This window comes from Peromyscus maniculatus, chromosome 9, assembly GCF_049852395.1.
Source record: "Peromyscus maniculatus bairdii isolate BWxNUB_F1_BW_parent chromosome 9, HU_Pman_BW_mat_3.1, whole genome shotgun sequence".
NCBI lineage: Eukaryota > Metazoa > Chordata > Mammalia > Rodentia > Cricetidae > Peromyscus > Peromyscus maniculatus.
The window spans coordinates 46,248,891-46,393,069 of NC_134860.1; the positions used below are offsets into that span (position 1 = coordinate 46,248,891).

The 144,179-nt window shown below is 43.8% G+C and overlaps 1 protein-coding gene across 3 annotated transcripts; it reads left to right on the forward strand.

Moving 5' to 3' along the window:
• Positions 1-22,949: 22,949 nt before the first annotated feature.
• Positions 22,950-92,618, forward strand: Tmem260 (transmembrane protein 260). 3 transcript variants are annotated; one of them, XR_013042360.1, is made up of 17 exons: positions 22,950-23,176; positions 27,693-27,724; positions 28,436-28,587; positions 50,085-50,262; positions 51,758-51,871; positions 54,898-55,077; positions 57,273-57,313; positions 60,883-60,966; positions 62,599-62,713; positions 64,348-64,517; positions 75,405-75,576; positions 79,354-79,502; positions 82,589-82,765; positions 84,649-84,702; positions 87,410-87,500; positions 88,009-89,646; positions 90,376-92,618. XR_013042360.1 is itself a non-coding variant. In XM_006996422.4 (16 exons), exons 1-16 carry the CDS (start codon positions 23,026-23,028, stop codon positions 90,628-90,630), a joined length of 2,115 nt encoding a protein of 704 aa, XP_006996484.3. In that variant the 5' UTR covers positions 22,950-23,025; the 3' UTR covers positions 90,631-92,618. The 3 variants fall into 3 exon arrangements, 1 of the variants encoding a protein (XP_006996484.3); XR_013042361.1 differs by lacking the exon at positions 88,009-89,646 and having other exon boundaries at positions 82,589-82,778; XM_006996422.4 differs by lacking the exon at positions 88,009-89,646.
• Positions 92,619-144,179: the final 51,561 nt, after the last annotated feature.

Genomic DNA, 144,179 nt, shown 5'->3' on the forward strand with positions numbered 1-144,179 from the left:
ATCCCCAAATGGTCAATGAAGAGAACAAAGGCCCCTGCCCTCTGGAGTCTGTGCTTGCTCCATCCACCCACGAAACCAGGGGCTGCCAGACTTTGTTTCAGACTGTGGGTTATATAAGGGACCACAAGAGGGAAGGCTGAAGGAGCCATTCTGGGGCTCTATAATTCTAGACTCATTCCCCCCAAAATATTGTGTGTGCCCACGGTCTTCTTTGTGACTTCCCATATTCATTCTAAATTGGAACAAGGATTCGACTTTCTCAGAAGCATGTTTTCCAGAAAGAATGCCCAGAAAGCACAAGACTCTCAGCCTTGTGATTGGAATATAAAGTGCTCCACCCCCTCACCAAAGGTCATGTCTTAAATGCTTGTCCTCCTGTCCGTGGTGGTATTATCTGAAAGGTGCTGAAAGCTTTGGGGAGACAGGCCTAGCTGGAAGAAGTAGGCCCCTGGGAGTTAAGTCCTTGGATGGATCTTGTTCCTGGCCTCTTCCTTGCCTGTCCCTGTGCTTCCTGTCTGTTATGAAGTGGAGAAGCCTCTGCCACAGGCTCCTGCCCCCGTTATACCCTGCCACACCATGAAGTGTGAAGCGACAGGCGCAAATCTTCATTGTCCTGACAGCGCAATGGGAGTTCAAGCACTTAGGACAAAAAGATGGCTGACCTGTCTGTGCGACTGGAAAGGGCGGAGCTCACACGGTTTGCCAGCAGTTGCTGACGCAGCGGTAGATCACGGTGCTAACAGGACAGTCTCGTGAGTTCTCGAGCTGTGCGAGGTGAGAATAAACAGTGCACCGCCTTTTGCCTGGTCACCTTCACTCTGCCAGTGCCCCAATGTGACCTTTGCTGTGTTTCTCTCGTGTAGGACACTTGTGCCTTTCTTGAAGAAATTTTCTTAGATCTATGTCACGTGGAATGTCTTCTTAGACTTGACTTTTTTTTTTTTCAAGACAGGGTTTCTCTGTGTAATCCTGGATATCCAGCTGTCCTAGAACTTGTTCTGTAGATCAGGCTAGCCTCCAGCTTAGAGATCCTCCTGCCTCTGCCTCCCAAATGCTGGGATTAAAGGTATGTGGCACCAAGCCTTGCTTCAAGCCATTTCTTTTCTTCTTTTGGTTTTTTGAGACAGGGTTTCTCTGTGTAACTTTGTGCCTTTCCTGAAACTCACTCTGTAGACCAGGCTGGCCTCGAACTCACAGAGATCCACCTGCCTCTGCCTCCCGAGTGCTGGGATTAAAGGCGTGTGCCACCACCGCCTGGCACCATTTCTTATATGGTCTTTTATTGCCATTATACCCCATTGTTCTGAATTAGTCCTCACTTAAATGTCAAGGTAAATCTATTTCTCATCTACCAAACAACAGTAATTATTCATCATTAGTCGTGAAAGATGGCACCTGTAACAGATCACTGGCCCTTAAAGGCCTTGCCGCCTCGTGGTTGGCAAGCACCTCAATGGTCCCTCTAAGACCCAGACTGAATTCCTTGAAGAGGCACCTGTATCTAGCAATGGCTGGTGATGCTGTGCACCTGGTCCCCCTGAATCCTCCCAGGGAGGAAATGGAGAGTGAGCCAGGAAGCATGGTCTGGAAGCCACATGTCAGGAATAAGGGACAGAATAGTTCTAGTATAAAGTTGGGACTTATTCTTAGGCCAGTGGACGAAAAGGGAAAGAGGGGACTTAGTGAGATGCTAGAGCTCCCAAGAGCGCTGCCTGGGGTCTCAATGCCTTTGTACAGATCTCTGTGCCGCTCCTACCACATGATCTGCAGACAATGACGTGAGCAGCAGCAGGCAGTCTGACATGGAATCCAACCTGTAAGGGAGGAGCCAGAGAGGCTAGCAAGGGCAGCACCTGGCCAGGGTGACCACACACTGCGGGGGCCACCTACTGATCTCAAAGCCCGGATACTAATCAAACATGCCTGGTAAGGTACACTGAGTTAATGGACTATTTTATTTACTAGCCACTGTCCCTCGGCAGACTTTGACTTAACAGATGCAATGTGATAGATAGAGCAAGGGGAGCCGCTAACCAGATTTGCTCAAGAAGGCACAAGAAAGCCAGCTGCGCTGGGTGGGAAGCAGGGTGTTGGGGTCTACAGAGGTTTCCTAGTGAGATCTGAGCTGGCTTTACCCAGCAGGACTGCATAAGGGGATGGACTGACCACGTGCATGGTTACCAGGTGATTGGAAGGGTCTGCACTGGGCTGTGCTAGGGGGAGGTCTTCTGCTCCAGCCTTTGGCATTCCTATAAGGAGCCCTTTAGCAGCGACAGAAGGGGCCGGTGGATTACGATCCAAGCTCACCCGAGGTTTCTATCTGTCTCTCTCCTCTATACTTCTATCTAAATATTTCCCACTTCTCCCTGCTCTAGAGTACCCTGGGGGGGGAGGGAGTTGGGGGTGGGAGCAGGTCCCCCACAGTAGGGGGATGAGCCCATGCCCGTAAACCCAGCATTCGAGAAGCATTCAAGGGAAGGATTGATTATAAGCTCCAGACCAGCCTATGTTACAGTGCATGGCGCTACACCTCCTAAAAACAGAGAGAAAATAGAAAACCCATATGAGATACATCTCAGTAAGACCAAATATACTTGGGGTGAGTTCTTGGGGGCTGAATATCTGTGAGGTTTTCTAGAGTTTTTTTTTTTTTCATTGTGACTGTTTTATTCATGAAAGTTCATTTAATTTCACAGATTGGTGAAACCCTGGGAAAAAAATGTGGATGAGAATAATAAAATAATCATACTGGGTTACGGAGAACGGATGTGAATAAACATGAATCACAACTAAAACAAGAGGCCCACTGGAATACCTGGAAGTACGTGACTGTAGTCTAGAGAGAAAGGCTGGCCAGCACCAGCTGCTGGAGATTGTTGTCCCCTACAGGGTGAGAAGAGAGAAGATAAGCCTTGGGGACACTGAAGACATGCTTCTTACCATCCTCCAGCATCCATACTGCCCCTGTCTAATTAGCCACCAAAGTAGATGCCCACTAATGGAAAGAAATTACTGTGATTGCTCACTTAGTTACAGTTAGACTGGGCCTTCTCAACCTGAGCTGCAGGCATGGGACTTTCTAAGTGATGATCTTCGCTTGCCTTGCTCAGACATTCATTAGTTAGTCAAGGGCATGCCCTGGAGAAGACAGGGCTTTTTGAAAGTGCCCCAGGTCATTCCCGTGCACCACTAACGGCTAAGGTGAAAAGTCCTGGCTAGAGCAAACACAGATGAGAGTGAGAAAGCCCCCATCACTCACTGAGTGCTTCCCAGGGGTGCATCCTCCCTCCCGTGATACCGGGGCTTGAACCTAGGACCTTGTGCATGCTAGAAAGTGCCCTGCCACTGGACTGTATCAGCCTTTTTATTTCAGAAGAGAGTCTGCTAATTTGCCTAACCTGCCTTAAACTCACTCCATAGCCCAGGCAGGACTGCACCTTACCATTCTCTTGTGTCAGCCCCTGATTGGCTAGAATTACAAGCTTACATCACCAGGCTTATCCTTTCTAATCCTTTAGATCCACTCCCAGGTAGGACTGTTCATTTTTTTAAGGCTGAATTAAGGTCACAGAGGGCCCTCCCACTGTGAATCCAGTCTTTCTGCCACACCTGCTGCTTCTCCTGGGAGATGGCAGGGACAGCACCCAGGAATACAGAGGCAGGAGGAGGCCAGGGATTGTATTCTCAAAATGAAACTGACCGGCAAGACATGAGCGAGGTTCTAGGACACGTTTTTCTGCCCAAACTGAATCAATACCCTGGAAGCTAACTCTCCCTCCTGGCACTTACACAGTCAACACCTCTGCAAAGAGTCTCCTGTTAGCACCGTGCTGTGCCAGGAGCTTAGGGACCCACCAAGGGAACACACTGTATGCCGCTTGTCTCCAAGAAAATCTCTTACTGAGCTGAGTAGCAGGTGTAACTATGACGGGCAAATTGTTGGAAGGGCAATGAATTGCTCCAGCCCCTGTTTCAGCTGCACCCACACCACATGGGAGCTTGTTAGAAATGCAGAATCCCAGGCCTCACCCCTGAGCTGGAATCTGCATCTTCAATGAACTCCCCTGGGATGAATTTGTACACTCGGTTGAGAAGCCAAAGTCTCGAGCAGTTGCAGCAAGCCTCACGTCCCCTTTTGTAGCTTTCGGAACATCTGTTTTCTCCTTTCTTTTCCATGAGAGTCCCTGCCATGCACACCCTTTTTGCTTTGCACAGAGCATGGTTGCAGCCTTCCCTGACTTCTTAAATCAGAGGAAACCCAGAGAAGCAGAGAGCTGAGATCCTGTTCATCACCGAGTCCCTTGAAAGGCTTCTTTCTATGGCCCCGGGTGCCCTGGCACAGCTGCTGGTATTTAGTTACGTTCTGCACCAGCAGCTCCAGCATTTGGGAAGTGAAATTCATTTTTTTTTCTCGTTGGATTATGAAAGCCCAGGGCAAAGGAGGTAAAGAAAGCAGCAGTCAGAGGAAATCGGTATTGGAAGCATCAGGTGGAGCAAGGAGGTCAGAACTGTTTTTGTTTTTAGTTATGGCATTTGATTTCAGCCTTGGCAATCTTTTCCGTGAATGGGAACGGCAGAGTTGCTTTCATAAAGATGGGAACAAAGGTTTACAGTTCTAGAGAGCTCAACATCGGACTCACAAGTCCTTATATTGGGTTGCACCCTGAACAGAGGCTTTCTCTCTATTCAGAATAATTACTTTTGGAAACAGTCAATGAAGTCCTCTTGACCACGATCTTAAGACACAAGTGATATGAACTTAATTGAACCATTTAATAAGGGAACCACAGTCCCATTTAACTTTACACCAGGGCATGCTCTTTATTTTATTAATAAAGCCAAATGCTTTCTCGGGATCTAGATCTCCTTTGCAATAAACCTGTTCGGTTCCTTGTTTTAGCATTAATAATAAAGACCCACCTTTGCCAATGAACATTGTCCAAAGGAAAAGCTACTCAAAAGGAGGAAGGAATTTGTACATAGAGGTGAATGAACTCTTCGGAGTTTAAAGTGTGTGGGTGACCTTGAAGCAAATTGTGCTTATTCTTGCAAAATTGCAAAATTATGCTACATAATGTTTGCATTTGGAGAAATTAATTATGATCCCAAGTCATAGGTTAGAAATATAATTAAACTGATTAGTGTCATAGGACAAAAATTGAAAAGGCCCGTGACAGCTTCCCGACTCTCCCACCCCCAGAAAGGCTCTTAAGAGAACATTTAAAACCCAAGCTTTTGTTCCCTCAAGCTTTGGAGCTTGGGTCAGGTGGACCCTGCAGTGTGGCTGAAATGTCTCAAAGAGTCACTCACAAATGTGTCTTTGACCTGCTGTTCTTCCAAAGAGGTGTGAAAAATGTGTTTCTTGCTGAGATAACTTGAAATCAAATAAACATAATCTCTTTAATTTGTTCTAAATAGTTCTATATTTTAAGTCTAAACACAATAGTACACAAAGCAGCTGGCTTAAGAGAGTCTCTTTTCTTTCTTAGGTGTGTAGTGGAGGTGTGTAGTGAATTTTCTTCTTCCAGTTTATATGAGTTTGATTTTAAGAATAGAATTTACATTTAAAATGAAGGGCACATATCCCTTCAGTTTGGAGAGACACACACAAGATGACAATGTTGTTGCCTGGTTAAATGTTTGGATGTGATTTTCTAAAGGCGCTATTGCTAAGCAAAAACAAACATTCTTATTTATAATTAACTATCACTCCACAGACCAGAGGAGACTTCAGCAAAGCTGGCAACAAATTGAACAGGATCTCCTTATGTAAAATTGGTTCTGGTCCATTGTTTTTATTTATCTAAAATAATGGTACTCACTCAAGTCTGTAATAACAGTCATGGCTGAAGGGAGTTTGCTTTCTGTATTACACCTCCTATTTGCTCCCTCTCCCTTCAAAGCATTTCCAAGGAGGAAATCTGAATGGAGCTTGGATTTAAGACGAAAAGCAGAAGAGGAGCTTTTCTGAAACCTCACTATGTAGGATGCTATTTTAGATTGTCAAAAGATATTTAATAATTCTATTTGTTTGCTCTTGGCATTGAACAAAGGGTAGGAACGGATTTGCCTCATTCCTTAAGGACTGTGAGGCTTGGGGGTCCTTATTCTAAGGTGGGGAGTTGTATCGAGATGGTCTATTAGTGTCTTTTTTTTAAAAACAAGCCTTCCTGACCTCTGCCCACCAGGAGTTCATCCTTGCTAGGACTCCCCAGCAGTGAAGGAGGGGTGTGGTTTGGGGGGTACTGCTTTTCCTGGCCACCACTAGAGTATGCTGCAGTGCTGCAAGATCACAGGGTCTCTCTCACAGTGGGCAAGGTGAGTGGGTGAAATGCCTAGAAAAGAGTCCCTCCCTCTAATTACAGGCGCGTCTTAATGATCTTGGTTAGACTGGATTATGCACATTGATTGATTATAGCAGAACTGAAAGACTTTTGCCTCAGCAGTCACACGTGACAATATTATCAGCAACTTCATGTTTTGGTCATTGAATTAGCTTCACTTAGCTCTAGCAAGGTGGAAGGGGGTATTATTTCTCTCCATCTACAAACCATAATTTCATGCACCAAGTCTTTTACTTTTATAATGGTTTTAAACTCACAGTAGTCCCAGCATGTGGATGTAGATTACGTGGACAGAACTGGCTGCTTTGGAGACAGAGTGGGAACTCTGCAAGGAAGACCACAGCTACCATTTTTGTTGACATCATCTTTTGTCTTTTTTAATCTCAACCAGGAATTCCTTCTCAGTCTTTTGGTCCTTCTCAGCCACCATCTGAGGAGCTGAGATTTCCCAATGCCAATACATTGCCCAGAAGGAAAAGGTTTGGCTTGAGTGTCTTCTGTCCTTGTCCCCAGATCCTGGGAGGAGACCTTCGCTCTATCTTCCGTGGTAACAGTATAGTCCTAGCATGCCCAGTGGACATGCTGGGGGAGCACTATGCTGGGGGAGCACTATGCTGGGGGAGGACTATGCTGGGGGAGGACTATGCTGGGGGAGGACTATGCTGGGGGAGGACTATGCTGGGGGAGCACTATGCTGGGGGAGCATTATGCTGGGTGAGCACTATGCTTGGGGAGCACTATGCTTGGGGAGCACTATGCTTGGGGAGCACTATGCTGGGCGAGCACTATGCTTAGCTACATGGTTCCAGAAGCATCTTCCCCTGCACTCTTCTTGGAGAACACAACATCAGCTTTCACCTTTCTCCTTCCAGGATTATACAGGTCAAGAAGGTCCCTCAAGCCCTATGGCCCTCAGTTCCCCTTATATCTCCAGGGCTGTGTAGTCCCTTTAATCCCAGACCTTTGAAAGCTTCACACCCCTAAACACCGTTCTCCTCCAGCGTGCCAGTCACACCTGCTTCTACAGTATGTTCCCAAACATGGTTCTTGCATCTGGGATCATTTGTCTCTGTGGATGTCCAAGTCTTTCCACTCGGGGCTGAGTGATCACCACCTCTGAGGCTCACATTCTCCTTCTCAACAGAAGGCTGCTCAGGTTCCACTTTCACGAAAGTGTGTCACGGGCTCTGCCTGGACAGTGGAGGGCTAGTTCAGAAGCCAGCTCTATGAGTTATTCTGACACAGATTAGCCCTGGAGACCTCACAGAAGACACTCAGCTGGAGTGGCCAAGTGTGCTGGGCTTACTTTGCCATTGATGGGTCTGATCCCCAAAGGTGTCTATCATGTGCATTTGACTTGATTCCCTGCTATTCCCAGCAACCTTGAGTTCGATTTAGAAGATGCTGAGGCAGTTGTGGGGCATACCCATAATCCCAGCAACTGGGAGGCAGAGGAACTCTGACATTGAAGCCAGACTGGGCTACACAGTGATCACAGACAGTATACTCTGGTCATCTGTGGGTGATAGTAGCCAATGCTCTTCAGTTGACGGTTTCTCTTTCATAACAGAGCCTTAGAGAACTAGCCTAGGACATCCGAACCCCCTTGAACAATCTCTACCAGCGCTTTCAAAGGAACACCAAGTAAAAACAGAATGGAAATCAAAGTACGCTTGTTAAGTAGGTAGGACTTTAAGTCAAATCATGAACTACCCTTGTGAGTCAAGACACAAGGGTGGTTCAGCATATTCTAATTGGTGAGTACAGCATGACAAATAAAAAGACAAGGACAGAGATCACATGACCATTTATTTCAATCAATGTAGGAAGGGCCTTCAACAAAGTTCAACATATTTTCGTGGTAAAAGCCCTGGGGGCGGGGGGGAACTAAGACTAAAAGTGACATTCCTCAACACAATAAGACTGAACGCCAAGAGCCTTGAGTCAACAACCCTCAATACAATAAGGCCATACGTGACGAGCCTAGAGTCAACATTACACTAATTAGAGAAAACAGAATATTTCCCCTAAAGTCTGGAAGGAGAGAAGCATCTTACCCTTACCACTATTGTTTAACATAGTGTTTGAAGTCGTAGCTATAGCAATAAAACAAGAGAAAGATTTAAAAGAGACTTAAATAGGAAGAAATCAAATTATCCTTATTTTCAGACAACATGATCCTAAAGTGCTTCTCTTGTTTGGTTGGTTGGTTGGTTTTTTGGTTTTGTTTTTGTTTTTTTGAGACAGGGTTTCTCTGTGTAGTTTTGGTGCCTGTCCTGGATCTCACTCTGTAGACCAGGCTGGCCTCGAAATCACAGAGATCCACCTGGCTCTGTCTCCCAAGTGCTGGGATTAAAGGTGTGTGCCACCACCGCCCGGCCTCCTAAAGTGCTTCTTATCAAAGCACTTTCAGCAGTGTTGAAAGATGCAAAATCAATAACTTTCCTATGTACCAATTATTAACTCACTTTGGGAGAATTCAAAAAAGAAAAATCCTATTCACAATAGCTTCTACCCCCAAAATACTTAGGTATAAATCTCACCAAGGAGGTAAAGTCTATATAATGAAAACTTTGAAATACTGAAGGAAAAAACTCCAGAAAACACTAGAAGATGGGAAGACCTCTCAGGCACAACCAACACTGACTGTGAAAATGGCAAAATTACAGCCAAGTATCTGTAAGCTCCATGCGGTGACATCCCATGGATTTCATAAAGCACACTAAAATTCATGTGGGGGCACAAAAGACCCTGAATAACCAGAGAAACTTCAACAGAAAGAACAGTGTTGAAGCCAGCATGATGCCTGATCTCAAATTATATCACTGAGCCATGGTGACAGAACCTCGTGGTGACAGCATATGACAGACATGTAGATCAACGGAATAGAACAGAGGACTGAGAAATAAACCCGGCAGCCTTAGCCCGCTAAGTCTGACATGGCAGTTAAACACACTGGAGGAAAGGCAGCCTATTTAACAATCAGTGCTGAGAAAACTGGGTCTCCACATGCAGAAGAATGGAATGTAGTTCACAGCTCTCATCCTTCACAAAAACCCACTCAAGGTAGACCAAAGACCTGAGGCAAGCCCTGAAGAGTGGAAGCTTCTAGAGGAAAAAAAAAAAAGCTTCAGTATATGGCATAAACAAAGACTTTCTGAAAAGACTCCAAAAGCACGAGGAATAACTCTGAGAATTAACAAATGAGATTACAAGACATTAAGATTTCCTACACGGCAAAGGAAACCATCGCCAGAAGGAAGAGGCAGCCTGAAGAATAACGAAGAAAACTTTGCCAATTACACATCAAACAGAGATTCCTATATAAGATATATAAAGAACTGTGAAATTTAAACACCAAAAAACCAAATCATCCAATCAATAAACAGGTTAAGGAACTGAATAGATGCTTCTCACAGAAGTTCAGGTAGCTGATAGACATGAAGAGGCTGGGCGGTGTCGCAGGTCTTTAATCCCAGCACTCGGGAGGCAGAGGCAGGCGGATCTCTGTGAGTTCGAGGCCAGCCTGGTCTACGAGTGAGTTCCAGGAAAGGCACAAAGCTACACAGAGAAACCCTGTCTCAAAAAACAACAAACAAACAAACAAACAAAAAGACACAAAGAGGAGTTTACTATCCACAGGCAGCAGGGTAACATGAATTCACACTGCTGTGAGGTCTATCACACCCCAGTGACAGGGCTGTCATTGAGAAAACAAAGGACAACAGATACTGGCAAGGCTGTGGAGGAAGAGGGGCCCTTATTCGGGGCTGGTGAGAAGGTAAACTTGTGCAGCCACTGTGGAAATCAGTGTGGAGCTTCCTCAGAAATGAGGAGAACTACCATATAGTCAGCCATACTGCACTCCTGGGTATGCATACAAAAGACTGGAGTCAATGTGCCGCAGATATACTGACTTAAAGATGTGTGGGTGCCTGCTTGAATATGTGTGTGCTATGGATATACTGTCACATCCATGTGTATTGCTGCACTATTCATGTATACATGGATATTCGTATTCTCTCTCTCTCTCTCTCTCTCTCTCTCTCTCTCTCTCTCTCTCTCTCTGTGTGTGTGTGTGTGTGTGTGTGTGTGTGTATGTGTTGGCTATGAATCTATTTTGGAGAAGCAAGAAACTATCCAGGGGCGGCAGGGGGCATGAGAGAGGATAATGAGAAAGGGGATGTGTTGGAACAAAATATCATGACAGATGCATATCAAAACCGTCAGAAAGACCCATTAGTTAGAGTAGTATGAAAATTGATTTATAAAAAATAAATAACATGTGAAACAGGGTAAATCCTGGAATAATTATGCTAGATGAAAACGCATGTAAAAACAGTGATAAAGTAATAAATAGTCCAGCCATGGAAGGCAGACAGTTGCACCTCCCTGCAGTTTGAGGACACGGTGCATCTGGGGATGGGAAGAAAGGATCACCCAGGCACACAACCAAAATCAATAGTTAAGATGGTAAACTTTGCATGTATCTTGTCACCATTAGGAATAAAAAACAGAGACTGGAGATACGCTTGAGCACCGGCTGCTCTTGCAGAGGACCCCGGTTAGGTTCCCAGAAGCACATGGCGGTTCACAACTGCCTGTAACTCCAGTTCCGGGATCTCTGATGCCCTCTTCCCACCTCTGTGGACACCACAGCACACATGCATACATGTAGGCACTCCACATCTTTAAATCAATCTTTAAAATGATATAACAACGAAAGCAATCATTTAAAAGGTGAAAAAATGCAGCTGGTTGTGTATACTATCCCCAGATTTATCAGACGCTCTAGCCAGGAGCCTGTCTATAACTGGAAACTCAGACTATATCTCAAAACATAATTCAGAGAGATAAGACATGTAAAATAGTGAAGAGAATGGAAGCAGGGAGAAGCCCTGAATTCCAGGAGAAAATGGAGGATAACAGAGAAGTAGTCTGGGAAGGTGACGGATCGGCACCTTCTAAAACTGGAAGACGGGAGTTTTCAAACAAGAAACAAGTGACATGGAGGAAGAAACCTATGCATTGCAGAAAACTTTAAACAAAGACAAACAATCCTAAAAGGTTCAAGAGGGAAAATGCAAATAATTTAAAGGAATTGTAGATTACAGATTTCTTATCAGCAAAGAGAAACAGAGGTTCCCCGGCAGAAAACGGTGAATCCAGAAAATAATTTTTAATGTATTTATTTACTGGTTGTTTGAAACAGGGTAGCTCAAGCTGTTTGAGGTAGCTCAAACGGGCCTCAAACTCATTGAGTTGCCAAGAGTAACCCTGAACTCCTCATCTCCTGCCTCTACCTCCCAAATGCTGGGATCATAAGGTGTGCCCTAGCACACCAGAACCGGATCTAAAAAGTTGTACCCAGACAAATCATCGTTCAGAATCAGGGTGAGGAAGACTCAAGTTCAGACATCCATAGATTCAGAAATGACTAACTGCTCTACATAAAAGGGTCTTTCAGGGGAAAAAATAAAGCTACACAGAAGGAAGTAACTCTTTAAATCGTCAAAAGGAGGGCGGGGCATTTGGTCATCTCAGATAGTCTGAAAAGAAGAGCATTTTCAAATATGAGTGTCATAACACGTTAATCCAGGTTCCTGACCTCTCTGCCACGCAAGTCAGCTCTGCCTACATTACCACGGTGGCTGCTCCCACTCACCTTCCCTACCTCCAGCTCTACTTCTCCACTCTACAAAGCAAACAGAATGTGGCTCACAGCCCTCGGAAACTGTCCCAGTGTCAAGACAAAGGCTATGGGATCCAGCGCAGCAAGGTGAGACATAGTTGAGTTGTAACTTTTCTGTTACATGTGTTTTCCCTCCCCCAACTCAAAAAGGTAACTAGGTTCTTGTTATTATTACACTTAACCTTTAAACAATTCTTTAAATCACATGTATGTGTATGGGGTGGGGACTACGGCCACGTGTGTGCAGGTACCAACAGAGGCCAGAAGAGGACGTCAAGTCCGCTGGAACTGGAGTTCCAGGTAGGTACTCATGAGGGTGCAGGGAACTTGGGGCCCCTGCAAAAGCAGTACATGATCATAATCGACGAGGCATCTCTCCAGGTACTTCACTATATCTTGAGTCCACATTTATGTGGGTGGCACTATTCTCTTGTCATGTTTCAGATAAGCAATAAGAAGACTGGAGAATTTAACCATCTTATCCAAGAGCTGGGGGTGCTTAGAGTGCTTGGCTAGCATGTGAGGCCTTGGCTTCCATCCCTGGTCCCTCCAACATGAAAAAAAAAAAAAAAAGGAAAAGACAAAGAAACGTGTTCAAGATCGCAATTTGAACATGGGTCACTCTTTGAACTACTATAAAATGCTGAGTATTTTACAAGCTCTACAGTTACCTTCCAAACGCATACACTCACATGACTGTGACATTTCTTTTGTCATTTGTCATTTCTCTAGGCTTTAGATGTGTGTTAGGTGCTGTCTTCCTTAGGGCAAGAGGCTCAGATACAATCTTCCCCGAAAACAGCAAGGTTGGATGTGCTTTCAGCCATCAGGTAACTGTTGAGAACTTACGTTCTGGATCCACAGTCCTGGTATTCAACATGCATTTTCCATATGATAGGTCATTTTGTCATCTTCTTACAGACTTTTTAAATGTCTCTCATTGTGACCTCAAATAAAAGGTTTCTGAAATACCATATTTTAACAATCTAATTAATTATTCAAGAATAAATTCGCTGATGTTTTGCAAAAGCAGTGCCTTACTATATATCACAAGACTCTTTCTTCTCTTATGGCCAGATGAACCATCCTAATGTAGGTGGTAACATCCAATAGACTGGGATCTAGATGGACAACAGGAGGAGGAAGCCAGCCAGCATGCACGGTTGATTCTTCCTAAGGGGGTGCAGCTATTGCTGCTGTCATCACCTGTGGACACTGGACCCCAGCTGCTTCAGCCCCTCAATCCAGACCCAGTTCTCTAGCTTTGGACTGGGGCTGCATCATTGTTCTTCTGTTATGGGGTTTACAGTTTCTTCAGCTGTAAGATAGCCACACAAGTAAGCCAATATAAGTTGGGCCAGGTGGGTAGATTGCTCTGTGGGTGAAGGTACTAGTTGCCCATGCCTGACAATCCAAGTTCGACCCCCTGGAACCCACGTAAAAAGCCAGAGGTGGCAGTGTACCTGCAATCCCAACACTCCTATGGCAAGACAGAGGCAGAGATAGGAGAATGACTAAGAAGCTTTCGGGCCAGCTAGCGTGGAGTGTGCTGAAGAGCAATGGGAATGAGAGAGATGCTGTCCAGCAAGAGAAGAAGGTGAGAACCAAGTCTCAAACGTTGTGCTTTGACCTCCACATAAGCACCGGGGCACACACAGCCACATACACACGTGAAATGAGCAAATAACTTTAAACTTTCTTATAAGCCCTTTTATAATCATCTTGTGTGATTATGCATGCAAACATGTAAGCATGTGTGCCCCTGTGCCTGCTCCCACTCATGCCTCATGCACACACCCCCCATGGGTTCTGTTCCTAAAAAGGACCTTGGCCAATACAGTAGGCAGGCATTCCAGAATCTTTATTCTTTTTTTTTTGTTTGTTTGTTTTTTCGAGACAGGGTTTCTCTGTATAGCTTTGCACCTTTCCTGGGACTCACTTGGTAGCCCAGGCTGGCCTCTAACTCACATAGATCCGCCTGGCTCTGCCTCCCAAGTGCTGGGATTAAAGGCATGCGCCACCACCGCCTGGCACCAGAATCTTTATTCTTGTCTCCTTTTCTCAGAATGTATCCGATCATCAGCAGATGGATTCATAAAAGCATCTATAAATGGTTTGAAGAAGAATCTCGGGGCTGATGAGACAGCTTTGCAGATGGAAGTGCTTGCTGCCAAGCCTGCTGATCCGAGTTTGGCCCCTAGAACCCACGGGTCGAAGGTGAGAGCCAACACTGCCCAGGTGTCCTCTGACTTCCACACGTATGCTGTGGTGCCTACATTACCCCCATAAACACACACACAAATAAAGACATGCACGTAAAATTTCCAAGGATGTGCCCTCTAGCTGTAGCCTAAGTCGAGAACACACACACTGGCAGTGTCCTAAGGCCCACGTGTACGCTCTCCATTACAGCTCCGCTGTCCCATCTGAAGCAACTATGGCTCTCTCACCATCTAGGATCGTTATTTTCTTGTGTTCTCTATAGTTTTAACCAACCAGGGAGAGGGCTGGAGAGATAGCTGGTTCAGCAGTTAATGCATTTGGACACGAGTTTAGTTCCCGGCACTCATTTTGGGGTTGCTCATAACTGCCTGTAACCGAAACTCCAGGGGGTCCACACCACTAGCTTCTGTGTGCACCTGCACTCGTGAACATAATCACACAACACACACACACACAATTAAAATGAACAAAAATACACTCTTTAAACAATACAGATGCATGTCTGGATTATTACCTTTTAGTGTTTTAAAAACTAGAATCACTCTATGTTTTTTTTAATAACTTTTTCCCTTTGCAGAATATTTTGTTTCTTGTAGTTGTCTGTAATTCTCCACTAGTTTGGCTTGTGGGTTTTTCGGTTGTAGACCTTTGCACTGTGTATTCTATATAAGAATGTATATGAGACTAGCGGTTTGGGGTTGTTCCTGTTCGGTATCTATGAGCAGCAATGCTATAGATATTTGTGTCTGTCTCCTGTCTTCTCTGGCTAGGAGCCTCACCTGTGGTGTCTAGACTGTAAGCTTTGTGCAGCTTCCTCTCTGTCAGAAAAGAAAGGTCTGTTTTCTCAAGTGCTTGCAACAATGCACATCTCTAGTATCTATTGTTCCCTACGCTTGCCAACATTATATCTTTTCAGACTTGGATTTTTGCAAACCTAGTAGGTACACAGTGTGCCACTATCGTTTTTAATTTGCATTTCTCTGATCACCATTCTTGTATGCTCACTGACAATTCTAGATAAAATTACATTATTGTCTTGACAGACTTTTGGTAAGCATAGTTAAGTTGATCTCTCAAATGTTATACCAGTTTCCTTTATTGCTTATACTTTACAGACATTAAATATCTCTGAGAATTAGAAAGGTGAAAACTGGGCTTATTTTTCCAATTCTTTGTTTTGAAAGACTCTAACCCTTCAGGCATACACCCCCAAGGCCCAGGAAATGAGAAACTAAAAATCTAGTTCCAAGGGCAAGCTGACTCAATCATTATTCAACCACCCCTGTAACAATGTAACAGTATAAAAAGATTTCTGTTAAGAGATGTGCTCAACTGTGACTGGGATAGTTGCAAGTGTTCCAGGAAGGACCACTGTGACCTTTGTGTAAACTCCACTCCCGCCCTGATACCCACCTTGAGGTTTCAGGAAGAATGTATATGTGGACATGACTGTACCCACTCTGTGATCAGACCATGATCTTGTGAAACGAAATTGTATAGGAATTGTAATCTTATGGCTTTTGTGGGTTTTTCCTTTAAAAGTACCTATGTGGCTACAGTAAAATGCGACTCTTGCTCTCTGGAGCTGAGTTTGCCTGACTGTACAGCCGCTTTAATAAACACCTCTTGTTGTTGCATCAACTGGACTGGAGTCTGGGTTCTTGGGGCGCCCATTTAAGACCCAACATTTCGGGGTCTAACAGTTTGAATTTTAAATATTTTTCTTAAGGCAATTGACAGGGATGCTTGTGTCTCTTGAGTTTTTCTATTGTGGAAGGTTTATGCAAGAATATTCCAGATCTCTAATTTCCAATCTAAAGCTTTTAATACAAAGTATCGCCATGTTAGGGAGATAAAGACATATCTTACTTTGTATCAGTTGGGTGTGGGAATGATCAGACTGGATTTTTTATTGAATTTTAGTACATTAACATCTGCAAAACTGCTCTTTAAAAAAAAAGAAGTGTGTGTGTGTGTGTGTGTGTGTGTGAGAGAGAGAGAGAGAGAGAGAGAGAGAGAGAGAGAGAGAGAGAGAGAGAGAGATGGTATGCGCATGCATTCCTTGCGTGGTACACATATGGAGGTCAGACAGCATTTGTAAGTCATTTTTTCCCTCTGGTTTTTGTTTGTTTGTCTGTTTTTTGTTTTGTTTTGTTTTCCAGAGAAGGCCTTGGTTGTTTCTTGCTGCTGTGCTGTGTACTCCAGGGAAGGCTGGTCCCCTGCCTCTGTCTCCATCTCTGTGTAGAAGCGCTCCGGCTCCCGATTCGGTTCACCACACCACTGCGCCTGCTTGTGCAGTGGGCTTGGGCGTGTGAACTCTTGCTGTCGGGCTTGTGTGACAAACATCTTTACCTGCTGACCCATCACCTCTCTAGGCCCTGCAAAGCGACTCCTTAATGCTTGCAGAGAATGAAACGAAGGGAAGCGACTTCTGCTTCCGGACAGGAGACAAGCATACCTTTTCCTTTGTTCCTCTTGCTGGGTCCAAGTAAATGCCTGACACTGTACGTGAGACGAACAAAATACAACTTGGACGGGTTCGCGAAAGACGCAGAGCGGACAGCTTTGCGCTCGGAAGAATGACACAGTAGTGACATCCTGAGGAGGATTTTGGTTTGTTTTTTGCCTTATTTCCCCCAGACTGGTGGCTAGAGGGGTTGGCAACCCACAGATGCCAATGGGCACAAATAAAAGCAAGCAAACAACAAGTATGAACCAATCAAAGGCTACTCTTTAATCAATGGACCAAGGAAGTGAAGGAAATAAAAAAGACACATTTAGAAGACTTCTCCACCATAACCTAAAATCACAGTGAAACTAGGACAAGAGCTGAGTGAGGAGTCAGTTTAGACCTTTGCCATCTCCAAGGACCCCAGTATAACCAACAGAATGGTACCAAAGAGGGATGAGGAAGGAGCCAGCTGTGTTCTCCTTAGGTAATAAATGAGGCCCTTATTTTCCATGGCATCATTGGAGACCACTTCCTAGACGTCTGTCCCCACACAGCAGTGATGGAGTGCCCCTCTCCCCCTCTGATGGATAGAGTCACAGGAGCCTAGAGAACCACCCCATAGAAAAAGAGGTCCCCTCCTCTTGTGCCTCACTCACATTGTGTTGCCAGTGGATGTCACAAGAAAACAGGAGAGGGCCATTTCTACCCCTCCCAGCTAGAGATGGAGCAGCAGAGCCTGAAGGGGCCATGGGAGGCCCAACAGGAATAAGTAGCAGAAACCCCCTTGGGTTTCATAGTTTATGTAAGTGCCAAGGGAAAAGTCTTTCCCTGGGCATCTGAGTCAGTTCATATGACCTGTTTGGCTTTCAAGACACTCGGGGTCACATTTGGGACACCAAAGAAGCTTAGTACTATGTACAAGTTAAACACCCAAAAGTCCAAATTCTGAAATGCTCTAAAACCAGAAAACATTGTATGCCAATAAGATGTTCAAAAATGTTTGGATTTTGGCTGCTGGGAATAGTGGAGAATGTTTTTAATTTAGAGTTCAGGATGCTGAGGCAAGAGGATCACAGGTTTGAGGTAAAGTTAGGCTACATAGATTCTGTTAAAAAAAAAAAAAGTCTTTGGATTTTAGAGCATTTTTAGATTTTTATATTAGGGATACTCAACTAATGGAGTCTATATAAATATTCCAAAAAGTGGGGGAAAAAACCTCTGAAATATTAAATACTTCTGATCTTAAGCATTTTTTTTGCAGGCTTTAAAATATTTTCTTTTTAAGTATGTGTATGTCTTTGCCTGTGTGTAGGTATGTGTAGGTGAATGCAGATGCCCATGCAGGCCAGGGAGGAGTTCCTGCGCACGCACACGCGCACACACCCGCCCCGGGAGCTGGAGTTACAGGCAGTTGTGAGCTGCCTGATGTGGGTGCTGGAAACCCATCACAGATCCTCTACAAGCGTGGCAAGTGTTTTAAATGCTGAGCCACCTCTCCAGAATCCCTGGCCTTAAGCTTTTTAAATAAAGAATAGTTACTTGGAAGTGGCTTTCCCTCAGCCTGATGCTGTTTCTAACTCACATGTCCCAGGACCTCAATGGTGTTATTGGGTATGACAGCTTGGCTTTAGCTATGATCTCCCCCATATTTAGGTTGAACAGCAGGCTTCCGCTCAACCCTGAGTCCAGCTGCATTCTCCGATGGCCTTTCCTATGGGTTCCACACCTGCTTAGTCAGCTCCTGCAGTCACATCAGACAATGATTTGGAAAAATAAATAAATAAAACACCTCACAATATACATGTCCTACTAATGCCGCTCCTTTGTTCCATCCTGTGATTTGCATGCTTTTCTCTTTTGTAGTTTTTACGTAGTGGTCTCCAACTACCGTGGGATGAAGTAGAGCATGAACAATAATGTCCTTCCATATCTTGTGGTCTACCCCAGAATCAAGCCCAGCTGTCATGTGGAAGCTAAAGTGCTATCTAAGAGCTCTGGCTGTCCTGGAACTTGTTTTGTAGACCAGGTTAGCCTCGAACTCACAGAGATCCGCCTGCCTCTGCCTCCCACGCTCAGGGATTAAAGGCGTGCGCCACCATAGCCCGGCTTGAAAGTGCTCTGTTGTCCCTTCCTCCCCTCCTAACTTCAACCCTCTTCTCTTTTCCTTGACTTCATCCCTGACATCCTCCCTTTTCCAGATACTCCTTTAAACTACAAGACAAAACAAAAAGAACCTCTCCTGGCACTTTAGTGAATTTCCATGCTTTTTCCTTTTTCTTTAAACTTCTTACAAATGTATTCTATTTTCAATCTTCTATTTTTTAACCCACTGGCACCTGGTTTCCATATCTACCACTCTACTGAAACTGAACCCTTGACCATCCAAGGGTCAGATATGCACAGGTCATCAAATTAAATTATAAGGGCTTGCTAGTTAGCTCCCAGGATGTACTCTCCCTTTACTCAGTGTAAGAGAATCCTGAGTGTAGCAGTTTGAATGAGAATGGTCTTCATAGGCTCAAATGTTTGCATACTTGTTCCCCAGTTCGGGAACTGATGAAGGATTAGGGGGTGTGTCCTTGCTGGAGGAGGTGTTTTTGTCCAAGGAGGTGTGTCACTGGGCGTGGGCTTTTGCCAGGTCCAGTGTCTCACTCTCTTTGCCTGTCTGCCTGTGGATGAGGATTTAATGCTCTCAGCTACTGGTCCAGCACCTGCTTGCCTGCAACCACACTTCCCCACCATGATGATAATGGACAAACCTGGAACTGCAAGCAAGCCCCTAATGAAATGTTTTCTTTTATAAACGTTGCTGTGGTCGTGACGTCTCTTCAGAGCAGTAGCACAGTGTGACTTAGACACTGGGGCCGGGAAGAGGAGCCAGCGGGCAAGCTGCTAGCTGTGCAAAATTGAGGTCCTGAGTTTGGGTCGCCAGCACCCATGTAAAATCCAGTCATGGTGTTGGTATTTGTAACTCCAGAACTGGTGTGTGCTTGGGGGTGGGGGTGGGGGGATGGAGTGGGGGGGGGGAGGGGAGGGAGACAGAGATAGTTGGGTTCTGTGGGCTCCTTCTGTGGGCTTACTGGGAAATACAGCTACTCAGTTTCTCAAAACAAGACCACCACCACCACCACCACCAACAACAAAAAACCCTAAACCAGCCAACCAACAACCAACAAACAAAAAAACCCAAGGTGGACAGCCATAGTGGAAGACATTGACCTCTGGTCTCCACATGCACAGACATGGACACACACACACAGAGGGGGGGAGGGGGGAGGGAGAGTGGAGAGAGAGAGAGAGAGAGAGAGAGAGAGAGAGAGAGAGAGAGAGGGAGGGAGGGAGGGAGGGAGGGAGGGAGGGAGGGAGGGAGGGAGGGAGGGAGGGAGGGAGGGAGAGAGAGAGAGAGAGAGAGAGAGAGAGAGAGAGAGAGAGAGATCTGGACAGGCTGCCTGTTGAAAGGTGTATTTCCCAGCATCTTTTGCTTCTAGGAAAGGCATGCTACTCACTCAATCAAGGTGAAAGAAATAGAGAAGAATCATGCAATGACATTCCCAGAACACTCTTTTGAAGGAGTGAAGGATGGGACTATAGAGCTCACTCAGTGGTTAGAAGCTTTTGTAGGGACCCGAGTTTCAGTTCCTGGCACTCATCTGTTGGCTCACAACTACCTATAATTCCAGATCCAGGGGACTCTGAGGCCTTCTTCTGAACTCCATGGGCACTAGTCATGCATGCGGTGCACACACATACACACAGGCAAAAACACTCCTACACATAAAACAGTAACCGCTGAAACAACAATCCACTCATGCTCTTTTCTTCTGGCCCCTTTTTCTTTATTTTCTTAAGCTTTTGGAGATCCTTCACTCTCTTCCACTGTTCTCAGTTTGTCATTCCCTAAATGAATATGTAGGTTAGCATTGATACATATGTAATATATAATTGTATTCTCTTCACACTATTCCTTTGTCAAATCATTCCTATCATTCTTATATGAGCAAATTTCACATTTATAGTTCTAGCATTGATCTCTGCCACCCAAACATAGGAGAATAATTATTCCCTTTTGAAACAAGATGTCATTTTATAAAAGCAAAAAGATGAAGTGGATAAAGGACAAAGAAGTGTGTCCTTGGATCTGAATGATTCATTGATATGCTCTTTCAGAAAAGAAACAGAAGTCTTTCTGAAGCTTAAAGCTCCGATATCCACTGCCTCACATCTTCCACTGGACAGTAATCAGGACAATTATTAGTTGGGTCCTCAGCTTCAAGGGCTTTCACAGGCTGCCGTGAAGGTCTCCGTGAGTTGTACTTACTGTGAGGCTAACATGGGGGAAAGATCTACTTTTTAGCTCCTTCCTATGGAATTAGCTGCATTTAGTTCTTTAAAGTTTACCAAGAGCCTCAGTTTCTCCCTGGCTGATGGCTGGAGGGGCCTCATTCTTTCACTGTGTAGATCTTTCCAAAGAGCAGTTCACAACGCAGTAGTTGGCTTTGTTGGAAAGAACAAGATGAGAAGTATTGGAATGAGAGCAGGCTAAACACAGTCTTTCATGATCTAATCTCAAAAGAGGATGGCCATCGCTTTCTGTTATTCTGTTGATAGGGATCTTAAGGTGCCGCCCTGTACAAACAGGGGCAAGGGCTATGCCAGCAGCCAGTACTAGGATACAGGGATGCTGAGAGCCATTGTCCAAGCAGCGTGTCCCAGATAGGGGTTTAAATGAGATGTCCCCGAAGCCTCAGCATTTGGAGACATGGTCTCCAGTTAGCGACGCTTTCAGAGGAGGTTTAGAAAAGGAGGCCTTGGAGGAGGGCTTGGAGAGTTCAAAGTCTCATGCCACTTTGAGTTTGCTCTGTTTCCTGCTTGGAGTTGAAATTTAAATTGCCATATGCTGTACTTAATATGCAGAGCCAGTGATCCAGAAATGAGCCCTCTGTTTCCTGCTCTGGCCTCCATGCTGCTTGCTTGTTGCCATGCCTACCTGCCATGACAAACTCATCCCTCTTGAGCTGTACTCCAGATAAACTGTTTCTTCTATAGGTTTCCTTGGCCACAGTGTTTTCTCAGAGCAATAGGAAAGTACACCATACAACTCCAGTGTCCCAGGAGCTCGGGTGGCAGAGCATTTTATAAACACCAGGGAAAGACTAAGACAGGTGGGCACAGTTACTGCCAATCAGTTCTACAGCTGGGACACTTTGTCCTTGTCAGACTGGACAAAGGAGACTTACCCGGGGGGGAGACTCGGGTAAAGTACTCGCAGGCCGCCCTCCTCTCAGCCCCCCTGTCCCCGGGTGCGCCCCCCCCCCCCGCACATATGCGAACGTTGTGCATTTTTCCTGTCTTTTGAAATACATTCTATGGAGGTTGCCCTTCCCTTCCCAGTCTGAATAATTGCTATAAGAAAGCAAACTGCACGCTTAAAATGTTTACTAAGGGCTGGGAAGACAGCTCCGTGGCAGAGTGTGAGGCTCTAGGTTCGATTCCCAGCAGTGTGCTGCGAGGTTGTCCAGTAGCTCCCATCTCTTTTTGCATTTCATTTGCATTATTTACGCGATGTCTCCATTTCATTTCCCACTTTTGGAGCAAGTCTCCACCAAAACATTCCTCTTTATTTAAGAAAGAGGCACTTTTATCATGAAGAAATTATTTTTCTTGGGGCCCAGAACTCAAGCATTCCAAAACTTACCTTCCATGTTCTCATGTTATAAGGAAACAAGACAAACTAGTGCATTTTAATATCTTAAGATTAGTGAACTAATCGTTATCACATGGATTTACGTTAATTTTAGTGAGGCAAATCGTTATACATAGCCGGAATCAATGTGTTCCAATGAAAAACATAATACCAACTAGGGTATTTCTTGGATTCCTAAGGGTTTTTTTGTGCAGTTCCACTCCAGGCCGTAGGGGGCAGAGCGGCGTTTTCTGGCTCGCCATTTTCGTCTCCGCTTCCTTCCCTGTTGGAACCGACCAAGTCAGAGAGGGAGGGGGGAAGAGGTCCTACATAGGGTCAGTAGGCCTGTCGCGGGCTTTCTCTAGTAAGTAATTATGCTCCCTTGTGATTCATTTCCTAAAAACACACCGAGGCGAGCATACTGCCACGCGCGATGTCTCCAAGAAAACTCCTAGGCCGTGCGGGGGCGCACCCACCATTTCCTCCTCCCCCGCCGGACGGGCAAAGGTGTGGTCCGCTCCGCCTGGCCGGGCCGGAAGCCGCCGCAGGCTGCGCGCGCCTCTCGGCCGGCCGGGAAGGTCCGTGCCGCGGCGAGGGTGCGCTGTCCGCGGGCTGGCGCGCGTCCGGGCCCATGGGTCTCCATGGCGACGGCGGCGGGGGCCCGGCAGCCCGAGCGGGGCCGTGGCATTCCGGGGGCCTCCGCGGCAGCGTGGCCGTGTTCGCCGCCGTGGCTGCCGTGTTCACCCTCACGCTGCCCCGCTCGCTGCCGGGGGGAGACTCGGGTAAAGTACTCGCAGGCCGCCCTCCTCCCAGCCCCCCTGTCCCCGGGTGCGGCCCGCCCGCGCCCGCGCCCCATCGCCGGAGCTCAGCGCAGGGTTCTGAGTTCCAGAACTGGTCCTCCTTCGGTTTCTGGGTCTCTGGCCTCTGTGTGCTCGAGCTGTCCAGCGTCGGTGGCTTTCGGCTGATGAAATTTAACCAGCTGTCCGCTGACCCCTCATCAGTTCCACTTTCCGTACCGTTTTGGTCCATAAATATCACCTCTCGAGCCCTTACAGTGTTACAGGCGAAAAGATTTGACAGTAGTGGACAAAATAACTAGAGCGTTCTAGCGTGCTTACACACGACCCAACAAGTTACTGAGTTCCATTTTAAGTGGTGGTAGAGATTACGGAGGCACTAAGAGAAATGTCGTTGGGAGCGGGAGTCGTTCAGAAGATCAGGAAGGGCTTCGCAGGCAGTGATAATAGTTAGAACCTGAGTATTAAGAGGGAAACTCTTAAAAGCGGGGGTAGGAGGTGGTGCTGCTTAAAGCACTCCTCTGTGGGAAACGAAAAGCATGTCTCACCTAGATGAAGACAGGGGCATAATTGTTACATATTTAAATCCAGAAACAAATTTCCTGGTGTGTTTTACAGCCAGATCAAGTGACCAGTAATACCTCAAAATAACCAGCAGTGTTTCAGAATGGTGCTGTAACAACATAATGAACCTATTTCCTGAAGAATCCATGAGCTGTTTGTCCTTCACTACCTGATAAGTCCACCCAGATTTGGTGGCAGGGAACGTTTGTCATCGCCCGGTCTGTGGAGCAGTAGCTTTCGGTGCAGTTTAGCTGGGTCACTAAGGTGTGGGTTGGAGTTGCAGACCTCTCGGCCCTATTTGGGGAGCATCTACTTCAAACTCAGTCTAGTTCTCTGCTGTGTGAGTCTTTCCAGAGAGAGAGCTGACTCCCGTCAAAAGAAAGAGATAGAGCATTCTGTGTGACATTGTCTGTCACTTTTGAAACCTAATCCTGGAAGTGATATGCCACTGCCCTGTTTTATTTGAGGGAGTCAGGAAATCTAGACCAGTTCAAAGGGGAGAGGAGTACACACCAAGACAGCCAGGAGATGGGGATTACCAGGACTGGCGTCAGGATTGCCTGACAGGTGAAGAATCCTTGATGCTCCATTTTCAGGTCGTCTCCTCTTTCCGGATCCCCTGAGCAGTTCCTGGGGGTGGTGTTGCCCACTTTCCAAGATTACTATTAAATAATGAAGTAGTTTTAGGGTGGCAAAAGGTCTGATGTTGGAGAGTGTTGTTTAGAGGTCAGGTAGCTCTGTACCCGTTAAAAGATGTCTACAACAACTTACGGTTGTTAGAGCCACAAATGTGGGGTCAGAAGCATAATAACACTGCATTTACTATATCCCACTCACTGTCCTAAGTGCCTCTTACGGATTTTTGCCCTTCCAGCTGCCCTAAGAGGTAGGTGCTGTTCTCTTCTTTTGCAGATGAGTAAAATAAGGCTAACTAGAGTCACAGCGAGTGAGGGGCACCCAAAAAGAACCTAAGCAGATTGACTTTAGAACACTTCTTAATGCCTACTCAAAAGAATTTGGGGACATTATTAAATTCTCCATCACCCATAGTGATAGTCTTTTTAAATTGTTGCCTTCCTCTTGTATAATACTGTATTTCATGTGTTACCAAAAGAATAAAATTGTGTATTCATCTGAATTACCAGACTTCTTACATGTTCTGATTGTTTGTTTGGTTGCTTCTGATATTTTATGATCATTTTTGGGAATCATCAAGAGCTATTTTCAACTATATGCCAATGTGGAAATTTTGTTTAAGCTTACCTTTGATTATGTTGTTTTTGTGTTGAATGTACTTGAATGTTTATGAAATATATATTCTGTCAATAAACAGACACATCTCAAAACCAAATAAAGCATTAGTCTTAAGTTTTACTCGAAAGATCTACCACATTGTGTGGCATTGCCTTTTTTCCTTTTCACTACTAGACATACCTATTCGTTCATGGACAGTTCTCATGGTCCTTGAGAGAAAGAATCCACTTATCCATGGATGAATATATGTTAAATATAGTGATTTTAATGGATGATATATGGGTATATGTCCATTTGAAGCAACTACAGACAGCTCAGGGCTTGCTCCTAGTTTGCATCTGGGACAACCAAGTTGTGTGTCTCAAACCTGAATATACTTCAGAATTGCCCAGCAAGTTTGAGTGGTAATGTCAGAAGACCTTCAGGAAGTTTTGTTCTGATACAAGTAGCCCTTCAGTGTAGCTGAGGAAACCCCCGCTGACGGGCTGGGAGAAAGCAAGAACTCGGGAGGCGTCGAGTCTAGTGTTTCCTTTTGTCTTCCTCTCTTACATCCCCTTTAGGAGCATTCCCTTTGCTCTTGACCATGGAGACATTAGAGATTTTGATCAGCGGCATATTTTTCTTTAGATTGAACATTGCCAAGAATTGATAGGATTTTGTCAAATTCCAGATTTGTCTTTATAGCAACAGAATTCCAGGGGTAAAAATACAGCTTATTTATTTTGGCAAAAAGCAGTTAGAGGGATGGTATTAAAGTGTGGTTTGAATACAGTCTGAATGGAAGCGATGGTGACCTTGAAGGCTGGAATTTATGGTATACTTTGTCCCACAAATAAAAGCAAAAATAGATCAAAACTGAGCTAAATCATGGAGTAAAGTTGTAAGATCCTGTCTTGGAGTAGTTACATAGGAAGTAGTTACATGCATTTTTTTAGGGTATAAACAAATTCTCTAAAAGAGGTGTTCAAGATATGAAAAATATTTCAGATTCTGAGATGTCAATATCAGTAATTGACCTAAGTAAGCACTATGTTATCTGGTTGTCCTTCAGGAGCTTCTGTGAATTAGTCACTCACTGGAGAAAAGTTTCTGAGTGGTAAGGATGACAATGTGATATGTCTTCACCACCCTCTGCAGAGGATTGGTGGTTGATTCTTTGTGGGTGGCCAGAGAGGGGACGGGTGGTGTTTTCTTGGCAGGATTCTGAAATGACTCCGATGACGTTCTCAGACTTAGTGAGAGAGAGAAATGAAAACAACCAGCTACAATAGAATCCTATATTGGAAAGTGCTAAATAGTTGGAGGCATGTTCTGTGGAGGAGAGGAAATGATTAACTGATAGAGGCTGCTGGGCCTGTGTAAGGAAAGGTGTTATTCCCAAGTGGCAATTGAGCTGGGCCTTGGCAGATTTGGGGAAGAAAGGTGGAGAAGTATTCCAGGGTGAGAAGATGAGTGATGGAGCTTTGAAAACAGGCCACCCCAGTGGAAGGCTGGTGTTCAGATTTGGGGCACATAGGTATTGTGGGGACAAGGCTGCCAAGGGACCTTGAAGCCATTAGACCTGACTGGAGAAGCCCTTATTCTTGTGAAGCTATCTAAATTTAGTTAGTAACAGCAGCCATTGAAAAATTATAGACCAGAGATAGGCTCCAGCTTCTTGGTTTTGTATAAATTGGGGAAGGGTGTTGCAGTCAAGAATAGTTTCAGAACATTAAAGTAGGTGAGTTAAGTCTTGCTATAGTCCAGGCCAGGGAAGGTGAAGGTCTACTTTTGTAACTAGGACAGTAGGGAGTTGATATTTGTTGAGGACCAGAGCATGGACACTAGTGACTTTCCTAATAAGCAGAAGTGACCACAAGTCACTGTTCCAGACTGTCTCACAGTGCTGCTGTGCCGAGCCATGAGTTAAACATGCTCTAGTTACAGGAACAGACTGGATTACTTCCTGTGCTCTAAGCTTAGAAAGAATCAATCACTAGCATCGAGGAGCTATGGTTAAAGAATAGAGTGATATAGTGAGTGCTGTAAAAAAGACATATTCTGGGAGAGCTTACCAAAACAATGCAGATTGTTTAAAGATGTAACTGAATGTAGACAAGGTATCCAAAGGCCAGCATTTGGGTAACATGGCACCTTTGACAATGTCCAAACCTCAAGCCTCTGCTCATTTTCATGTCAGACAGCTGCATCTTTTTTTGTTGCAGGAGGGCCAGTCTCACTAGGTTGCCTAGGCTGGCCTTGGACTTAGGGTAATCCTCCTGCCTCTGCCTCCCAGGTACTAAGATAACAGGCCCAAACTGTTGCCACCCCCCTTTGCAATTGCACCTTTATAAGCCATGCTATGTTCTTGAGAGAACGCAGCATATCACATTCATGCTCTGTTAGTGTGTTTGTATATTTGCAAGTAAATACAGCTTTCAGGAAGGAAAAATGATTTTTTTTAAATGAGAATTCACTTGTATTTCCACTGACCAGTTACTTAAAACTATGGGAGATAGTTTGTTAATAAGACCTAAGGGAGAAAGTACTCTTAGACTATTTCATGCTGTTAAATCTCCCCAGATTTACAGTTTTATCCAGTCAAATTAATGCAAAACCCCAATGCAAGCATCCGGATTTTGAAAACTTTGGAGGAGTGTCATTCTGTAATAGTAATTATTGGTTTTACATTATTTTTTCACAGGGGAACTGATCACAGCCGCACATGAGCTTGGGGTAAGTATTAGTTTTATTGTTTAATCAATGCTCTCATTAGCAGTTTTAGGAATTAAGAAAGTTTAATTAAGCATGGAATAAAGTAGATTAATTTATTTTCAAGCCCTAGTTTTTAGTAACTTATAAGTACAGTACATGACAATTTACTTTAAGTTTTAAATCCAATTAACTGAAATTATAAAGCAAAGCCTTTACTATATATACAGTAGCTGGCTTATTATCATCCCAAATTTTGTATAAGCTGTGGAGAATAAATCGGGTTAACAATTTTAATAAGTTTATTATTTAATAAACTTTATTATAGTGTGTGATCCCTTTAGTCAAGACCTTACGACTGTCAGCATGGTGGTAATCCGGTAGCAGTGTGGTCTTTCAACTCTTACCAAGACGATGTTTCAGGACCTGCCTGCTTTTGGTAACCTTTGAATGACCCAAATGTACTGTAAACCTAGAGCACAAACAGCTTAAGGACTGACGGTGAACTATGTCACCCTGTCTGTAGGTGACGTCCCATATGATAGGCACAGCAGATCCACTAGGGAAAATAGCCACGTTGACACAAGAAGATTACAGTAGGAAGCTGCTAGTCAGACAGTTAGTCATCAAGGCACAGTCCTCATGCTTGCCTGAGAAAAGGGCTTCTTGTCAGTGAAAGCCAGGGAGACGTCTTTCCAGATGAACGCGGCTGACCATTGCCTCTTTTTCCCGTAGGTTGCCCACCCTCCCGGCTACCCTTTGTTCACACTGGTGGCCAGCCTGGCGATCACACTCTTCCCATTTGGTCCCGTTGCCTACCGAGTCAATCTTCTCTGTGGCTTGTTTGGAGCGGCTGCTGCTTCCCTCCTTTTCTTCACCGTTTTCAGGTAAAGTAGTTGATTAGTTAATTTTCAGAATGAGAGATGTGGGTTCCTCATGGCCAGCTCCATACATTTGTAGAATCTTTTGTTGCTTAAGTGGCTTCCCCAAGTCACGTGATCTCACTTTCTTATGGGAATTTCATAGCCCCTCAGATGTTCACGCAGTTGGCGCTGCCTTGTACAGTGGGATGAAGGTGTCACCTGTCCGTTGTCACAGTTCTCTGGCCAGGCAGGACTAATGAGGACTGTCATTTTACAAAGATGAGGGTGGGCTGACTTAGCGACACAAAGCTTGTCTTTTGTCGATGGTAAATTCACTTAATTACTCACCATGCTGCAGATGGGCAGCTGCCTCTCAGGCTGGGCCTGAGAGCTGATTCTGTTATAAACAGGAGCATACTGCATGCTTGTGGAAAGGAGGCTGTCACATTTGGGGTGTGGTTTGAGAGATGATTATATTATAAATATGAACACAACCTGTCACATTTGGGGTGTGGTTTGAGAGATGATTATATTATAAATATGAACATAACTCTATGCTTGTGGAAACCAGGCTGTCACATTTGGAGTGTGGTTTTAGTGAGGTTTCACATTGTCCCACTGTAGCCCTAGGCAAGGGAGACATAATAGACTCCACTGACTTCAGGGATCGAGGTGTTCCTAGTTGAAAGCTACTGTGCTTTTAATAGATTGGCCACTAGTTTAGGACATTAGTGACTTATTTACCTCTGATGTTTCTGTCTCCATTCTTAACTTAGTCTAAACCTGTTTCCTAAGAGGATGACACCAAAAAATACAAGTTGGACTTTGTGGAAAAATGGGAATAAACAAAGTCCTGCATCCAAAAGCTCTTGTAAGCTTTTCTTAAGTTAAAAAAAATTAATGTAAATATAGTATAATTTAAGTAGATTCAATTTCCAATGTTAATATTGCCAACTAGCATTTTTAATGTAATAGTCATAGTATTGCCCTTTAAATTCCAAGTTTCTTTTGTGTTACTTATAGAAGTGAAAAAGCTAACATAATAACTCTAAAGTTTACTTTTAAACCTATTTGCAGAAAGGATTCAGAATCAACTATTATAGTTTTGACAGTTTACTAAATTTTATCCATATCACTTGATGTATTTCTATATAATCTTATATATTTTCATTGATACTCCTCTAATAGTCAGTGTTTAAAATAAGGTCCTTGCCTGGATTGCTTAGTGTTATGGATATTTTTTTCTAAAAGGTTGGAATAAATTTTGATTAAAATTATTTCTTCTAAATCTTCTAAGTTCCTGCCAGTTTCCATTAAGAGAAAAAATGATTTTTTATCTTTAAATATCTAGGTTGAAATTTGGAACTTAACCTGTTCAATATTAAAAACATGAGTTATTAATTTTCACAAAAAACTTTAAGATAGACACTTTAGTGCTATGAACTGTGTGTGTGTGTGTGTGTGTGTGTGTGTGTGTGTGTGTGTGTGCGCGCATGCGTGCATGCACACACACGTGTGCTCTGAAGCAAGTAAGGCAATTAGTGCTCTATAACTTTTCATATTTCTCACATATTGAAGGCATTCCACAGAGAGTTACTATTTTTAAAAATCATACAAAAACTTCTTCCACGTCCAAATAGTTTTAGACAATAATTTTCCTTTAGTTGTCCAGTTTAAAAATAGATTTTATTGCTTATTGTGTTTGATTATGAGTTTCAGATGAGCATGTGGCTCCTTGATTCAATATACACCACTGTGGATGAATCATTACACTTGCTGACATTTTGAATCAGAGCTCTAATACTACTAAAATGGCTATGTGAGTGGTTTGCTAATACAGTACTTCAGAAAAGTTGTTTTCTCCCTGAAAAAGAAGCTAACAACACTATTGCTCACATGCACTTTAATATGAAAATACTTCATTATTTTGAATACAAATAACTGACAAGGTACATGTCCTTTGGGAACAACCCAGTTCAAGTGGCAAATCTGTTTTGTCAAACAATAGACACCCTTCAGAAAGGAGAAGCCATCTCTATGGTAATAGGACTAACAGTAGCCTATTGATTGAGTGGAAGAAGACATTATACAATGTCAGCTGGCTTGTTACAATTTCATTTGTTGTATGACCTGAACTTGACCTCTGGAACCTTTCTTCTGTGAATGTAAACCCAACAGCAGGAGAGGTTTTGTGCAGCCTTACAGCGGTGGCTTTCTTCAGCCCTGGCATACAGTGAATATATTCTGTTCCAGGTTGCCTCCTTGCTCAGAATTTGTTTAGGAGACATTTCAGTGCTTTATTCACTTACAGAGCAAACCATCTTTCCGTTTTGTTGTTGACTGTTGAAGGGCATTGGTCCAGGAAGCAGTTTGGTTCTTTCTTTCTCCCATCACTTAAGAGTGCATTACTGTACATGCAGGGTTAGAGCTGACTGGGGTGCAGTAAATTAATTCTTTCTCAGGTAATTGTTCACATAGCATTCACTATATTTAGCTCTTGGGGTGGACATAAAGACCTTCTGTACCTTTTAAACAAAGATTGTGTTTCAAAAGCAAATTTCTGTTTAAATGTGTTGATGTAAAAAGCTTCATTTTTTTCCCAGTAAACATGACTTAGATTGAAAGAACAATTTGTTCGTTGTTTCCAATTACTATGTAATTTTTGCTTTTCTTGTATCCTTCTCTTGCTTTTAAAAGCCGTAAGATGTCATTAACACTGCATTTTTTTGTCAGTCTTTCTTAATGGTTGGCAGGAACTCAGTTTTATTTGATTTGCTCTAATGTGGAAAGCATAGGAGTAAAATAGCACAGGGAAAGCGGTGTGTGTCATTGTAGCTCATTGAACTAAAGTGGTAAGAGTGTGGTAAGAGTGTGGCTCTTCTGAAATAGGGTTCCCTTTGGGGCATTGGAAAGCTGGCATCTTGTTAGAGGAATTTAATCTTTCATTTCTATAATATACACAATTCAGCCCCGTATCTTTATATTAAGGCTATATAATTAAGTTAGTGTTTTAAAAGAACAATGATTCTTTTAGGTCACTGAAGTAAATCATTTTTAAATTTGATAATATGTAATTTAAAGTATTCTATTTATAATTCATAGATGCTATATATAAAATTTTAAAAAGTTATAGGTAATTTAAATCATAAATATGAATGCCGTCTAATTTTGCTTACTATTTAAATTTCAAAGTTATTTTTCCAGGAAATATCAAACTAGATCCTATGGTAGTGACTCAGGAAGAATGCTAAGTCACAATCAAACGTCTACGTCAAACACATTTCCTCTGTGCTGCAGTAACAGAGGAAACCGTCCTGACAGCGTCGTATTAAAATGCTGTCCCTCAGGAAGGTTTAACTGTTGACAGTCTCTGGTGAGGGCACATCTTAGAGCATTTGTTTGAGGAGGTACAAGGTAAGAAATACATTCTCAACAGCCTTGAAAGTCAGCAAATGAGGATGAGGATGAGGATTTCCAACTGTTAGTGGCCAAATGGAACGACAGAAAAATCTGTGCCGTAGTGTTTATTAAGCACCCAATGAGAAACGAAAGTAAAATGCTTCCAGTTTTTATTTTTTAAAAAAATCACTTTAAAGAAAGAGAATCCATCCACTAAATAAGTGGATTTTCAGGGATTCCTAAAGTCTCTGTTCTGGAAATTTATAAACACAGTAAGACCATTAGCGCTGTATGATAAGAAACCAGATCTCTCAGTGTCAAATATGTTATGTAGACTCTGTGTGTATCTATAATCAGTGGTATGTTGGAACTACAAAGAAATTGCCATCAATTGCAGCAACAATAGTTGAATATCTTCTGACAGGTTATTTTGTGTCCATGTTTTATGCATGGAATTTTGTCTTTTTTTATATTATGTGTTTCTAAACATTAATTCACTGCTAAAATTAATTTGATTATAGTTTTGGAAAGTACTTGATTCTGAGCAGTGTGTCTGCTATTCTTACAGCTTCCATTAAGATTTCACTCAATAAAGAATAGAAAATTAAAATGCCATACCTTGGAGAATGCGGAATCTCCTGCTTAAGGGACATTTGGATTTTCCAGCTCAAAAGAGTGTTTTAGATTATTGCCATAGAGAATAATGTGAAGCGCTTCCTAATTTCCGAAGTAACTATGCCTAAGTAACAAATCGTCACCAAGCTTTCATACTTGGAGAAGAATGGGAGGTACCAGAGCATTCAGTCCCATTCAGGGCAATATCTGTCTTGATCCCTGGTTAATTGATCATATATTTTTCTCATACTTGTATTAAAATTGCATTGACTCAGGCTGGTTAAGCGTATTAAGAGCCTAGTTCATTTGCATTTTCTTCTAAGTTGAGGGACATATTAGGCTCAAATAGCAGTGCTTCATTTTGAAGGGAGAAAAGCAGGGCAAAACTCTTTTAAGACTGTAGAGTCTTTTCTGACAGCTAGTCAGAGTTAGAATTAGTTCAAGGAGATGTTAATAATGCACTGCCTGGCCTAATCCCTTTGATATCACCAGGTACCCTCCTGTTCATGGGTTAATTGCTTTAAAAGCGAAGGCAATATTCTGAGCGGTGGGCCGCTTCACCTTTTCACAGCTGTTACCAGTGAGTGACAACTAAATCCCATGTGTAAGATGAGGAAGAGCTCAATCTCCAATTGGGAGAAAATTTATGTAAACCGCAATCCCTTCAGAATGTGCGGAAGTCATAGACTTTCTTGATTTACTCTGCTTTTCCCAGAAAGCTCTATTGTTCACTTTCCTAAGTCCCATCAACCCTTTGTAGCAGAATATCACAGCGGCAGCAGATAGCTTGAAATATATAAATGCTATCATAGCTCTGATTAATAGCAGTGCTTATGAGTCAAGCCTGATAACAGTGCGGCTCTCCACTCAATTTCAGATACTGCTAATGGAATCTGTCTTCTCCAATTGTAATATGAGAAGGCCTAATTTGCCATGGAGCTTGGAGCTGTCACCAGTAGGGGATTGTGGGGTCAGATGGGAGCTGCCAGGTTTTTGCCCTGCAGCTTGTATCTCCCACTTTGAATAGAGCAGCCCCCTGCCTGCCAGTTAGCTGATAGGCCGCCGTGGGGCTTATGCCACTATGTACAATAGGAAAGGGCTACATAGGCTGACTTTATAATTGTGAAGCTAGCTCATATTTCCACAGCTACTGTGCTGCATAATTTCTAATAAGTGGTTTTAACAAATGTCAGATTATGAAAAGTTTCCTCAATTACAAAAACTTATAAAACATTTAAATTGCTAAATCTGTTTCCTGCCGAGATTCTTGCCACTGGAACTAGTCATCAGTTATTACTGCTTGGCTAATAAATGTACATAGTTCTTAAAATTCTAAATAAAATGATAACTTCTAACTCACACAGACTTGCAGCTTTTCAAACTCATAAAGATGGATGGCGACCTTAACGAATTGAATATAAAACGCACTTCACAACTTTGGGTAATTCAGCTGCTTCATATTCAGCTGCTTGTTTTTCATGTGTGTTGGTGCTGATGAGAGTGGCTTAGTACCCTCGTTTTGTTGATTTTAGTTATTTGGATGTTTTGTGTTTACTTTCTACACTTGGAAAGTCTTAACGGTGTGGAAATGAGGCTACATCTTCTCCGTTTTCAGTTCAAAGGACCTTGGGTGTTAAGTTAGGTACCTGAGGTAGGTGCCTTGGCCTGTGCCTTTGACAGTGATGTGCTGGAATAGATGTGGGGCCGTTTCATTCCTGCTCCCGAGTGCCAAGTACACTGTCGGCACTGAGCAGCAAGCTGACTTCAAGGTCTTACACGTTTGTACAAATCGCAAACAAAACCAACTGTGATTTAATGGGGCCACTGTTTGGAACTAGGCAGCCCCTCAGCAGGTGCTGGCCTCTTCTCATTGTGCAAGTTAGTGGACATGGCAGAACAGTGGGAACGTGAAAGACTAGCAAAGCTCTTTCTTCTAGAGAATTCAGGTATGAGATAGTGAAGTTCCAAAAAATGATTGTTTTAGATTTTATTTTAGAGCTTTGTTGTATAGCTTTATTTTATTTAATTGTTTCTGGGAAAAAAAAACATTTTGTGGGGCTTGAGGAGGCATGCACATGCCTCAGTGCACCTACGGAGGTCCGAGAACAGCCTGAGGGAATTGGTTCTCTCCCTTCACCGTACAGGTCCTGGGGCTCAAACCCAGGTTTTCAGGCTTGGTCGCAAGTCTCTTTACCTGCTGAACTCTCTTTCTGGCCTGTAAATTCAATTCTCATGGAAATTGATTGGTTACATTTATTTATGGAAGCTGTTCATAATCTTATTCCTTCCATTTAGTTTAGTTTTTCCTTTTCGAAGGCTGTAGAACTCCCTCTACTTTTATATAGTCTTAAATCACCAGGAGATGTGGCAGTTTTCCTTTCAGAGTGTCTGTAGTTAGCGCAGGCCGAAACGTTAGTCTAGACCAACTCTCGTGAAGTGAAAGTAACCTTCGTATGGTGTTCTCAGGAGTGACAACACAATTACAGAATGTGGGAGAAGGACTTGCACATTTGTTAAAGGTGGGGGTTATAATCCTTGAGGCCCAGTGGTGCTGGCTAAAGAGCTACAACTTGATAGACCCTGTCATCGGTTACTGGTTTTTGTTCGTGAGGTCTGAACTTGGAAATGAAAAGGCTGAGCTCCCCTACTCCCATCAGACTCCTGACTAGAACTTGACACGTTAGGTGTCTCGAGCATATTTGCTGCAAGAACGTTGAGTGGCACCAGAAGAACGTAGTGTAATAGTACTGAGTGTGTGGTTGCCAGAACCCTAGTCTGACCGTCCTCGTAGCCAGAGAGATGATAAATGGAAGGATAAGAACGGTTCATGTGCAGTTGATTGTGTCTGGCTTTAGCATATTTCCTTCCTCTAATCCATTGTGCCTTCTTAGTTATCAGTAAGGAGTGACATCGATAGTAATTTAGTTACCACTAATGTCCATCTGCTGCTTCACGGCCTGTCTGCTCCCAGTTGGACTTACTTCAAGCAGGAGAGCTCAGTAGAGGTGAAAGGTAGTCTACTCCCCAGTGGGGTTCTTTGTATGCAAGTAACATTGAAGTCAAACACATTCATGAAGTTTATGAGGCACATCGAATGTGTGTTTGGAATGAATTTCCGGTTTCTGTTATTTGCCTTCTGATTGAGGGTTAGACAAATATGTGATGATACATGAAAATCCAGGTAGTAGAAAGAAAAATGCACATTATCATTGGTAGCAAACCTGTGTCAGTGGTATAAATTAGAACCTCCTGATTTATCCATCATGTCAACAGATGAATACTTGTCTATCAGTCTCATGGACCAAAGGAAGGCAGTTATGGTTTTTTAACCAAAGAATTATGATGCTTACACTTATTAGGAAGGACTTTCTTAGCACCATTACAGCTGCTGTACCTCAGTGGAGCATTTCTGCCATTTGCATTACTCAGTGAACCTGAAAAGGCTTGAGCATCCTTCTCATACTGTCTTTGTATGTCTGTCTGTGCTGTACAGTACCACTGTGTTCTCCTAAAATGTGAACCACGTGATTTTTAGTGATAACCCAAGGAATAAAACAATCAAGATTCATATATTACAAATATATCACATACTTATAAAAATAAAACAAACTGAGCCTGACAGTGCAGGCCTATCATCTGCTACTCAAGAGGATAGGGTAGGAATACAGCAGGTCCAAGACCTGTCTGGGATATAAAGTAAGTTCAAGGCCTGTCTGGGAACTTAAAGAGACCTCATTCCCAAAATAAAAACTTACAGAGGCCTGGGTATGTAGCTCAGTATATGTAAGACCTTGAGTTCAATCCCCAGTAAAGACAGACAGACAGACAGACAGACAGACAGACAGACAGACAGACAGACACACACACACACACACACACACACACACACACACACACACACACACACACACACTAAATAAAGCAATAGAATTTAAAAAGGGCTGGCTGCCTGTATAACTCAGTGGTGGTTTGTAGCAGAAATCTTAAAAGTTCTTATTAATAAAATCAAACCTAAGGCCAGTTATTGGAGTGAACACTGGAAGATCAGAGAGACAGAACAAGCCACAGCTAACCTCACCTGGCCAACTTCTCAGCTGATCCTGTTTCCTCAAACTGGAAGCCTCTGTGTCCTCATATCCGAATGGCTCTCAGCTGAACTGTGCTGCTCAAAACCTAAAAGCTTAACCAGCCAAATGCTTAACCAGGCCAAATGCTTAACCAGGCCAAATGCTTCTAGTTTCTGGTCCTCACGCCTTATATATCCTTCTGCTTTCTACCACCACTCCCTGGGATTAAAGGCTCGCTTTCTGGGATTAAAGGCATGAGTCACCATGCTTGGCTGTATCCTTGAACACATGGATTTCTGTCTCTGGAATGCTAGAATTAAAGGCACGTTCTGCCACTGCTTATCCTCTATGTTTAATATTGTGGCTGCTCTGTCTCTGACCCCAGATAAATTTATTAGGGTGCACAGTATTTTGGGGAACACAATACCACCTCAGTGGTTCACTTGTTTACTGTATCTATAACCCTGTGTTCAACCCCTAGTACTATAATAATAAAACAAAACACACTTCCATGATTTGAATCCAATATGTTAAGTCATCTGTATCTTTGTTTTTCTTTAATTGTTAGTATGAGACCTTAGAATTAAGTGTACCTCTTCAGCAGTATAAAAACGTGGTTTGGTTATTGATATTTGGCTATCCTTTACAACATAGTGGTTGTATTTAAATGATCACAGCAGTGGTGTTCAAAGTGTGTGACTTCAACATAGCTCATAAGGTTTACTTTTCTGTAAGTCAGAGTAAATTCTAAGAATGTGTAGTTCATTGGAAGCAATACCTTCTTTGACTTCACGTTATAAAAAACTGAATTAAGAATGGGAAACAGGCTGGGCAGTGGTAGTGCCCGCCTTTAATCCCAGCACTTGGGTGGCAGAGCCAGGCAGATCTCTGTGAGTTTGAGGCCATCTGGGGCTACAGAGTGAGTTCCAGGAAAGGCTCCAAAGCTACACAGAGAAACCCTGTCTTGGAAAAAAAAAAAAAAAAAGAATGGGAAACAGTTTTTTCATACTATAGTTAACTCATCAGAAAATGTTCTTAAGTTAAAATGGAAAATAGTGTCTATAGACTGTTTTAAATATCTTAGCTCATTTACAACCTCACATTAACGTCTGTCCCTCCTGTTTACAATTGGTGGGATCAAGTATCATAAATCATTCATACATTTTTGTATGTCTTTTAATTTTTATTAAATTTTAGGTTCAAGATTCTACCTTAGCAGATTATTAACTATTTGCTTTTTGGAAAGATTACTTTTACAGATTTGTTCAAGAAAATAAAAGAAATTTTGAGATAGGATTCATGGATTGCCAAGTGCAAACACAATGGAGCTTGTGAGTGTGTGTGTGTGATTTTAATGTGTGTGGTTGCTTTTCCTGCATGTATGTCTGTGTACCACATGCATGCAGTGCCTGTGGAGGCCAGAAGAGAGTGTTGGGTGACCTGGAACTGGAGTTCAAGTTGTGAGCTCCCACGTGGGTGCTGAGAATCAAACTTACGTCCTTTGGTAGAGCAGCCAGTGCTCTTTAGCTACTGAGCCATCTCTCCAGCCCCACAGTGGGGCTTTTGGTTAAGTAATTTTTATTATTTTTTTCAATCATCATACTTAGTCTATGGATTTGTCTTTATCTAGGAAAATAGTCCTAGTTTATGTGCTATATAGACTTTATGGATAGTACATGACAGCTTGTTTTATGGGCTTAGATCAATAATTTCATTTAAAAGTCATTCAAATATTAATATCAGATTAGACATCCTCTCTCCTTTCTTTTTTGCTTTGTTTTTTGAGAGAAGGTCTTGTTATGTAGCTCAGACAGACTTTGAACTCACTTTTCTCCTGCCTCCCAAGTGCTGGAATTGAAAAGTGCACCATTGTGCCCAGTTTCCTCCCATTTATATTTGAAAGGAAGACTTCTTAGCAAGAAATTAGGACTGTTAATTCATTAAGCAGTTATTATATGTAGAAATATTTATTAATGATATTTTATTCTACTTACATAATAACTCAACTGAAAAAAATGACATGTTAGAGCTTTGTAGGGCAGAGGGTATATATAGAGTGTGTTCTGATTCAAGTTTCTTTCTGAAAGAGATTTCAGCTAACTTGCCTAATTACTCACAAGATACTTCCTCATTGTGAGCAGTGACAATTACAGGGCTCAATAATCAAACAGGACAGTGAATTCACTGGAGACTTGAGGGATTCCATAGACTCCTGGAAAACCCTTTCACACTCAGAAGCAGATTCTCAGTCACTTTTCTTGTAAAGCACATTTAACAGCACGCCCACTTTCAGAAAGTTTCACTATTAAGAGTTTTGCACACTTAATATTCTTCTGTCTCTACTGTGCTGGGCCCTTTTGATGTGGAGTGTTCATTGATATTTGATTCAGTAAAACAGACAATGGGAAAATTGTTGACCTTTGTCCAAACATTGGGAAAATGTAAGGAACTTTTTCCCACATCTGTATGTGAAAGACAGTGTAACTATGACCTTCTGTATTTATTATTCCCTTGGAAGTAAATAATAAATTCAGTAATGTGAGAGCCAAAGTTCTCTTACATAAATTATTTCAGTAGTCTTTCCAAAAGAATAACGATTGAAGTACAGAATGATGAAATGAGTATTCCTTAGTTCCTAGAAGATGGATCTATATGTACATCATATTAATTTTTAAAAATCAATGTAACAAAGAATGAATCCTTTAATTTCCCACATGTTGCCAAGATATCATTTTTATAGTTGTAGAAGACAAATGCATTGTTCTTTTTAAGTTTTTGGAATTATTTTATTTTACATGTATGAGTGTTTTGCCTGAATGTATGTATGTGTACCACATGCATGCCTGATTCCTACCAAGTTCCCACAAATAGGGCATTGCATCCCCAGGAACTGGATTCAGAGTGGTTGTGAGCCTCCTTGTGGGTTCTGGGAACTGAACCCAGGTCCTCAGCAAGATCAACAAATGCTCTTAGCTACTGAGCTGTCTCTCCAGCCCCCAAGGGCATGATTCCTAAAAGAACAAAATTTACCCCAAACCTAAAATACCTCTTGTGTGCGTGCATGTGTGCATGCATAAGGATGTCATGGTGTACTTCACATGTGGAAGTCAGAGGACAACTTGAGGGAGTTAGTACTCTTTCTACCATGTAGGCTATAGGAATCAAACTTAGCTCATCAGTCTTGGCGCCAAGCTTAACCACTGAGCCATCTCACCGGACCAAGATTTCTTTCTAAATAATGGAATAATTACAGGCTTGATTTGAAAGCTATTTTGATGGGAGTATAGCTTAGTGGTAGAGAATTTGCCTAGCATATGCAGAGTCCTGGGTTCAATCCCCAATAGTAAGAGAAGGAAAAAAAGAATGAAAGAAAAATTGCTGGACTTAGGTTGAGGTAATTAGAACCATTGCTCTTTGGAGCCCATTGGAAGTTTAATATTGTGTATTAAATATAAAATACACAAACATTTATCTTCAAAAAGTTAAGTAGCTTTTCTCCAAACATATACATGCTAGAGAGGTATGTGATGCACTATTATGTTGACATGATTATCTAATTTTATCAGTAGTACAACATTTCTTTGGCTTTGTAATACATTGTATAGAGGAGTATAAGTTATCAAACTCTGGTTTTCTTATCTTTTGATTGTTCACAGTAAAAGTTTATATTCCTAAGAATCATTTATTTTTAGAAATATTAAAAACTCTGTACTTAATATATTTTAGTTATTGACCTCCTGGAGGAAGGGCAACTACCCTACACTAGTCTCAGTAAGAGTACTTTAGGGAAAACTTAGAAAATAAATAAAATATGCAGTGAGTTAGCCAAGTGAAGGCAAGCTGTGCTTCAGAGAAAGAGACACTGAAGAAACCCAGAGTTGGGGAAACAGCCTGTCTTATGATTTAACTCTAAAATGCTGCCTAGTGGTTCATGTGGTGAAGGCCAGCTGATGGACTTTAATTATTTTTAATTAATTTGCTGTTTGATAATTTCCTCCATTTATGTAATGTATTTTGATCCTATCCATGCTCCTGCATCACCTTCTCTTATGTCCTTCCCTCCCTGCTCTGAACCCTTTCTTTCCCACTAGTCCTGATGGAAGGATGACTCTGAGATCACCTGTGTCTTATTCCATTGATGGATTCATTGTTTGATGGCATTGTCTGTAGCTGATGGGAACCAGGTGAGACCTGCTAGGAGGAAGTAGGTCACTAGACACAGGCCTTTGGAGGGTCTGTCTCCTTCTGGCCTCTTCTGGTTCTGCTGCTGCCCGGCTGCCACAACAGCAGCAGCTTCCATTCCCATGTCCTTCTGCTAGGATGTCCTGTTTCAGGTTAGCCCAGAACCCGTGCAAAGTGGAGAGGGCAGGGGAAGGGAGCAGAGAGAAGGAAGAGAGAAGGAGAAGGAAGAGGGAAAGAAGGAAGAAGACGCGTATAGGTTGACACCAAATCATTAGAGCTCAACTATGGTCATGAACTTACATTGTGGTTGTGATGGAAGAGGAGCCATGTAAGGGTTAGGTGCCAGCAGATGCACAGTTGAATTGTTCTGAACCCTTCACTCAGGTGGTGATGGCGGGTTGGTTTAAGTTCAGGATGATTACTAACAGCTGGAATAGGGCTGTAACGGTATAGATGGAGGGAGATAAGTTTAATAGTGATGGTGGGGGTGTGGCTAAAGAGATTACTCAGCAGTTAAGAGTGCTTGCTGCTCTTACAGATAGCCCAGGTTCAGTTCACATACATGGCAGCTCACAGCTGTCGGTAACTCTAGTTCCAGGCATCTGATATCCTCTTCTGGCCTCCATGGGTACTATATGTGCTTGGTTACATATATGCATGGCAAACATCATACATGCAAAATAAAAAATAAATAGTGGTAAAGTGGTTAGGACATAAAATTGGCAAGTTGTGACATGTTGATGAGGGAGAGAGGAAGAGGAAATGTTGACCCTCATTTATCTTACACAACTAAAGTAAATAATGAAAATCTTGAAGATAGACAATGAAATAGCAGGAGTTGTGGTTGGCAGAGAGGATGAAAGATTCATTTTGTTTAGGTTGGCATTGACTGACTGACATCTGATTTGGGGCAACACAGCAATCAGTTGGTTGCACATAGTTTGGAACTAAGGGGATGAAATATACTAGGGTATTTTTTTTTTCAGTACATAGTTGTTAGTTGAAATCAAGGTAGCAAACAAAAACAGTCCAATTATATAAAGTGAGAAGAAGAATCACCTAAGTAGTCAGGCAGCAGCGGTGCACACTTTTAATCCCAGCACTCAGGAGGCAGAGCCAGGCGGATCTCTGTGAGTTCGAGGCCAGCCTGGTCTACAGAGCGAGATCCAGGACAGGCACCAAAACTACACAGAGAAACCCTGTCTTAAAACAACAACAACAACAACAACAAACAAACAAAAAATACCAGAAATCACCTAGGCATGAAGAGAATGGAATTATGGCAAATATCAGTGTTGAGTTCAGGGGAAAACTAGAAACACTGAGATAAACACCAAGGGAGGATCCACAACTATACAAGGGAGCAGAGCAGTGTGGGATCCCAGAAACCAGCCTGATAGAGTGTGTCTGGAAGAGTTACCGCAGCATCGACAGCACCAGAGAGGTCCGGAAGGCCTGATGCCCCTGGGTTGTGAGTGGGAGCCGTTTGCAGCCATGTGCTGAGTGTGAAAGAAGAACGAGGCGGATGTGAGGGTGGGCACTACTGCTGAGCCCAGTGGGCCCTGCAGTGACTTCCTGAATGCACCCTGAGGTCAGAGTGCTTCTGGGGGTTTATCTCTGTTGTCCTGGGGTGGGATGAAGCACTTCAGGAAGTGCTGAGGATCTGAGCCCTGTAATGAGCAGGTGGCTGCCTGCAGAAGCAGTGAAGGAGTCCATCTCCGTCGAAGCCTGGAGAGCACCCTGGTCCTTAACTTGACTGCCTTGCCAGTGGAGGACTCTGACTCCACTTGCCCCGTGCTGGAGAAAGCCCATCTCTTCCACGGCCACGTGAACCGTGGCTTTCAGGACAAATGTTAATGTTAATGCAATCTTAGAAATTTGAGAATTGCCTTGTTAGACTCTTTCTATCCTGGGTGCCTTCAGCAAGAACCCAGTTTTTTTTTTTGTTTTTTTTTTTTTTTCCACAAATCAACATATTTATTCCACCACATAAAATGAATAAAGGACAAAAACAACATGACCATCTTTGTATATGAAAAAAAAGGCCTTTGTTAAAATTCAACTTTCACCAATCATAAAAGTCCTGGAGAATCTAGGGATAAGGAGGATATAATTCAACACAATAAAGTCATCATCCAACAAACCCACAGCAACTTCTTGCTAAATAGAGAAAAACTCAGAGCAGTTCCAAAAAAGCAGAAAGAGGAAAGCATGAAGAAGCCAGTTTTTAGTAACTGGCCTGCTCCGCCCGGCCTCTGACAGTCACATAGCTTCTTTTGCGGCAGGACTTTTGCTTCCTGGCATACTTCAGCTTTCAGTTGGCCCGTCTCTCTCATGCCCCCCAGTGTCCTCAACCCTTTGCTCTCATGACTGCCTTTACCTCCTCCCCTCACCAAACAGGCTTCCATCTCCTCCCTTTTCTACTTGAACTCTGCCCTTGTTTGCTCTTCCTTTCCAGGCCGCTATGGTGCTGCTACTCCATAGGCATAGGCTCGGTAGTCGCCAAACTCAGCTGCTGTTCACCTTGTCACTGTGGACAAAGCCCGTGTTCAGCTGGGGATGGAGCTTCCTAACACTTAGAGTGTGTGTGTGTGTGTGTGTGTGTGTGTGTGTGTGTGTGTGTGTGTGAGAGAGAGAGAGAGAGAGAGAGAGAGCAGGGGGTGGGGGGGAGTCCTGTATGTATCACTCCTGAGGGCTGACATTTCTTACAGCAGGGATGTCAAATTACCCCCTTTTCTTAATCTACCATTTCATGCATGTTGCAAAATTATGCAGTCAATAATGCTGATTCTGAATCTTAGCATTAAAAACAGTGTTAAAATATGTGCATTTTACGGGAAATTCAGAATTTGATTCAAAATATGTTATTGAAATCAAAGAAATGCATATAATATGGTTCAGCCTACATAGATTATTTTATGAAAAATGAAATTAATAGTCAATGATAAGTCCTCCAAAATGGTTACTATTCTACGTTTTCCCCTTTGATTTTTTTTGAGATGTGGCCTTGCTGTGCAGCTCAGGCTGGCCTGGAACTAACTATAGAGCCCAGCTGGCCTCTTAAGTCATGACTCTCTTGCCTCTGCTTCCTGAGTGCTGGGATTACAGGCCTGTTCCATCATGCCTGACATATTCTGTGTTGGAATATGTATAGAAATAATTAAAGAGACTTTAAAAACTAGATGTGGTTGTTTACACAATCCCAGCACTTAGGAATCTGAGGCAGGAGAATCACAGATTCAAAGGCCAACGTGAGCTACATGACAGCCTGTTTCGAAAAGAAAAAAGAATCCAATAGTTTATGGCTATACATATGACTTCCAGCACTTCAACGTGCACTTCCTGTCTCTGCTCTCCACAGTTTTCTCACAGTTGCACTGAAAACAGTGGCAATTGTTAAAAAAAAAAAAAAAGGGGTGGGGTGGGGCGGGGGGTGGGGAAGCCATGTCTTGTTTGTTGAGATTCTTGGTTGTAAGCAATTGACTGACTGTATTTAGTAGAAAAGAAATGTATTTTTAAAAAGTCAGGGTCAGACAAGATGAAGCATGCCTTTAATCTTAGCACTTGGAAGGCAGAGGCAAGTCGATCTCTGTGAGTTCAAGCCCAGCCTGGTACACACACAGAAAATTTTGGGCCAGCCAGGGCTCTATAGTAAAACCCTGTCAAAAACAACGGAAAAAGCTGAGAAGAACTCTACAGTTTGGTTTAAAAAGGTAAATAACCCAATGTTAAGAACTGTGACAGGGCCATCGAAGACGGCCAGAGAGTAGAAGTATGCAAATGGTAGACAAACACAGAAAAGGATGCATGACATCGTTAGTCCTTGGAGACATACAGATCAAAACCTCACTACTTCACAGTATCCAGCTTGGCTAGAATTACAAAATTGGATGAGAAAGCTGAGCATCATAGCACACACCTTTAATCCCAGCATTAAGGAGGCAGAGGCAGGTGATCTCTGAGACCAGACCAGCCTGGTCTACAGAGCAAGTTCCAGGACAGGCAGAGCTGCACAGAGAAACCCTGTCTGAAAACAACAGAAGTTGGATGATAGGCGTTCACACTCTGCTGCTGAGAAACAGACTAACTCAAGGCCCGTAGCCCTTCCGATTTCAGCGACTTCAGAGCTACAGCCCCAATCCATTAGGTTGAGTTCTGAGCAAGGTCCTTAGATGCTAAAGATGAAGATTATAGATCTGATTTCTGTCACTGTTTTTATAGCAAGTACTTACTTGTTGGTATATAACTTTACCCAACAGTTTCATACATTATTTCTCTAACACCAAAGAAAATTCAGGATAAGAGTATACAGTTCATTGCAAAACCACTCTGGTGTGAGGTTGGGAGTACTCAGATTTTGCTGGTATGAGGTTAATCTTGAATAAAAGCTAATATCCCCAACCATGCCTAAGTCTAAGGTGACTAGATACATTTTCTTAATGAAGTCAATCATTTTACTTTGCTCAGTATTTTAGTCCTTGAAATATTTGAAAAAGCAGCTAGCACAGTGTATAATTCTAATATTAATGTCAGCAGTTTCAGTATGTTGGACATCTCCTTGAGCATAACAGCATAGGTTTAAAGTGATTGTACATCAGGGAATCTTTGGCTTTCTTCCTGAGGGTCTGCTGATATCAGTACTTTCTTTTTGATTCTATTTAATTATGCATGTGGTGGTTTTCAACTTTGACAAACTTTCCTTTAAGAAAAAGTAGACTGAAAGCTGTCAACAGAGATTTGGAATATGTTTAGTCTTTCTTAATAGTATGTTTTTTTGATGTAATGTGGAAACAAACACAATTCTATTAACTATCAAAATTTCATTCTAGTTCATTCCTCATTCCAGAAGGTACACATTTAATCAAAGTACAGTTTGTCATTAGTTCAGAATTAATTATTGAGTACTAAACCCAAACACTCGTCTTTGAGTCCACACCATAACAGCATTAGGCTGCTCTGCTATGGTGTTAACTCTGGTCCGGCCATCAGTTACCACAGACTTTAGAAAATAACCTAACCTATCTGGGCCCCAACTTCTGTGTGTGAAAAGGGAAATTATAGAACTTTAAGCACATTGTATTTATGGCACAAAATGATGGACTTCATAGTGACAGTTGCCGGCAGGTAGAGCGTCTGTTTTGATCTTATTGACCCTTCCTCGTTGCTCCCTTCTGCTCCCCACCCAGCCTTCATGTAGTCCCCCTCTAGTGTCAAGGTTTTTTTTTTTTTAATAAGTAATTTGTTTTTTTCGAGACAGGGTTTCTCTTTGTAGCCCTGGCTGTCCTGGAATTTGCTTTGTAGACCAGAGTGGTCTTGAACTCAGAGATCTGCTTGCTTTTGCCTCCTGAGTGCTGGGATTAAAATACTGGGCATGTGTACCATTGTGCCCAGCTGTCTTTTGTTTTTTAAGTCTAAAATTCTATGTAAGAAAAAAATATAGTATTTATATTTATGGGCTTGACTTATTTTTGTATAACATAGTGACCCTAGTTCCAACATTCTCTCTGCAAGAACATGATTTCATTCTTGTTTATGGTTGATAAATACTCATTGTGTACATAAGCCATATTTTCATCATTCATATAGTGATAGTTGTAGGCCAATTCCATAGCTTAGGTGTTGTGCAGGGGTCTCAGACTTTGACTTCTGTGCTAGTTCTAGTTTGAAGTTTTGAGGAATGGCTATACATTTTCCATAGTGACTACTAATTTACATTCATATTTACAGTATATAGAGACCCTCCTCATTCATCCTCCAGTGTCTTGTTGTTATTATAATATATAGAGACCCTCCTCCTTCATCCTCCAGTGTCTGTTGTTATTATAGTATATAGAGACCCTCTTCCTTCATCCTCTAATGTTTTGTTGTTATTATAGTATATAGAGACCCTCCTCCTTCATCCTCCAGTGTCTGTTGTTATTACAGTATATAGAGACCCTCCTCCTTCATCCTCCAGTGTCTGTTGTTATTATAGTATATGGAGGACCCTCCTCCTTCATCCTCCAGTGTCTGTTGTTATTATAGTATGTAGAGACCCTCCTCCTTCATCCTCCAGTGTCTGTTGTTATTATAGTATATAGAGACCCTCCTCCTTCATCCTCCAGTATCTGTTGTTATTATAGTATGTAGAGACCCTCCTCCTTCATCCTCCAGTGTCTGTTGTTATTACAGTATGTAGAGACCCTCCTCCTTCATCCTCCAGTATCTGTTGTTATTATAGTATATAGAGACCCTCCTCCTTCATCCTCCAGTGTCTGTTGTTATTATTGTATATAGAGACCCTCCTCCTTCATCCTCCAGTGTCTGTTGTTATTATAGTATATAGAGACCCTCCTCCTTCATCCTCCAGTGTCTGTTGTTATTATAGTATATAGAGACCCTCCTCCTTCATCTTCCAGTGTCTGTTGTTCTTTTTATTATAGGCACAATGACCAGGTGAGATGAAATCTCAATTTAATCTTGATTTATACTTTGCAACTGGCAAACAATGGTGAACTTTTTCATAATTTATTGACATTTGTACTTCTTTATTTAAGGATCTTTCATTCATTTGCCCACTTATTGATTGGAATCTAGAATATACAAAGAACTTTTAAGAAATGAATTTGTTTCACACTCATTCTATTCTTTGAATCTGTCATTTCTCTCAGGATGCTAATTTATATCTTAAGTCAAGGAAGGATGCTATGTCTTATGACAACTTTCCAAAATTGAATTGATAGATGATACTAAGTTCCATTAAAATGTTAGAAATAAAGCCAGCTGTAGTGATGCACATCTATAATCCCAGCAGTCAGGAGATGGAGGCAGGAGGATTATAGTGAGTTTGAGGTTAGCCTGGGCTACACTGTGAGACCCGGTTCAAAAAACAAAACCCAGAAATACTTTTAAGGCTAATTCACTCTCTCCTTGTTTCCTTTGTGTGCTTGGAGCAGGGTGCTTCTAATATAAATGCAGACAGTTAGAGATAGAGGTAGTCAGAGATGGACCAGAAACCTGAGAATTGAAGAGAAGTTTGAGGAAAGAGAGGATATGAATGTAGAGGAAGGAGATGGAGGATATTGTATTTACAGGTAGAACATGAGCCCTAATGTGTGCTGGGAATGGAATGTCATGTTAGGGAGTTTTGAGGCACACCTAAGTCAGAAGAGATCATAATGCTGGTGTTAGCCAAAGGATGGGGTCCAGTTTATTGGAAGAGTGGATACAGGCTGGTTCATTTCTGACAACATACAGACAACGAAGAGTTTGGAAGTTGGGTCCTGGTAGTCATGAAGGATAGTTTCTAAGGAAATTTAATATAATAAGTTGCAGAATAGATTGGAAAACAGAAGACAAGCTAGGGAAATATTAAATGATTGGATCTGAAACAGTAGAAATTCAGTCCAAAAGTAGAGAACAGATAGGAAACTCATTGAAAAGGAAGAAGTAACTTTGTGTGTTGAATCAGGAGCTCTGGGAGAGTGAGAAACTCTAAACAACATGGGAAGTTCTATCTCTCTTTTTTAATCTTTTTTCGAAACAGGGTTTCTCTGTGTAGCTCTGGCTGTCCTGGAACTCACTCTGTAGACCAGGCTGGCCTTGAACTCACAGAGATCCACTTGTCTCTTCCTCTTGAGTACTGGGATTAAAGGCATGTGCCACCAGTGCCTGGTGGAATTCTGCTTTTTATAAGAGAAAGAACAGAAATCAACCACAAATAGAAATTAGAAAACAAGTTTGATGAGAGTAGGTTTTATTTCTTATTTTTGGTTCTGTGTATCAAACTTGGGGCTTTGTGCAGACTAAGCATGTGTTCTATCACTGAACTAAATCCCAGGCCTATGTATTGACATTTTGAAAAAGATTGATTTATTATTTATGTTTTATGTGTATGAGTGTGTTGCCTGCATGTGTGTTGGTACACCATGTGCATGCAGTGCCTGAGGAGGCCAGAAGAGGGCATTGGGTACCCTGCATCTGATCCCTTGGAACTGCATGCAGTTGAGACGGTTGTGAGCAGCCATGTGAGTGCTGGGAACTGAACTCAGGTCCTCTGGAAGAACAGTAAGCACTCTTAACCACTGAGCCCTCTTTCCAGCTCCAATGGCGAAAATTTTATTTAGCTATTTTTCTAAAGTGGTTCATTAAAATTACTTCTTTTTTTATATATATTTTTTCAAGACAGGGTTTCTCTATGTAGCCTAGGCTGTCTTGGAATTTACTCTGTAGACCAGGCTGGCCTTGAACTCAGAGATCCACCTGTCTCTGCCTCCTTGGGTGCTGGGATTAAAAGCCTGTGCTACCACTACCTGGCTACTTCATAATTTTTGTGCAAAACAAGATATCTGAAAACTAATGGCTTAGAGGAATTGCTACCATAATTGTTAGGCCTAGTAATGGTTACTGGATTTCCTAGTACAGTTGAAATACTCAGTAATGATTAATGGATTGTCTAATATTGTTGAAAAACTTAATTCCTGGATTTCCAAAACTCCTGAAATATTCCGTAGTTGTTTTAATCTTTGTAGTTGTAGATTTCTAGCTAAATTTGTTCTGGCTTGATATGCTCTGGTGTGTTGGGTCATATTACTGATCACAAGTCATATCCCTGAGTTAGGATGCAGAGTCCCCATGGAGTCGCTGCGTGGCTCTTGTTGGCATTTAGCGAGCAGTGTCCAAGTGTATCATTTCATTCCTTATGTTTCTTGAAACTGACATTCCCATTTGCCTCGTGAGAAAAATAGAATTTATCTTCAACTTTGTCTAAAGCACAAAACAGTTCGAAATTAAGAACATAGCTGTATAAGATCTTAAGACCATCAAGTACTTTGACCAAGACACTGGGAGGTAAGGTAGCAGGCCCCAGGATCCAACATCCATGAGATATGCGAATTGAAGGTTCCCGAATAGGTGTCCTGCCACTTCGTAGCTTCACAGTTAAGTGCATCTCAGTTTCAGTTGTGCTGTCTTTCTTTGTAGATGTTCAGGAAAATGACAGGTTTATCTGTAGCTGCTATCTCCTCAGGTTTTCTGACCTGGCTCCAGTCCTAGAGTTTGATCTGAGAACTAAACCTCATTCTGTCTATAGGCTTGTTGATTTGGTAACATGTGGGCCTCCTAACTAAAATCTATTGGAATTATATGAAGACTGTGTTGGTTATAGTTTTGGGGAGAGGGCTGGGTGATTGTCACAATTTCTGCTGGTAGAGTTTCTGAAAGAAAAATCAAGTCAGCTCCTTTTGTTGGGAAGAGATTTCATGTTATCTGTGTTTGCAGGCTTTCTGGCTCACATGCTGGAGGAATCCTTGCTGCGGGGGTGTTCTCATTTTCTCGGCTAACATGGCAGTGGTCCATTGCAGCCGAGGTTTTTAGCTTAAACAATCTGTTTGTGGGGCTGCTCATGGCGCTTACTGTGCGTTTTGAGGAGGTGGCAGCCGCAAAGGAAAGATCAAAGGTAAGCTATTTTGATCAAAGTGAAATCAGTTTTGTTTCAATTTTTAGACAGAAATGTCTTTCTTTTTAACTTTGGTTTAGACGCATTTCTCTATTCTGATCCCTATAGGGTAGTTTGGGCGGGTGGGGAGACTGACCTCGGTCCTTTGTTAGGAGTGGAGGCATGGTGGTTCTCAAGCATGGCACGTCCCCCTCTGGAGTTCAGAAGGTTTGGGAGAATGGGAATTAGGACATTTTTAGTGCGTCCTGAAAGAGGGATGGGATTGGTTCATACATATAGTGTGTGTGTGTGTGTGTGTGTGTGTGTGTGTGTGTGTGTGTGTGTGTGTTAGGTCAAGCTGTGAGTGAACCTCCTTAAGATATATGCTATGGTAGTACATTGATTTTTCACTAATCACAGGGAAGATCACAGTTATAAATTATTTTTATCCAGAAGAAAAGCATTAAATGTAAAAACCCAAGTTGTTCAAGTTGTTCAGAGGAGGTCACTGCCACAGTCATCTCAAGTGTGAAGGAACCTTGTCTCCTAAGCCCTTAGCCTCTACGCCTCGGAGGGGTTACATCTTCCTAGTCCAGGCCGCCTTGTTGTAAGAGTTCAGAAACCAAAGAGACCATGGTTTATTTGTGATTCCCATAAATCTCCAATGCTATTAGAGTGTTAAAAACAACAACAACAACAACAACAACAAAAAACCTTTTCTGATTATGTCAAAGAAAAGAAAAAAAAAACCATGGTATATACGATATATACGTGCCATGTCCTTGTTAAGGGACGTAAGCAGACTTTCTTGGATTTAGTCATAAGGACTATGGTAGCAGACTTAACTTCAAATATAAAGAAAAGTAGAAATTTCTAACCAAGGAGCCAGCAGGGAAACAGTAAAAGATTACTTCCAGGACACCTAAGGATAAAGGGGGATTTGGGCCAAAGCAAATGCACGAGGTTCTTGGGAGGGAGCAGGCCCTTGATGAGATGTGGAACTGTGATGGGATGTGTAGGTGCGGGGCTCACTATCTGCAGGGTGCTTGGACAAGGGAGAAGAGATTGAAGGAGCCTGACTGCAGTGTGGTCAAGGAGAGAACCAATTATGAAACATCTACCTGTTCAGTAACAACTAAAAGCCCCCTCCGAGATAACCAGAGTTCTAAATAAAATTGTATTTAATTAGTAAGGGAAAAGTAAAGCAGAATTGCTGAACTTCAGTGACAGATTTCAGTTAGGAATTAAACAGTACCCCATCATAGTAAGGGGCTTCCCAGGAGTCAGTTTGAAGATAGTCTTAAGGTCCAACTGTAGGGTTTTATGAGAATGGGGAAAAATTACCCAGAACTACTGGTGATAAACAGTAGTGACTATTAATGTGGCTGTTTGCATCTCAAGGCTTGGTGTTAATCGGGCCTGGCATGCCAAACCTTCGTAGGTGCATTGGGGGCTTTTTACTGTTATGTTTAGTTTTAGGGGAAGTTTTGACTAGTGTTTCTTTTTGCTTTCTCAGATAGCAGTCATTGGTGCTTTCTGCTGTGGCCTTAGCTTGTGTAATCAGCACACAATAGTGCTCTATGTTTTATGCATAATACCCTGGATTCTCTTCCGGCTTCTGAAAGAAAAGGTAGGGTTTTTTTTTTAATTATAAAAATTAAAATTCATACTATTTCATATAGGTTCAATTCAGCATTTGTGTTATCTGAAGAAATTAGGGCTTTAATGTTTCTTGAGTTTTATGTAAAGCATAAATGACCTGAGGCTTTAATGATATTGACTTTAAAAAGAGGATTTACAGAATTATGCAATATTGATTGTGGTGGCATCTGGCCGACTTCATAATTTTCCTCGTGATTCTTGACAGCACCTCAGTGGGAAGAGGCAGAAGGGACTGAGAGCTGCAATATCCAGTTTCCTAAATGTTTTTCTTGCACGTCCTAAGACTCAAGGCAGTCAAGCACCACTGCTTTATTCCTTCATTCAAGTGCAGAGTGTTGTCTGTGCTCCCTCCAGGTGCTGGAGACTATCCCAACAGACAGCGTCACCATTGATGTGAACTCCGTGAAGTTAGAAGTGATAGTCCTGTTTCCTCAGAATTTGTAGAATTCCTCCTTCTAGTTGAAAACTGCTCATTTCCCTTTTATCTTTCTCTGGGAGAAAACAGTAATGTTAATTAAAATGACAGAGAGAAGCAATGCAGAATTTTCTTTGTTAGACACTGGGAGATTCAGGTAGGAAAAGGCAGGGAGTGAGTTAGTCCTGGACTGTGGGAGATAAATGTCCTTAATTCTGTCTGAGTTCTTCGAGAGCTGTAGCCTCTTTGTAAAGCAGTACTGGGTGGTCACTTTATTTATTGGTTCTTTGTTAACAAACTCAGTGATATTTATTTCTCATTATTTGTTAATTATGCTCAACTACAGTTGGAATTATACTAGAAAACAACACAAAGCATATAATAAAATTATTAGGAAATAAGAAAATAATTATACTAAAGCTTTAAATAATTGTATTTACTATGCTTTAGCACATCTTGGTAACAAAGCAAAAAAGGGTAATGTGGAGATTATAAGATTCTTATTATGTGATTATAAAAAAGAAACAGTAGTTGACAAAGAACAACTTTTTCTTAGAATTTAGTTCAGTGACGTCAATTATGTAAGTCCTTACATGGGGGACATTAAACAGCTTAACCAGCAGCTTGTTTTCAGATTGTTAGTTACTGATGTTTGGTTCTTTGACTAAGGTCTCTGTGCTTCGAAGCGGTTTAATCGAGTATGCAGACAGCTCTTTATGTAAGTCTGGATGATAGATAAGACATAACTAGACGTGATGATGGTACATGCTTGTAATCCCAACATTCAGGAGTCCCAGCAGAAGGCTGGAGAGTCTGAGGCCAAGCTAAGCTACACAGAGAGTTTGAAGCCAGCCAGGTTTATATCCCAAAATATATGAATTTAAGACAAAGAGTTAACATTAAAAAGTGTAATTCACTTTTTAATATGTATGGCTTGTGTATGGGATATAAAACTGAGGCGGCACACATGCTTTTCCTGAGTCAGTGGGTACCTGGATGGGGTAGACAGGCAGCCCAGCCTGCTCTGGTTTCAGACTGCTGACCTCAGCAGAGTCAGGGTTATTTTATGGAAAGCACCTGCTGGTTGATTTGAAGATAAGCCATATAATTTGTGTAAAATGTTCAGGACTCAAGAGTTAACATGATAAAGCCTGGGCTAAGGACTACTGCTCTGTCCTGGAGTGGGTTGCAGACGAGTGTTCAGATTTGGGCATCTGTGACTCTTCAATGTAGCTCTTTCGTTTCCATTAAATAGGGAACATGGACAGTAATTGTGTGTGTGTGTGTTTCTATATGTATACATAGGTATATGTATATATGTGTATTTATATGGAAACTCAATTCCACCACCGGACCATTCTATGTTTGTAGGGGGAAAATTCCTGTCAGGTGACCACAGCGTCCAGCTAGGACAGGAAAGCTCTGCCCCATCCATCTGGAACAGCCCTCATGGAATTGTCCCTGCTTACTTCTTACACAAAAGGAGAACAATATAGTAACTGTTTCTTTCCATCCAAATTCAACTTTATAATGTGCAGTGCCTCCAAGACTGTCAGCGCCGACTTCCCTAGACCCACTTTTAAGAGTGGCAGCTGCCTGTTGTCAGATTAGATAGTTCTGCACGCTTTCATGCCATCGCTTTTATGCATATTGTTTCTGCTGTAGAAATCACAAATGAGATCAGTGCTTAAGAAAACACTTCCTTTTCAATTAAGAATGTTTGTTTGAAAATGCAAAGAGAAGTCGGCTGCTTGTTCTACTTCTGCCGGATGAGTCCTGGCTCTCATATTCATCCCCACAGATACATTTCTCGTTTTCGTCAGGGAAAAAGTTGGCAGTTTCCAGTTAGGATATTTGTAAGAGATCCCTTTTCCCAGTTATTAGAGCAAACGAAGCTTGGCTGTTTCTAGAATGCCAGAATTCACATTGTTGGACTTAGTCTTTGTAATTATTGCTTTGTTTAGACACATACAGGTGAGGAACTCCTCCAGGGAGAACATATGAAACAGCATGGTTGCACATAACAGCAAATTCCTTTTGTATTCCATTAGACATAGAGGAGAGCAATGTGGATGCATCCGGAGGTCTATAAAAGATAGCTTTGTTTACACCAAACACTTCCATGCAATGTCCAAAGCTCTTGGAAAGAATTACATCACCACTGTGTAATTGTAAGGAAATAGACAGTTAAAGCCACTTATGATGGTGATGAAGTGAATTAGCATTAAAATAGTACTAGGGGCCAAATAACATGCAGTCACTTCCAAGTGGGTCATCTCGGCAGTGCAATGCTGCATGTCGGGACATGGTTTAACTGTAAAAGATGCAGCACGCTTGATGCTTATAAGTCTTTGCTAATATTTGCTCCACTCAGGTTTTGCCACGAAAAGGAATCCAGGCTGATGCAATTTTCTAGTAATCCTCAGTAATCAGAAGGTTTAGCATAGTATCTGTGGTGACTTAATATAAATTGAGAGATCAGCGTTAGGCAAACACATTTGATGTTTCCCTTGATGTGTTTTTGAAGTTCCGGGGATGGGCTAGAATAAACATGTCCGCCACTGTGTGCTTCTGTGCAGGAACTCCCCTTCAGCTCTCTGGTGAAGCTGACTCTGGCCTTCTCTGCCGGCCTGCTGCCCTACGCCTACCTGCCTGTGTCATCCTATCTCAATCACGCCCGCTGGACCTGGGGAGACCAGACGACACTTCGAGGTTTCCTGACACATTTTCTCCGGGAAGAATATGGAACATTCAGCCTGGTAAACTCATATTTAAAGTCCTGCCAAGGACACACGTGGCACAGCTTGGACCTTGACTGAAAGAGCAGCAGATAGGACTGTCATTTAGTTACTTGTGGAGCAGATTAGTCCCTGGGAGTGTGGCTCGTCACATGGAGTGTGGCTCGTCACATGGAGTGTGGCTCTTCACATGGAGTGTGGCTCGTCACATGGAGTGTGGCCCTTCACATGGGCTGTTTACTGTGACAGTAGTAGCCCTGACACACACACACACACACACACACACACACACACACACACACTTTTTGTTTGTTTAGTTTTTTAAATTTATGAGTCAATGTCTTACTCCATAGCATAGGCTTGCTTCCAACTTATGATCTCCATGCCTCCACTTCCTGGGTGCATAAGTTATAAATGTGTACCCACATTTGACTTAACATTTCCTTTTCATTTATTTATAATTCAATTTTTAAAACTTGGGGGATTTTATGTGCATGGGTGTTATACCTTAATGTATATCTGTCTGCCATGTGTGGTTACTGCGCTTGGAGACCAGAAGAGGATGTTGGATCTCCTGGGACCAGAGTTGCAGGCAGTTGTGAACTAACATGTGGGTGCTGGGAGTCAACCTGGGTCCTCTCTTAAGCACTGAGCCATTTTCTCCAGCCCCGAGATTTTTTTTACTTGATGAATAGTATTTATGTTACTGCTTAGTGTTAAATGGAAAAGCTGTCTATAAAGCTTCAGAAAAGGTAACTTTACTAAATTAGAGGTGTGTACTTAAAAAATTCAACAGGCTTGCTTTCCCTGAGGCATGGTAGGGAAAAATTAAATGTAATTGCAGTAAAGGATAAAAGAAAGGAAAAATAGAAGATAATATTATTTTAATATAGATAGTGGTATCAGGGTTTTCTCTGATGGCTTGTATTCTGTGTTTTGCTTACGAAAATAAATTTTAGAAGAATCCATAGTGATACCATTAACAAACTTCCAAACCCCTCAAAAACTGACATTATTGTGCAAGGCTACCTGCAAAAGGAGCGAATCTTTCTGAAAGGGGGAAGAGAGGCCAGGCAAGATGGCACACAAGGTCACAAGTTCCAGGCCAGCTGTCAGTAGTGAGACTTCTGAATGAATAAATAAACAAGCACATAATGCAGTGGGGAATAGTTAGGGAAGGAGGGGCCTTCAAGAGTCTGTGGGGTTCCCGACGGTATTGACGAGGTTCTGTTTCTTTGTCTCTTTTTCCTTGGTCTACTTTTAAAGACAGGGTCCCTGTGTAGCCCAGGCTGGCCTAGACCTCCCAGTTCTGGGTTAAAAGCCTGTGCTCTCATCACCAGCTGGGTTTTGTTTCCTGAAGGGTGAATTTGAAGATGTCTTTCTTTATCCTTCAAGTATGCATTATGTGTGTGTATACATATATATTATATCTAGGAAATATTTCATTATAAAAGAGATTCATAAAAGAATAATTGTTAATTACTATTTGATGTAGAGAGTTTAATTCTTAAAATGTATACTCTTGTTTACTTAATATTGGTTTAACCTATTAAATGTAGGTTGAAGCTAGCAAGACGAGGGTGCTGGCTGCCAAGCCTGTTGATCGAGTTCAATCATCGCTAGAACCAACCCATGTGGTGGAGAAAGATAATTGACCCCCGTAGGGTTGTCCCTGACCTCCATGTGCAGGCCATTGTGTCGTGTGTGCACACGTACATGATAGATAGATGCAAAAAAGATTTTTGTTTTTTGAGGCAGATGGACGCTTCATTTAAATTCAGGTCTTCTGGTTGCTCCAAGTTGGCTTTTTAAAAAGTGTGGGTTGAGGTACTTTCAGATATAAGATTAGTATCATCCACACAGTGTTGAGAAATGTGAGCTCTCAGATTATACTGAACTCTCACTGAAGCCCTGAGAATCTAGAAAGGCTGCAGCAGACACGCAAGAGAGTGTGCTTTCTCTGCGTGCCGGTCACTCCTTCCGGAACAGTTGAACTGATTTTTAACCAGTTATTCTAAAAGTTTCCTAGTCGGGACCCAAGTTTAATTTTCTCTGGTTCTGAAATGTAGCAAAGCTTCACAGCCTGAGTAAGGAAAAATGTTGGGTTGTTTATTTCAAATATGAAGCTCTTCCGTCAAGAACATTGAAAATGCAGTCGTCTAACAAAGACAGCCTCTCAGTTTACTGCTTGTGCAAGTGACCTTTCCTGTTTTTAGGCCAAGTCCGAAATAGGATCCAGTGTGTCTACAATACTGCTGTGAGTATGACTTTACAATTATATCAGATGAATTTTCTATTACCTATTTCAAATGAGTTGGGGAGGTTTTTATTAGTTCCTTTCTTTATTAAGACATATGGCTGAGAAGTAGTTTTCACCTCCACATTTGGACACTGTATTGGCAAGTGCTTTAGCTCTTCACTAGGAGAGCTCAAGGCAAGCAGTAAGTACAGCAGTGTGTGAGGCCCGCGGGGGACTGGCCGGGCCTGAAACCACATACTTCACCTGGGGGCGAAATTGCCCATATGGTGTCCTTCTGAAAGTGACTTGTTCTTCCCTCTTTTTCCTCTTGGCTTTCTCTTAGGGGCATTGTAGAATGTTGCAGTCATCACGATGTGAACAATTTTTTTTGTTATTTTGGGTTGAATTCTGCTCATTTAATCCTTCAGAGCTGGATATATATATGTATATATAGTCTCTTATGACTTCCTTTTGGTTGTCATAAGCTGTGTTTTTGACTTTCATATTTTAACATCCAACCTTATTAGAGCCAGCTTAAGCAAATATATGTCATACGTATTAACCAATAGTTTTCTTTGAAGAATGGATTAATGTTTGCTTTAAAACCTCCAGAGATTAAAGCACTTGAAAACTATCCATGTCAACTTTAAAAATTATCTGTACCAATTATAATTCTTCACATATAAACTTTTAGAATAAAAGTAAGTTTTTATAACATTAAAGTGCTCTTCTTTTCATTTCTAGTTTGGAACGCTCTAGACTGTGTAAAAGAAACATCCACCTATCTACATCTGTATCTGTCTGTCTGTCTGTCTGTCATTCATCCATCTCTTAACCATCCATCCCTCTATCTTCGACAAGGCCTAGCTTTGTCGCCCAAGCTAGCCTGCAACAAGCAATCCTCCTGCCTCAGCTAGAATTACATACCGGTGACCCCTCCATGGTCAGTCGTTCCCAACAGATCCCTCTCTACCTTTTAGAACTAGGGTGTTAGTATGTAACCCAAGCTGGCCCTTGAATTCACAATCCTCCTGTCTTAGCCTCCAAATTGCTTGTGTAGCACTATTGCTTGATATTCTTCCTTTGTTTTTAAACTTTTTCCCTCTTCCAAAATAGGATACATAATCATAGAAGTTTTTGGAATACAAATAAGCAAAAATAAGAAAGTTAAAATGGCCTTTAATTTCAACATGCAGGGATAACCACTGTTACTAATATGTTAATATTTTATACATATTTTTGTATTCTTTTATAATTTGGTGTTTAAATGGATTCATAAGATACACTTTTGTTAGTCAGTTTTCAGTTTACAGCAGATCTTGAAAATATTTCTCTGCCAATGTTATTTTTCTCACAACTGATTTATAATATTTCCTTGAATGTTTGACCCAGACTTTTACATCACTTCCTTCTTTTCTGTTATGGAGAAGGTAGAGAAGGTGGAGGAGGTAGAGAAGGTAGAGAAGAGAGAAGGTGGAGAACATAGACAAAGTGGAGAAGGTAGACAAGGTGGAGAACATAGAGAAGGTAGAGAAGAGAGAAGGTGGAGAACATAGAGAAGGTGGAGAACATAGAGAAGGTGGAGAAGGTAGACAAGGTGAAGAACATAGAGAAGGTGGAGAAGAGAGAAGGTGGAGAACATAGAGAAGGTGGAGAACATAGAGAAGGTGGAGAACATAGAGAAGGTGGAGAACATAGACAAAGTGGAGAAGGTAGACAAGGTGGAGAACATTGAGAAGGTGGAGAACATAGAGAAGGTGGAGAACATAAAGAAGGTGGAGAACATAGAGAAGGTAGAGAAGATAGCAAAGGTGGAGAAGAGAGAAGGTGGAGAACATAGAGAAGGTGGAGAAGGTGGAGAAGAGAGAAGATGGAGAAGGTGGAGAACATAGAGAAGGTGGAGAACAAAGAAGGTAGAGAAGATGGAGAAGGTAGAGAAAATAGAGAGGGTGGAGAAGATAGAGAAGGTGGAGAACATAGAGGGGGTGGAGAAAGTGGAGAAGGTGGAGAACATAGAGAGGGTGGAGAAGATAGAGAGTTTGGAGAAGAGAGAGAAAGTGAAGAGAGAGAAGGTGGAGAAGATGGAGAAGATAGAGAAAGTGAGAAGATGGAGAAAATGAAAAGGTGGGGAAAGTGGAGAAGATGAGATGGTGGAGAAAGCTGACTTCCTCTTTAGACAGACAACTAATCAGTGGCTCTGAGCTTTCCCTACCTTCTGCTTCTTCCCAAGTAGAAAGACTCGCTAGTTGCTCTTTTCTGCCTTCCCAGGATTACTGCTGTATTTTACCTCAAGTCCCACATGAACTCTGAAGAATTCTCAACCATATATCAGCTTGTATGAGTTGCATGTAAATGTCGTCTCTTGGTGACTTCCATTAAATAAGAGCATTAGGTGTTGTGTGCAGAATAAAGACTGCACAGGAAATGAGTCCACACCATGAACTGTCATCATGCAAGCTGGAGACACAACCCTCACACTCTCAGGGGAAGAATTCCTGGATTTAAGTTGTTTCAGGTAGATGGGTTGTTGAGAAAGGAGATGCATAATTTACTTACAAGAAAGGCCTTCAAAATGATGGAACATAATCAGCTACCCTTTTCCAGTCAAGCAAATTAAATTCTTTCCCCATGCATATCGCTAAATTGCAATCCTGTACAGGGAAATTACTAAATCTAACCTTAGGCAGTGGACATCTTTTAGAGTTTACATTTAAGCAACAGATCTCTAAGAATTAATTTTGAGACTGACTTCATTTCTTTTGAAGAAATGGACCTCATACCAGAATCAATTTTTCGAATGTATTTGTAAATGAGTGAGGGTAGCTTCTTATAGTAGATGTGTCTCCATTAGTAAAGTACTCATTGTATGGCTTCCGTAATCGTGGCATGACATTTTCTCCAGGAAAATTGCCAGTAGGGAGAATGAAGTTTTCTTAGTTTGTAGACATATTTCTTCTTATAGAAATTAAATAGTGTGGCAATTTTAGAACTCAGATAACACTTGAAGTGCTCATTAGTTAATGGAAGAATTTAGCACAATTGTATACAATACAAAGAACACATTTCTCTGAGACTGCCTAAATGTTTTCCAAAACAAATAGTGTGGAAAACAAGAAGCTGCTTAGGGAAGAAGATAACCCAGAAAGAATGGTAAAACCCTTCTCTTGGCCTTTTTTCTCCTTCATAACTGGATCTTCAGGAAACAGTTTAGATTAATTTTTATTTCAGTTGTTAAATCACCAGTGACTATGTCCAAACTAGCAACAAAAACTGTCTCAAGTTCCCGTCAAAATAACTTCTCATCTAAGCCATTAGGAAGCTCTTACGCTGTATACTAATGTCAACCTTAAATTATATGTACTGAAAACCATATACTGTAATCAGAAAATGTCTTAGAACTGACTGACTTTTTCAATGATATTTCTCACCCCCTTTGAAAATTTGAAAGAAGAAAAAATAATTTTAAAATATAACCACAGTCCTTAGAGCGGTTCAATGTATAATTGAATGTTTTATTGGTAAAATATTTTGTTTGGAATTTCTGAACTTTGATGCCAACAATAAAATACTTTGTTTTTGTTTTTCAGTTCTCAAATAATAAATATGAAGACCGAACTTTCATTCAACGTCCAAGCTCTTGCAGTTTGGGCAAATGTATGTTTAGCTAGAAAGTGAGTAATGCTCCCTTTGTTGCTATGTTTCCCATGTCCTTGTCTTGAATCTGTGCTTTCTATGTTGTAGAGTGCTGCCAGCATTGTCTTGTGTTTAGGATAACTCCTAATCATTTCTGTCTTAGTTAGGGTTTCTATTGCTGTGAAAGACACCATGACCATGACAACTCTTATGAAGGGAAACATTTAGTTAGGGTTGCTTACAGTTTCAGAGATTTCATCTATTATCATCATGGTGGGACATGGTGGCATGCAGGCAGACGGTGCTGAAGAAGGAGCTGAGAGTTCTACATCTTGCTCTGCAGGCAGCAGGAATCTGTGCCCACACTGGGCGTAGCTTGAGTATAGGAAACTTCACGGCCTGCCCCCACTGTGGCACACCCACTCCAACAAAGCCAACCTCCTAATAGTGCCACTCATTTGGGAGCCATTTTCTTTCAGCCACCACAATTTCTGTTAAGGCAAATAGCTACTGTTTCTTGATGTCTTATTTTATCTTATGATTACAAATAAGTGACTTGAAAGATGGGCTGTTTGATTATCTCAAGCCTTGGATTTGATCTTTTACTCTGCCCATAGCTAATTATTATTGTTGAGTTATAAAAGAAGCCTGCACCTATATAATTTTTCTAATAATTAAAAAAAAGAAGAAGGAAGAAGACTGTTTGTCAGGTACAGGACTGTAAGTAAGCCCAGCAGAACCTGGGGCAGAACCACCAGAAGTTTGAGGCCAGATTATATCATCATGTTTATTTTCATTTGTTTACTTTCTGTTCTGTTGGATGTATTTGTTTGTAAGTACACATATATCTGTAGTTCTATTTGCCTAACAATTAACATTATAAAATAATGTTAGTAACATTTTCTCATGCTAAAAAAACAAACAAACAAACAAACAAACAAAACTGATTGTTTAAATGTCTACATAATGTCTTCCACCATGTGGTCATGGAAAAAAGTAATTTATGTATGATGTGTGGTGCTGAGGATTGAACCCAGCATCTTGTACATGCACAGCAAGTGTTCCACCTCTGGGCTGAGCTGTAGCTGAAGATGTACTGGGAAATTAAATGTTCTCCTGTTTGAGGGCCATTAAATTGCTCCCACTTTTCCACTGTTATAAGTGGTACTAAAGTATTCAAGGGTTAATATTTATTTGCATTTCTGGTTATTGCTTGAAGATGTATGTATGTCTGCTTGCCAGTTTGCTGAGTCAGTGATTATATATTAAGGGGATCGGTAGAGATTACTAAATTACCCTTTCTCAAGGGTTGCACTAGTTTACTTTGTCATGTCACTGCTGAATTCTTACTTTGACAAATTTGCCATTTTAAACCTTAATTTTTAAGCATCAAACTGCGTTTTTATTTTGCCTATGCTTGATGACTTCTCTGAGTTGACAGGATTGCTAGCGTGTGTTTCTGTGAGTTCCTCTGCGCTGCTGCACCATTGCAAGTTAACTTGGCTGCAGTATATAACTGTGTTTGCTATCCTCCTGCCGTCAACCACTCCACGGAGATTCTTCAAAATAGAAACTGTTAAAGCTGCAGATACTGCCCGATACTCTAAAGCTATGTATGTTATTGATATTTACACACACAGGTAATTTTGGACACATCTCTGTTTTTGTAGGGACAGACGGCAGTCTTCATTAGTGTGGCTTTTCACTGGAATGCTTTGCATTTACTCCTTATTCTTTGCTTGGAGAGCAAATTTAGATATTTCAAAACCACTTTTCATGGGTGTGGTAAGTTTTACTTTGATAGATCTTTTAAACAGTAAGTTTGTGAAGATTGTGCAGATTTGCCCTTCATGAACTTTGTGAAAGGACAAATTAGTTAAAAAATAGTAAATATATATGTGTGTGTGTGTGTGTGTGTGTGTATACACACACACAAAACCCCAGCTCTAGGGAGGCTGAGTAAGGAGGATCAGGAGATCAAGGCCAGTGTTTGTTCCATAGTGAGTTCGAGTTCAGTAGGGAGGAAGGAGGTTCCTACCATGTCCTCTTAGGTCACCTTCCATAAGCCTGTGCAGATAACCTTGATCCTTGTGTTGCCATCTCTGGGACTGAGATAAGGATTGTTGTTTGTATTTTGTTTTGTTTGAGACAGTCTTTCTGTAGTGCATGGTTCTCAGCCTTCCTAATGCTGTGACCCTTTAATACAGTTCCTCATGGTGTAGTGACCCCTAACCATGAAATTATTTCATGGCCAGCCGGGTGGCGGTGGCACACGCCTTTCCTCCCAGCACTCGGGAGGCAGAACCAGGCGGATCTCTGTGAGTTCGAGGCCAGCCTGATCTACAGAGTGAGATCTAGAACAGGTAACAAAACTACATGGAGAAACCCTGTCTCTAAAAAAAATAAAACAAAACAAAACAAAATTATTTCATGGCTACTTCATAATTGTAATTTTGCTACTATTATGAATTGTAATGTAAATATCTGATATACAAAATAACTGATATGTGACCCCTGTGAAAGGGTCGTTTGAACCCCAGGGGTCACAATCCACAGGTTGAGAACTGCTGCTGTAGTGAATTCGGTATCTTCCTGCCTCAGTTTCCTGAGTTCTAGCGTGACAGTCAGGAGCCACCATCCCTCCTTTTAGTTCTCACACTAGAAACCAGAGATGAAAGTAACCCCTTTTTGAAAGCTGACCCCACCTGGTCTTTTGTGTGTATGTTCATGAAACCTAATAAACGATGCTCTGCTTGGCCCTCTAAGCTTTGAAGCAAGTGAGGGCGAAGATAAGCTACTCTAAGATGGTGGGTGAGCACCTTTATTACTGAGGATGCTGTGGTAGGGGAATGTAACTTCTTCCCGTGAGCAAGGGGCTCATCTGCTGTCTTCCAAAACAGGCAGGCCAGGTTTGCTCACCATTTGGCCCACCAGCTGGAGCTCCAGGAGAGTCCACTGTGGACCCGTACTTCTTGTGGGTGGCTCCCTTGCAATAGAACAGAGAGGAAAAGAGAAGGTTGTGTTGGCCCAGTGGAAGCTGCCAGTTCTGTTATCAGATTAGTCCCCTTCATCCTACAAAAAGACATCAGGGAGGTGGGGGGAGGGGGAAGGAAGTGTAGTAGAGTAAAGCCAAAACATTTCTTTATCCTTTTCACCTACATATTGCTGGAGCAGAGATGAAGCCTGGAGTTCTGAGGTGACTGTGTAGGCACATGCCAAATTAGGAAGGAGGAACAATGGAAAATTGGAAAATAAATTGACCTAGAACTGAGCTAGAGAAGTGAATTAACAAGGCCTAACTAACGATAATAGGTGTGAGCAGCTATGTGTAAGTGATAAATGTTTCTTAAAATATGTAAGTTCTGGTTGATGACATAAACCTGTCAGCTGGCCACACTGTCCGCATGTCTCCTTCCCAGGTGGAGCGGTTCTGGATGCAGAGCAACGCAGTGGTGGCGGTTCTCGCTGGCCTCGGTCTGGCCACACTGGTGTCTGAGACTAACCGCGTGCTGAGCTGTAAGGGGACTCGCTATCTGGAGTGGCTGTCAGCAGCGCTGTTTGTAGCTTATCAAATATTCTCCAATTACAGGTAACGACATAGGGTTATTTCCCTGAAATACTGCAGCACGTCACACTAGAGACATTTGGCCATGTGTGTTCTAGGACTGTTTCATTCTGTCTGCTGCTTTCCGAGATGAGTGGGACAGCTGAGAGTGGTGCCTGGGTTGTCAACTCTGACATGTGTTATGCTCCTGCTCGGGGTGTTGTTGGAGGCCATCACAATGAGTGGAAGCTGCACATGCAGACCGTGGATTTTCCTCTAAAGAACTCAAGAAATACATTGAAGAATCTAGATATATACAAAATTTCATAATTCAAATACCCTTAGATGGAAAATAAAAAGACTTGAGGTTCTTCTATATCGCTTTATGCCTCAACATTTTCATCTTTTGAGTAATTCTGCCCGTTTTCTGATTAACGTGTTGTAGAGAATATTCATTATTTTAAAGTTAAATTCTAAAAGTTAACTATAGATTTTTCTCAAAATTTTTAAATAGCCTTACAATGAAAACCTGGGAGTAAACAAAGGTTTCAAGTATTCAATGACAGTTGATGGATTTTTCTAGCAGGACCATGTTCCAGGAGCAGAAGAGCAAGCCCTTTCAATGATTTGTTAGAGCGATTTGACCAGTATAACTTTAAAACATTGAATTCTCTCTTGCAACTTAACTTTTTAAAATTAATTCTTGCCAGGCCAGGGAGATGGCTCAGCAGTTAAAAGCACTGGCTGCCCTTCCAGAGGACCTGGGTTCAATTCCCAGCACCCACATGGTAGCTCACAACTGTCTGTAACTCTGATTCCAGCTGATCCAACACCATCACACAGACAAGCATGCAGGCAAAACACCAATGCACGCAAAATAAAAATAAATTAATTAAAAAAGATTAATTCTTGCTGGGCCTGATGGCACATGCTTTTAATACTAACGCTTGGGAGGCAGAAGCAGGCAGATCTCTGTGAGTTCAAGAACAGCCTGTTCTGCATAGGGAGTTCCAGGACAGCCAGAGCGACATAGTTAAGACCCTGTCTCTAAATAAATAAATGAATGAATACATAAATTCTGTAGGTTAGCACATCAGGAGTGGGCTTCGTTCAGCATGGTCATACCAGGCCCCACCGCACTATCTCATGCTCCCTGCCCCATGCTTCTCCCCCTTCTGGGTGCTCCTCCCTTTTCTTACCCTCTCTGTTTTCACCTTCCTTAAGACCTACCCATTGACCCCATTTCTATGGTGTGACTTACAAACACATGCCCACATAGACATCCGTACATTCTTGCATACATACACATGTATACATATGCATGTACATATATACACATATGTGCATACATACACATATACATATGTACATACATGCACACACATAATTTTAAATCTCAGATTCACTTATGAGAGAAAACTACAGTTTTCTCTAGTATTTAGGTATCATAATAATTTACAGTTGCATCCATTCTCTTGAAAATGTCATGATTTGACTTTTATTGCCGTAGATAATCCCAGTGTGTATTTATACCATGTTTTGATTATCTACCTCCATGTTGATGAAGCATGCTGGGTCCATGTCCTGACTAGTGTGCATAGTGCAAACACAGCACATCTGTTGTGGTCATACAGAGTCCTTTAGATAAATGCTCAAGAGCAATACAGCTGAGCAGCATAGGAATTCTGTTTTCAGTTCTTAGGACCTGCCACGCTTCCTTCCTTTATGGCTTCACAAGCTGACTTTTGAAGCAGTGGCAAGGACCCTCTTTCCTTGCATCCTTGCCGTTTGTTGTCTGTTTTCTTCCTGACAGCAGTTCTGACTGGAGTGAGATGGGATGTCTAAGCAGTTTTCATCTGCATTTCCCTTGTGGTTAAGGATGTTAGACCCTTTTTTAAGGATTTGTATTTCTTCTTTTGAACACTGTGTATTCAATTTATTCATCCACTTATTGATTACAATTCTTGTATCTCTCATGTATTAATCCCCAGTCCAATGTGTAGTTGGTGAAGATTGGTTTTCAGCTCTGACGATTGTTTTCTTGACTGTACAGAGCTTCTTAATTTCATGTAATTCCACTCATCACCTCTTGGGATTGCTTCCTGTGCTAATGGATCCCATTCAGAAAATCCTTGCCTGAGCCTATATTGTGAAGTCTGAAGTCCTACATAAAGGGCTTTGACACATCTTGGATTTTGTGTGTGTGTAGAAGAAGAAATACGGATCTAGTTTCATTCTTCCCATATGGCGGTCTGGCTTTTCCAGCATCATTTGTTAAGCAAGCTATCTTTTTTCAAATTGGTTTCTGACAGTTTTGTCAAAATTTGGTGACTGTAGCAATGTGGATTTATTTCTGGATCTTCTTTCTGTCCTACTGGTCTATCTGTCTGTTTTTGTTCCAGTACCATGTTTTGATTGTGGCTCAGTAATATAGTATGAGACCAGTATTGTGATGGGATCAACACTGTTCTTTCTGCCTGGGATTGCTTTAGTTATTTTCAGGGTCCTTGTGCTTCTCTGTGAATTTTAGTGCTTTTATCTGTTTTGTGAAGAAAGACATTGGAGTTTTGATAGGGATTATGCAGAAACAAGTAGTTGTTTTAGATACTATAGCCATTTCCACTATATTAATTCTGCCTAATTGTGAACATAGGAGATCTTCCCATCTTCTAGTATCTCCTTAAAGTTCATTGGTGTCTTTAATTTTTTACTGTAGAGTCTCTTACTTTCTTGATTAGGTTTGTTCCTAGATAGTTTTTAAAAAGATTATGAATGAGAATTTTTTTCACTGATTTCTTTCTCAGCAAGTTCATTATTGGCGTATAGAAAACTGGTAGTGTTTATATTCTGATTTTGTATCCTGATACTTGACTGAAAGTGTTTATCAGGCTTAAGTTTTCTGGTAGAATTAAGGTTTTTTAAATAAAGGATCATGTTGTTTGCAATAGGAATAAATTGACTTCTTTCTTCCTATTTGTATGCCTTTTATTTGTTACTGTTATCTCATTGGTCTAGCTAAGACTTCAAGAATTACATTGAATAAGACTAGAGAGGAGAGAGTGGGCGCCCTTGTCTTGCAGGTTTTAGAGTATAATATTCCCTATGGGTTTGTCATATGTGGCCTTTATTATGTTGAGGTATGCTCCTTTTATTCTTAATGACTTCATGGCTTTCATTATGGAGGAATGTTGAACATTGATGAAGACTTTTTATGTATCAATTAAGATGCATAATACATCTTAAGATCATTATTAAGAGGATTATACAATTTCTGTCCCTGTCTTTATGTCCTAAATTATACTTACTGATTTGTGTATGTTGAAACAGTCTTACATCTCTACAGTTAAAAAAAAAAAAAAACCTCGGTCATGGTACATGATTTTCTTAATGTGTTCTTGAATTCGATTTCTAAGAATTTAAAAGATTTATAATTTTATTTTAAATTTTGTATATGTGGGGGGATATATGCATGTGAGTGCAAGTACCCACAGATACCAGAGACATTGGATCACCCTGGAGCTAGTGCTACAGGGGTTTGTGAGCCACCATTGTGGGTCCTCTGGAAGAGCAGTATGTGTTCTTTACTAAGCCAGTTTCAAAAACAATTATTGCGATTTTGGCATCCTTGATCACCAGAGGAATTTCTCTGCAGTTGTTTTTGCTGTGTCTTTATCTGGTTTGAGTTTGGTGGCATTTGCTGCCTTTCTGTCTTATAGAACGGTTTAAGGAACATTGGTTGTTAAAGATTTGGTAGAATTCCCCCAGTGAATTTGTGTGGACAGGACTTTTCTTAATAGTAGGATTTTTATTACCATTTTAATCATTATTTTTATGGATCTTTTTAAGTTTATATATTCTTGATTTAATTTTAGTAGGTCATATGTGCCTAAAAATCTGATCTATTTTTCCTAGATTTTCTAATTTTTTAAATAAGTTTTCCAAGTGCTCCATGACAATTCTCTGGATCTCACTGGGATCCGTGGTAATCTTCCTCTGATTACATTAATTCCAGCCGGTCAGTCCTCACCTCTTGGTAGGTTTGGCTGGGGCTTAGTCTTTATATAAAAGTTCTGATAATTGTGCTTTCATTTTTATTTGATTTTAAGAACTCTTTCATTTCTACCCTGATTTCTTAAATGACCCACTGTTCACTAAAGAATGTAATGTTCGCCGGGCGGTGGTGGCGCACGCCTTTAATCCCAGCACTCGGGAGGCAGAGCCAGGCGGATCTCTGTGAGTTCGAGGCCAGCCTGGGCTACCAAGTGAGCTCCAGGAAAGGCGCAAAGCTACACAGAGAAACCCTGTCTCGAAAAAACAAAAAAAAAAAAAAAACAAAAACAAAGAATGTAATGTTCAGTCTCCATGTATTTGTGGCTTCTGTAATTTTCCTTGTATTGATTTCTAGTTTTATTATACTGTGATCTGGTAGATATAAGAGGGGTTTTGTTACTTTGTATTTGGTAAGTCTTGATGTATGGTCTAGATTGTGACCTACTTTGGAGAAGATTCGATGAGTTGCTGAGATGAATATGTATTCTGTTTTGTTGCAATATATCTGTTAAGTCCTTTGGCCTATGATGTAGTTTACCTGTGACATTTCTTGTTAAGTTTCACTTTGGAGGACCTATCTATTAGAGGGATATTGAAGTCACCCACTGTCATTAGCTCCGGACTTATTTCCATTAATGCTTGTTTTTGAAATTGGGACTCCTCCAACATTTGATGCCTGTATTTACAGTTGTTTCAGTTCTCTTGATGAAATGCTATCTGTTAATCATCAGTAGCCATTTTTATCTCTTTGGAGTAATTTGGGTTTGAGGTCCACTTTACTGAACATTGGGATAGCTATGCTGGCTTTTTTTCTTTTTCTTTTTTTGCTTCCATTTACTTCCGTCCCTTGGCTCTGTCTGTGGGTGTCTTTCCCAGTGTCTCTATCTTCTGTCACAGTGTATAGTGTCCTTTAAGTGTCCTCTACTGCACCTGTGTGGGAGCCGTGAACTACATTACTTTGTGCTTGCCTTGACATGTCTTTATTTCTTCACCAATTTTTTTTATTTGTTTGTTTGTTTTGAGGCAGGGTTTCTCTGTATATCCCTGGCTGTCCTAGAACTCACTTTACAAGACCAGGCTGGTCTTGAACTCAGAGATCTGCCTGCCTCTGCCTCCCCAGTGTTAGGATTAAAGGTGTGTGCTGCCATCAATTTGAAAGGCATCTTTGCTGCACAGAGCAGTTTTGCTTGGGCAGTTACTTACTTTAGGAACTTGAAAGCTCTCTTTCCATGCTTTTCTGGCTTTGAGTTGCTGATGAAAGGGTTGATGTCATTCTGATGGCTCTTCCTTTATGGTCAGTTGCCGCTCCCTTGACAGCTGTTGTTCACTGCTTCTTTGCTAAGTTTTGACATCTTGACTTTAATGTTTTTGAGAGGTTCTTCTTTGGTCCTGTGTGTGCATTCTTGATGCTTCTTGTGTTTGGATGTCCATTTCTTTCTCTGGATTTAGGAAATGTTCTGCTATAATTTTATCAAATAGGTTTTCTGTGTCTTTAGTGTTTATTATTTTATCTCCTTCTTCTGGCCTGTGAGTTCTTAGATTTGGCCTCTTGATTGTGTCCCAGAGTTTGTGGATGTGCTGGTCATGTTTGTTTATATTTTTTCCTTATTGATATTTGAATGCCATATTTCACTAACTTGGACTTCTACCTCCGATAGTACTTCTTGGACTTGGGCCAATCTGCGGGTGATGTTTTCCAGCACGCTCTTCTTTGATTCACTGAGTTTTGCTCTTCTAACCTTTCTATTTGTCTTCTTTCCCTGCCTGCCAAGTCTCAGTTTTCTTGCTGGGTTTTCCTTCCATGTCGCTCATTTTCTTGTCCTTTTTGCTTACTTTTTTCCTGTGGGTTGCTCACTTTCCTCTCGAGGTTTGTATTAAATTCTTCTGCTTATTGGTGCCTCTTCTAGATCATCGATGTTACCAGAAAACCTTTGAAATCTTTGCCTGGCATTTCACCTGTCTCAGTATCTGGGAGTTCACTGCTGGAGGAATTAGGATCTTTTGGGGGGTCATGCTGTTTTGATGTTCATGGTTTTTGTATTTCTCCAATGAATTTCATTAGCTGTTGGTTTGGATATCTCTTCTGGACTCTGGTGAGGATCTTATTGAGAAGCCTACTCTTGAAGACTCAGTCCTCAGGACCACTTAGTGAGGAAGCAACAAACTGCCATAGCAGTAAAATCAAATCATACAGAACATATAAATACATGTAAAACTGCGTCACCAGAGACCACAGACCTGAACATGTAAATACATGTAAAACTGCTGACTCTGCTGCAGCATCGCAGTGACCACAGACCTAAACATATAAATACATGTAAAACCGAGTCACCAGAGACCACAGACCTGAACATATAAATACATGTAAAACCACTAAGTCCGCTGCAGTGTCACCAGTGACCACAGACCTGAACATGTAAATACATGTAAAACTGCTAAGTCCGCTGCAGCATCGCCAGAGACCACAGACCTGAACATGTAAATACATGTAAAACTGCTAAGTCCGCTGCAGCATCGCCAGAGACCACAGACCTGAAAAGGACAAAACTATGGAAAATGGACAGTAAAGTAAAACATTATTTAGAATAAGTGTGGAAATAGTAAAGGAAGGAAATCAGGAAGAGAGAAAGGGTGGGGGCAAGACTGAAGAAAGAGCGGAGGAGGGAGTGGGGAAGGCAGTGTGGGGGAAGAGAAGGAAGAGACAGCAGCAGAGACTCCTCAGTACTGAAGAGGCTCGGACAGGGGTGAGACAGGTGTGAGGACAGATAAAAATAGAGACACGAGAGAATGGCTTGGTTTGGTTTTGAGACACAGTTTCTTTGAGTAACCCTGCCTGTTCTGGATCTCACTCTGTAGACCAGGCTGGCCTCGAACTCACAGAGATCCGCCTGGCTCTGCCTCCCGAGTGCTGGGATTAAAGGCGTGCGCCACCACTGCCCGCTGAGAATGTTTTAAAAGCTAGTAATGTAAACAAAGCGAGAGAGAGAGAGAGAGAGAGAGAGAGAGAGAGAGAGAGAGAGAGAGAGAGAGGAAATAAAAAACCCAACTAAGAAAGAGAAAATATATTGCCCCCAGTGAAAAAACATGTAAACAAAATGATATGAATGTTTAAAGGGAGATAAGAAAGGCATTGTTCATTTCTTTAAAGAGACTTCAATTATATTTTGTTTATTTTGAATTGGGAGATGGTGTGCACATGCCACAGCGTAAGGGTGGAGGTTAGAGGACAGCTTGAAGGAGTTGGGTCTCTGCTTCCATCATCTCTTAGGGCACCAGGGGTCAGGCTCAGGTCATCAGGCTTGGTAGCAAGGCCTTTACCCTCTGAGCCATCTTGCCAGCCCATTAAAAATATTTGAAGATTCTTAAAATGCAGTCCGAATCCAGCTAAATGTGTAGGAGGAGAAAAGAGGCACGTGAGGGTGGGGCCTAAGGGGTGTCACGACAGCTTCTTTGGGGGCCCTTGAGTCGGAGTTGGAGACTTCTGCTTATGCTGGGGCAGGCCCTTTGAACTTGTCGGCTTCCGTGTTTGCTGGTCTGTGCTGTGGGGGAGTCCATTGAACTGTGTCCACTGTCCACCAGAGCTGTCCTCCCAGCAGCCATCTTCCTTCTTTGTGCATTAGGGCCCTCTGCTGGCCACACTTGACATTGCAGTCTGTGTGCTGGAAGCTTCCCTCCCCCTGAGACTCCCTGGATGATGCTCCCATGGCTCTCGACAGTGTGGGAAGCAGCCACAGGCCTGGCGTGAACACAGGCAGAGGGCCTGCCTTCCTCCTTTCACAGCCTTCTGAGTTTGAGGCTCCCCGCTGGAGGGGTACAGCTGTGGGTGTGGTGCATACCCCGGGAACCTGGGAGTTCTCGGGCTCTGCAGCAATGAGCAAAGATAGGGGACCCCAGATCTTCACCTCCCTGATCGCCCCAGACTCGGAACTATCAAACTCCAGGGTAATTCCGTTGATGGGTTCCACCCCCGACACAACATGCCCCCTCCTCCCTCCCTCCCTCCCTCCCTCTCCCTCTCGCCCTCCCTTCCCCACCATTTCCCAGCCTGAGCCCTAGCCTCCTGCTGCTTCCCCCTCCCTTTCCAGTGTCTGTCCATTCCTTCTTTTCTCCACGGCTGCCTCTCTCGCCTTCTCTCACCCACAAGCCGTGGCAGGTCACATTAAGTCTCCTGACCTGTGGATGTTTCGTGACCTGTAGTTTACAGGGTAGCTCAGATTTTTAAGAATGGATTCTCTGTCACGGCGCCCAGCCAGTGCCCTTTGAGTCATACAGTATAACAAAATGAGATTTTTCTTCTCAGCTGATCAGTTTGCTGGGAGAATTACTGTCTTACCAAAACCTCACACCTGGATTTGAGGCTCATGGGGGTTGTGGGCCTTCCTGAGGCAGGCTGCCCAGGTTGTGCTGGCTCACCTTTGGACACATCAGGGCGCTGAGTGGCCAGAAGCACTCTGCTAGCTTGTGCGCTGCACACCTTTGCTTCTGCCCTTTGCCAGGACTTTCTTTGAAGGCTTCCCAAGCTCTTTCTCTGTTTCTGTCTTTGGAATAAAGTCTGGTTTTTGTTTTATTTTGTTGTTTTATTCTGAATCTCCCCTTCCGTACCCTTCGCAGGGGAGGCAGCCTCCAGTGAGCCATCTTATGCAATATAACGTTACGACCTCACTTTAAATACTGTCTCTTTTTAATCCCAGGCTGAAGGCTGCATACGGAAGCCTTCATCACCATTCCTTGTGAGATGGGCTACACATCCCATCAGTGGTCCCAAGGAGAAATCTCTAAGTCTCATATGTTCCAACCTTGTGCAACCCAGTCTCAGTCTTGCATGTCCATCATCTTCTCCTGGTCTTTGGGGGATGTCCAGCTTCAGCAACAGTGATGTGCACAGACTGGGCAGTTGGTCTGTTTTTCTTTTATTTGCCCCCCCTCCCTGCTCCCGAGAATGGAATGAATAGCAACTTTGCTGATGACAGATGTGAGCTATGACTAGCAAAGTAGAGGGTCTTCCTGGTAGGAAACTGTAGCACAAATCCTAAAAGGGCTTATTGATAAAAGCAAACCAGGTACTGGGGTGAACGCTGGAAGAGCAGAAAAGCAGAACAAGCCACAGCTTCTTCACCTCGCCAGTTCCTCAGCTGGTCCTGTTTCCTCAGACTGGATGCCTCTCAGCTGAACTGTGCTGCTCATATACCTTTCTGCTTTCTGCCATCATGCCCTGGGATTAAAGGCTCACTTCTTGGGATTAGAGTCACCATGCCTGGCTGTTTCCAGTGTGGCTTTAAACTCACAGAGATTCAGAGGGACCTCTGCCTCTGGAATGCTAGGATTAAAGGTGTGTGTGCCACCATTTTCTGGCCTCTGTATCTAGTGGCTGTTCTGTTCTCTGACCCCAGATAAGTTTATTAGGGTGCACAATATTTTGGGGAACACAATACCACCACAGGAAACAGTCACTGCTGTATGGATTGCAAGGACAGGGGTGGCGCTCTGGTCTAGAAGAGGGTCTGCCTGTGATACGAACCCAGTGGTTCAACTTAGCACCTCCTCAGCCCAGAGTGTGGATGGGTAGACAGACAAGGAATTACAGGGCACGGCATCGCTTGTTTTTGGTTTTGTTATGCTTTGGTGCTTTTTCCTCTCACAGTCTTTTCTTCTTTCATAGACTGTTCTCTGAACTCATTCACTTTTTCTTAGACGTTAGAAAGGCCACTTCTTTCTTGAGAGGAGGTGTGCTGCAGTGGCTACCATTGGTAGATAACAGCTGAGGGGCTTCGGGCAGCTGAGCAAATGCAGTCCCTTCCTTCTCAGTGTTCCTGACCCCCGGGGAAAGAGCACCTCGGGAAGCCTTAAGGCGGGGGAAGGTGGAGGGAAGCCTCAGTCCTGCATGTGCCCTAGTCACACAGGTGCATGTCAGCTCCTGTCGGAAAGAGCAGGTTTCCGCTTGTATTTCTTTTTTTTTTTTTTTGGTTTTTTTTTTTTGGTTTTTTCGAGACAGGGTTTCTCTGTGTAGCTTTGCGCCTTTTCCTGGAGCTCACTTGGTAGCCCAGGCTGGCCTCGAACTCACGGAGATCCGCCTGGCTCTGCCTCCCGAGTGCTGGGATTAAAGGCGTGCGCCACCACCGCCCGGCCCGCTTGTATTTCTGACTATTCCTTTGGAGGAGATGGAATTAAGATGAAATTACCTTCATTCTGCATGGTGAGAAACTACTTTGATAACTGACATTGGAGTACTTGGGTGGAGAATTATGCATGAGACAAACTGTTTGCTTTTCCCGGACTTGATTATAAACTGGTAGAAGGAATGCAGTGAGCCTTTCTTTCTCCTTTGGTTTCACTTAGCACCTCTGACAAAGCCGAGATGATGCCAGGCAGAGAGGAGGCAGAGGCAGGCAGATCTCTGAGCTTGAGGTCAGCCTGGTCTACAAATCCAGTTACAGAACAGCCAGGGCTACCCAGAGGAACCCTGTCTCAAAAAATACAGTAAAATAAATGAACATGGGCTGGAGAGATGGCTCAGAGGTTAAGAGCACTGTCTGCTCTTCCAAAGGTCCTGAGTTCAATTCCCAGCAACCACATGGTGGCTCACAACCATCTGTAATGAGATCTGGTGCCCTCTTCTGGCCTGCAGGGATACATGCAGGCAGAACACTGTATATATGATAAATAAATAAATCTTTTAAAATAAATAAATGAACAAAAAGTCGAGTGGATGAACTGTTCTCCAGTGGTGTGCCTTCTCCAAGAGCAGCTGGTGGGATGCTCTGAAGCACTAAGTGTGGATGCCTGGGGAAGGGAGGGAAAGGTGAGCACAGAGAAGAAGCCAGGCCTGTTCAAGCTGTGGAAATGTGCTGCTGTTTTAATTTGCTGAAAAATCTTTTTATTTAGCATTTGTGACCAAAGAACCAATAATGTGATCGATCAGTTTGCCCGAAATCTTCTGGACTCCATGCCTCGTGATGCAATCATCTTACTCAGGGGAGATTTGCCAGGGAATTCTCTCCGCTACTTGCATTACTGTGAGGGGCTGAGGCCAGACGTTTCCCTAGTGGATCAAGAAGTAAGTATAAGGAAAATATCCTCAGCAATATAGCAACCCTTAAACACATTCATGCTGGTGTATGCCTGTGACTTGAGTCCAAGATTTTGAAACAAGTCTGGGCAAATAGTATGATCCATTCACATAAACAGATAGATAAGCATTATTCTTTTAAAATATGATTGGGTAAACTTTTCATAATCATTCTTTTTGTGTTTTTATAATGGGAAGAGGAAATCGTTTTTTTGCTTTCCACAGGGTCTCACAGTGTAGAGCAGGTGGCCTGGAATTCTCTGTACTCCTTCCTTGGTCTCACGAGTGCTGGGATTACCAGTGCGCGCCACCAGCTGTAATCATTCTTAGAATGTCCGATATACCACAGTCCTGTTTATTTGGAGCTAATTCATAACTTGTTTCTTCCTCATTGAAGCTATCTTATCAATATGCTTCATCTTAGAGCCAAGTAATAAACTACATTTTTTATGTTTAGCCATTTCACCAAGCAGATGACATTGCACACTGGCCTAACTATGAAAATTAAATTAATTGAATATAAAAAAATGTGGGCAAGTAAACATTTAAATTGGAAATTATTAATTATAACACTGCTATAGAATTTTCATAGAAACTATCGATCCTATGACAGAAATGTGTTAGGAGGAGCCTTGTAAGGACTGGGATGTCTGAGCAGAATAGGTGATGGTTCACTTTTTAGGACCACTACTGGCTGCTCTTCCAAGGGATCCAGACGGGATTCCCAGGACCTGTCTATACAACTCACAACCATCTATAACTCCAGGTCCATAGAATTCAATACCTGCTTCTGGTTTTTATGGGTACCAGACATGTACATGGTACAGGCATACATGCAGGTGAAATACACATGCACACACATAAAATTAAGTTTAAAAAAAGAAGGTGATTACTTTAAAAGAAAAGTGCTATTAAAACGGTTTTCCTGGACTGGGCGTGTAGCTGAGTTGGTAGAGAGCTTGCCTAGCTCACACAGATACCCTGAGCACCACATTACTGGAGGTGTACACCTGTAATCCCAGCACTTAGGAGGAAAAGCTGGAAGATCGGAAGTTAAAGGTCATCCTTAGCTACTCAGAGAGGTCAAGGTCAGCCTCATGTACACAAAACTATGTCTTAAAAGAAACAAGCAAATTACAAAACAAAGTAAATTTCTGAACTGAAAAACTATACTTAATTATAAGATTTATTATTTTAATAATAAATGCCAAAAAGAGAGCAAATCTAGTTTTTTGAGTAGTCCTTAGGGAAGAGAGAAACCCTGGATGGTGAAGGAGTAATGTGACTTGTCCAGCTGAGCAGGCCATCTTGCTCTTTTAGTAAATGATGGGAACCTCAAGAAAATAGGTTTGCAGTTGCCTTGTGTGGGGATTTCGCACATTGTGCATATGAGCAGTTTGCTCAGGTGTGAGCTGTACAGACAGGCAGACTGGAGTGTCAGTTCCAATTCTGAGAACTAGGTCTGTGTTGATAACTTGGCTCTGTGAGAAAACACTGACTAAAACCAACTTGGGAGAAAAAAGGATTTGTTTGGCTTACAGGTTATCGTCCATCAGAGCAAGGGAAGCCAAGCTCAAGCAGAGATCACGAGGAGCACAGCTTACTGGCTTGCTCTCCATGGCTTGCTCACTGCTTGCTTCTACCACTCAGGACCACCTGCCCAGGACTGGTACCACCCATAGTGGGTTGGTCCTTCCCATGTCAATCATTAGTCAAAGAAATGCAGCACAGATATGTTCACAGGCCAACCTGATGATGGAAGCAATTCTCCTTTGAGGGTCCCTCCTTCCAGGTGACTCTAGTTTGTGTCCAGGTGTCAAAAATTAACCAGCACAGATACCTAGTTTCAAACCTCACATCCTTAAACAAAGCAGGATGCTTCTTGCCCTGCTGGCATAGTTCTCAGTTGAGAGTAACATGTTTTTCAGAGCTTCCAAAGACTTCATAATGCCCACTCCTAAAGCACTCACTAGCAAAGGGGAGTCACTAGGCCTGAGCACATTGCTGCCTGAGAGAGTTGATCGTAATCAAGAGTGTGTTTGTAAAAAAAAAAAGACGTAGCTATTGCTGGGCCAACAATGGTACCTGATAGAATTATAGTAAGGTTATCATGAGAATTAACTAAGGAATATTAAGTTCATAGCATATTACTCAATTGATATGAATGTCCCAAGTATTGAAACTATTGGGTAATAAAATACTTGAGTTGTATAATATATGCATTTGAAATTAATTTGTCATTTGTTAATTGAATGGCTTATACAAGGTAAGTAAAATATGAGCACAATTGCCTAGACGATCATATTCAAGATGTAAATAGGAGTCTTTTCTATGAAAATACAGAATTAAGTATATAATTAAGAAAAGAGATTTTTTATTATTATTTTAATGAAAAGACATGTGAATCTAGTTGTGGTGACACATACCTGTAATCTCAGTCAGTTCTCAGGAGCCACCAGCAGGAGGATCAAGAGTGTAGTTGGAAGGTTTCTTTAGTCCTGCAGCCACTTATAAAATAATCACTCAGAGGCTTAATATTATTTACAAACTGTATGGCTTATGTCAGGCCTCTAGCTAGCTCTTACATCTTAAAGTAACCCATTTCTATTAATCTATCTTTTGCCACATGTTCCGGGGCTTACCAGTCTGCTGGCATGTTATTCCTTGGGCTGCAGGCTGGCGTCTCCCCAGACTCCACCTTTCTCTTTCCTGTCTCTCTCCTTGGATTTCCTGCCTGCCTCTAAACTGCCTTGCCATAGGCTAAAGCAGCTTATTTCTTAACCAATGGGAACAACATATTTTCACAGCATACAGAAAGACATCCCCCAGCAGAAGAGTTTGAAGCCATCTGGGCAGTGATGGCACATACCTTTAATCCCAGCATTTGGGAGGCAGAGACAGAAAAATCTCTGTGAGTTCAAGGCCAGCCTGATCTACAAAGTGAATTCTAGACCAGCCAGGGTGACATAGTAAGACCGTCTCAACAAAAAGAAACAAAACAAAAGTTTGAAGCTTGCCTATGTCACCAGTGAGATTATCTTTGTAATTAAAAACATTGCCTCAAAAATCAAAACAAAATAAAAAATGTATAAGGATATGTGATTAATTGGGGACTACTAATAAATTCAGATTATTTAGCCAAAAAGGTTATGAGCTTTGAGGCTTAGGTTATTATATAATTGAGCTTCTCAAGGTCAGAGATTATATCTTATTCGTCATAAGTGAGCAACAGTAAGAAGATAAGAATGTAGTAATGATACATTTGTGTATTTTGTCTAGGTTATTTGGTCTGTCCATCAAAGACATTTCAACTACAACTAAAATAATTGGAGCACTGTTGTGTGCTATGCAGTGTGCTAGGTGCACAGAGATGAAAAGATACAGTACCTTCCCTCTGGGAGCTCAGGCTAGTGAGGAGTAGGCCTAGAACTATACCAGAGGTAGGTACAGAGGCTGGGGAGGGGGAGGGCTCCCGAGGGCTGTGTCTTTGCTGGTTCTGAGGATTGAGTTCCATTCTCTAAAACTGGGGATCATCATCCGGGAGTTGGCAAGTGCATGGAGGTGAAGTAGAGCCAGGGTAGTGGTCATCTCTTCAGACATGAAACCTGAGAATTAAGTCATTCTTAAGGCACAGCAGTGCCGCATTCCTTAGTTTACCTGAAAGTATTTTCCCAGTTATTTAATTAGAACCTGTCCTTGGCTGTCGGTGGACCTGATACTTTGCAACATGTCCTGAGGTGTGGCTCCCTATGATCTTTCTGACAGATGATGACGTATGAGTGGTATTTACCCAAGATGGCAAAGCATCTCCCGGGAGTGCACTTTCCTGGGGACCGGTGGAACCCCGTGGAAGGAGTCTTACCTAGTGGAGTGGTCACATTCAATCTTCGCCACTTCCTTGAAATGAATAAACAGTAAGCATTCTTTTCATATTATAGCTTTTCTAAAATGGTTTCTGAAGCAGCTGTGCCTCATCCAAATGACCAATTTTCTACCTATTTCCCTGTCACTGGTGAGATTATCTTTGTAATTAAATTGAATATCTGTGCATAAATGAGGCCAGGCAGAAATAAATGTTATTGTTCTGGGTAAAAGAAAAATAAAGACAGATTAGCAAGAACAGCAAATAAGATCTTAGCACAATTCTGAGAAATTGGAGATGTGCCTGCCTACTTGAAATCATTGCAGGTGGATCGCAAGCAATTACGGTTCCCTCCTGATCAGCACTGTGGCCCCCTTTTAAGTGTAAAGCATTTTTTTCCAGGAATAATCACTGTATAAAAATAGCTTAGGCATTTTTATAAAGGATAAAACATTTTTATAAATAAGAAAAACACCTACAGTTTATGCTAGCTGAGGATAAAATAAGAGAATTGTGAGCTCTGTACTTGAGAACATGAAATGATTTGCAGTTAAGGTCAAGAACAAGTGAGTCCTCAGTGGTGAGTCCTGAGCATTGCTTCTGTCTGAGATGCTTGGGACTGTCCCCAGCTTGAAAAAGAGGCATTGATTTCATGGTTTGTTTTTTTGTTTGTTTGTCTGGTTGGTTTTTTGTTTTTGTTTTTTTTTTCTTGTAAAGAGGACTTAAAAAATTTTTTTATAAATTCCAATGTCAAGATATTCGTTGGTAGGGAAACAAAATGCAGTTTTTCAGTGTGCTGCTGAGCCTATCCTCAGTGGCTCATGAATGATAGAAAGGGAATGGGTACAAACGTGCTGTGAGAATAGCATTCAATTATGATATTTCGAAGTAAGACACAACAAGCCAATAGCATCCCCAAACTGGCATTTTTGTGAGTTTCATTTAATTCTGCTTCAAAAATTTCCAAATATTTGCTCTGTTATAGCTTGTGTTAGGTCCTGGCAATAAAACGAGAAATGAGGCTCAGTCCAAATCCCAGTGGACCATGGTCGAGTTGGCTGTGTACAGTGATGTGAATATAACTAGCCAGAGTGTGGGAAGTTCTTCACTAGCAAGTGTGAAACATGCCGCAAGTGCCTACTGCGTAGATTACTTGACGACCTAAGCTAGGCATCCTGGGAACATAGACAAGAAGCCATTCATTTTGCCCGTGGGTGTTCATTCAGCATTTGTTGGGAAATGAAAGTTGGGATTGGAGAGATGCTCAGCAGCTAAGAGGACTTACTTGCTGCTCTTCTAGAGGACCCAGAAGACCTAGCTCAGTTTCCCATTCCCAGTTTACAGTAGCTTACAATAACTCCAGGTCCAAGGGATCCAAGCCCTCTTCTGGCTCACAGGCCCCCTCACACACAGGAGCACACACGCACAGTATGCACATAGAAAGGAAAGAAATGACCGTCTGACGTGATCCGAGAACAATGTTGTAGAAATATCACAGCTCCCTGGGGAATGAGACGTTACAGAAAAGCTGTCAAGGGTACCATGGTACCGCTGTTGTCGCTTTGATAACTGGCTTTGAACTCTGGCTGTTTTTAGCATAAGTTACTTATTTACATACACTGTACATGTAACCACACATATGGTATATTTTGTAGAGAGGATAATCCAGCTTCTTTTACCTCATATATCGTAAACGTTTTCTGTGTAGTCAGTCTCATAAACTCACAAGATGAAATTCACAGATAATAGAGAGATTCGGTTTCAAAACAGAATTTTGTTGTAGATAAGTGCTTGAGAGAGAGAAGGCAAGCAGAGGTCCTGTGTAGCAAGAGCAGTCTCGGGCAAGGGCTGTCACTGGTGTCCTGCTCTAAGGGCTGCTAAAGCTTTGTCCTGTGGAGGCATTGAGGGGGTGGGGAGAGCTGGTCAGTCCAGTTGTCCTCCCCACAGGTGTTCATCCTGGGCTCTGAACTGGAGTGTGGGCACACCTAAGAGATCTGATTCCTCACGGCATCCCGGCAGGCAGCTCTGTAAAAGGGGAGAGATTAAAACAAACGGAAACACACACCAGTGCCCTTAAACGGTTTGGGTATTTTTGTCCTCTGGCCAGGATAGAAGTGCCAGGAAAACCAAGGACATTTCTAGCTTCTCCTTTGGAGTCCTCATCTCTGTCTGGCCAGTTTTTCACTTTTCACATCACTACCCAGAGGAACTGGTTGTGTCCTCCTCAGGGCCCTCAGAGGGCTGCTGCTGGGTTCCTCTCAGGAGCACCGCATCTTCCCAAGAGTGACTTGTTTCACTGGAGGCTGGGCTTCCTTCACCAGCCCTAGGACCAGGCAGATGAGAAGACACAGGGAGCTAATAACTTCCCGAATCATGGAGCAGTAGGTGTGAAGGGAAAATATGAAGTCTAAGCTGACAAATTGTCTTCTTTCAAAGTTATCCAAGTCACTTACTTTCTTCTTTACTTTCTAGTACTCTGCTCTGTTTCCCCTTTCTAGTAAGCAACCTCAAATAGGAAGAGAACCACTGTTAAAGCCATTTCTGTTTCTAACTTTTGTAGGCTCTAAAGTTCCTAACACTTATTCAAATCTGATTAATTTAATTCCAGCCAGTATTTATTATGTGTTAACCTCATGCTGTGCGGCATTCAAAGTTAATACAGGGACAGAGAGTCTATCCTCAGGATGCTTCTAGGCTTCTCAGGGAGACTTACAGATGCAAATAATAAGCATAGAAATGACAAAAGAGATAATAAAGCACAATGGACATGCAGGGAATGGGGAGACAGAATTCTACCTGTAAAATAAGAAGGGATCGCAAAGAAAGCATTTGTTTACATGTGACACAATGCCATGCCAGTGTTCCTGGTGATAAGGTCCCTGTCTTAGAATGAGAGGCAGGAAGATTTTTCTCACCGGTTTCTGTTTGTTGCTTCCTGCAGTTTTCTGTTTTGTCTTGTTTTACAGTAAATACATTTCTTACACTATACCTGGGAAAGATTTAAATAAACCAACATGCTCACAAATGGCACATTCGCAAATGGCGTATAAATAACTAAGGCTTATGGAGGCCAAAATGACCTTCCGTGAACTAAAGAAATGTGACATTTTGAATTGTATGCTTTTCTGTTTTGGGTAGAAAAGAAACATTTGTTTGCATAGGAATTCATGAAGGTGACCCAACTTGGAAAACGAACTATTCACTTTGGCCATGGGGATCTTGTGACAAGTTGGTTCCTTCAAGGACTGTGTTCAACCCCGAAGAGTGGATTAAACGCACACGAAGTCTTTATAACTGGACTGAAGAATATGGAAGGTATGAGCAGCAGGTGTGTTTTTAGGCAAATATCAGTTTTGTGTGTCTAAAAGCAAAAATGGCTACATTTTGAGAGACCTTGTCTGTTGTTTTGGGGTTTTGAGACAAGTTCTTACTATTCAGGCTGGCCTCAAACTCAGGGTCCTCCTGCATCAGCCTTCCCAGTGCTGGGGTCACAAGCCTGCCCCACCACACTTGGCTCTTGAGATGCCTTTTAATTTTTTGTTGAGTTTTTTTAATATCATTTTCTGCCCACAAAAGATCATCAAACATCAGCAGAAAGAGATGGTTTCTCTCTTCTCCTGTCTAGGAGATCAGAGGGAAGGAGGCTGTGGGGAGTGGGTTCCCTAAGGGTCTGGTGCATGGTACCCATGCTTTCAGGCCATGACACTGTAGTTTGCTCTGAGTGGAGGCACTGGTGAGCTGGGGGTAAGCTCTAGGAAGCACTCTGTCGCCCAGGATGGCTCCTTAGGTGTGAACTTGCTATGCTCCTTCTGCAAGAATGCAGGCGCAGTTTAGCATGCAGCTGAGTGATGCAGCACTCTCCTAGCGTGTGGCTGGAGTGGGGAATGCAATCCCCAGCCCCAAAACAAAAGACAGGTTCTGTAGGGCAGGCTGCCTGGAGAACCTTCTCCTGAGGTTGTCATCAACTTGTCAACATTGCTTAGGATGTCATTAACTCCTCTTGAGCATTTCTACATAAAGTTCGCCTTACCTTTGGGAAATAAGCCCATGGAACAGATTTCCCCGTTACCTGTTGTTCTGAGTTCTGAGTTATTGAGCTGGAGAAATGGCTCATGGGTGAAGAGCCTGTACCGCTCTTGCAGAAGACCCAACACAGTTCCCAGCACCCGCAATCGGTGGCTTCAGAACGACCTGTGACTCCAGCTCTAGGGGATCCAACGTTCTCTTCCGGCATCCACAGCCATCTGCGCTCATGTACAAAACACCACACACACAGTTAAATAAAAATAGTTTTAAATTAATGGATTGTTCCACATCAGATAGCCTAGTGTTTATAATTTAGGTACAAGAGGAAAAATCATATTAACAAGTGCTATGAAAGTTTTTTGAGACAGTATGAGCTAACAGCACATTGTTATATAATTCATAAGAAAAGTTAAAAAAAAAAAATGGTCTGCTGGATATGGTAGTGCATGCCTCAGATCCCTGTACTCGGGAGGCTTGAGTCAGAAGGATTGTGAGTTCAAGCCCATCCTGATATACATAGTGAAAATTACATTTTCTTCAGATAGCTGATGAAAAATACATGTACACATTGTTCCTTAGCTCCATTCTATTTAAACAGATACATAATAAGAAATTTTAATTATAAATTTCTTATCATAAAATTCTGGGCCGGGCGGTGGTGGTGCATGCCTTTAATCCCAGCACTTGGGAGGCAGAGGCAGGCGGATCTCTGTGAGTTCAAGGCCAGCCTGGGCTACAGAGTGAGTTCCAGGAAAGGAGCAAAGCTACACAGAGAAACCCTGTCTTGAAACAACAACAACAACAAAAAATTCTGGCTGGCAGTGTTTGGCCAGAATTCTTCAAGCAGCCCATAGCCCAGCAGGGTTTAGGGAAGCTTCTTTTCACATGTGCTCTTGGCTATGTCCTAGTGTGACCTGTGCCTCACTGTGTCCCCTCATAGGTTCGGGGACGGCTGCCCAATGCCTGTGCCTCTTCCCTCTGTCCTCTGCTCCCTTGAGGTCCGATTAAGAGTTAGTAGATGCACCTACTAAATGCAAAACTTTCTGGTGTGCTCACTATCAATATGTCAAGAGCCAGCCTGTTTCAATGGCCTTAGAAGATCATAAAACAGACATTGTGCATCATAATGTAGTATGGCTGATGGAAGGATACTGTTTCTCTTGTAATTACAGATTTGATCCATCTTCTTGGGAATCCGTGGCTAATGAGGAGATGTGGCAAGCAAGGTGACTGATCTACTACATTTTAGTATTTGTCGGCTGTTTTTAACATAGCAAAGAAATAGCCCATGGCACTTTTCATTCTGGGAATATAGACAAGTGGAAATAAAAGTGACTTAAGGGCAGCTGTCTTGTTCAGAACATTGTATTGTTATGTGTGCATAATCTCATCTCATCTTCATAACCCATGAGGCTCTGTTATCTCCATTTTATAAAAGAGTCGGGTAGATGGATTTCTGAGGGCACTTAATGGCAGTGATGGAATCTGAAGCTCACTATAGCCCTGAGGCGCTCCTCACTCCATACTTCTGCTCCGGCTAAGCCAGTGGAAGGAGGAGAGATGGGGCGGAATTGAGCTTTAAAGCCCTGTCTCTATGTGCCATGCCAGTCTGTTGTTAAAGCATCGGTTAGCACTTACCAGAGGCCAGGCCCTGTGCCTGGCCAGAAGCTACACATGAGTACAACCCAGTTCGTGTCCTCACGGGGCACAGCCTGTTGCGGGAGACTTTGTGAAAAGATGATATCCCTTACTGTGACGGATGCTATAGCTTCCTGTTGTTCAGAGAGGGGTCATACTGTTGTATATGGATCACTTCGTAGTGAAACGACTGCTTCTCTTGGTCCCTGTCGTTATTTTTAAATAATCAACCAAAGGGGGCCTGCAAGACGGCTGCCTCAGCAGGTAAAGGCACTTGTTGTCAAGCCCGGTGACCTGAGCTTGATCCTTGGAACCCACAGGTTAGAAAGAGAACTGACTTCTCTAAATTGTCCTCTGATCAGCACATTAGAGATATGACATGCAGGTTCACACAGACACAGATAAATCAATGTCAAAAATTCACATCAACTCACATTAGTAAACTTTGGCCAAAACATCAGTACAAAAGTCCTAAGCAATACAGAAAGGTGACCCTCATGCCTGGGGAGTTCATCCTTCTGTAAAAATACACTGATGCCCAGTCTATTCCAGAGATTGCGTTCTGACAATTGAGTTAAAGTATAGAGGACTTACATATGTTTAAAGATTTATTAAGAATTATATGGGGCTGGAGAGATGGCTCAGTGGTTTAGAGCACTTACTGCTCTTCCAGAGGTCCTGGGTTCAATTCCCAGCACCCACATGGCTGTTCACGTCTATCTGTAACTCCAGTTTCAAGGGCCCCAACATCATCACCCAGGCATACATGTAGGCAAAACACCAATACACATAAAATTTTAAACTAAATAAATTTTTAAAAAAAGAAGAATTACAAAGAAATACAGCTGTCAGGCAGTGGTGGTGCACACCTTTAATCCCAGCACTTGGGAGGCAGAGGCACTTGGATCTCTTTGAGTTCAAGGCCAGCCTGGTCTACAAAGAGTTAGTTCCAGGACAGCAAGAACTGTTACAAAGAGAAACACTGTCTCAGGAAAAAAAAGAAAAAGGGGGGGGAAAGGGGAAAGAAATACAGTTCCTTGGGCCAGCAAGAGGACGCAGCAGGTAAAAGTGTATCAGTGTGAGTTTGATCCTCACTACTTAGGTGGAAGAAAGAGAAAACTGATTGCTGCAAGTTGTCCTTTGACCTCTGTATTTACAATGTAGCACATAGAGCCCTGTGCCCTACCACCACATACACACAAATAAATAAAATGTAATAAGATGTTTTTAAATAAAGAACTATAACTCCACTATAATCACTGCAAAATAGCTGTTTGTGCCAGCATGTTTTTGAAGAAATGGCCTAAAGTTGCCAGTCTAGTTCCAGGGACAAACACTTGCTTTAAAAACCGGATCAAAGCTACACTGCACAATTGTTCGTTGTGAATGACTGTGGGAAAGCTGGGAGATAATCACATAAAAGAGGAAAGCAGGTCATTATTCAGGCAGGTATTGATTTAATTAGTGTGCTGTACACGATTTGGATGTTGGTGTGCTCCAAGAATCCAGCCCCTTGTGAGAACTGGGCACATGGCACAAGCTGCTGGGATGGGCGCCTTCAGGGATGCACACTGACAAACCCAGGTCTCCCTGAAGATGTGCACCAGGACCATAGGATGATAGGACCCTTCTCCCCAAAAGCGCCAGTGGTGAGTGTGAGCACTGTGCCTTGGGGGGCTTTGGTGTTGAGTGTGAGCGCTGTGCCCTGGGAGGCTTTGGTGTTGAGTGTGAGTGTTGTGCCTTGGGGGGCTTTGGTGGTGAGTGTGAGCACTGTGCCCTGGGGGGCTTTGGTGGTGAGTGTGAGCGCTGTGCCCTGGGAGACTTTAGTGTTGAGTGTGAGCACTGTGCCTTGGGGTTTTGGTGTTCAGTGTGAGCACTGTGCCCTGGGGGGCTTTAGTGTTGAGTGTGAGCGCTGTGCCCTGGGAGACTTTGGTGTTCAGTGTGAGCACTGTGCCTTGGGGTTTTGGTGTTCAGTGTGAGCACTGTACCTTGGGGGGCTTTGGTGTTGAGTGTGAGCGCTGTGCCCTGGGGGGCTTTGGTGGTGAGTGTGAGCGCTGTGCCCTGGGAGACTTTAGTGTTGAGTGTGAGCACTGTGTCTTGGGGGGCTTTGGTGTTCAGTGTGAGCACTGTACCTTGGGGGGCTTTGGTGTTGAGTGTGAGCACTGTACCTCAGAGGGCCTTGGATTGCTGTTGGTTCAGAGGAAATTTCCATGCACACAAGAGAATGAAGAATGCACAAAAGAGGAGTTTGTGCTGTGGTATGATTCTAACGTGCGTTCTTCCTCCCACCCCCAGGATGAAAACACCGTTCTTCATCTTTAACTTGGCAGAGACTGCCACGGTGCCTCCAGACGTGAAAGCACAGCTCTACACTCATGCATATAAAGTATGTTTCAGTTTTGCTGGAGGGCATCTACTGGGAGGTGGAAGTGACTGGAGTGGAGACAGGGTGTGCAACAGAAGTTGTATTCTCTGCTGTCCCACTTATCTTGAGCATTATAAAGTAGCACAGATGGGGAATATTCCATTTCAACTGTGTCAGAAGCAGTGTTTAAGGTAAAGGGTCATAGTAATGAAAGTAACATCCCCACCCCACAGCGCCTGTACCACTGCCTTCTGTGGCAAAAAGGCACTCTGTAATATGGTTGAGTTAAAGGACGTGAGATCAAGCTTATCCTGGATTAGCCAACTGGGTCCAGTATGATCATGGGGGCCTTATAAAAGACACACCAGAGAGAGAGAGAGAGATTTGGGAATGGTATCCACTGGCCATGGAGATGGAGAAAGGGCTGTGAGTTACAGGCACAGACGATTCTGGAAACTAGAAAGGGAGGGAACAAATTGTGCCAAGTGCAGGAGTGCAGTGCGGCTGATGTCTCGGCTTCTTCCCACAGGGCAGGACAATGAGCCCGTCTGGGACGTCTTCCCCCGGGGCAGGACAGTGAGCCCGTCTGGGACGTCTTCCCGTGGGGCAGGACAGTGAGCCCGTCTGGCTTCTCGCCAGTGTCTGTGGACCTTCGCGGCAGCACTGAGGGGAAACTAACATAATGGCTTTACTGAAACTGCCGTGTCACCCTCAGTGCAAAATCCCGCCTGCTCGTGAAATTATAGCCATGGCTGGTAGCGGAGTCCTGAGGACAGAGAAAAGCCACAGAAGGAGTCTGTCTCCTGACTAGCCTTAGGAAGCCCAACACCTTCCAAAGGCATAGCTACACTCTCCTCAGGAAAGGCACACTCACTGAGAGGCCTATGGTGTACTGTTTTGACAAGGCTCTGGTTTCCTGTGACTTTTAACACTGGCCTTTTCTAACACCACAGGACTTAGCCAGTTGGCCGTGCAGAAGCATATACCCCGGTAAGGGCCTGTGCACACAGAGCTCAGGCCCTTCCTATGTGAGCAGCCAAGTTCCCCTCTCTCTGGACTGCTGTGCTTCTCCTCAGCCAGCACACTTGCTTGCTGCTGACATAAAGCAGCATAGTGTCCAATTGGCATGACTTATTTGCTGCTAAATTTTGAACATTAGCTCACTTTTATTCATTCTTCACTCACAGCACTTATTGAACACCTGCTCGATACTGCATATTGTGTTAGACATGGTCTTGTCTCTGCTGTCACAAAGGTAGCAGGTTAAAGCAAGGATGTTGAGGATGAGCCACTCCACAGTCCCAGATCAGTCTTCTGTGTGCTGACAGTCGTGCTACCCATAGGACCCAGGGGTCTGAGCCTGAGTGCTGGGAAGAGATATCATGAGGTGCCACGCTGGAATGCCAGGATGAGCCAGCCAGATAGATGGTAGAAGTGACAGGAGCAAGGCTGGTCCAAAAGGAGGCAGCCCCAGGGGCAAAGGCAGAGTCCTCCAGGGCACCCCACTCAAGGACAGTGAGGGAGTCGATTTTGGAAGGCAGCATGTAGAGTTCTGTCTGGCAGCTAAGAGGTCAGAGTCTAAGCTCACTCGAACGTAAATGTCAGCTGTGAGTCACCAATGTGAAGGGAAACTGTTCTGAGAAGAAGCTGAAGACAGATGGGGTTTTTAAATCTCCAAAGGACAGTCACAGGCTGTAGAGTTCTTGACGGACACTGTTTTAGTGGGCATTCATTTGGCTGCTTTGGAGGAGACGGGAAAAGATCATTAACTGGTCTCTGTCCACTACATGATATTGTGAACACAGCCCTACTTCCAAAGCACTGTCCGGTCTGTCCTCAGTCGGCAGGGACACTACTAGTTACCCAGTGCTAACGGGACGGTGAAATTCCTAAAGAAGGAAGCATCACGTTCCGTTGTGCAGACTAGTCTCCACTTACCTGTTTATTTGTTAAATGTTGATGCATTCCTTCTGGAAAATTCATTATCAAAATTCTGGACTGCTGGCAAGATGGCTCAGCAGGTAAAGACATTTGCTAACAAGCCCGAGAACCTGATTTGATTGGTGAAAGGAGAGAACCTTGGTGGAAGGAGAGAACCAACTGCCAGAAGTTGTCCTGACCGGCACATGTGCGCTATGACACACGCGCGCGCGCACACACACACTAGGTAGATAAATAAATAAATAAATAAATAAATAAATAAATAAATAAATAAATAAATAAATAAATGTTTTAATTCTACTTGCATCCAATTAACACTGTCTCTGCAGTTAGGAAGGCAGTGTTTTGGCTCTGACGATGGTAAATTATAGGGTATTGTGAAGATTTTCAGCATTGCCCTTTTAGGGGCTCTCTTGATTCTGTTGTGCCAGTACACTTGATAACAATGGAATTGTTTGGATTGGATTGTTGCTAACACTACTGTTGTTCCATGTAGAGAAAAATCCATGTTAATAATGTGAAACAGAAGTTTAATTCTGCCAAGTTCTTTTTCTACACTGTCTATTAAAGATAGATTTTTTTTTTTCCAGCAGCTAAATTTAGAGGTTTAGCCGCTCGGCCTGTTGAGTAAATAGCTTTCCTCCAGTTAGAACTAAATCCTTTCCCAGAACATCTTTCTGGAGAAAGAGCACTTTGTCCTGACACAGTGTGTCTTGGGATCCTGCAGCATCCAAAGCCCCAGAAGCAGTTTTAGACGAAGCACATCTGCCTCCCGCTACTGTAGTAATTACGTAGCATCCCTGTATTTTCTGCATGGCCTGGCAATGATTAGATTTTTACTGTAGGCTGCTTGGATTTTTTTTCCTTGTGCCATTAATTTCTCTCTGTTTTCTGGTTTTGAAACAAGAAAACCTGTCAGGATAACAATGGACTCCCCACACTTGCTGTCTTCTAGCTTTACAAGGAGATAGTGTACTTGCGAGAGGAACACCCAGTGAATTGGCATAAGAACTACGCCATCGCCTGCGAGCGGATGCTGCGCCTTCCGGGGACAGACGCAGCCCCTGAAGCCCTGCTCTCTGAGACCATCAGACATTTTCGTCTCTACACTCAGAAAGCACAGACTGATCCACAGCGAGCAGACATCATAGCTGCTCTCAAGCACCTCCAAAGAGAACTGCAAAGTCTAAGAAAAACAAAAAAGGTCTGAGCCAGCAAGTGGCGGCAGCCCTGCTCATGTTCTGCTTCCAGAGTTGCTCACATCCACAGGTTTTTCCTTCAAGTAAAGAAGATGTATCAAAAAAGTCGAGATCTCAGTTATCTCCTGGATATAAGTAACATGTACAGCAGAAACATAGTAATAGCTAGAATGTATGCCTTATGCAAAGTTATGTTTATCTCATATTGCCAAATTAGCATTTCCATGAGAAGTGTTCAGAAACATCTGCGGTTTTCATATAGTGGCTGTAGGTTCTAGATGAGAAGGAACTGTCTCCACAGACCTATAATGTTTGACCCTGAGTCTTTTGAGGGCTGTGATTATTGGGATCCATTTAAGAAGATATTCTTAAAATACTCATTCCAGACCAAAGGCATTTTCCATTTCCTGAAAGTGAGATGGTCTCTAAAGACAAATCTTGTTATACCTCGTTAGAATTCCTTTTTTCTTTAGTTAACTATAGTTGTTGGAGTCTGAAACTTTATCCTTTATACCAAGTATGTGGGTTTTTTTTTTAAGTTTTGAGTTTTATCATCTTCATTCTGCAGTCACTGAAAAAGAAAGCTAATTTCATGTTTGCTTATTTCAGTTACAGAAACAGGCAAATTAAAAGGCATTTAACATGTCCTTAATTAATTTCATATTTATGCTTCACTTCTATTTGGATTCACAGTTCTAGACCCCATAATTAGTAGGGTAGCTAGCTGCCCGGATGCACAAAGGGGCGTGGGCAAGAGTGGGGGTGGGGAGGTTGTTGAGTAAATTCATTTCTGCTACAGGCATCTTTTATACATCTTACTAAAGGGAACATGGTAAGAAATGCAAATAATAATAGTTCTTTATTTATTATGACAGTTAATTAATAGCAACCTGTTTTAATGAATAAAGTCACTCAGAGTCCTTCAGCACTTCCTAAGTAAAGGCCAGAATCTGTAGGGATTCTTTTCCCCGATTGTATGGCTCCTAGACTCCAGGCACTATATAGGCCCCTGTATAGAAATGCTCACTAATGAAGAGGGAGGGCTAGAAGCTTGTCTGCATTCAAAGATCACTGGTGAGTCATTCAGCAAGAAAAGGCCCCTTACCAGGAATAGTCACAGTTCCGTGGCATTGTACTAGCAAAAGGGTCTGATCAAAGGTCTCCCGTGGAGCTTGCATGGTTCCCTTTCATACTACGACCATAATTAAAACCACTAATTCTCTTTTAAAATGCTGCAGGATGCCATGTAGGCATCTGTCTGGAGTGTCCTTTGTGATGTCATAAGCTGTTAAGGACCAGTGCCGAGGGCTTTTGAGTGAAATGCCAGTCATGAAGGTGCTTCAAGACAAGGGTGCCTCTAAAAGCTTGACAGGGCCTTGACTGCACAATTCGAGCTGAATTTGCCCCTTGTCAGCTGCCAGTAAATAAATCTCAAAGGGGAAAAGCTGGAGTTTCATTACCTGATCCATGGGGCTTTGTTGGTTTTGGCATCACACAGGGGAAGCTCTTGCTCCTCCATTCTCTGGATTTGAAGATGTCCATTGGAGCCTGCAGTGCCTGGACAGGGTTCAGAGCGGAACCTTTTGAAGAGTGTCAATAGTTGTAACAGTTCAGCTGTTAGGAAGACAAATACATGGAGGAGCTCATTAATCCGCTTTTGGCTCCCGGTGCCTTTTGCCCTTTTTATCACAGCCTTATTAGGCTCCTGCTCATCTTGAACCAGAAAAAACTGAATTGAAGTTGTTGAGTACTAATTGGCAAAGACTTTTAATCATGGGCCAAGAACTTTCACTGACTTGAAAGTAACTTCTCCACAGGGAAGAGCCAGAAACCTGGTTCACCTTAAAACAAAAACCTGTTGGAGCTCAGTGTGGTGTGAAAATTGAAGGAAGCGTCGATAAATTGTCTCAGTCTACCCGTTCCAAAGAAATTATGTAAGATTATGATTTTCACTTGTCTGGGGGAAGAGGAAAATAAAGTTCAAACATTTCTTAAGAAAGTCTTTATTGGTTCAGAAAACATGGCTTGAGTGTGTGTGGTGACCGAGTTTGCTGCTGAACATCCGGCTGCATGTGTGACTGTTCATCTGAGAGTCTCCATGTCCATGCAGTGTTTCCCGACCCTTATTAAAGGGAACAGTGTCTATTAGTTGCCCTCTGAATGGCAAGGATGGCCTCTGTAAGAACACCTGCCTTTTGAACGTGTGTCGTCAGCGTAGAGGCACGTCCGCTTCTGAGTGTGCTCTGCGGGCGGCCGCGGGTTTGGTATTTGTGCAGCAGTGACTTTAGACCACTGTTCTTTGACAAAGCAACAATATGTAGTCTGTGGCACATAAAGTCACAACTATTCACATTTCTTAAAACCACTGGGAAGTGGAAAAACTAGCAAGTGGACTACGATTTAAGGTCGATTAGCCAGGTTGGCCTTCGTTCCCACGACAGCTGCTTCCGAGGATCCTTTCTCCTGAGTGAAGTTGCTTTTCCTTGCTTCTCTTCCTTTTCCTTGGCTAGAGCCTAACACCATCAGATTAGATACAGGGCTCTGTCAGTCCAACCCCAGGACTGAGGAGGGCGTGAAGGAGATGACTTCTCATGCAGGACTTGGCCAGCGTCCCCCTCACAGTGTCCCTGAAGTGCTGTGGGTTGGCAGATGGACAGGAACCCCACAACGCCAGCTTCTGCCTGGAGTTTAGCCTGAGGAGCAAGTGGGAGCTGGCAGAGCTGTCTGTCTCCACACTCTGCAGTGCCCGGCTGCCTGGGCCCTGAGGTCAGCCCACACCAGAGGGCACACGACGAGGGCGTAGTGGCCTCCATGTTCACTAGCAAAGCACTAAGCGTGTCCCACTTCCCACCCTTCTCTGCTTCCTCTGGGGGAAGCGTGCACAGTTCCTGGAGTTTTACTTCCTCTTGTTTTTAATAGGACCTTTCAAATATACATATTGTTCTGCTACTCAATGTGTAGCCAAAACAAAATTCGTTACTAATGTATTGTTTTGAAAGCTTACAATCGAATTTGTAACTGTTACTTCGCTCATATGCTCGGTGTTTTCTAATGATGAAGCTATGATGTTTAGCCATTAAGAGATTTAATTAAAGCCAGTTTGGGGAGGTCAGGTTATTATACTCTGCTGATAACTCGATGTCATCAGATCAGGATATGAAGAATAGATTTTTTAATTTACATATTAAAAGTTAAACATTGTGACTCCTTAATCATACTTCCCATTAATATCCATCAGCAGTTAAAATGAGTACTTTTAATATTCAGAAAAAATTTCAATTTCAAAGGTTAAAAAAATGAATCCTATTACAGCAAATCCTTTTGTTTTATTTCTGATATAATTTTACAGATGCACTATCATAGGGTAATAAGATTCTGAACTACTCAAGTGCTATGGCTAGGTAAAGAAAATAATTCCAGATAGACCCCTAAGAGACTCACACTATTTTCATTTATCCTCACATTTTGTTGTGGATGCGAAACCATTCTTAAGCTTATACGCCAAACAAGTGATGTTTCCAAGGATGCTGGGAACATTAAAAGCCAAGATCTTGGCACAGCACCGCAGAGCAAACAAGAAGTGGAGGCTTAGCCGCGCTCATGCTCGATGAAGACGTCATTGTCAGGACTCCGAAGGCCTGTTTGATCTGGATCAGCATGGATGATGGCTTGCAAAGCTCAAGGAGTGGTACAGTGTGTTACCTGGGATATGGGAAAGCAGACGAGCCTGCATGTACCTTGAAAGGGCTGTGTTGTGTTGTTTAGTTTCAGCAAGCAAGAAAGAACTCTTCACCAACGCAACATGTGTTAGAAGGATTAACTCATGCTGTTAAAAAATAAATGCTGGTTGGTTGGTGGGAAGGGCAGATAGAGGTCCTCAATCCATGAATGTGAAGCCAACAAGCAATTTGCTAGCTTTTTTTTTTTTTTTTTGGCAAAATCAATGCTATGGGTGAAGATGAATTTTCAGTCATAAAGATATTTTGAAGATATTTAATTGTCAGGTGCTGAGATTGCCTCCTTTCATGATAAAAAGAACTGCATGTCAATCACTGCTGTACTCCTCCCCAGTGCTCATCTTACAGCATCCACACATACCTAACTCTTCCGTCCATGTGCTGGGACAGGAGTATATGGTAAGTCTTCAGTTCAGATGTAACAAAACCACATAGAACAAAGCCCAAAGCCCATCCTCTCATAACTGAGTTGTTTGGAATTGTTATGCCTGCCGTATGTCTTGTTAGATGAGAAAAATACAATCGATCAAAACATAATTCAGCCCAGCTCCCTCCACTCAGCCCCACCCCTAAAATCAAGTCTTTATGTTGGTATATGTTACATATGATAAACTAATTACACATTATAAATTTTGTCCTTTTTATCAAAGTCAACATCTATTTGGAAGTGTTGCCTGAAAAGGATTATTTTGTAAGGAAATCTGTTAAAATGGAAATTCAAAATTTCCTTCAACTAAATACTCCCTTACATGGCTGGACTACCAGAAGTCGTCTTAATGCCTGCAGATGTGCTCATCTGTGAAAGTCTATGCTAAAAACTAAAGAGGTCACGTTTGGAAAATCAGACCACTTCTCAACCCTGATGAATTGCCCACTACCGAGAACTTAGGATACTTCCTGGAAGTATCATGAAAGACAAGAATATCCCACAATCCTAGTATACTAAGTCTTGAACTCCAAATCTGCAAGAGTGGAAACAATGAAGATTTTGAGAACATAAATTATGTTATCATGTCTTCCCTTAAGATCAGCTTTGAAAGTAGAAAGGAAACAATGCAAGATTGTTGTATTAATAATAGCATTTTTAAACATAATTCTTTATTGATCTTTTGGGAATTTCACATTGTGTACCCCAATCTTGCTCATGTCCCAGTCTGTCTATATCCATCCCTTACCCAGCATCCTCCCAGAAAGAACCCCCCCCCCAAAATTAAAACAACCACCTAGTTCCTCCATCTTTGCTGCTTCTCCAACACCTCTTCATTGATCCTAGTGGAGTTGGGAGCTGTGGTGTGTCATGTAGTAAACGTTTTGTCCAATCAGTCCCACCAGTACACAAGACCAAGCACCCTTTGTAGATGCTCTAGCAGCAGGTACAAAAGTGCCTTTTAAGGAATTTCTCATCAAGTGGAAAAGGATTCACTCATCAAAAAAACTCAGGTTCTTTTGGTAGAAGAGTTAAATCAAGCAGGTAGAGGGAAGTTGAAAAAAAAATGGATGGATGGATGCATGGGTGGGTGGGTGGGAGTCTAGAGAGATGGCTCTGAAGTTAAGAGCACTTGCTGTTAAAGAACCTTGGTTCAGTTCCCAGCACCCACTTGGCAAGTTGAACAATCTATAATTCCAGTTCCTGGGATCTGATGCCTTCTAACATCCCACACCAGGCATGTACATGGTGCACTGACATGCGTGCAGACAAAACACTCATACACACAAAAATAAATCTTGGAAAAATAGTTACGTATAGAAGAACAGAAAAGCAAGGGTCAGTATAAAGTAGTGTGACTCCTTACGGAGAGGGCTGTACCTGGTGGTGTCTCTTATCCAGCTTGCTGTGTTTTAAGTCATAGCATATTCATTTCCTATGGCTGGTTTTAACACCACTGTTTATCTTTCAGCAGTCAGAACATGAACCACTAACCTGTGCACATAGCTGCCTTGGTGGGGGACAGTCTCTGGCTGGAACCTGTGGATCATAAAGCTTGCTTCAGTAAGAACTGACCAGCTGTTTCCTATGAAATAGAGGGAAAATAGAAGAAAGCATCTGAGCTAACATGAGGGGGGAGAATTTCATAAAATTCAGTTCACTTTGTGTACATGCAAATGGTATGTATAACATCATACTAAATGTAGGTACAATGTTCACATCCAAATGTGTAGATTGGGCAATAGAGAATTTGCCTCTTGCAGAGCATGATGGTACCCATCTGTAATCCCAGCACTCAGGAAACCAGAAGTAGAAGACTCATGAGTTTGAGGTTAGCCTGGGCTACATAGCAAAGACACTGCCTTAAAAAGAAGAATAGAGTCTATTTCTTACTAAGGGTCATGGTGAAAATAAATACATTTCAATGATACTGGCTTTGGAAAACTTCAGGCCAAGATGACTTGTGAGGGATCACTGAATACAGACTACCACAGTTTATCTATCACCTAAGCCAGGAGTGGTACTTCACACCTGCAATCCCAGCACTAGGGAGGAGGCAGGAGGATCATCAAGAGTTGGAGAATAGGCTGAGCTAAGTAGTTCCAGGCCAGGCTGCACTAGAGTGCGACAACAAAGTTCCATGTTGGTGAGAATGTTATTTCCAAATTTGGCTGAGTTTTACATATGATTTGTTAAAAAATAATAGTAAAGACTATTCTAACAGTAATCTTGGTGACATTAGCAACTTGAGTTGCCTCAGTGGGCACTTTAGTTTTTTATTGACTCATAATTGGAAGTAATTTGGCCTTTCATCTTTGGGAGGAGAGTCAATTTGGTGCCTCCTATGAAATTCAGACCTGTCCTCTGTAACCATGCCATCTGTACTGTGTCCTTCCTGCATATCTGAGAAAGACATAAAGCTAGCCTACTTCACAGGGCTAGCGTCAAGTATTTCCTCTCTCGCTTGTTCTCTCATGAGCAAACCCGCACTTGCTTTAAAGATGTTGAATGTTGTGAGCTAATCTGTACCGAGAAGAGGTATGGGCTTCTATAAGCACAAAACCAAACTGCAGCTTCATTTCATACCAGTCTCCATAGACTGCACAATAATAGTGCTGATATAGTTGAGATGAATACCGTGACTTGCCTGCAAATTTTGATGAAGACTGTATTCTTTTTAATAGTGCACTTGGTTTGAGAAAATACCTCCATAAACACCTTTGTCTCAGCCTTAAAGCTTCCATAGCCGGGTGCTCTTTCCTGCAGGCTGTCCCTGTGATGTCTTAGGCCAGGTGAAGCGTTGAGCTCATGCTGACTACTGCTTGAAGAAGCACACGAAATGGCGTGTACCTGATGTGTTCACAGTGCCTCCATTGGAGCCAAGAACAGAAAGCTAACCCTCCCCATCTCCCCTGCTCACAGTCCCAGGGGGTGAGCTGTTCTAGGCCTTTTCTGGGGCTGTTCTAGAAGCAGCTGGAGCTAGACTCCCAGGTCTCCACTTGAGAGCAGGTTATTCAAGCTCTGCGTGTTTTAATTCTCTTCTTTGTGGGGTGGGACTGTGAGGATCAATGGGTTGTGCAGTTCTGTGCATACAGGTTTTGATTGTTTTTTGTTTGTTTGTTTGTTTGTTTTTGGCTATTAGTGAAAATGGTTATTTGCTTTATGTCCCTTAATAACATAGGTCTTCAGAACCTCCTTGTGGCCAGGCATGATGGCGAGTTGGAACCTAGGCTATAGAGCAAAACCCCATCTTAATAAAAGAATAGAAAAGAAAATGGGGGGATAAAGGCCTCTTAGTACTTTACTTCTCATACGTTTAAAAATGTACCCACAAAATACACACTTGGAAATTTGTACATGGCGGGGGCTGCCTGCTCATGTGTATGCAGGTACACATGTATCTATGTGTGGAAATAGAGGTCAGCCTCAAGTGTTGATGCTCAAGATCTGTCCATTTGAAACAAGTTCTGTCCCTGGGACCTGGGTCTGTCGATAAAGCTAGGCTGGCTGGCCTGCTCCCCAGGGGTCTGCCTGTCTCTGTCCCTCCAGTGGTAGGGATTACATGTGGGTAGTGTACCCAGTGTTTGACATGAATGCTGGGGATCAAATCAGGTCACCCCAGCTCTATGTGGAAATTGTTAATAATTCAGTTTAAATTGCAATAAGCTCTATAAATAGCTGGGCAGTGGTGGCGCACGCCTTTAATCCCAGCACTCGAGAGGCAGAGCCAGGTGGATCTTTGTGAGTTCAAGGCCAGCTTGGTCTACAGAGTGAGATCTAGGACAGGCACAAAAACTACACAGAGAAACCCTGTCTCGAAAAACCAAAAACCTAAAACAAAAAACAAAAACCCAAAACTATAAATAATGTTGTTGAGATTATATAGATAATTGGCAATCTTGAAAGAGTAACCAAAAATCACTGAGCAAATAAAGAAACCAGTCTCAATGAGACATGTCTCAGTCTTGCATGTGTGTGAAGATAAAACACACACAGAACGGGGCGGGGGGGGGGGGGGGGGGGCGAGGGGGGGCGGGTTGGAATGCATGTGTGTGTAAAAACCACATTTCTGATTTATTCCACATGCTCCCATTCCCATGACCACCCTTCCCCTATATTTGTTTTCCAAAACTATGGGCTATCAGAAGGAAATGTCACATGATTACCCTCTATTCCTCTTCCAGAATTTGCCATCTATATATTTGATACTATTCGGCTCCCTCCAAATGATACAGATTCTGTGGGGCTAAGGGACTTCCCAAAGAACAATCCTTCCTGTCACAGCACCTCCACATTGTGCAGGGTTCACCCAGGGCAGGAAGCTCAAAGTCCTATTGTTGCTAGAGTTTTCCGCCTTGCCCACAGTCAGGACAAATCTTTGTCACCCGCCAGTCCCACAGCCGCTCAGACCCAACCAAGTAAACACAGAGACTTATATAGCTTACAAACTGTATGGCCGTGGCAGGCTTCTTGCTAACTGTGCTTATAGCTTAAATTAATCCATTTCCATAAATCTATACCTTGCCACGTGGCTGGTGGCTTACCGGCATCTTCACATGCTGCTGGTCATGGCGGCGGCTGCAGTGTCTCTCCGCCTCAGCCTTCTGCTTCCCAGAATTCTCCTCTCTCCTAGTCCCACCTACTTCCTGCCTGGCCACTGGCCAATCAGTGTTTTATTTATTGACCAATCAGAGCAACAGATTTGACATATAGACCATCCCACAGCACTTCCCCTTTTCTTTTTTTAAAAAGGAAGGTTTTAACTTTTATACATCTCCAAAGCCAGCTTGGTATATTTGGGAATTTGGGCGTAGCTTCTCTTACTACTTCCTGCTGGAGGGGGGCGCTGTATCTTATGGGGACACAAAGAAAATTTTAAGATCATGGAGTAGTCCGTGAGACTGTATCGTCTGAGCCAGTTGCCTTGAAACGATTCTGGATGTTGGATCATCTGGGCCATGGTGTCATCAGAGATCTTTCAGGTGGTCTTGGCTGGTCAAACCTGATGTATCTTAATCTGGAACAAATCCATAGCCTCTGGCTTTCTGTAGAAACAAAAACAGAGCCTCCTTTCCAAAGCAACATATCTTTACATCCTATGGACATGGCCCTTGTTGAGTTCTCACATCCAGCCTGAGGTGAGGGTCATAGAGTTCTGAATAGGGAAAAGTAGCGTGCTCATGAATCTGTTTGAAAGTGAACACTATTCATCACTCATTTTTTTAATGTATTTCCTTAATAAGCATTTTTTTTTTGGAGCTCCTACAATGAGCCAGGCCTGAGTAGTGGCTGTCGGAGAGGCACCAGGCAGATGCGGACCCTAGCCCCTATGAAGGGAGTTGAAACCCTTTTAAAGAGGTGGGGGAAAAAAGACAAATATGAGTCTAGCTGGGTGGTGGTGGTTCACACCTTCAATCCCAGTGCTTGGGAGGCAGAGGCAGGTGGATCTCAGTGAGTTTGAGGCCAGCCTGGTCTACAAAATGAGTTCCAGGTCAGGCAGGACTGTTACACAGAGAAACCCTGTCTTGAAAAATTAAACAAAAAAGGGTGGGGGGGAGTCTAAAAAGTGCCTAAGGATCCCATTACCATTACCAAATCTTACCCGAGCAAGGAAATGCGATGTGCTTTCTAATTGCTGGGAACTCTGCTTGAGAAATGGTTTCCACTTCCCCTCAACACACATTCACTAGTTTCCACCCACTGAGATGTCTGCATCTCATCCTTGGGTTATCTAGAGCCCCGATGAATCCGCAAAGGGCTACCCTAGACTCAAAAGGGGTCATTGGTCAGCAAGTTCCTTTTGGTGCATGCTACAGCACACCCACCACCTCAGTGCCATGCCCTCCTTCGCTGCTTCTTGGCCTTCTGCTGGTCGTCATGGCATCTGATCTTCACAAAGCAATGCTGTCTCCCCACAGCAAAGAAATGTTCCCCGCTTCCCCATTTGCCATGATCATGACAGAGAAAGGAGATAAAGAGGGACAAGTGTGTCACTGGCCCAGGGTCATACCTAGCGCTCCTTATAACAACTGACCGGGTTCCTAAAGGGCCCCTGCTCTCAGGTGGCCTTGGCACATGTCCCTGCCCAGCCCTGCTGTAAAGCAGACCCTGGTTCCACAGAGCACCAACAAAGAACTCCTGCTGCTGTTGTATTCTTGCCCCAGATGTCTACTCACTGGTTGTGAGAAAACAGCTCACAAACAGGAGACGATCAACAAAATACTTGACAAGCACTATTCAGATGTGCTGACGTCATGGAAGACGAGAAGAAACAGGGACAGGTGTCACAGAGCTCAGAAGACTAGAGAGACCCGGCAGCAAAATGCACACCGGTGAAATATTAAAGCCATTGGTGGGGACAACAGCCTTGTGCCAGGGTGCGTTCTGTGTAGTTGTGCGAGGCACTCCATTGCGTGAAGCTGGGCGAAGAGGAGATAGGCGCCTCCTGAATAATTGTGACATTTGCTGTAATTCTACAGCCTTTCCAAATGAAAAGGATTTCAAAGAAGCTTCCAAACAAAGCAGTCACTTCGCCCTGACTCTTGTCATTCTTTGTCAGCTGCTTTGGGGCCTCGGGCAGACAATAGAGAGGACAGTGGTCTTTACTACTTGGGTGCATCGATGATCAAAGAGATAAGATTCTTAAGGATAAAAGCCATAGCCTGCTCCCAGCCAGGCCATTAGGGTAGGTGGCCTGCATTGGCCCTGGGCCCAAGCTCCCTCCCAGTGGCCATCCAGATGCCCTGGATGACGGGGAACATCTCGAGAAAGCCTGAAGCTCTGTGTCCAGAGCTTGGGGAGGCTCAGAGGAAGCCTCTGGGGTTAAATTCCCCTCAAAGGCAGCAGGCTCATACCCAGCTGGAAGCCGGCAGGATCCCACTCTCAGATTAGTCCCTGGGTTCTGGATTCTTCTTCAGGGAGTTGGAGGCGAAGCACCCTTAATATCCTAATTCTTTAAAAAGATGATTCAGACTTTTGTAGCTTCATTAGCATTTGCAGATAAAAATACATTTTAAGTGACATTATGCTAAGTAATTATTCTTACAAGATGTGGAATTAAATACATTTTCCTCAGCATGAAATTATTCCTGCCACGTACTGAGTTGGGCGACAGCTTAAAAAGAATTTGGACAGGGGGTTGCCATGAAGGGAAGAAGCAATCTATATTCTTGAGGGGGTGGGGGAGCCAACCCCAAATATTCCACCAAAGGTGAAGTCTTTGTAGCGAAATCATTTTTGGCTAGATGGAATATTAAACCTGCTACTATAAATTTCACGCCTTGCATTCCTAAAGCAGACATGGAGAAATGATGCCAAAAATTAATCAGAAATAATGCAGCTGGCCTTGCATATTCTTTCCAGTAGGGGGCATAGCAGGTAAGACTGTGTGCGCTGGAGACTTCCAGAGGCTGATAATAAGGCGTGTTTGTAATTGCCTCTGTAAAGATATGGAGCCACATGCTTGGATGCTTATTTACATTTTGGGATGTGGTTGAGAATAGATGCTTTCGATTTAGAACTGTGTTTCTGTCTCTAAGTACATGGGAGACTCTCATCTGTCGTGAGCATTGTATTTACCAATGCGTGATGTTCAATTGCTGGATTTAATTGTTACAGTACAGTGAATTATTCTATTATTGCTTACTGTTTTTTATCTGGAGGAAAATTCAAACTTTCCAGGCTTTAGGGCAGGATAAAATGGCTCTGAGCATGTCGGTGTCTCAAGAGCACATTATTTTCTTATTGGATTGCATTAACTTTACAGATGAAAATTTGAAGGAGAATTAGAAGGCTTAGAGAAGGGAAATTTGGAGAAGAAAAGAATCATGTCTTCAGATTTCTGGAGGGGCAAGCTGGCAAGTCACTCTGAAGGCTGCTGGTACTAATTCCTATAGGAAGAGACATAGCAGACCCGAAGAAATGATCACAGGCAGAAGGGCGTCAATCTCAGGGAACAAGGGAGTTGTTGCCAATGCGCCGGTTATCCAGGGCTCACCTCCGTCCCTCTGACAACTGGCACCAATTTTTCTCTTGTTTTAAGACTTGGTTTGGCTTTAAATTTTATTTATTTATTTATTATTGTACGTATGTGTTGGGGGCATGTACGTAGAGGTCAAAGGACAACTTGGTGACATCTGTTCTTCCCTTCCACCTTTTGGTGGGCTCCGGGGATCCGATTCGGGTTGCCAGACTCTCACGGCGACAAGTGCCTTTACCGGCTGAGCCGGGCCGGCTACGTGCACTCCTGGCCGCTAACTTCCCACAACCTGGGAGGGGTTTTTGGCAGTTCCACTTAGTTTGAAATACAAACATAGTCTCCTGCCTCAGACGCACAGAGCCACCCCTGAAGGGACAGCGACATGACATATATAAACAAACAGTCACCCATAAGTGCTCTAATTGACTGCAAGGGAAAGCCGAAGGGAAACAGAACGTAATAAAAACCTAACAGGCAAAAACCCAAGACAAAAAGTTCAGGCCTCCTCCTGCCAGGAACTGACTGCTTCCTGAATATCTGGTGGCGGGCAAGGGGCAGCCATAGGCTGTCCCGTTCATGCTGCCTGATCAAAACTCTTGCAGGCATCAGCCTGATGGGCCTGGAATCCTGCCTGTCAACACCCACAACCCCACGAGCCCCTTCCCACCCACGAGAGCTCTGCTGTACACCATCTGATGCCACCTCAAGATCTGGGATCAGAGATTCATGGGTGGGGAACGGCCACAGAGCAGGCTTCCGGGCAAGGGAGAAGCACCTGTCAAAGGGTGGCCAGGGTCCCACTTGTCCCTCTAGACCAACAGTTCTCAACATGTGGGTCGCAACCCCCTTTGGAGGCACCTAGTCGATATTTGCATTATGGTTCTTAACAGTAGCAAAATTACAGTTACGAAGTAGCAACAAGAATAATTTATGGTTGGGAGTCACCACAGCATGAGAAACTGTATTAAAAGATCACAGCATTAGGAAGGTTGAGAACTGACACTCTCGATGCTCAGACTCAAGCATCTTACTGGTCTTTTTCAGCTCACGCATGTGCGCGTGCGCGCGCACACACACACACACACACACACACACACACACACACACACACACGGCAGGGGATGGGCGGGGGGCGACAGACAGACAGACATTACAGAGAACTACAGTCTGAGCCAGCAGAGGAATGACATGTCTGCTCCCAGATGCAATTCTGTTTTCCTGCACCCTCCTGGCTGTGAGGATTTCTTTTCCCTTGTGCTTGTTGAGAGAGTGAGTCTCCCTTCTAGGGATGTACACCACTGCACATCTCTTAGCCTTGCCCCTTGGAAACTTGACTTTGCTGCTGTAGAGTGTCCTCCCTTGTCTGCTCCAGGGTGTGCTAGGTGGGAGGAGGGGGGAAGGGAAGTAAAAAAGAAAGAACCGAGAAGAGAGGCTGCTTGTCGGCAGGACGGTGGTGTCAGGAGAACCCAGGCTGCAAGATTCTAGGCGTAGGCCTGAGGCTGAGCTCAGAGCATCATGAAATGAGATCCCCCAGAGCACCAATGCCCATTTGCCTCGGAATCATGCCATTGTTACTGACACATAAAGTTGCATGTGCTCCCCCCAAATCTCAACAGTCCCATTTTGTCTCCCAAGAGCCCCACTTGCCAGGACAGAATCTGAATGGTGCTTCTCTTCGTAGGTAGCTGCTTCTCTTATCTTAATCATTTCTGTCAGAAGGTGTATTTGATATTGCAGGTGACCCCCCTCCATGGCATATATGTAAGGGTTTCCTTGTAAAGGACAGACCTGACCCCAGCTAGTTTGGTAAAAAAGATGTATTCATTAAAGAGGCATCAATGACTGTTGGAACTGTCAGGAGGGCTGACTCAGCTCTACGGGGACCAGACCATCTGGAATTGCAGTTTCCTACAGCCAAGGAGTTCCGTGACACAATGGGAGCTCCTGCTCCAGAGCCTGGCACCACTGCCACTCCCAGGAAGCCACTGCAGTCGGCCAGTCCTTGCAAACAACTCCATGCAGAATCAGCTCAGTAGCAGACAGATCCACACCCACAAAACCAAGGACCTACCTCACCCTTCACCACACAGGCAGTGACTGATCAGCATAGGTGCTGAGTGACATAACTTTTTCTGGGCAGATAACACACCGGATTTCTCACCCCAGATAGAAATCCCACAGTAGACCAAAGTACAGATACCACCAAAGTCAACTTGGTGAACCAATGAGTTTTATTGGGGTTATTTACAGAAATGACTCAAAAGCAGTTGTATTACCAAGGCCCATCCCAGCCTGAGTGATAGCTCGCAAAAGCTGGAAAACTTGGAGCACACTGCACAGCCTGAAGGCAGTTTAACAGGTGAGAGCATCCTTTCCAAGTGACTCCAATCTAAGTCTCTTCCAGGCAGCTCGACTTGTCTGAGTCTTCACTGAAGCTTAGCTCTTCTGAAAGTGACTCTCAGCAGCTTTTGTTTACTCTGGGAGAGAGCAGCCTCCTGAATCTGGTCAGTTTCAGGGATTTCCTGAGCTATTTTGAGTTGTATGCCTTCCTTCTTTGTGTGTGTGTGTGTGTGTGTGTGTGTGTGTGTGTGTGTGTGTGTGTGTGGTTTTTCCAGACAGGGTTTCTCTGTATAACAGATCTGGCTGTCCTGGAACTCACTCTATAGACCAGGCTGGCCTCAAACTCACAGAGATCCACCCGCTTCTGCCTCCTGAGTCCTGGAATCAAAGGTGTGCACCAGCCCGGCCCGGTTTCCCTTCCTTAAGTAGCTTCCTTGCAGGATGGAATGTTTCTATCTCAGAGGAAACTTACACAACAAGGAGACCCAGTCTCTCCACCTGTGCTTCCCTGCAAGAAGTACATGCAGGTGTGTGCCACCACTGCTACCCCCAGATCCCACATGATGGATCTGAGTGACTGAGTTCTACGGACACCCAAAGCCTCACCTCGGGAATATCTGGGAAGCACAGTTTCAATTTTTCACCCTCTACAGGCACAGGTGGCATCTGGAAGGTGGTTGGATTAAATGTTCTTTAAACATTTGCAGAAATGAAAACACACTTTTTGAAAAGGAGTATTTCTAAATAGTGTACAAGAATGAACAGTTCCTTTAGAAGTGAAAATAAATGTGCATTTGGAAACAACTTAGTGAATTTGAGCAAGGTGGCACACACCGATAATGTTATCATTCCCATTGTACTCAGGAGGCAGAGGCAGGAATCTCAAGAGTTCAGGCCAGCCCGGGCTACATGAGACCCTGACGAAATAAATAAATGGGAAGGGAGGGAGGGAGAGTAGGAAGGAGGGAGGGAGGGAAGGAGACAGAGAGAGAGGGAGGGGAAGAGGGAGGGAGAAAGGAAAGCAAAGGGTGATGGGAACTCCCTATTTCCTTTATGTAAGTGCTGGAGGACCAAGCAAAGGGCACTAAGTAGTCTGGTTTTGTGAGTCTGTAGTACATTCACCAGTACATTGATAGAAGGGGGGCGGGGGGGGGGGAGGGAGAGAGAGAGAGAGAGTCAACCAAGCTCCTTCTGGTTTTCTACCATGCCTTGAGGGGCCATCCTCAGACACCTGTGTGTGAGTGTACTTCTGTCCTCAGGATACTGCAGGCCTGGAGCAAAGTCAAGCTACAAGAAGAGATCAGCTTAAAATAGCTTCCGGGCACTTCCGGGACCCAGGAGACTGCAGGAACCACATTGCTCCAAGGCTTGCAGAGGCTGGAGGTCAACAAGAAAGGCCTTGGCTGTGATAGGACAGCAGGAACCACAGACTGCAGAAGGGACAGGAAGGGCACAGAGGCAGAAATACGCATCGAGGCAGGAACCACACACACCTGCAAGCCACTGAGGAAGGACGTTCTGACATCCATGGAGAGCCACCATGTGAGGCCTGCAGAGGAAGAGACCGACATCAGCTGGGTCAGGCACCATCTCACTGTGCCCAAAGGGAGCAGGTCAGATGTCCCAAAGTTTTAAGATCCTCATGATTTTCACCATGGGCATTGGTCATTTAATCTTATCATTCCTCACTTATTTTTAAGGATTTGCCCCATGTCGGGTCTTATGAAATACAGGGCAGGGGTAGTGGCCTATGCTGCAATCTCTAGCCCTTGGGACATAGAGAGGGGAGGATCAGAGGTCAGAGGTCAGCATCAGCTACATATCCTGGGATACAGTTCTGGGATAGCCTGAGCTAAAGGAGACCTTGTCCAAAAACACAAGTGAAAAGAAAACAAACAAACAACAACAAAAACCAGAAAAGAAACCATAACCTGTGGCTCTGCAGGCGTGAGACAGATGAGAAGCAATTACAAGCCGGGGTGGTGGCGCACGCCTTTGATCCCAGCACTTGAGAGGCAGAGGCAGGTAGGTCTCTGTGAGTTCAAAGCCAGCCTGTTCTAAATATTGAGTTCTAGACCAGCCAGAGATAGAGAATGAGACCCTGTCTCCACAGAAGAAGGAGGAAGAGGCAGAGGAGGAGGAAGAGGAAGCAGCAGCCATTATGGACCAGCCAGCCTAGTGTTGACTCTGGAGGATGAGGTAAGAGAAGTTAGAAGTCCGTCCGAGTGACATCATAAGACCCATAGGAAAACATAAACCAGCCCAAAGGGATGCTTGATTGTGAGGAAGGAGGGTCAAAGACAGGTGAGCAGCGGCAGACAACATTGACTTCTTGCTTGGGCATCTGTGAGTAGACTGGGTCAGGCTGATCCCAGTGAGGCACAGCTGGGACTGGCTGCTGACTTGCTCACTGTCTCATTCTTCCAGGGTCAACAGAGAGCGTGCCCTTCCCATCGCAACAAAAAGTCTGCAGGTAAAGACCAACTCTGCCAGCGGCGCGTCTCCAGCCTCTGCCGACGTTCCACTGGCAAAGCGTGCCTCAACTCCGGCCAACTCAGATTCAAGAGTAAGCAAGAAAAAACGCCCCGGGAGGCTGTGCCATTCTGTGCTGTGGATCCGGCAGTTGAAGAACTAACTGTGACCCTGCCGCCCAGCTTAGGACTATATTGTGACCGTCGGTAGGGATGCGGGTGTTCTAAAGAGACACGCGTATCCCTCCTGTAGTTTCAATCAGACAATTGAAACAGTGGTCCCTAAGAAATTGGAATTTCCCCGGAAATCACGTGCAAAAAGGAGGAGAAGGTGGTGCCAGGCAGAGGGAGAGCTCGTCTCCTGGGATGAGGCTTTGCACAGCTGGCAGCTGCCAAGACCACCTTGGGAGAGACTGGGCATGGGACAGTGATGGGAGCGGCTACATCTGACCAGGGCTGCTCAACTCTGAGAACCCCTGGCCTCTGCTCAGTCTAAACTTCCTGTCAGGAGCCGGAAGAAGGGCTTGGGCAGGGGAGATGGGAGTCACTGAATCTCTGCCCCTCTACCTAGTGGGACCACTTGAAAAAATACCCGCCTGTTCCCCTGGGGGCTGGGGAGATGGTCTATTGATTAAGAGTACTAGCTGTTCTTCCAGATGACCCGAGTTCAGTTCCCAGCACGCACATGTCAGCTCACAACAGGCCCAGGGATCTAATGACCTCTTATGGCCTCTTCAGACACTACACATATGTGATACACAGACATACATGGAGACAAAAACTCATACACATAAAACAATAAAATAAAATTTTTAAATATATCCTTTTTCTGCTTCTTTGCTTATCACTTTTTCCCTTTAATTCGCTTATTGAAGGTGAGTGGCTGAACCAGGCTAATTAGGATTGTCAGAGCTAAGGCTCTGCCCCTACTAACTCTGGTAACAATATTACTACCATTTTTCTATGTCCTCATCTAGGCTGTACACGGTAGAATTTCTGCAGCTCCCCTCTCCACCACTCACCAAGCATGCTGCTACCGAAGCTTGAGCCTCACCGTGGTATTTAACGTTCTCCTGACTTGGGTAGGGGGTGGGAGAGGAGAGGATGCAGCTTCCTGCCTCTTTCCAAAGTGCCCGCAGTCTCCATCACAGCAGTCTGGTTAGCCTGGCAGGGAGAGCCCCCCTGTTCCCTTTGGAGCATCCGGTGTACGTATAGGCTTGCATGTGTGGCGGTCCCCACCCCAGCACGTCTCCACATTACTGTGTGTTCTGGATGGTATTTGAGGAGCTACGGAGCAGAGGGGACCTCAATAGTGTGACACTGATTCTCTGCTGCATTTCTTCCTTTCGCAGTTTAGAGTCGGGACAGGGTACCCATGACTCAGAAGACTGCCCTTCTTCTCCTGATGGTGTGCTTGCTGGCCAGACCTTGCAGACACATCTCTGTGAGTTCAAGGCCAACCTGCTCTAGAAAGTGGGTTCCAGGACAACCAGGGCTACACAGAGAAAACCTTTCTCGAAGGACCACAAAAAGAAAAAGAAAAATAATCAGCTGACTGCATGCATTAGTCTGTTTCTGTGGCTGAATTCTGTCCTGTTGGCAGTTGTCTGTGTTACATCACACTGTTGGATTATTACAGGGTTTTATGTGAGTCTGCCTTTCCATATAAACTTCCTTTCCTTTTGTTTTCTTTCTTTCTTTCTTTTTTTTTTTTTTTTTTTTTTTTTTTTTTTTTTTTTTTTTGAGACAGGGTTTCTCTGTGTAACAGTCCTGGCTGTCCTGGAACTCTTTCTGTAGACCAGACTGGCTTTGAGTTCATAGAGATCCTCCTGCCTCTGCCTCCCAAGTTGCAGGGCTTAAAGGCATGAGCCACCACCGTCCAGCTTCTCTTTTTTCTTAATGAGCTTTACAATTCTTTAAATAGTGTGTTTGTGTGTGTGTGTGTGTGTGTGTCTTTGTGTCTGTACATGGGACACAGATACATGTGGAGCTCAGAGGACAGCTTGTGAAAGTCTGTTCTTTCCTTTCACTATGTGAGTTCCAAAGCTTGGATTCAGATTGCTAATCTTGGTGGTAAATGCCTTTACCAGTGAGTCATCTCACTGCCCCCCAATAAAATTTCTAATCCATTTGTTGATATTCACAAAATAACTTGCTGTGATTTTAATTGAGTTGAATTATATTGAATCCAGAAAGAATGAACATCTTAGTACTGAGGCTTCCTATTATGACCATGGGATGCTGCCTATCCATAACCATGGGATACTGCCTATCCATGAACATGGGATGCTTCCTATTCATGAGCATCAAATGCTTTCTATCCATGAACATAGAATGCTTCTTATTCATGAGCATAAGATGCTTCCTATCTGTGAGCATAAGATGTTTCCTATCCATGAGAATGGAATGCTTCCTATACATGAGCATTGAATACTTCCTTCCTATCCATGAGTATGAGGTGCTTCCTATCCATGAGTATTAGATACTTCCTATCTGTGAACATGGAATGCTTCTTATCCATGAGCATGAGATGCTTTCTATCCATGAGTATTAGATGCTTCCTATTCATGAGTATTAAATGCTTCCTATCCATGAGCATGAGATGCTTCCTATCCATGTGTATGGAATATTACTCCATTTACTTAGTTATTCTCTGATTTCTTCCATCAGACTTTTCTGGGTTTTTTATGTATGTTTGTATATATTTTGTTAGATATAGATAAATGTTTCACTTTAAAAATATTACATGCCTTTAATCCCAGAACTTGGGAGGCAGAGACAGGAAGATCTCTATGAGTTCAAGGCTAGCCTGGTCTACAGAGGGAAGTCCAGGACAGTCAGGGGGGTTGCACAGAGAAACCCTGTCTCAAAAACCATATATATATATATATTGTATCCATCTTTGCCTGAGTGTATGTATGTGTACTGAGTGTTTGCCTGGCGTGCGTGGAGGCCAGAAGAGGCAACAGATTCTCTAATGATTATGAGCCTCCATATGGGAGCAGGGAATTGAACCTGGGTATTCTGGAAGAACAGCAAGTGCTCTTAACCTCTGAGCCATCTCTCTAGGCCCTAAATATCTTATTTTTATGTGACTGCAAAGATGTTTATTTGTAAGTGATGGCATCGCAAATAAGTTGCAAAGTAAGATTATGATATGATGTTCATTTTAAAAAGTTATTATTCCTCAATTTCATATGCAGACAAATATACATTATATGAATGCACACTTTATAAAACCTGTTGACATATAATAGTTAGTTTCAGAAATCTACTTAGTTTCTCTTGACTTGGGAAAATAATGTTCTAGAGTTCAGTATACATGATCAGCAACCTTCAACTCTGCTGCGTGGTGGGCATCTTGTTTCCATTTTCCAGGTCTTTGAAGCACTCTGGCCTGGGTCATGAGGTGGATGACACTTTTCTCTGATGTCAATGTGACTGTTTATGTCCTCAGTTCTTTCAATGATCATTTTGTACATGATCTGAAATTTGTCTTGCATCTGCTCCAAGCATGCCTCTACCACCAACATCATGTCTTGCCTGGCATTTGGGTCTGTCTTATCCATCTCCCTGGTACCTTGCTTGGAGGCAATGTCTTAGAATCATTTTCACACTTGAGTTTTTCCAAGCATATGCCTCACGGCCTCAGCTTCTTATCATACATACAAACATTTTATATATTCTGTAATATATATTATACATAAAACTTTGATCTCAGCCGGGCTGTGGTGGCGCACGCCTTTAATCCCAGCACTCGGGAGGCAGAGGCAGGAGGATCTCTGTGAGTTCGAGGCCAGCCTGGGCTACCAAGTGAGTCACAGGAAAGGCGCAAAGCTACACAGAGAAACCCTGTCTCGAAAAACCAAAAAAAAAAAAAAACAAAAAAAAAAACTTTGATCTCCTTCCCCCAAACACCAAACTCCTTCTTCCTCAAAAGTCTTCTTCCTTATATGTCTTTTAAAAAAAGATTTATTTTTATCTTTAATTAAGTTTATAGGTGTGTCTATGCATGTGTTCAGTGTCCTTGGAGACCAGAAGAGGGCGACTGTGAGCTGCCCCATGTTGGTGCTAGGAACTGAACTTTAGTTGGCTGCAAGAGCAGGACGCACTCTCAACCACTGAGTCATCTCTCCAACCCTCCTCCGTTTTCTGTGTGTGTGTGTGTGTCTGTGTGTGTGTCTGTGTGTGTGTGTGTGTGTGTCCCACTGCATTTGATCGGGGTTGCCTGCACGGTGGTAGATCACCAGCTTGAGCAGGGTCACCTTGTCAGTAACTGACAAGACCACTGGGCACTCCCCCTCCCCCAGCATAATGTATTCATTTTCAAGAATATTATTCTACTAACGGTGTGTGTGGATGATGAACTAAACGCAGATACAATAAGTTGTTATAGGATGACTTGTTGGTATAAGTTTGTTTCAATAGCTTCACACAGAAATAAAAGAGTAAAGAAGGGCGCTGTGACAGTTCACCTCGACTGTCAATGTGACAGATGATTTGGCATGAACTAACACACACGCGTCTGGGAGAGTCTCTAAGGACATTTCTGGGAGAGAATAACCGAGGAGACTAGACCCTCTTTTCCCAGAGTGAGAGGCACCTTTGGCAGCCCAGATACAAAGAGTTTCAAGGAAAAGCAACACAATTTGCCTGCGGGCCTTTGGTTTTTGCTGGTACATGTGTCTATCCCATTGCTGCTGCTGCTGGTGGTGGTGGTGGTGGTGATGATGATGATGGTGGTGGTGGTGATGATGATGGTGGTGGTGGTGGTGGTGATGATGTTATCTTGCACTGACTTCAGAATGCAGCTTCTTATGCCTTCCAAGAGGAACTTTAGACCAGCCACTCTCCAAGAATCTTCCAGGTCTTCAGCACTAGTTTGGTGTTAAAGGAATCCAGTTTCATAGACTGAGTAGCTACCAGTGTGTAGTCAGCCCCCCTGTTGGTTCTAAGTCCTCTTTCATGATACATATGCACACTCTGTCCATTCTGCTTTACTAAAGAGCCACAACTAATACAGCAGCAAAAAGAAAATACTGGCAGCACACACCTGTAATTCCAGGATGGTAGGCTAAGGTGGGGTGATTGCTGTGAGGTCAAGGTCAGCCTGCATTTAAAAAAAAAAACAGGAAGATAATTAAATCCAGTTCTAGAAATAGGACAAATAATTAGGATATTCTTTTTCTTGGAGTCAAGCAGACAGGTATTCCAACAGCCTTGAAGAGTCTTCAGCTACTCAAATCTTCTTGTCCTCCCAGGGAATCGGCGTGGAAAGACTCAGCAGCTACACTTCAGAGCAAGCGACCTTTCCCAGTAGCCAACCATCTCAGGAAGCCAGCGCTAGTTGTGAGCTAATTGGTCTAAAGGTGGATCCATTTAGACCAGAAATGGGCAATTCTGGCCAATAAGACAGAAAAGAAGTCTGCTACTTGGAGTAGAGACCAAGCTTCCCCTAACCCAAGAGAACACACGAGGAGAAATCACCTCCCACCCTGCTCTGAATCTTGCTGGCATCTTTGTGTCTCCCAGGACTGCTGTGGCCATGTCTCCACTGCAGATTGAAGCCAACAGTGCACTTGGTAAAGAGAAGAGTAGGCACTGTGAAGCTGCCCGGCCAGAGCCCCACCTATCATTAGTGTTTATTGTGGTCTGCGAGGGATTTCTAAGACTTAAACCTAAAAGCCCCCTGTCTGTTACACCTGCTCATGTACACCTCTTGAGACACGGGAGGCTTTGGTTGGATCACACCGCTCCCTCCAGGAGGGTTTTTGCCCACTTCCTTGTTGATCTGTCTAGGACCTGACACTGACTAGGTATCTCACCAATAGCTAACGAAACACCAGGAGCCTGCATCGTCTTGGTCCAGCTGTTTGCCATCTTTCTCTTTGCTCCTATTAAGAGCTACCATTACTGAGCTGTGACCGATGCATGCTCTTGGCAAATGCCAAAGATTATAGCAAGAAATAGGTACCTCAAGGCCAGGCATCATGGCACACATCTGTAATCCCAGTAGTTGGGAGGGAGGTGGGGTGAGGCAGAAGGATAAGGAGTCAAAGACCATTATAGGCTACATGGTGAGTTCAAAGCCATCCTGGTCTCCGTGAGGCCAGGGCGAGACCTGTCTCAAAAACCAAACCCCGAAAGAAACAGTTCCTGCGTTTGCTGTATAAGAACAGAGCTCTACAATAATAATTTCATGATCTGATTAGAACATAGTTATTTATGATGTGTTCAGAGTCCCCTACACAAATTATCCTAAAAACAACACAGAAAGGGAGAACTCACGTCTTTCAGGAACTATCCTGCTTCCTCCTAGTAGACTGTATAAACCATCCGACTGGGTATCCTTTTTTGCACTGGTTGCCAGGAATCTCTGGGTGTGATCTGATGCTAACTCATAGGAACTCTGTTACATTGTATCACCAGTCCTTGCTCCTTTCCACAGCTTTCCTTTTTAAATTTTAGTTGAATGATCCTATTGTGTTCGCCTTTATTCTAAGTTGTTTCGAATTCTTTTCAGAAAGAGTTGCATATTCAAACACACACACAAACAAACAAAAGCAAAAACAAACAAACAAAAAACAGGACGGTGGTGGGGCACATCTTTAATCCCAGAAACAAGAGGCAGGCGAATCTCTGAGTTTGAGGACAGCCTGGTCTACAGAGCAAGTTCCGGGACAGCCAGGGCAGAGAAACCCTGTCTCAAAACAACAACAAAAACAAACAACAACAAAATAACAGCTCAAGTCTGAAAAGCCACACAGAGCCCAGGCTGGCACCATTTGCTTTCTGTAATAGCCTGGGAGGGCCTGCAAAGTAGCCCTGTACTTTATCCTTACAAACACATGTCAGCCGGAACAGTGGTGCTCACCGGAGATCTCGGGAGACAAGGGCAAAAATCACCCGTCATTTTCTACTGAATGGGTGTCTGAAGGACCATTCAGGTTCCCAGAGACTGGATCTGGGGAGGGACTGGATCTGGGGGAGGATTAATGTGAAGAGCCCTTGGAAATCAGCGTCGGCCCTGCCTGCGAGGCTATTGTTCAGAGGTGAGTGTGTGCCTAAGGTTTGAAGATAGAATCTCTCTCCAGCCTGGCCTTCAGCCCCTGGCTTTGTACAGCTCTGCCCTTTCCCCTGCCTCTGGCCCACAGGCCTCCCCATCCAGTCCTCTGTGCCAGCTGGCAGAGGGTGCTCTTGTACAGCGGATCTGATGCCCTCCCCACTCTCCAGTCTGCAGTCTGGATCTGCTGGGGGCCATGGAACCTTCTAGGCTCGGGAGGTGGGAGGAGGCAGATTACTAGGCTTTTCCCAAAGGCTGATCTAGGCCCTCCCCAAAACCACCACTGTGCTGGCCTCATTCACCTTCAAGCTTGTATAACTCCCACTTCCCTGTAGGTCATACACTGGACACACACATACACACACACACATGCATACACATACACATACATACATACATGCACACACACACATACATACACATACACACACATACACACATACATATACACACATACACACACATGCATACATGCACACACACATACATACACATACACACACATACACACATACACACACATGCATACACACACATACACATACATATATGAATAATGGTTTGGTTCCTATGTCATATTGCACATGTGTGTGCATTCACAGATGGGTAGAGTTAGTGAGGCAGAAAGTAGGAAGCAGAGGAGACACACTGCTTGCTCAGAGCTCTACAATAATAGATCTGTGGTTTAATTGGAAATTGAGTAAATCTGCTAAAACATTTAGTGGTTGATTTTTTTTCCCTGTGTGGTAAAGAAACAAAGGTCCTGGTTTACCCCATGTCTTTCACCAACTTTAATTTCACTCATAGATTACGGATGGAGGCACTATCTCCGCTCAATCGCACACTGGGCATTAAGGAGACAAAACCCTTCCTTGTTTGCAGCCCTTGGAATTTTTTTTCAGACATTAAGCTGTAGGTGGCATTCTTTATACCTGACATCAGAGCACTTTTGTAAGGCATAGAGTTGACAGGATTTACTGCAAGCCCATCCTAGGTGTCCGAAGCCGGGAAAACAAGAAAATATTCCATTCAGGTGGGCAGAGCGAGGAACACACACGGGTGATCGGCCCGATCCGGTGACTGCTGCTTTTCAAACTGTGTAATTAAAGATCTTTAGAGTTCTTCGAAGGGAATTAATTAGCAGAGAAAGGCTGTTTTGTTCATGGCCTTTCCCATCAACATCATCAAAAGCCAACCATGATATGGATGGCAAATTGGACTGAATTCTCTGGAAGCCAAACACACTTCATGCCCAGCCATTTTTTGTTTGTTTGTTGTTTGCTTCCGAGGTTTGTTGTAAGTGCGTGTTAATTTGCCACTGGGTGTCCTCCAGTGTGGGGAGGACAGAGGAGCAGCATGTACTGTGAATGGGGTAAGGAAGCCGAGTATTGTCAAAACACACTGGGCCGTGCACAATTGTCCCAGCACTAATCTTGCACCTGTGTGTGGGGCATTGGCAGGTCATGATTGTGTTTAGGGTCACCTGCCTGGCCTGCATGGTTTGTCCATGGGTGATTATGTCTTCTGGTCTGGACCCTTGTACCTGGGAAGCCCTAAAGAAATCACCTCCTAATATTACTGTGTCATGGGTAGCGTTACTATAGCAGCCTGATGGCACCAGAAACAGCAGGAGTGCTTCAGAATAAGTGTAAGTTTCTAAGTCCCACCTAGACCAGCAGCCCCTGGCCTTTGGCTCAGGAATCCATGTGAGCTCACTGCACAGGAGCAGATGCTGGGATGCCGCTGTATTGTGGGATGAATACAATGAGCTAATGAATTCAGTGAATGAATTAAACTATCTGGTGGCTTTAGGGTGGAAGAGCATGGACATCAAGTGTCGGGCCTGGAGACATCCAGGGCGGTTGGTTACCTGGAGACAGAAATGTCCAGTCACAGCCCATTATGTCAGAGCCGGCCACTGGAGGCACAGCTGCTCTGCCATGTCAACACAGTCCCTCCGGAAGGACAGTTCCATGAAAAGTCTGTGTCGTTAGGACCATCTCTGAGGTGACGCTTGCTGCCAAGCCTGAAGGCCTGAGTTTCAGCCTCAAGACCTGCAATGGCAGGAGGATGTAACTAACTCCTTTAAATTGCCCTTTGACCTCCACATGTGTGCTAATGTGTGCACACTTGCGTGCATACACACTCCCACGTACACGGCTGGGAAAACGAGAAACGTTTTTTGAAGTTTATATGGTTAAATTAGTACACTTTTTTTTTTTAATGAAAGTGAAGGCATTTAAAGTGAAGAGTGAAAGTTCTCCCTATAATCTCACCCTTCGGAGATAATCCCCGCTAATGGTGTCAGCCACCTCATTTGAAACATGTGGATGTGGTTGAGAGATCCAACAGAGGGTCTAACAGAGCCAAGGCCAGGGGTTCTGACCCTTTGCCCAGCACTTTTTCGACCTCCTCTTTGAAGAGCCTCTCCCAGCCACCCAGGCTCTTGAACTTTTTGTTGTAGTCTTCAAAGAGATGGCGAACCCCTTGCTGGGGATGTAGCTCAATTGGTAAAGTGCTTGCCTCGCATGCAGGAGCCTCTGGGTTTCATCTCGTGGGGCTAGTGAGAGACGATGAACTCATTTCTGGTGCTTTAGTGAACATGGTCATAAATAGGAAGTGCTGTACCAAACCCGGGTGCTTCCAGACTACAGGCAACGCACCCAGTGATGGAATCTTCCTCCACCATTCGGCTCCTATGCCCATCAGTTCTCAACACAGAGCTTCAGTTTTCCGAATCAGATTCCTAAAGTGTTAGACTACTCAACCTGGGAAGCAGCACTGAGCATGCTCTGTAACTTCAGGCTTTCTGGGAAAGAACTGCAGCCATCTTGGAAAGTGACTTGGGGCGAGTGAAGAGAGTAGGTAGTCCAAGTGAGAGCCCTCACACAGACTGGCTGTGTCATTGTGAGAGTTTTCCTATGGGCCTTTTCAGTCCACCCCCTACACACACACACACACACACACACACACACACACACACACACACACACGGAATTACTCAAGCCTCTCCATGCTCGCCTTATTTCCCTACAGTGTACACAATTTGATGATGGCATGGGGAGCGGGTAGAGATGTAGCATTAAATGCCCTTCATCCCCACACCCTGAGGGGAATCCCGAGGAGTTCAGCCACAGTTGGAAGTCTCCAACAGCACGAATAAAGGTGGCCACCGAAACTTCTGGTGGTCCTTGCTGCTTGCAGAGTCCAAGTAACAGCAATAAATGCCACAGTGTTAATTCTGGCATATTAACAGCAAACGTGTGCCAGAGTGAGTGTTTCACATACGTGACCAAATCTACTCAAGAACGGGCTGCTAACCCTCCGCATCCTAGGAGGAAGGGACTGAGACTCCAAACGTCCCCCGGCTGTTGGCACACAGGTTTCCAGTCTTGTTGGCTTGACTGCATGCAAAGCCTGAGAATGTAAGTGTCACACAGGCCTGGTGTCACAGAGGCCTAGTGTCAAATCTTACAGTGCTCCCCACACCTGAAGACAGCCCATGAAAAGCCCAGGCCAGCATCTGGGAAAATTGACTTCCTACTCCCCCCGCCCCCCTTGCCCCAGCAGCCAGATGCTGATCCTCCTGTTATGTTGAATAGAACATCTGGGGTCATGGTATGAGCTGAATGCCTGGCAACTGTAGATTCAACAGGGTTTGGGAATCTGTTACTCTGCCCTCCTGATTATTTATTTTGTGTTTAATCCCCCTCTCCCCTAGAAAAAAAAATGATCTCCACCTCCTTGGGAACTCTTTGCCAATCATTCTGTTGACTGCAGTAACATATGCCGACCACGGCGATAAATAGAAATAAAGGCACCTCTCAGATCTCAGGGTGGAGGGAAATGGAGTGCATAGTACTCACCCAGAGGAACCCAGCCAGCTTGCAGTCATTTTCAGGATAGCCGAAAGCCCGGAGTGGTTTCTTACTTTTCCTTTACCATTTCTAAATTCGTGTCAATAAAGCTTGGTTCTTCACGCACCCCTCTGAGAAACCTCACTCTGGAAGCTTAGCCTGAATCTTCTCTGGATTTGCCCTGCCATTGTCAGAGGAAACCCTCATTTCATTCTTTTCTCCTCTGTGGGTCCCTTCTTACCCTTCCCCGCACCCCCCCACCCCCCCACCCCCAAATGTTTTAGCATCTGTTAATCCCAGTTGGAAATCTTAGCAAGATAAAGTCGTGTTCTGTGTAGATTGCTTCCAGAACAAATACGGGGTGGTAGATAATTCAGCATTTGGTTTCAGGAGGGCTTAGGGTCGGGGCTGCAGAGAACTGCACCTCTTCCTCATAAAACACCCAGTCAAAGCAAAAGCGAAGTAATTCCCAGGCTCAGATGGAATGCATGTAGATCAGGTTCATTCCCAGAGCCGCCGCCTGCGTTTAGGTGATATTAGAAGCCTCCCGTGACAGCAAAGTAGTTTTATGCATAGCGGCTTAGCGGGCACTTTGAGAACTAGTTTAGTGGAGCTATCGGGTTGAAAAATACCAAGTCACAAAGTTTTAATGAAAGTAAGTGTGGCTCAGCGTATCATAAGGGGCATCCAGGGCGACTTAAAAGATCCGAGGGTGGAAATTAGAATGGATCTTCGGGATTTATTTGGCAAAGCCTGTCTAGTTTGACCTTTTTTCCGTTTCATATTAAGGCTACTGAAAGTGTTTTGTTTGGTGGGGGAGGACAGCAGCCGGGCTGCCACTGGAGTTTAGCTCCATTCAGGGACTGATAAGGGCCTAGCATCAAATCGCGGCTAGAAAGGCCATCCGAGATTTTCGTGCTTTGTTTCTCCCCGCGCACTTCATTTACATCTTAAGCTATATTGGTGAGTCAGATTTGAATAATAATAATAATAAACCCACAGCTTAGGCAGTGATTAGATCTCCATACTTGGATTTGCTCTGAAGTTGCTGCATTTTTTACTAGACGTATTTAGAAACGCTGGTGAAAACTGACACCTTGAGTAACTTTATCATTTAAAATAAGGAGGGGGGCGGGGGGTAGGGAAAGCAGCTAAACTAGGGTGTTAGTTGCCGGGCCTTTGACTCAAGTGGTGTCAGGGGTTAGAATTAGACAAAAGCCAAGCTCAGAGTGGCTTGGGCAAGAAAGAATGCAGATCAGCCAGCCTACCTTCCTCTAAGCCCTGTTCTCCCCCAAAATGTCAATCGAAGCAGTGATCCCATAACCTGGAGAGAAATAAAGAAGCCAAAGGGAACACACGATGCAATAAGGAGCTTTTTTTTTTATTCTGAGATTTTTTTTTTTAATCATAAAGCAATATTTTTAACTCTGAGGTTAACCTGCTAATCCTTAAGCTGGTGACATGCAGTGTCAACGGTGATGGGATTCTGAGATTCTCATTATTGTTATGTATTGTTCTTTCCATGCCATTCCATATTAATATTTATAAATGCCCTTTTTATAGAACCGAGAGGACCAAAACTCATTATTAAATTTTTAAAATGGACAACCTGCGCATCCAATATAGTTGATTACAATTTGGAACAAAAAGGATTTCTGTAGTAATCCACTTCTTGTCTCTCCTGGTTGTTGATTTGTGGACAGACAGCAGAGGTCCTGGTGTTGTTTCCTTTCAAACTGCTGTTTGCACAAGTGCCGTCCAGATGACAGGGAATGACAGGATATTGATTTGCTCTATGACAGGGGGCAAACACTACCACGTGCAAGCAGGAGGGCAGAGTCAAGAGGTACGTGTCGGATGCTAAGGGCCCTGCCAAGAGCAACTGCAGAAGGAAAACGATTGATTAGAATTTTCAAAAGAGGGAGGCTGTTCAGTCAGTTGATTTCTAGAGCCTTGTTGGCCTTCATAAATGACCTCATAAGAGTTCAGTGGGTACCTGCATGAAACACAGAGACTCCACGAGAAAGAGCGTAGGCCCATCGTGTCATATCTAGTCAGAGAGGAGAGTCCAATTCACCATTTGTCTACCGGGGCCTAGATACTTTCAGTATCACAGGATGCAATCAAGTATCCTGTGGAGACAGAAAGGAGGGACAACATTGTCCTCAGCTGTAGGCAGCCAAGGACAGTCCTTGGTCCAAGAAAGAAATATTCATGGAAGGATAGATATATCACAGCTGCCTGGCCCCACCAACTCCTGCAGCCTTCAAAAGGGCCTAATTGGAAGGTGTGGCCTTGGGGGCGATTTGGTTTTACAGAACAGTGGTCAGTGATGGACGAGGAGTATTGTTGCTGCTCACAAAACCAAAAACATGGACAGGTGTGGTGGTACGCACCTTTAATTCCAGCACTCAGGAGGCAGAGGAAGACAGATCTCTGTGAGTTCAAGGCCAGCCTGGTCTACTGTAGTGAGTCCGGAACAACCAAGGAATATGTAAAGAGACACTGTCTCAAACAAACAAAAACAAAGAAGAAATAAAAAAATAAAACCTGAGCAGTTAATCCACAAGACTGGAAATACCAGACCCAGCTTGTCCTTTTGGAGAGGGTGTTGGTTCTTGTGTGTGAGTGGGGCAGTCACAAAGATGCCTTATAAATATCATTTCCCCCAGTTCTGGGTCCTGTTTGAACTGTGCGATCTTGGGCAAGTTTGCTTGATTAAATCTCCTTGGTTATAAAATGAGGAAACTGGCCTGTTCCACTCTTTTGTGAGGATTAAATGAATTAACTACATCTTGTACAGGGCCTGGCATACAGAAAGCATGTAAAAAGTGGCCCTAACTAGTCACATGCCTTCAACCTCGGAGGCCTGGAGAACTCTTTTTAAATCCATGGATCATTTTCTCTGTCTTTTCCCCTTTTAGTTTAAGAATTATAACCCATATGTGCCAGTTTCAGAGACTGCCAGTGCTGGGGGTGGGGGGAACCAGGTTACCTGGAGAATTCCAATCGATGTTCGGCCTTCAGGCATAAACACGTGGGCGTTTCGTCTTAAATGCGTCTGAGGTATTTTCCAACAGCAAGGAAGGAGGCGTCAGAATTGACGGCTAGTGGTTCTGACAGCTGCCCTATTATAGCACAGAGCTGTCGACCACAGAGGTGGTGCTCTGGCTCCCAACTGAGGAGTATTGTGTGCTAGGGGCAGTGGTGTAACTCAATTCCAATGAAACCCAAGTTCGCTGGGGCAGGGAGAAGGCTATTCATTGTGACCAGTCTTTATAGAAACTGGCCGGGCCTTCTGGGGAACGTGGCTTATATTTCAGACATGTGTTGTTGCTCTATTTTTGCAAGGCAGCGTTAGCTGAGAAACTACGCGGAGGACGTCACCTTCTCCGACTGCTCACACACTTGTTGGCCCACTTTGCACGAAGCCGCTGATGCTCTCCTTTCTTTACGCCAATCTGTTTGAGTTTCTCCTTGAAGGGGTAGTCCTGAGAGGAGATGGGAGGTGTGTCGTCATGTCACTTTCCTCCTTTCCACAGGAAACCCCAGGCCTCTTTCCGGACTCTTCTGGACATTTGGTGATGTGAGTCGGCCTTCTGGGGCTCTCTCCACCACTCTTTACGGCTTCCATATTATTCCCCTCTTACCGACTGGTCAAAATTTGCCTTGTCCTGGCTGGTTTCCTTGGAGGGCCTTGCTGAAGTCACTGGACATTCAGTTTAGTAGAGAGCTTGGTCAAATTGAATGGACAGGGCTCTGTGGTAGAGCGTTTTCCTAACATGTGTGAGGCCCAGGGTCCAATCACTGTACCACAAACAAACAAACAAACAAACAAACAAACAAACAAACGAGTGTCCATAAGTCCATGACTGGCACTAACCTAATGTTACTGTGACTCACTGTCCCTCAGATAAATTTCCCTTCAATCCAGGCACCTTTGATGCCATTTCTTGTTTACTTGTTTTGTTTGTGTTTTATGTTTGTTTTGTTGAGACAGGTTCTCACGATGTAGCCTTGGCTGCCCTGGAACGCACTATGGAGACCAAGATCTGGCGTCCACCTCATGCAGATCCGCCTGTCTCTGCCTCCCGAGTGCTGGGATTAAATGCATGTGCCCGACTTAAGGCTCTAATGCTATTTCTTGCAATGATTCAGGCTATTGTGCAGTGGCAACTTTTTCTGCACCCCACCCGTGCCCAGCTATAGCCTGGCAGCCTTTTCCCCCAGCTCCACGTCTTTCTCTTGCCCTCTACCCTAGGGCTTCCTTCCCTCGGTGGCCAGTGTGAGCCGTCACAGGCAGCTGGGCCGTGTTCAAACTATGGCTGGAAGGGTGAGAGGATCCACCCCGCCCCCCAGAGGGAGACAGTGGACAGTGGATAGAGGAGCCAGTGCAGGGAAGAACCTATGGAGTGTCTTTTCACCTGGAAGTTCAGAAAGCCATGCTGAGCAAAGGGTAATAAAGGGAAGGGTGATGGACACGTGCCGGCCATGTTCATCATTCTGTTACATGCTTCTAAACTGGCTTTCCCTTCCTGGGTCCTCCTCCCAGTGCCTAGGCTCACTTACCAAGGTAAACAACAGCCCATCCTTCCTCAGCTCAGACTCATTTTGGAAGAACTAAAGGCAGGAAACCCTTCTCGACACAGATTTTGTCTGTGCTTTGATTTCATTTGGTTCTTAGACAGGACTCTGTTATGTGGCCCCAGGCTGACCTTGAACTCAAAGTCCACCTGTCTTCACCTGAGTGCCGGGATTACAACATGGGTTTCTTAAGAAGACTCTTTGATTGAAGACCGTCATCTCCTGTCTAGAAAGTCCATGTATAGGATTTTTGCTGGGGAAGTGTACTGCCTCTAGGTCCCCTTGGTGACCAAGGAACAATCTTCTGCAGTTTTTATACTGTTAGACTGTGTGGCTTGCTTTTATTTAATCTACACTGAATTTAGGGACAGTCTATCTTCCTTAGGTGTTCTTGTGCCTACTAAAGCGCTGCAGTAGAAACATATCTGCCTCATGTTGAAGCTGTGTATGGTGTCACAAACGCATAATCCCAGCACTTAGGGGACCGGTGCTGAGAAGCACAAGCTTGCGGCAAGCATGGACCATGAAGTAAGATGCTTGCTCAAAGACGAAGACATGAATTCAGTAGATGGACGAATAAATAAACAAGGGGAGGTGAATACAAATGGACCACAGTAGCCCCTATTTCAGATATCATAGTTAGCTGCCTACACTACTTAAAATGTCATTTATCTTAGCATCCCCCAAATAATAAATACTGCACAATGTACAGTTAAATTATATTATTGTTGAGCTATATAACAATGTTAAATTTAGGCAAAGAAAGAAGAAAAAAATCTCCTGACAAACCTCCACGTTTCTGCACACAAAGAACTCTCTTGCCGTTGCCCATTTTAATGGTGCTCTTCCGGTAACAACCATCACCGAGCTCCTCACCCAGACTACTGTGTGGATGCGCCCGTCTTGATCTATGTCTTCTGCTTTCCCGGGGGTTTCAGTCCGTTTCTGTTACTATAATGGAATATCTGAGGTAGGTTCCTTTATAAAGCAAAGGCGTTAATTTAGCTGCCAGACCTGGAGGCCCAAGTGCTTACATTGGTGAAGAGCTTCGTGCTGGCAGAATCCCGAGCCAGCACAGGGCAAGGCAGGGCAGGAAACAGGAAGCACGCATGGGTCTCCCACTCCTACCAGTGTCTCACCGTGGGGCCTACCTTGATGATGCTGAAATGGCGTTCTTGGATCAAGTTTTCACCTCTGAAACCTCACAGTGGCGGTGCAGGAGGAACACACCCGAGCTAGAGCACTCGCGGTCTCCAGGTACAATTTGGTTCCGCACAGGACTCCTCTGGGATTCCTATGGAGAAAATGAAGGGAAGTCTTCTCTCAAGACTGCCAGGGCCTTTTTAGAAGGTTTTAAGACTGCTTAGGACTATAGCAGCCAGACGTATAGTCCTTTGAACCCTGATAAAAGACAAAAGTCATCCTATGGTGAGCTGGTAGCAAGAAAGAGACTTGTCTTAAAAAAAAGGGTCCTCCAGCTCTGCTCAGGTCAGAAACATGTGTGATAACTCTTTAGGCAACTCAATGCAAGGAAAGCCTTGTCAAGGGACAAGATCCGGGACAGAGCTAAGACACTGTCGCACAGCTTAGGACACAGTCTCCCATTGACTTCAGTGGAGTAGTCTGTTTGCTTGATTTTGGAGACAGGCTGGCCTTGAACTTGCTACATACCTAAGGATAACCTTTAACTTCTGGTAATCCTACCTACACCTCTGAAGTTCTGGGATTACAGGTGTACCACGGTGTGGGGCAAAGTATCTAAAGAGCTAGCTGTAGTGAAGCATTTCGAAAAAATGCAAATTTTCACATAAAAATAATAATTTATTCATTGCTTGATCTTTTTTTTTGTTTGTTTTGTTTTTCAAGACAGGGATTCTTTGTATAGCCTTAGCTGTCTGTCCTGGAACTCGCTCCGTTGACCAAGCTGGCCTTGATCACAGAAATTCGCCTGCCTCTGCATCCCAGGTGCTGATATTAAAGGCATGTGCCACCACTGCTCAGTTGTTTTTAATTTTTAATTAGTTTTACTTAATTAAATTTTAATTTTTATTAATTAAATTAAGTATGAATAAAATGTTAAATATCATTTACATGAAATATAAATTAAGATGTATATCAAATTTATGAGAATTATTAAAATAACTAATTTAATTTTTAATTGAATAAATAGATTTTTGTTTGTTTGTTTGTTTGCTTTTGAGACAGGGTTTCTTTGTGTAGCCCTGGCTCTCCTGGAACTTACTCTGTAGACCAAGCTGGCCTCGAACTCAGAGATCCACCTGCCTCTGCCTCTCGAGTGCTGAGATTAAAGGCGTGCGCTGCCACCACCACCACCACCACCACCACCACCACCCCGGCTTAGATTATTACTTTTAATTTTTGTTTTAGAAGTACATTTATTAATCAACAATGACACAATTTGGAATTATGATATACAGTGAAGAAAATAAATATGTCTCTCAATGCTTTCAACTTCCTGGCATATTACTTTAAGACTCAGGAACAACAAACTAGTATTTCCCAGATGTTCTCGGCATTTTCAAAGTTGTGATAATTATTTCTTGACTTTTGGAGACACGGTCTCAAACTCACATCCTCCTGCCTCAGCCTCCCAAATGCTGCGATTATAATAGCTATGTGCCGACACACCTGGTTGCTTATCTTAAATTTGGCTTCTCCCTTGCTTAGATGAGAAATGGAGCGTTTGGCACCATCTCTGTCCTGAAGCAGCAATGACGGAGAACTGCAGTGTGTCCCATGCATGGGCACAGGCTGGGGCAGCAAACAAGGACGCTTTAGCAGGATTATTCTCCCAGCAGTGAGATGGAGCTGAGCATGGGGCTTGTCGCAGAGCGATACCCAGCCGCATCAGGATGGTTTTGGCTGCAAGGGATGAAAATTCCCAATCAAACCAAATTGAACCAGGAGGGAACTTACTGTCTCATAGAACAAGAAGGTGCGAGCTACAGTGAGTTCCAGGGTGGGTGGGTTCGATAGATCCATATATATGTCTGAGAGCTGGGAGTATGGTCAGTTGATAGGACACTTGCCTAGATTGGCCAGTCCTGGGTGTGATGCCCAGCACCACACATGCCCCGTGTAGTTGTCTACCATAGTTCAAATACTGGGAAAACGGAGTTGGGGGAAAGACCTGGTGTTGGAGTCACTAGACAATCTTGTGCTAAACTCAAACCAGAAAGCCCTTGACCATAGTTATATTCCTTATCCACACATTCACTGGAAGGGGGTTACAAAGTTAATTAGAAAGTGAAAAGACAGCTGGGCATGGTGACATGTGCCTGTAATCACAGAATCTAGGAGCCACTGACAGCAGGATTTCTGCAGATTTGAAGACATCATGGATTATATAGGGACACTGCCTCAGAAAACAAAAATAAAACAAGTAAAAAATTACAGATTTTTTGGAAAGAAACCTAGGAGAAAATTTGTAAGATTTGAGGCTAGGCAAGGAGCTCTTAGGCTTGACATCACAGACATGATCTCCAAAAGGAAAAATTAAGATGTTGGATTTAGGGATGGAGGGATGGTTCAGAAGCTAAAAGCACTGTCTGCCCTTGAAAAGGACTCAGTTTGATTCCTAGCAACCATATGGTGCCTCACAAAAACCTGTAACTGCAGATCCAGGAAATCCACTGCCCCCTTCTGGCCTCCTTGAGCACCAGACACTCCAGTGCACAGACACACAGGACAAAACACCCATACACACAAAATAAAAACAGAATTCTTAAAAAGAAGTTGGACTTCATCCAAATTTAAAGTGCTGCCCGGACTGGGGGTTTATGCCCTGTAATCACAGCTCTAGGGAAGCTGAGGGAGAAGAATTCCAAGCTAGCAAAACCCTGTACGTCTCTTCAAGTTGAAATTTTTCTATGCAAGCTGGAGGGACAGCTCAGTGGTTAAGAGCACTGGCTGCTCTTCCAGAGGGTCCAGTTTCAGCTTCCAGCGCCCACATGGCCGCTCACACCTGTCTTTAACTCCAGTCCCAGGGAATCTGACACCCTCACACAGACATGCATGCAGGCAAAACACCAATGCACATTAAATAAATAAATCATTAAACATTTTTTTCTATGCAAAGATTCTGTTAAGAACATGGAAAACCAAGCTACAGAGTAGGGGGAAATATTGTAAATTACATGCTCTACCAACCCCTCCCCCCCCACACACACAAAAAAAACAGCCAAACAAATACACCACTACTCAAAATTCACTAGTTTATGAAACAAAGCAGTGAACAACAATCCAAGAGAAAATGGACAAGAGACAATTTGATCAGAAAGACTTGTCTCAATGGTAAATGAGTATATGGGAAGATGTACTGGGGTTGGCTGTTAGGAAAAAGCAAAATAAAACCATAAGGCTGTCATGCCCATCTATTAGAGTGGCTAGAAACATGAATGGCAAGCGGCTAGTTTAAGAACCTGAGCTCAAGCGTTTGTGTTGAAGTTCAGCGAAGGCCACCCAAGACTCGGAGTTAGAAGCCCTTCCCTGCCCTGGGCCCTGTGTCTTGAAACCACAAAGTCTTGACAATATTGCTTTCTACATCAGTCACTATTCTGAGGCATTTTGTTATTATTCCATGCTGCCTTTGAGCTCTCTGCATAGCTGAAGACGACCTTCAATCCCTGATCCTTCTGCTTCTACCTCCCAAGTGCTGTGATTACAGGTATGGGCCACCATGTCCAGCTTATACAGTACTGGGGATCAAACCCAGGGCCCAGTGCTCGCCAGGCGCTCTGCCAACTAAACACCACCCCTGGCACAAACAACCGTCTTGATGGGTCTGATGCCAAGTGGGAGAAAACAAAGTGCCTTTGTCTCTCTGAACTATACTCTTAAAATGGCTATCCATACTAGAGCAGATTGAGATTGTCACAGTCAAGCAGTGTTCTTCGGAGAGAAGCAGGTTCAGTTTAAATGGGCATTGAGAGGGATCGTGTACTGGAAGGATTCTGTGTTCTTGACTGTAGTGGTGTCCATGTCCTGGTGTTAGGGTTCTGACATTGTTTATATTTCTGTATGATCCTGATATGGGGAGACACTGAGTAAAGGCTATGTGGGGTCTTGCTGGGGGAGCAGGGCACTTCCTGCTACATCCCCGGCCTATATTCTTTTTTTAACTAAAAACAGTTCTTTTTGTCATAGTTCCCTTCTGAGTTGCTCAAGCTCACATTGGACTTGATTGACACATAGCCCAAGCAATGCTTGAACTTGCCACGCCACCACCTCAGCCTCCAGAGGAGCTGGAATTGCGGGCTTTGTCCTTGTGCCTGGCTGTTTTCTGTAGTCGCATGTGAAACTACAATTATCGAAAACTAAAAGGCTCGATTTAAAAAGTTAAATGAGATCATATCCATAACAGGTGCAGAGTAAGCCTTTAATAGATGTTAGCTACTATTTGCTATACTGTTTTTGCAGTCATTTAGTATAACTCTTGTTTTGTCCCTGTGACCCTTCTAAAAAGGCACTGGACATTGTGGTACCGAGGAAATCAGGGCTTGGCAGGAGCCAAATTCAAGCTCTAGGCAGACTGGAAGCTTATGAATCCGTTCTGTGATTTTAATCAAGATGAAAATCTTTCTTGGACCCTATTTTTTTTCCCCATCGGTAACAACGAGACTCCTAACTCCCTACTGTCCCCTTCCCTCTGCCTTTGGGGTTGTTTGTTTCCTTGTTTAAGAATCAAATAAATGATGTACAGGGAGAAGGAAGCATTGAAAACTTAAGTGCTATAGAAAGGCTAGCGCATTCAACATGCATTTATTAAATACTGCTTACTCATCTACCGCTATTACTAATAAATATGACCATTTACTCCATTGAAGCCCATGCTGGAATTTGGCATGCAAATTTCCCGAGTGTTGCTCATTTGCATTGGAAAAAGAGAAAGAGGTGGGAGGCCTTTTGAAGCCTTTTGAAAATTGAGCTCAGGGGGATGAATTCTTATCACTGGGCCCAAGGTATAATTGATTTTCTGCACAATGGCTCACAGGTGTTACATTTAACACCCCAAATAGGAGGAGGATGGAAACGTACCCCAAGGTGCAGCTATTACTTCAAATATCTACATAGGCAGCCCCTTCCCTAGAGGAAGGCTGTGTATCCTGGGAGGGTGCAGGGGGTGGGACTTCACCCAGTCGTGGGGGTGTGCTGAGGGAGGCACCTGCTCCTTGGCATTCCGATTTTCAATGGCCAGGAGCCAAAAGCGCCTCTTTTCCAACCTGGATCCCAAGGTGAAGGGAGAGCACAGGGCAAACCCACCATGAAATACATATTAACATTATAACAACCCTCTCAGAATCCACTGTTGCTATGTCAACAAAGCAGCTGGGGAAATTGGGTCTTTGGGAAATTGGGAAATGAGGTCGGCTTTGGCAACATGGCCCATGTTTCCTCCTTGCAGAACAATTGATGGTGAGCCTGTCGGTCTCTCCTTCCCTTCATTTTCCTTTCCTGGTTTACTTGAAAACCCAGAAGCAACATGCCGGAGCGCTCTCCACATCTCGGGCTTAGGGAGCTTCTGCGCCACATGAGAAGAAACAGAAACCACAGGATCCTGCCCCCGCCCAGCCCCCTTTATCTGCTTGCGTGGATTTCTTGGTCCCACCCTAGGTTTCCAGGACCCAGCACCCACCAAGCCTGAGACTTTAAAGGTGTCCCCGATTTCATCTTAGTATCAATTCTTTCTTTGTCTAAAGCAAAAATATCTGTTCACCAGGCCAACCACACATTTGTGGGACCCAGTAAAACATGAAAAAGGCAGGGTGACTAATTCAAAAGTTGAAATTTTAAGACAGCAGCGGAGCCTTAAGTGGAGGACAGGACCTCTGGGAGGCCCAGCCGGTGTAAACCCGGGCACCTGGGCCTCTGTATCAGACTCTGGGTTTACAAAGAGGTCAAGGCACACTCCCTTGGCAGCAGTACTTTATTAAATGGTGCCCATTTCATGTGGGAGCAACGTCTTGGGGAAGAGCAGCTGGTGAATGTTGGGGTGAGTCGAGCCTGTGCGTTACTGCATGAGACATCCCAGGAAAGAAGTGCCCAGCAGCTCTGTTCTGTCCCTGCTCTCCTCAGCCCTCAGACTTATCCAAAAGACCACAAAGCCAAGGCATCTCCAAAGGCTGCTTGTCCCTTCACAGCTGCAGCCCTGAGACACTCGTGGTCACATTCTTGGTCTACTCGATGCAAAGAACCTGGGCAGGGCCTCCCTTAGCATTAAGGTAAGGTGTGCACCGTGGACAGATCTCCCAGAGATGGATCTTAGTGAATTTCAGAACAGTGGCTGGAAGTCAGGTGTGGTAGCTCAGCCTGTGATCCCAACACTTGAGAGACTGGGTCAAGAGGATCACAAGTCTGAGGCTAGCCTGGGCTACATATTGAATTCAGTTCATCTGGACTATATGTTGAAGCCCCCACCCCCTTCCCCTGCACTCGAAAGGATGAAAACACACAGAGAGAGGAGGAGAAAGAGGAGGAGGAGGAGGAGGAGGAGGAGGAGGGTGACTATGGTAACCAGACAAAAGTGAAACTGCTGGGTGTGGTAGCTCACATCTGTCATCCTAGTACTCGGAAGACTGAGGACCTGAAGATCATGGTGAGGTTGCAGCCACCTGGGTTCTGAAGTAAGTTTTAGGTCAACCTGGACTGTGGTATTAGACCATGTCCAAAACCAAAAGCAAATAAAGGAAGCCTAGTGGTGGGAGTGGGCAAGACAAGACTGTCAGAGTCCCACAGAACCTGTCTGCTGTAGGAGCAGGGAGAGCAGTTTTGATCTTACGGCTGCTACAGGTCTATTGGCGGGGGGGGGGGGGGGGGGGGGGGGGGGGGGGGGGGGGGGATGTTTGGTGCTACACTGAAGTATAGGGAGGGCCAATCCCAGCACTTGGCAGGCTGACACAGGAGGACCCCCGATAAGTTTGAGGCCAGCCTGGTCTACACAGCAAGTTCTAGATCATCCAGAACTACGTGGCAGGGCTCTATTTCAAAGAAAGAGAGACAGCTTGGTAAAATGTAATAAAATGTGTTTAAAATGACCGGGCGGTGGTGGCGCACGCCTTTAATCTCAGGAGGCAGAGCCAGGTGGATCTCTGTGAGTTCGAGGCCAGCCTGGGCTAGCAAGTGAGTTCCAGGAAAGGCACAAAGCTACACAGAGAACCCCTGTCTCGAAAGATAAAAAAAAAAAAAATGTGTTTAAATGGATGAATTTATTTTAAACATACAAGAGAAACGTTCCAGGGCTGAGGCTATAGCTCAGTTTTTAGAGTGCTTGCCTAGCATGCACAAAGCCCTGAATTCCATTCCCAGCACGGAAAGAACCAAGTATCACAGTATAGCTCTGTAATACTAGCACTTGGGAGGTGGAGGCAGGAAAATCAGAAATTTAAGTTCATCCTCAGCTATATAGTGAGTTCAAGGCCAGCCTCAGACACATGAGACCCTGTCTCATAATGAGGAGGTGGGGGTCAGTAGGTAAAGGCACTTGCTGCACAAGCCTGGTGACCTGAATTTAATCCAGAACTCAAGTGAATGTGTGAGGAGAAAATGAGCCTACAAAGTGTCCTCTAACCACAGGTTTGCCGCGGTGCTCACGCCTGCATACACGCATAATAACAACAACAGACAATAATAATAATTTCAAAAAAAAAAAACCTAGTCTAGTTTGAGCAATCCTAAAGCAAATCCCTTTACAAAACAGAGCCCTACTTAAGTCCTTTGCAAGTGTGTATGTTATTCAGGTGCTCTGCTTAAGTGAGATGGACTGAGGGCTAAGTTTGTAAAGGCACCGCTGGGGAGGATGATGGTCTACAGCCTATAGAAAAGTGTAGAATAGTTCTCCATTTGTCCCAGGCCTCCAAACAGCGCAAGGGGAATTTTGCATGTTAGTATACCTTGGGTGGCTTCTCATCTTGAGGAGTGCCTAAGGTTTTTGTTTTTTGTGTTCTATCTCACAGTTTCAGAGATTTTAGCTTCGTCTCCCATGCTTGGGCAGGGCATCATGGCAGTGAGACTGACTGGCAGTGCTCTTCTTCAAGTCTTCACAATCAGGAAGCAGAGACAGGAGGAGACAGAGATTAGGTATAATACTCCTCACCTTCCTGCCCCATTTTTGTTTTGTTTTGTTTTTATTAAGAATTTTTTTTATTCATTTTACATACCAATCACAGATCCCCCTCTCCTCCCTTCTCCTGGCCCTCCTACCTTCTCTCCCTGACCCACTCCCCACGCCCTCCTCCATCAAGACAAGGTTGTGGAGTCTCCATGGGACTGGACTAGGCTCTCTGCATAAGCGAGACAGTTGTGTAGCTTGGTCTGCTTAAGGGCCCCCCTGGCAGTAGGATCAGGATCTATCCCTGGTGCATGAGCTGGCTTGTTGGAGCCCACTACGTATGATGGGACACCTGCACAGCCGTGATGCAAGGGGAAGAGCTTGGACCTGCCTCTACTGAATGGACCAGGCTCTGCAGACGCTCCATGGGAGTGTTTGTTTTTCTATGAGCTCATGTATAGAGGAACTGTTCCTTCGTTTGTGCAGCATTGGGGAAGGGGTGCCGGCAAATGACAAGGCCAAGGCTAACACAACTGCTCCGCCTGGCTGTTGAGCCCTGCACGTGGCTTTTCTGGACAGAAACATGCTGTGCATAACAAAGATACTGCAGGCTCTGATGACTTCATGTGAGAAAAAAAAATATTAAATACTAGGATAATGTTGGTGAGTGGGGATGTAGCTGGGTAGTAGACCATGCCTATGGCCCTGCTGTTCAATCCCCAAGATCACCAAGAACAATTATTATTGTTGCTAGTTGCTGTTTTAATGTTAGTATTTACTGACTTTTGGTTAAACTTTTTTCATTTTTCTCTTTTTTGTGTTTGTGTGTGAGTATGCACAAATGCTTGCAGGTGCCCCCAGAGGCCAGAAAAAGGTTGAGGATTCACTGGGGTTAGAGTTACAGGCAGCTGTGAGTTACCCTACATGGATGCTGGGAACCAAACTCAGGTCTTTTGTAAGAGCAGTATGTACTCATAACCGCTGAGCCACCTCTCCAGCCCCAACTTTTTTTCACACTTGAGTCAAATAAAAATTCAACTTTTAGATGAGTGTGGTGGTACATAACTGAATCCAGAACTCGGGAGGCCAAGGCAGGAGGCTCATGAATTTGAGGACAGTCTAGATTACGTGGCAAGACTCTGTGTCAAAAGCCAAAACCAAAACAAGTTTAATTTCACCTGTTTCATTTTACCCTTCAATAGTAAAATAACTTGTGATCCCCGTGACTGGCACCTGCAGTTAGCAAGGAGTTTCCTTGGGCAACCTCTCCTACCTTGTGAGTCTCCAGATCTTTCCATGTAGTCTCCTCCCATGGAAGAGGGAAGCAGAGCCTGTCCTCTAAGAGGCTGGATCAAGGCTAAAGCAGTCGGTTAGAGGGCCTAGTGAGGCTCGAAGGAGGAACACAGTCCCACCTCCCTGTAGGAGTCCTAAGAGTGTGGCTGGAGATCTGGGTACCCCTCTGCTCTACCTTGGGTTTTCCCTCAGGCCTCCTCTAGACTAGGTACAGTTTTCAGTATTCAGAGACCCTGGAGGCTGAGGAGGATGCTCACGAGGTAGCAAAGGTACTGCACCAAGACGTAGAACCCTCGGTCTGCAGCTGACTCTGCTCCTCACTGCTGTGGGAGGTCTTTCTGTATGCTGTGAATATGTGTTGCTCTCATTGGTTGATAAATAAAGCTGATTGGCCAATGATGAGGCAGAATAAGGTTGAGTGGTACATTCAAACTGAAGACAGAGATGAAGAAGGGTGGAGTCAGAGCAGATACCAGCTCGCCGCCCAAGGAGCAACATGCCAACAGACTGTTAACACCATGGCCACATGACAATACATAGATTAATAGAAAAAGGGTTGATTTCAGATGAAAGAGCAAGCCAACAAGAAGTCTGAGCCATAGACCAAACAGTTTGTAACTGATACAAGTCTGTGTGTTTATTGGGGACCAAGTGGCTGTGGGACACAGGAAAACTTTCGGCTACGCCTCACCTACCGTGCAGAGCCAGGCAAGTTGTGGCCCTTGCGCAGATGTGCATGCTGGGATTGCTAGTGTGCAGATGATGTGTATACTGGGAATGCCAGTGTGCAGATGTGTATGCTGGGATTGCTAGTGTGCAGATGTGTATGCTGGGATTGCTAGTGTGCAGATGTGTATGCTGAGATCACTAGTGTGCAGATGTGTATGCTGGGATTGCTAGTGTGCAGATGTGTATGCTGAGATCACTAGTGTGCAGATGTGTATGCTGGGATCACTAGTGTGCAGATGTGTATGCTGGGATTGTTAGTGTGCAGATGTGTATGCTGGGATTGCTAGACTACCTGGAAAGATGATGCCCACTCTACTCTCCTACTAGGCATAATACTGTGATTCCAGGGAAGGACCTCATCACCAGGGCTCAAGGTTCTCCGGGGCCCACACTGGTTTTGGGCAACCCCACCTGCATGTATTTACTTATCATACATGTGTGAGAGCTCATGCCATTGTGCACATGTGGAGATTATAGAACAAGTCAAGGGGGTTGTTTTTTCTCTCCTTCCACCATGTGGATTCCAGAGGTTGAACTTAGGTCATCAGGCTTCATGGCAAACCTTTTTATCCACTGAACCATCTTGTTGACCCTACATGGGTTATTGGTATTTTCCTTGTTCACATGAGAATCCAGTGCCCCGCCCCCACAAAGGAAGAAAAGAGGGAGCATTCAGACTCGGCAGATGAAGCGGGGAGCATACGCTTCCCCTCAGGACTGTTTCCCCTCAGGACTGTTTCGGGAGGGTCATCTCCCACTGTTCGTCTTCTCAAGCTCTCTAAGCAGCAGCAGCTCCATTTAGCACACTTCCCTCCAGACAAGTGCAATGAGAATGCTTTCCTCTGTGGGAACGAAGCAGAACATGGCAGTGGATGTGCCATTGTCATTTCTGAGGTGTGTTACCTAACTAGTGAGGAGATCTGGAGCCCTGGAGCAGCTAAGTGATACTTTCTGCTCCCTGGGACAGTCTTGGAAAATGACGTCATCTCCAGGACCCAATTAAAATTCACACCTTTTAACCCCCACAATTGGAGATCCATATCATTCCATTTGACTCCAGGAAGATGGTTTGATATTCTAAATTATTTGTCAGCCTGGCACACGGCAAATAAACATTTGTGAAATTCATTTCCAAAGATGTTAACACTGGTGAAACCCACATGCCCCCAGAGGGATTATACAAATTTCCATGTCAAATATTTGAGGCAAAGCACTTGTAGAGAAACAGTGTTTTTTTGTGTTTTGATGCCTTTCATTTCCATAAACTAGATTACTTTCTGAAATTACTTTCACACAGAGAACACTTTCTATTGAATTCCAGTCAGTGAACTCCTCGAGTGTGAGGTGAATAAAAGATGTGTGTGCATGTGCTATGGGGCTTCCTTGATGCCAATCCACCCATGCTGTGGAAGGAGGCAAAGCAAGTTGAGCTGTTATCTTTGGAGAGCTCACGCACCCAGATCTGCTGTCTTAACAGTGATTGCCGAACAACCGATTCCTTTGCTGGCCCCTGAGAAAGGTCTGGGCTGTCCTTCCTCTGGTCCCTTCTACCTGGCTCACAACGGCTCGCCTCTGTGATGTGCTGGAGACTTGCTGGCAGGCGGGGGCTTGCTACCATGAGGTTCTCCCTCAGTCAAGTTTTATCTGCTTCTTGCAAACACTGATTCTGCCAAAAGAATTCACATACACAAAAAAAGTGATCCAAGGAAACATTGTCCTGTTGGCCTCGTTCTGTCAAGACCATAAAATTTAAATGGACTTAGTTTTGTTTTTGTTTTCTTTCTTTCTTTCTTTGGGGAGGGGGGGGGGTTCTGGAAAGAAAAAAAAATGTAGTTGGAAACCAAGAAAAGAAAGCTGCTGGGTTATTTAAAAGAAATAGGCATGTTCTGGCGACTGAATGGTGATTCCTGTGCAGGTAGGTACAAAAGGGACAATCTGCTCCTTAGACAGAGTCACTTAAGTTCTTTCCTTAAAGGCTAAGTTTAGAAATACATTCCTTAGCAAATCTAACCTTGACCGACTTTAAAATCACAGACTGATCAGCTCTGGAGACAACATCAGTAAAAATCAGGGTGTGGCGCAGGACACACCAGAGGTCTGGTGCTGCCGTGGCCTAGAGAAAGCAAACCCTGACCTTTGTTTTGTTTTGTACTTCAGAGGACAAGCTTGACCTTTGGGGTGGGGTAGCGGGGAGCTACTGGAGGTTGTAAATCAAGGACCGAGATCATGGGAAGTCATTGTTACCACAATTATGCTGGTTCCAAGCCAAGAATAGACCCAAGTAAGAAAGCTATCGATATAGGCAAAATGAAAGATGATAGTGACTGGAACTAGGAAGGCTGAGAAATGGCTGGATCCTGGATTTATTTGATTAGGGAGATGTCTCTTCTTGGGTGTGAGAATAAAGGATGAGGAGAGGTGCCCTCACGTCTGATGTCCTGAGTAGACAGGAAGATGTAGCTGCCTATACTTTGATGAAGCAAGATTCGGCTGGAACAGAAGCACACCATCCATCTTGAGATGTCTGAGGTCTCTTTGGGGACAAGTCACATCAGAGGGTGGTCTAAGAGAAATTTGAACGTCACCTACTTGCAGCTCTGTTTATGGCCTGGAAGCTGGCAGTGATCCCTCAGGGGAGGAAAGGAGAGAAGGAAAGGAGCCCTGGGTACCTCCACTTTAGACACACTTGCAGGCCAGCAATACGCAGACGCAAAAACTACCCCCATCAGTGACGAGGCCCTGGAGGGTTGAAACACAGAGTATGTACCCACCCAAGGAGGCAAGGCGGTCACAAGGAAACAGCAGGAATCGAGGGGACAGAAGGCAAGAGAGGTGCCCTCTATCATATACTGAACAGGTTCCTCCAGGAGGCAGAGGAGGTGACGGTATGTACGTGTAAGTGAAGAGGCCAGGTAAGCGGGCAGTCACAGGAAGGCCAAGAGATAATATGAGAGAGGAAGGGACCAGAGCCCAAGGAAGAGGCCAATGTCGGCTTTGCAAATCTGACTTGGCTTCCATGTTCCTCCTCTGCCTCCGTGGCCTTCTCTGCCAGGCTCCCTGCAGTGTGGAGATGCAGGTTCCTGACACGTGTCCCCTTCCTCTGACTGGAGGAAAAGATTGGTGGCCCCATGCACTCTGCTGGCGCGATGCCTGATACTGAATGGACAGACGTGTGAGAGGTGACTCACACCCCAGCCACTCCACCTTTTCTTCTGCCTTCCCACAGCCTGTTTTGTTCCTCATGTCGCCCCAACCACCGCCCACTAGTTCACCACTGTGCCGCTTTCTCAACTCTAGCATGAGTTTTGCTCATCATTTGTTCAAGCCTATAGGACATACACCTAGGACCTAGCAGACGTACAGAAAACCAAGGAAGGAGTGAAGGGAGGCAGTGAAGATCGGTGATGCCCAGGACTAGTACTTACAGAACTCAGTATATTCCCTCTTCCCTCCCAGCCTGGCACGTGAACTGTAAAGCTGAAACCGTCTCTACCTAGCAGGTTGGGAGAAGGAAAATTCCGAGATGGAATTGCTCTGTAAAGCATCTGGCCTGCGCTGCACGCAGTGCAGGAGAGTTCGTTCCTTCTCCTTTGGGCCTGCGAGGATCGGGCCGAGATAACTCAGGGCTCACCCCGGACACCGGCTTTGCTGGAACTTCCTTGCAAGGGAATGTTTTCAGGGAGAGAGAATGGCTCTTCGCTTAATGATTCACGGTGCGATAATCTGACGTGTGAAAGGGAAAGCTTGGAGAAGAGCGTAGCAACGGATTCTAAATGATGAAACTGAACAACGCCTGCTGAATGTAGAAACAGGTGGACAGGGAGATGAGGAAGGCCTCTAAGCACAGGCGCTGCTTGATTTTCCCTAACTTTTATTTTCGTCAAAGTTCCCTCAATGGTGTTTGCAAGTGAGTTTGCACGCTGTTCCTGGACTGTCTTTCAAAAACGGAGGTGGGGTGGGGCTAAAAAAAAAAAAAAAAAAAAAAAAAAAAAAAAAAAAAAAGGCATCTTTAGTTCCAAGTATCTTTAATTTTCCTAGCACCCCACTCTCACTGTGGACATTTTAGTAATTATGCATGAAATGTAGACGCCCCTACTCCGTGTGTTCACCAGGCCCGCCTTTCCTCCTTCTTTCTCTCGGGCTTTCCACACTGTATAGAGCTGTTCCTCTCTGCCTGTGTGTGTTCTGGGCACGGAATAAATCGGAGGAAATGCTGACAAGCTCAAGCTTGCGTTGTTTGTCATCCTGGAGCTTTAACAGTGTGCTTAGGACCGGCTTCCTCCCGGAAGTGGGTGTGAGGACGGAGTTCACCCAGGCAAAGTGGCCCCCAATCCCTGCACTCAGGAGGCTGGGTGGGGCAAGAGGCCTGCTGTGAGTTCAAGGCCAGTCAGAACTACGGACTTAGTTCCAGAGCAGCCTGAACTGGGAGCAAAAGCTTGTCTCAGAGACCTACTGGTCTCTGAACTCACCCCGGGAACTGCAGGAATGGGGAGAGATGAGCTCAATTTTGATATGAGTTACCTAGATGAAAACTGGTATAAATGACTTATTCAGAATCTGTCCAAAGGACAAGAATAACAGAGAGAGAGGGAGGGAGGGAGAGACAGAAGAGAGGTGGCTTGGCTAGACCTATTCCTGGTTGCATTTATTTATTTAGCAAATATTCACACAAAGGCAGGGCACAGTAAAGTATGCTAAGAAAAACGACGGCCAATGGAATGCCGACACCACCCCAGCATCAGTAGGGAGTGGGCTGGGCTGGGCTTCATCCAGAAATAGAACCCTGCTTGGGGTTGTGCTTGCTCCTACCCAGCATCCTGGTCCCTGGTATACCCCTGCTGCTGCATCTCAGGCCGGGGAGTGCTCTGCACCAGCCCAGCTTCCCAGGCAAGACATCACTGTCCTCCCATAGCATGTGGCGGAAAGCACGGCCTCCCGGACTTCAGAAGAATCGAAAAGCCTGGAAACTGAGGTGTCTGTATGTGACAGGACGGAAGGGGTGGCTGGAGGAGACCCTCACTGAGTGGCATCCAAGGTTTGTTCTCTTCTTTCAGTTCAGAGAACAGCCAGGTCTTCCGCACAGTTGCATGTGGAGGCAGAGGCTTTCCTACAGCGAAGCCAACCTCCTTCCCTCGCTAGCCTCGCTAGGAAACAGGTGGTAAAGAACTCTTCGCCGGGTATATTTGCTGGCAGAGTTCTGATCGCCGTGGTCTCAGTGCCACAGAGTGCTAATAACTTTATACTCATTATTTAATCCCAGAGGCAAGAATTATCCTGCACACTGCTGAGGGCACCAAAGGAATGAAGATTGTCCAGGTTATTTGATCCGAATCCAAGAGTGAGCGGGTGGCAGAAGATCTTGGACACATTCGGACTTCAGTCTGCCTCTGTGCTTTCCCTTCCCATCCAGCCGAGGAGGAAAGAGAACAGAGCAGGGCTTGCTGGGTCATTCCGCATTTTACCAGATCACTTCCAACCCCACGGCAAATGGTGTTCTCACCAAAATTAGCCAGAAGAGCACACGTAACTACAAAAGGCTCAGTGACTGGACCGGTCAGGGGTGCAGTTGTGGTTCACGCTCAACCTTCGTGGAATCAGACGGAAATCCAAGCGGGACACAATTACCCAATGGGACATAAACGTCAGGGTCACCCATCTAGTGCTCTTTTCTTTTTCCCCCCTTTCTCTTCCAGCATGGGGAATTAAACTTCATGAATGCAAGGCAAGCATTCCAACACTGAGCTGTAGCTTCAGTCTTCCTTTTATTTTTTATTTTGAGACAGGGTCTCAATATCCTACCCATGCTAGCCTTAATGGACTCCCCAGCCAGGCAGGCCTTGAACCTGTGATCCTCCTTCCTTGCCTCCCAGACTCTAGCCAGGGATCATCTGAGACACCATTCTCAGCTTACTTTGCTGTATTTTATTTTGTTGACTTTGTGTGTATGGGTGTTTTGTCTGTGTGGATGTCTGAGCATCACTGACCTAGGGAGGCAGGGAGATGGTGTGAGACCTCCCGGGGTCAGAGTTGGAGACAGCGGGGAGCTGCTATGTGGGTTCTGGGAAATGAACCCCGGTCCTCTGGAAGAGAAGACAGCCAGCGCTCTTAACCACTGAGCCATCTCTCCGTCCCTGAAAAAAACGCTTACCTTTTTATTTTAACTGGCAGCTAAGAAACCGTTAGGGTTCAGACTTCTGGTGTTTGTCATATGGCAGACTTTTTTCTTCATCATTATTATTATCTCCCAAACACCCAGGATTTAATGGGTATAGTCTCTTCTCAAAAGTAGATCTCTGGGTTCTGCCTCCTCTCCCAGGTAATTTTAATTAAAAACAGCTGAAGACAGCATCACGAAGCCCAACCTAGAGGCCGGACAAGGACAGAACGGGTCACGTGGGGAGGCTGCAGCCCTCCATTTCCTGTCATCTCCCTAGATGGGATTAGAACCTCAGAGCATGCCCTGCCTGGCTCCAACAGCACCCGTGCCCTCCCCTCCTACCTCAGCAGAAGCAGGTATACGTCAGGACACTCCCTCTTTAGAAGGGAAATACTAGAAGTTTCTTAAAAACATGTAGAACCACTGTTGAGATCACTTACCACTTTTACCACTTTTACCACTTTTAGCCAGTGGTAAAAGGAGCGAGTGGCCTTAGCTGGCCGCCAGGTTCCCATCTCCCACACTAGGGACCCAGAAACTGGTTCATGGGAAGAGTCAGGGAGCACTCACAAGCAGCCTACAGGACAATGGAGCCAGCTGTCAAGGGGCTGACTGCCACTTCCGGTGAGTGGAGACTTGGAAGAGAACACTGGAGTGGTATCTGCCCTGTGGGTAGTTCAGTCAGCGGCCAAGCCCACCTGAGCCTGCTCAGGGTTAAACTCTCCCTCAGTCACACAATGGCCACCAGGGGCTGTGTGCTTGTACGTTCCACACAGTGCCACATTTAGAGGCTTTGTCTGTGTTTTTCAGGTGATTAATTCGTTGTGAAGACAAATATCAGGAGAAAGCTAACTTTTCTCAGGGTCACACACACACACACACACGGGAGGATGTGCCATGTTTTGTAAGGACAGCTAAACCTTGCTGGCTTCATGAATGGCTTTATTATGCAAGTGAGCCATCAGACACTTAGGTCACGCCCCATCAACACGAGCTATTTGTCATCACAAACTTGGTGACAGAGAGACCAATGTGGAAATCTCAGGACAGAATTAGGGATAATTAGTGCCCACACAGGAAACCCACTGGCAGCCTGGCAATTTGCAGCCCAAGGAGGACACATGTGGCACTGTCTTAACAAGTTGTCAACCCTGTAATTAGTCACCCGCCACCAGCTACCTCTGCAGAGGGAGCCTGTGCTGTTGCCAGTCACAGCTGGGTCTGCCGAAGGCTTCTGAGCCGGGGATGGTCCTGAGCCGAAGCTGAGGTGGGTTTGCAAACCTTCCGCGCAGATAGCTTGCCCTTCTCTGCCTTTCTGTTAGAAGGCCTCACAACGTCTCCCTTCGTTTTAATGAATGTGGACTTGAAGAGTCCATTTCAGCGGAGTCACTTTCTGAAGTGAGCAGCTCAGGGCATCTCTTTAGTGACAACAATAAAGAGTAAACCCATCTAGCACATCACCTTGCTTCCTCATCCTAAGGAAGAGATTCCAGGATCACTCCCTCTTTATCTGCGGAGGATGTGCTCCATGACCCTGATCACAGAGTCTGAAACATCGTGTCCCAAACCCTATGCGTGCTGTGCGGTTTCTATACACACACCTATGGTAGAGCCTGCTGGTTAGTTCTCATCCACTCCATGCAAACTAGACTCTCCTGGGGAAAGACGCCCTTACTTAGGGAATTGCCCCTATCAGACTGGGTTGGAAGCTGGTGGTTAGGAGCACTGGCCACTTTTCCAGAGTTACATTCCCAGCACCCACCCCTACATGATGGCTCACAACCATCCATAACTCCAGTCACAGGGGATCTGACACCTTCTTCTGGCTTCTGGGGACACTTGACACGTGTGTGATACACAGACATACATGCAGGCAAAACACTCATCCACGTAAAATAAAGATGAAAAAAAAAAAGGCCTCAGGATTCTCACCTTCTGATTCTTGCATTACAGAAAGAATTAACCGAAAAATATTGTCTCTGGGAAAAGAAAAAAAAAAAAAGTACATCCAATTGAGCATGACCAATAAAGATTAAAGTCAGCGGCTGTTTTTTTCTGGACATATCTGTCAATTCACTGTAGGACCAATATAGACTGTTTCTCTCAGGAGGTAAGATTACAAAGGAAGAGAAACGTTCTCAGAGCTCAGCTGGTAATTAATCTTTGCATATGACTTCCTCATAGTTCCCATTAATTATCAATATTCAATCATGCATTAAAATGGATTTTTCTTTGACAGAATTTAGCTGTTTGTAAGACTTACTATATCAAACTCACTTCTAATATAATCACAGAACTTGGCCTTGCAAAACTTCATTATGTTTTCACAAATCTTTTGGTGAAAAGTTACATACAAATAAATTAATAATTATAATTTCTCCAAAATCAACGTCCAAAAATGAACATGAAAAGCAGGCATAAGCATAGCAAACTAACAAGACTTTTTTTTTTATTAAGCTTCTGATCCAAGCAAACTTTTGTTTAATTTCAACTTTTATAGATGATTGGAACTTAGACACTGATTGAATTTTTTTTTTTAATTCATGTAGCCCAGGTTGGCCTCAAAACTTGCTATGTAGCTGAGGATGATCTTGAACTCCCAATTCTGCTCTCTCCACTTCCCAGGTGCTGGTATTAAAGTGTGCTGTTACACTTGACCCAGTATTAGATGATACATGAATGTATTGTTTTGTCTAAATACACTCAATGAGATGATATTTAAAATTTGCTTCAAAATAATATGATGGGAGGTAGGGGAAGGAATCAATCAAAGTATGCAGGCCATTGACTGGTAAGTATACATGGGAGCTTTCTATGTGTCTTCTAATCTAGACAGAGGTGTACTGTTTTTTTTTAAGTGAAACAAATACATGTAGTTGTCATAAGCAATTAACATTGCCTTTTTATTTTTCTTCTTTTTTAGACATGATTTCACAGCAATCCGGCCTAGAACTCACTATGTAGCCAAGACTGGCCTTAAACTCATAGTAATTCTCCTGCCTCAACCTCCTGAATGTTGGGACCACAGGCATGAGCCACCACACCAGGCTGATCATAATCTCGTTAAAGATTGGCACGTGGCAACTACTTTAAAATGAAAACTGATTCTTAGATAAGAGTCACAGCTAAGGCAGAAGTATGTAAACCAGAGCCCAGCTGACTGAATCTGTGTTGTAGGTGATCTGTACTGTTTTTATCAAAACTCTGAATTTACCACTAACAATCAAATCAAAGCCTTTTGCCACATTCCTGGCTTCTGTTGAAATGCTGCAGAGTCTGGCAGCCCGAAGCTGATGGAGGGGTGGGGGTGCGGTGGGGAGCTGCCAGCTTTGGGTGAAGCACAACTGTTTAGGCTGCAAGTCCCCTTGGGAGCAACTGAGTTGGGGCTTTGAACCTTGATCTTACGAGCATCCCTAGAGCTACTCAGAGGCAACCACCTGAAGGCAGTGGGTTTGGAGTCAGTGGTCACCCATTATCATCGGTCTTACAAGTTTCTTGGGTCAGAAAGGGTGTCACAAGCTGCATGTGGTGATATATTGTGTATCAAATAAAGCTCGCCTGAGGATCAGAGGACAGAGCCAGCCACTAGATTAAATATAGAGGCCAGACAGTGGTGGCACACACCTTTAATCACAGCACTTGATATCTCATGCCTTTGCTACCAGTATTTGAGAATATCAGTATTTGAGAAGCACACAGGCCATTAATCCCAGCACTAGGAAGGAAGTGAAATGGCTGGGCAGAGAGAGGTATATAAGGTGTGAGGAGACAGGAATTTTCAGCTGAGGACTCAGAGGAACTCAATCTGAGGATTTGTGGAGACAGGATCGACTGAGGAGTTGGCAAGGTGAGAAGTA

Excerpts from the sequence above, each read along its gene's own strand:
- Tmem260 (XM_006996422.4), top strand. The coding sequence starts at position 23,026 with ATGGGTCTCCATGGCGACGGCGGCGGGGGCCCGGCAGCCCGAGCGGGG. Across the intron at positions 62,714-64,347 it reads AACCACTTTTCATGGGTGTG|GTGGAGCGGTTCTGGATGCA; the intron begins GTAAGTTTTACT and ends TCTCCTTCCCAG. Across the intron at positions 75,577-79,353 it reads TTTCCCTAGTGGATCAAGAA|ATGATGACGTATGAGTGGTA; the intron begins GTAAGTATAAGG and ends TCTTTCTGACAG.